The sequence below is a fragment of the Coenobita brevimanus genome, chromosome 42 (assembly GCF_032717465.1).
Source record: "Coenobita brevimanus isolate Jiangsu-jjx chromosome 42, ASM3271746v2, whole genome shotgun sequence".
Classification (NCBI taxonomy): Eukaryota; Metazoa; Arthropoda; class Malacostraca; order Decapoda; family Coenobitidae; genus Coenobita; species Coenobita brevimanus.
In genome coordinates, this window is record NC_136995.1 from 3,603,100 (window position 1) to 3,747,278 (window position 144,179).

At 42.2% G+C, this 144,179-nt stretch overlaps 1 protein-coding gene and 1 non-coding gene across 2 annotated transcripts; one reads left to right on the forward strand and one right to left on the reverse strand.

Moving 5' to 3' along the window:
* Nucleotides 1–24,767: 24,767 nt before the first annotated feature.
* Nucleotides 24,768–89,447, reverse strand: LOC145397670 (uncharacterized). The gene is made up of 21 exons (XM_080270710.1): nt 89,376–89,447; nt 86,796–87,020; nt 84,434–85,117; nt 80,544–80,633; nt 78,547–78,754; nt 73,958–74,085; nt 72,351–72,545; nt 71,968–72,086; nt 70,777–70,794; nt 68,954–69,143; nt 67,693–67,785; nt 63,343–63,534; nt 59,514–59,670; nt 52,158–52,336; nt 49,174–49,426; nt 47,896–48,049; nt 41,510–42,062; nt 35,495–35,623; nt 33,024–33,140; nt 32,035–32,131; nt 24,768–25,555 (listed from the first exon to the last, which is right to left on the reverse strand). The coding sequence occupies exons 1-21, from the start codon at nt 89,445–89,447 to the stop codon at nt 24,768–24,770; spliced, it is 4,641 nt and encodes a 1,546-aa protein (XP_080126836.1).
* A 19,345-nt stretch (nt 89,448–108,792) lies between these two features.
* On the forward strand, nt 108,793–108,916 carry LOC145397712 (5S ribosomal RNA). Its single transcript, XR_013897027.1, has one exon. It is a non-coding gene; the product is annotated as a 5S ribosomal RNA (ribosomal RNA).
* The last annotated feature ends 35,263 nt before the right edge of the window (nt 108,917–144,179 follow it).

A 144,179-nucleotide genomic window follows, 5' to 3' on the forward strand; every position in this document is an offset into this window, starting at 1 on the left:
TTATGCCAGACTCGATCGAAAGCCTTTGAGATGTCAAGTGCAATGGCAAAGCTTTCGCCAAAGTCCCGAAAGGAGGATGACCAGGAGTCTGAAAGGTAGGAGAAGATCGCCAGTGGAGCGTCCCTGACGGAACCCATACTGACGATCGGAAAGAAGGTTGTGATAGGAAAGATGCCTTAAAATTTTTCTATTAAGATTTGACTCGAAAACTTTTGAAATACAGGACGTTAAAGCAATTGGACGATAGTTGGAGGGTGGGGAGTGGTCACCCTTCTTTGGGACTGGCTGAATGAGAGCAAACTTCCAGCAAGAAGGAAAGGTACAAGTTGACAGACAAAGGCGAAAGAGTTTGCCTAGGCAGGGTGTAAGCACAGAAGCACAGTTCTTGAGAACAACAGGAGGGACCCCATCAGGCCCATATGCCTTGTTAGTACTGAGGCCAGTGATGGCAGAAAATACATCAACTGAAGAAATTTTAATGTCAGCCATGAGGAAGTCAGAGGGGAGAAGTGATGGAGGAACAGCACCGGAATCGTCTAAGGTGGAATTGGAGGAGAAAGTCTCAGTGCGAAGAGATCTGCTTTATCAGTAGAAGAAATAGCTACAGAACCATCAGAGTAGAAAAGAGGAGGGAAGGATGATGAGGTAAAGTTGTTAGAAAGATTTTTGGCAAGGTGCCAGAAGGAGCGGGAAGAATTCGAGTTGGAGAGTTGAGAGCATTTAGTATGGATGAAATTATTTTTAGTAGAGCGAAGAACAGACTTAGCACGATTCCGGGCAGAAACGTAAAGATGATGTGATTCAGGGATGGGTTGGCTCCGGTACCTTTTGTAGGCCCTCTCCTTGTTGCGGACAGCATTAGAACAAGCGTGATTAAACCAAGGCTTTCTTGCGTTAGTCAAAGGATATGAGAAAGGAATGTATGCTTCCATGCCCGAGAGAATAACCTCCGTAATGCGCGAGGCACACTCAGATGGCTCCCGGCCATGGAAGCAATAATCATTCCAGGGAAAATCAAAGAAGTACTGCCTGAGGCCTCCCAGTTCGCGGCTCCAAAATGCCACAGACGACGTTTCCCTGGAGGGTCCACAGGCCGTACTGGAGTGATAGGACAGGTTAAGGTAATAAGGTTGTGATCGGAGGAGCCCAACGGAGAGAAAAGATTAACAGAGTAAGCAGAAGGATTAGTTGTGAGGAAGAGGTCAAGTATGTTGGAGCTCTCTCCAAGGCGGTCAGGGATTCGGGTAGGGTGCTGTACAAGCTGCTCTAGGTCATTAAGGATAGAAAAGATGTAGGCTTGTTCACCAGGTGGATCCGTGAAAGGAGAGGAGAGCCAAAGGTGGTGGTGAACATTGAAATCTCCAAGAATGGAGATTTCAGAGAAAGGAGAAATGGACAGAATGTGTTCCATCGTAGAAGTAAGATAGTCGAAGAATTTTTGATAGTCAGTAGAATTAGGGGATAAGTAAACAGCACAGATATATTTAGTCAGAGAATGACAGGAAAGCCGAAGCCAGAGTGTGGAGAATTCAGAAGAATCAAGTTCAGGAACACGAGAGCAAGATAAGTCGTTGCGTATGTATACACAACAGCCACCTTTGGCTTTGAAATGAGTATAGAGAAAGTAGGAGGATACAAAAAAGGGTTTGCTGTCGGTTGCCTCAGACAGCTGAGTCTCCGTCAGAAAAAGAGGGTGAGGTTTAGAGGAGGAGAGGTGGTGCTCAACAGAGCGAAAGTTAGATGAAAGGCCGCGAATGTTGCAGAAATGAAGAAGAAGAGAGTCAGACAGTGGTTCCAGGCACCTTGAGTCGTCACCGGGAGAGGGGCAGATGGCGGGGGCATTTATGGTCCCCCCCCTGGGGACTCCGAGGCTTGATTGATAGACGCCATTTTTGTTGATTTTTGAAAAGGAAGTGTAGTGTGTACTTTGCATGTAGTTTGGTGAAGATAGTTAGAGAAATTTGTACTGGAGAGCATGCTGGCCTACTCTCTGTGTAACTGAGACACTGAAAAAGTTCAGCAAAGGGGGATGGTCAGGAACTAGTCCTGAGGGCTGATGAAACGGGAGCTCCAGCACTCCCTGTCATCAGCCCACCCCTTACGGGATTAAGGCGTCTGGCAATAGATAAATAGACAGTGACCAAAACTATATATAATAGGCAAAATGCGGACTAAGAAACTGCGTGCTATGGGGAAGATATTGTCCGGTCTGAATTAGAATATTCTGTCCATGAACTTAACGAATTTAACTCTTCACGTCCGCAATGTCGACGTAATTTTTAATAATGTCACGATTTCATTCCTAAACGTGTGTGTGTGTGTGTGTGTGTGTGTGTGTGTGTGTCATTTTAAACTAAGCATTATTCAACGTACAGTTATAGCTCTTTAATATTCACTTCCAGACCTAGGACTTATCAATATTAGAATTCATTTGCTACGTCTCTTACAAGCAAGATGTGGCTGAATGATAAAATGGTCTTTCTCTGTGTGTATCTGTTTTGCTACCGATCTCTGTATCGTAAGTCTGAATATTTAACACACTCTCTCTCTCTCTCTCTCTCTCTCTCTCTCTGTAAATAAATCTTGTGGTTCTTCACTTGTAACGTTCATTCATCCAGTCAGATTCTTTCCCTTAAATATTACTACAACTCTCTCTCTCTCTCTTTCTCTCTCTCTCTCTCTCTCTCTCTCTCTTTCTCTCTGTCGGTCTGTCTGTCTCTCTAAATGAATCTTGTGGTTCTTCACTTGTAACGTTCATTTATCCAGTCAGACTTTCTCTTAAATGTTACTACAACTCTCTCTCTCTCTCTCTCTCTCTCTCTCTCTAAAAAGCTGTCTTCGTGGGTCACTTTACCGAATGCTGGCTGGAATGTGAGATAGTTTACATTAATGGATTTATTTTTTCCTTACATAGAATTACTGTTCAAAAAAGGGAACTGCAAGAAGAAGGAAGAGAAGAAGGACAAGAAGAAGAAGAAAAAGATGATGATGAAGAAGTAGGAAGAGAAGAGAAGAAGGAGAAAGAAGAGAAGAAGAAGCAGGAAGAAGAAGAAGAAGAAGAAGAAGAAGAAGGAGGAGGAGGAGGAGGAGGAGGAGAGAAGAAGAAAAAGAAGAAGGAAGAGAAGAGAAGGAGAAGAAGAAGTAGGAAGAGAAGAAAGAGGGAGAAGAAGGAAGAGAAGAGAAGGAGAAGAAGAAGGAAGAGAAGAAAGAGGGAGAAGAAGGAAGAGAAGAGAAGAGGGAAGAGAAGAGAAGAAGAAGAAGAAGAAGAAGGAAGAGAAGAGGGAAAAGAAGGAAGAGCAGAGAAGGAAGAGAAGATAAGAAGAAGAAGGAAGAGAGGAGAAGAGAAGAAGAAGAAGAAGAAGGAAGAGGAGAAGAGAAGGAGAAGAAGAAAGAAGAGAGGAGAAGAGGAGAAGAAGAAGAAGAAGAAGAAGGAAGAGAAGAGAAGATGAAGAAGAAGGAGGAGAAGAGAAGATGAAGAAGAAGGAAGAGAGGAGAAGAAGGAAGAGAAGAGAAGATGAAGAAGAAGGAGGAGAAGAGAAGATGAAGAAGAAGGAGGAGAAGAGAAGATAAAGAAGAAGGAGGAGAAGAGAAGATGAAGAAGAAGGAGGAGAAGAGAAGATGAAGAAGAAGGAGGAGAAGAGAAGATGAAGAAGAAGGAAGAGAGGAGACGAAGGAAGAGAAGAGAAGAGAAAAAAAGAAGGAAGAGAGGAGAAGAAGGAAGAGAAGAGAAGAAGAGAAAAAAAGAAGGAAGAGAGGAGAAGAAGGAAGAGAAGAGAAGAAGAAGGAAGAGAAGAGAAGGAGGAGGAAGAGAAAAGAATAAGAAGAAGAAGGAAGAGAAGAGAAGAAGAAGAAGGAAGAGAAAAGAAGAAGAAGGAAGAGAGGAGAAGAAGAGAAGAGAAGAAGAAGGAAGAGAGGAGAAGAAGAGAAGAGAAGAAGAAGGAAGAGAAGAGAAAAGAAGAAGGAGGAGAGGAGAAGAAGGAAGAGAAGAAGAAAAAGGAAAAGAAAAGAAGAAGGAGAAGGAAAAGAAGAGAAGAGAAGAAGAAGAAGAGAGAAGAGAAGAAGAAGAAGAAGGGAGAGAAGAGGAGAAGAAAAAGAAAAGGAAGAGGTGAAAATAATAATAATAATAATAATAAATAATAATAATAATAATAATAATAATAATAATAATAGAGAAGACAAAGAAGAAAAGAAGAGAGGAAGAATAAGAAGCAGAAGGAGGAAGAGAATATAAAAAATATAAAGACGAAGAAGAGGAGGAAGAGGAAGAAGAAGAATACTGGTCACGAAGAAGAATATTAGTCACGAAGAAGTGCTACAGACATCATATAAACCCCTAGCACTACCTAACCTTGCCACAGACCTGCAAAAAAATTAGCTACAGTTTACAAAAGTCTCCCCAATACAAAGGTAAACAAATACACCTCGTTTTCTATGCCACTGATTTTCGTTTCTGTCATTTCTTTTCGTCTGTGTCACGTTATTTTTCTCATACATGTTATTGACGTGATTTATGGCCACAGAAAATGATATAATTAATTTACAGGTGAAGTAATTAAGGTGTGATAATGAGGGTAATTTATTTTTTATGCCTTGCTTTCCTAATTTATGGATGTTGCTGTGGTCATTTTTTTTTCTATGTTTCTGGGGGGAAGAAGGATTTTACGTGATGATGATGATGATGATGATGATGATGATGATGGTGGAGATGGAAGAAATTACTACTGATTCCTTCAATCTTTTCCTACGTTGCCCATCTTAACTACGAAAAGGAAATCATCTTAAGTCTCTTTGTAAATCCTGTCGTATGTACTCGTAAGGTCAAGAGCCACCTAGCACCTTTTCCTAAGCGATTTATTTTGCTTATCACACCTTTCGTACCTATTCTGTGCTGTATAAATCCCCAATATCACCATACTCTGCATAAATAACGTACTGAAGGATATTAACCAGTCATAATAATAAATCGCTAAAGAAGAGGTGTTAGGGAGCTTCCTTAGCAGGCAAGAATAAAGTCATGGATTTCTTTAGTTATGCCTCACCACTAAATACTCATAAAAATTCTTAAGTAAAATATAAGCTTAATTTTTTATAAGTTTGTCTTCATTTATAAACCTATTAAGTATTCTATAATTAATCTAAAGGTAATTATAATGTGATAAATATTAACTAAATTATTCGCGGTTATTAATTTGCTATAGAGACTGAGTTATATTTGGTTAAGAGGTTTTATAAATACGGCCTCTGTTGTCCTGTTTATGGTCCGACACAGCAAGGTTAGGTACACACACATACACACACACACACACACACACACACATACACACACACACACACACACACACACACACACACACACACACACACATACACACACACACACACACACACACACACACACACGTCAATACTGTGTGTGTGTGTGTGTGTGTGCTTTTTTCATGATTATTTAGATTATACAAAACAAATTCACTCAATACCTTCAGAATTATAATGAAGAAATAAGGTACACGTGCCTAATATCCTCCCTTAAATAAAAAAATACGGTACACGTGCCTAATATCCTCCCTTAAATAAAGAAATAAGGTACACGTGCCTAATATCCTCCCTTAAATAAAGAAATAAGGTACACGTGCCTAATATCCTCCCTTAAATAAAGAAATAAGGTACACGTGCCTAATATCCTCCCTTAAATAAAGAAATAAGGTACACGTGCCTAATATCCTCCCTTAAATAAAGAAATAAGGTACACGTGCCTAATATCCTCCCTTAAATAAATATAAGAATGTAACTCGTTCATTTCTCTCTCTCTCTCTCTCTCTCTCTCCTACAAGACACTTAAATTTTTTTCCCTCCCTATACGTGGCCAACTTTTCTACTTGATTTCTTTATTTATTTTACTGCTAATACCAGACGATATTAGTAGGCTTACGAAAGCTTTACAACAGTGAAAAGCTTAATGATGGCAACAACAACAACCAAAACAACAACAACAATCTCAGCAACAACAACAACAATCTCAGCAACAACAACAACAACCAAAACAACAACAACAACAATCAAAACAACAACAACAACAACAATCACAACAACAGCAACAACAACAACAACAACAACAATCTCAGCAACAACAACAACAACAACAGCAACAACAACAACAACAACAATCCACCCTAAGGCAAGAAAAACCGTCTGAAGAGAGAAAGAATGAAATTAAATAGGTCATCGGAGGGAAGGGGTCAATTGTATAAAGTCGCCTGTATATACTCTTTTCACTTTAACTTGGCCTAAAATTGCCAAAGCTCGTCGGGGAAGCTCCCTAACACCTTTTCCTAAGCGATTTACTTTGCTTATTACATCTTACTGTCCTATTCTGTGTTACATAAATCTTTCCAGTATCGCCATATTCTGCATATATAACGTACAAAAGGATATTAACCAGCCATACGCAAAAATAAATCGCTATGGAAGAGGTGTTAGGTAGCCTTCTTACCCCCTTCCAAACACCTCTTCCTTAGCGATTTATTTTTAGACATGTATGTTATGTAAAGTGAGTCGACATTAAAAGAATTTGCATAACACAGGAGCATAAGGTGCAAATAACAAAATAATTCGCTTAAGAAAAGGTGTTAGGGAGACGAGAATACGATCTGGGAATTCAAGATGGCGAGGGAAATTTAGTCCAGGTTAATGTGAAGAGAGTATAGCTATCAAGGCCATGGTGAAGTGGGGTGGGGGAGGGGTGGGGGAGAGGTCTGTTCCACCCACCCACCCACTCACCCCCACCCCCCGCACCCCCCATCCACTTACCCACCCCAAACCCCAGCCCCCACCCACCCTCCCACCCACTCCTTCGCAAGCGTAACTCCTTCACTTTGACGATTTATTCATTCTTGGTATTTCTAATGATTATATACAAATTATTAATAACCTCTGCCACTGAAGGACGGAGAGAGAGAGAGAGAGAGAGAGAGAGAGATGGTGATGTCACTGGCAGGCATATGACATCACCTTGACAACACAAATATATTCCACGATTTTATTCTTTCTTCACAGTGGGTGGCAAAAGGCGGAGTAAATCTCATTAATATTTATTCATTTACTTATTATTTACTCAATTATTTATCTGTTTATCGTTTTATTTATTTATTTAATTTTATTTACTGACTGGCTGAGGGGAATGGAGGAAAATTCGCCATAAGAATCTTCGGCTCAGAATTCTTCCCGCCAAAAGTTTCATCACCGACTTTTGCGACACCATGATTCGGCACCCCCCCAAAAATTCATTGATTCAAGATTTATTTATTGATTTTTTAACACTGTAACGACAGGTGAAAAAAAAAAGGCACTAATGTAGAGAAAAATTACGGTAGAAAGAGAAAAGGTTTTGGCGATTGGTTAGTTGGTTGAAAGGCACACACACACACACACACACACACACACACACACACACACACACACACACACACACACACACAAACACACAGCTGGAAGAAACAGAGAAATATTAGGAAGAATGTATAGACAGAAAAGATGAGATACGGAGAGGAAGATGAGACGGAATGCAGACAGACAAATAGACGCTTTTTAGTCGCCTCTTACAATACGATGGGGTAAAGGGTAGGTCTGTCTATCTATCTATCTATCTATCTGTCTATCTATTTATCTATCTGTCTATCTATATCCCCATCAAGGTCCATCTCTTTAGTCATTCTCCATTCTCTCTAGTCACATTTTATCTCTTCTGATTCAGCACCCAGCTTTCTTGATTCAGCACTCCTTGATTCAGCACTCAGTTGTTTTGATTCAGCACTCAGTTTTTTTTATTCAGCACTCAGTTGTCTTGATTCAGCACTCAGTTTTTTTTATTCAGCACTCAGTTGTCTTGATTCAGCACTCAGTTTTCTTCATTCAGCACTCAGTTTTTTTGATTCAGCACTCAGTTTTCTTCATTCAGCACTCAGTTTTCTTCATTCAGCACTCAGTTTTTTTGATTCAGCACTCAGTTGTCTTGATTCAGCACTGTTTTTTTATTCAGCACTCAGTTTTCTTGATTCAGCACCCTTTATGATTCGTCACACACCTTGTCTGATTCACCTGTCATCATTTCCGGTACCTAATTCTCTCTCTCTCTCTCTCCCTGGTTCAACACACATTCCCATCACTATCAAGGCCCTAACACCTCTTCTTAGCGATTTACTTTATTAATATCCTCTCTCTCTCTTTCTTTCTTTCTCTCTCTCTTATTTTTACCTTATTAATATCCTCTCTCTCTCTCTCTCTCTCTCTCTCTCACTTTTTTCAGGCTTCTAATATCTATTTAACGACATAAATTACATGAATGACAGGCTATAACATAAAACGGAGCAGAATCAGAAATATATTGGTGAAAGAGAGAGAGAGAGAGAGAGAGAGAGAGAGAGAGAGAGAGAGAGAGAGAGAGAGAGAGAGAGAGAGAAGAATGGGTGGGATGGGCTTAGATGTTGATGAGTGAGGAGTGTGTGTGTGTGTGTGTGTGTGTGTGTGTGTGTGTAATTCACCGGGTCGGTCAGGATCACTTGATGGTCGTGATCGTCAGCTTTTACCCTCCCGGAAGGGAGCTGAGAGCTCATATAGTCCGATCTAAGAGCAAGGCTGTGACCTTCACACACGCACACACCCGTCCCCTTGCTCCAGGGGGACAGTAACCACCCATTTCGTCAGTGAAACTTTTCGCAACCTGAGCGAGGCGCGAACTCCCGTCCACCAGTTGGCAGGCGAGAACGTTACCACTGCACCAGCGAGCGGTGTGTGTGTGTGTGTGTGTGTGTGTGTGTGTGTGTGTGTGTGTGTGTGTGTGTGTGTGTGTGTGTGTGTGTGTGTGTGTGTGTGTGTGTGTGTGTGTGTGTGTGTGTGTGTGTGTGTGTTTACCTTCCTAGTTAATGTATACAACACAAAAACAACCCACAAGAAAGCAGTAAGGTCTCGCATACAAAATAAATCGCTAAGGAAAACGTATTAGGGGACTTCCTTAAGGGACAAGGATACGGGTCTTGGCCTGGAACGATCAATATTTTCCTGAACAGATAAGATACGCCTGAAGCCTGTGATCCGCCTTATCTTTAGAGCCACTGGATTACCGGGTGGATTATTTTGACACTTGCTTTCAATGGACTGACTTAAGTTGTCCTCTTCTTCCTCCTCCTCCTCCTCTTCTTCCTCCTCCGCTTTTTCTTCTTCCTTCTCCTCCTCCTCCTCTTCTGAACTGCTTCTTCCTCCTCCTCCTCTTCTTCTTCCTCCTCCTCCTCCTCTTCTTCTTTCCCTTCCTCATCACCATCACCATCATCATCACCATTATCATCACCATTATCATCACCATCATCATCATCATCATTATCACCATCTTCATCATCATCATCATCATCACAATCATCATCATCATCATCATCATCATCATCATCATCACCATTATCATCATCAACACCATTATCATCATCATCACCATTATCATCATCATCACCACCATCATCATGATCATCGTCATCATCATCATCACCATCATCATCATCATCATCACCATCATCATTACCACCATGATCATCACCATCACCATCTCATCATCATCATCACCACCACCATCATCATCACCACCACCATCATCATCACCATCATCATCACTCTGAACATCCCTCCCTCCCTCTTGAATGCTGAGTAGTAACAAGAGATTAACGCAAGAATACGATAATATATAGTCACGAAGAAGTGCTACGGAGAGGATGTGGAGCTGCAGTACCGTACTGTCTTCTTCTGCCACTGAGCTATGGAAAATGCGAAAGGACAAAAATCTAGGGCCAAGTTTGAGTGAAAGGAGTATAGAAGGGAGTTAATTTGACCTAAGCGAAGTAATATGATAGAATTTGACATGAACAGGTATGAAGAACTGAAAAGGGAGTGAGGGTAGGGTGTGCAGTGTGTGTGTGTGTGTGTGTGTGTGTGTGTGTGTGTGTGTGTGTGTGTGTGTGAGAGAGAGAGAGAGAGAGAGAGAGAGAGAGAGAGGACGGGGGGAGGTGATGGAGAGGATGAGGTGAGGATGACAAGTGGTGAAGCGTGGGATTTAGGAAGGGTGAGTGACTGAGGGAGGGAGGGGAAGGGAGGGAGGGAAGGGAAGGGAGGGATTGAGTGACAGGGAGAAGGGAGGGAGGAAAAGGGGGATGGGAGATGTGGGTGAAGGTATGACTAGGAAAATATGAGAAAGGATGAGAAAAATGAATGATTAGGTAATGTTTGGCCCTTAAACACTATATTCGTTTACTGCCACATGATACTGCTTTATTAAAGGAACACATGGGAGAAAGAGAGGAGGGCGAGGGAGGCAGGGTAAGGCAGAGGGAGGTAGGGTGAAGGAGTGAGGGGCTCAGGGTGAACCAGTGAGAGGGAGGCAGGATGAGGCAGTGAGAGGGAGGCAGGGTGAGGCAGGGAGAGAGAGGCAGGGTGAGGCAGTGAAGGGGCAGACAGGGTGAGGCAGTGAAGGGGGAGACAGGGTGAGGCAGTGAGAGAGGGGCAGGGTGAGGCAGTGAGAGGGAGGCAGGGTGAGGCAGGGAGAGGCAGTGAAGGGGGAGACAGGGTGAGGCAGTGAGAGAGGGGCAGGGTGAGGCAGTGAGAGTGAGCAGAGTGAACCAGTGAGGGGAAGGCAGGGTGAGAAAGTGTGAGGAAGGAAGGGTGAGACAATGTGAGGGAGGCAGGAGGAGGCACTGAGAGTTAGGCAGGGTGAGGCAGGCGAAGAAGAGGCAGAGGGAAATAGGGTGAGGTAGTGAGAGGGAGGCAGGGTGAGGAGCGGAGGAGTGGAAGGGCAAGGCAATGAGAGGGAGCAGAGTGAGGCAGTGCGGGGGAGGCAGGGTGAGGAAATAATGGGGTGACAGGATGAGGCAATGAGAGAGAGGCAGGGTGAGGCAATGAGGGGGAGGCAAGATAAGACAGTGTGGGGGAGGCATGATGAGGCAGTTAGAGGGAGGCATTGTGAGGCGGTGAGGGGAAGGCAGTGAAAGGGAGGAAGGGTGAGGCAGTCAGGGGAAAGGCAAGGTGAGGCAGTGAAGGGGAAGCAGGGGAGGCAGTGAGGGGGAGGCAGGGGGAAGTAGTGAATGGGAGGCAGGGGGAAGTAGTGAAGGGGAGGCAGGGGGAGGGAGGCAGTATGAGGGAGGCAGGGTGAGGCGTGAGAGGGAGGTAGGATGAGGCAGTGAAAGAGAGAGAGTGAGGCAGTGAGAGGGAGGCAGGGTGAGGCAATGAACGGGTGGCAGGGTGAGGCAGTGAGAGTGAGGCAGGGTGAGGCAGTGTGAGGGAGGCAGTATGAAGAGGTACACTGAAATATATATATAAAAATATATAACAATAATAGAAGGTGTATTGGGTGATAAATTAATTACACTAAAAACCTAACCAACGTGTGTGTGTGTGTGTGTGTGTGTGTGTGTGTGTGTGTGTGTGTGTGTGTGTGTGTGTGTGTGTGTGTGTGTGTGTGTGTGTGTGTGTGTGTGTGTGAGAGAGACAGAAAAGGAGAGATGGAAAAAACGAAGGCTCTCTCCCACCCACCACACCCTCCGGTAATATAGCCAGCAGGGAGAGAGAGAGAGAGAGAGACAATAACATCATGATCGCCAGAAAGAAGGCATGGAAAAAAAAAAAAAGACGAAAACCAAACAATGCACTAAACAGTCTCCAGCCTAAAACAAATCGCCTCCATGTCGCCCTGTCCCCTGCCATTTGCTGCCCTCCCCCCGGCTTACATCCCCCTCTCTCATTTACCTCTCTACTCCATTCCTCCATCTCATCCTCGGTCTCCCCCTCCCTCTTCCCCCTTCCACCTCACTCACATACGCTCTCCTAGTTAGTCTTTCACTCTTCATCCTCTCCACATGACCAACTATAGTATTTTTACTCTAACTTGGCCCAAACTTTCGTCCTTTTGCTGCTCGTTTCACGTAGCGCAGTGGCAGAAAAAGATATTGCTTCGGCTTTACATCCATTCCACAGCACTTCTTCGTGTTTATCCAGCGTTATAACTCGAAATTCAAGGCGGAGCGATGGCAATTTTAGGCCAAGTTAGAGTGAAAGGAGTATAGTTACAGTGTGACTGATGCAGTGTGAGGGAGGCAGTGTAAGTGGGGTAGTGTGAGTGAGGCAGTGTGGGGGAGGCAGTGTGAGGAGCGCGAGGCAGGCCAGGTGACGAAGGAAGGAAAGGTAAGGCAGACAGCCGCGTGCCAGCTGCCTCCACCTCACCCCAAGGTCTTTGTGTGGCTCCCCCCTCACCCCCCTCACCCTGCCTCACCCCCCTCACCCTCCACCCCAGGAGGCAGGCAGGATGCACCCCCAAGCCACGTTTCCAGTGAGGTATTTCCGAGGCAGGGGTGGTGAGGTACTGGAGCTGCCTAACTCACCACTCCCTGCCTCACCTCACCACTCCCTTCCTCACTTCACCACTCCCTGCCTCACCTCACCACTCCCTTCCTCACTTCACCACTCCCTGCCTCACCTCACCACTCCCTGCCTCACCTCACCACTCCCTGCCTCACCTTACCACTCCCTGCCTCACCTCACCACACCCCTCACCCTCCCTTACTCCGTTCAAACACCACCCACCCCTGCCTCACCCTCCTCTCCCCTGCTTCACCACCCCCTTCCTCACCGCCCACACCAGTATTTGGCATCATCACTAAAATCATCAACAGAAGTAATACTATCATCATCACCATCATCATCAGAATCATCCTGATCATCAGCACTAGAATTATTATCATCAACATTCACCATCGTCACAGCACCATCGTAATAAACGTCACCATCATCATCATCATCATCATTATTGTCATCATCTTCATCACTACCGTCCCCTAGTCATCACCATCATCATCATCATCGTCATCAACCATTACCCCCGTTCATTATTCAAAACATTTTCTTCTTCCAAGTAAGCTACCAAATTAAATGCTGATGCTTCCCGTATCGCCCGTATGAAATGCTACACGGCCAGGGACAAAAGAGTACATACTCAACAGACAAGTGGAAGGATGGAATAAGCTGCCCTAGTGATGTAGTTACTGCCCCTTCCACTGTGAGTTTCATGCACAGGATAGATAAGCATAGGACAAGAGCTGAATATATGTCCATTTATCGGTTCTAATTAATTCATTTTCTTTTTTAGGTGTCGCTAGTGATTGTATCCTTACTCACTTCTCACTCTCCTATCAAATTTCCACGTCGGCTTTCTGTACTGCGTGGCGCTTTGTTCCACTTTTTCTTGCAGGTTGTCGGCTGGAGGGTTTGGTGGGTGGGGGAGAGCCTTCTTTGTTATCCTTGTCTTGTCCTAATAGTTTAGTTACTTTTGCAGGAGCTGCCTAACATGGACCAACTGGCCTACTGTAGTGTTCCTTTTCTTATGTTCTTCCACTGCGTCGACTTCACACTAGGGGACAGGGTATCCTTGTCCGTCACTTTCCTCCCTAACACATCATATCTATGGACGGGGAAACATGCAAAGCTTCACTGGGCTTAGCAAAGTCAGAAGAAGAGGTGAAACATATGTCGATCACTTCTCATCATCATCTATCTATCTATCTATGTGTAGCCAGACGCCATAATCCCATAAGCGATGGCCGTTTGACTTTTTGAATTAGTTTTACGGGGAGCGGCACGCCAGCCCACTTGTTGACACGCAGGGAACGCGTCTGTGTTGATTATATGACTACCACCATACTAGGGTATATACTATATGTAACCACACTGCAAATGAAGGTAATATTAGTACCAGTGTGAGAGACGCCTTCACGTGGTGGCAGATGGCATGCCTGGCTATACAAACGACGCTTAACTCCTTATTTCCCGAAAGGAGGATGGTGGAGTGCAAAACAGCTTCAGTCTGCAGTCCACTGAGTTCACTTCCAGATCAGACTGGGTCCACAGCAACAACAAGAACAACAACAAGACCACCACCACCACCACCACCACCACCACCAACAACAACAACACCATCTCCATCTCAACACCACGGCTACACCAGGTGATGACACACACATTTTTGCCTCTCACTGTTGGGAAGTTCCCTGAATTTCCTATCCTTTGGCCTCACCACAATAAAATCCTGGGTTCGTATTCCCTTCGGGTAAGGAAGCTCCCTGATACCTCTTTCTTAGCGATTTATTTTGGATGCGGGTGGTTAATATAGCATTGTACATTATTTACGCAGAATATGGCGATATCAGAAGGATTTATGTAAAACAAAAGAGGACAGCAAGGTGTTATAAACAAAATAAATCGCTTACGAAAAGGAGTTGGGAGGATTTATGCAGTGAGGTGTAATAAACAAAATAAATCACTTACGATAAGGTGTTAGGGAGCTTTTTCAACCAATGAGAATACAGGCACACAAATTAATGAAGTTCTATAATTACTCAGTCCTACGCGCCATCTTCATTTAATTATACGATCCATTTTATTCTCTGATTTCAAATAATAATAATAATAATAATAATAATAACTAGTAATTTCAAATGGTAGTGGTAATAATAAGTAATAATGTACATGATTCTTACTTAAGGGATCCATTTTCTACGCTACCATTAACGGGGACTAAAAAAAATGGCATATATTACATGAGTTCCTTTGTCTTGCTAAACTAAAATTGTTCTTATGTGTTGTGGGTTTAGAGATCAGAGTTGCTGGCCATGACCACCCCCCCCTCCCATCTCCCTCTCTCTCTCTCTCTCTCTACGCTGGAAGAGATACAACTGCATGCTATATTTTACCTTCAGTTCTGTACAAAAAAGTTATCTGAGAAGAATTAATACGCTCTCTCTCTCTCTTTCTCTCTCAGGCTGGACAACTCACCACGCTCGTACTAAAACACGCCTGGTGTGACGTGTGCCTTGTGACTCACTAGGCGTCACACCGAGGGTTAGGCAGTGTAACGTGGTGAGAGAGAGAGAGAGAGAGAGAGAGAGAGAGAGAGAGTGTGAAGGGGAGTTGTTAGTAAGGGAGTAAGTGAATGTGGGCGTGTGAGGTGTTGTGTGTTGAGTGGGGTAATGAGTGAGTGAACTTGTGTGTGTGTGTGTGTGTGTGTGTGTGTGTGTGTGTGTGTGTGTGTGTGTGTGTGTGTGTGAGAACAGCGAAAGCCTCTTCTGTCCACCACTACACTTGCACACACACACACACACACACACACACACACACACACACACACACACACACACACTGGCCTGGGGCTGCCACCCGCCAGTGGGCCTCTGCCACACTGGCCTGGTCTCCTGCGCTGAATTTTATGAGTGGATGGTGGATGGCAACAGGTCACCATCTTACAGTATTGACTGTTAAAGCTCTTTGGTGGACGGCGATTTCCCTTAACTGAGAGAGAGAGAGAGAGAGAGAGAGAGTGAGAGAATAAAATAACTAACTGCGGCAAGATCAGTGTTATGCTTAATTATTGTGGCTATACTACTGAATGCATTATAAAAAGGGAATGTAATGGAGAATATTAAGGCGTTTTGGGTGTAAAGGGTGTGGGATGGGTGACTCTGTGTGACTCCTGCCCCTGGTGGCCCCTCCCCTACACACAACGGGGGGAGGGGGTACAGGATGTGGTGAGATAGGGCGGGGTGGTGTCAGATGGGGTGAGATAGGATGGGGTGGTGTCAGGTACTGGGGTGGGATAGGGCGGGGTGGTGTCAGATGGGGTGGGATAGGGTGGGGTGGTGTCAAGTAGGGTGGAATAGGGCGGGGTGTTGTCAGATGGGGTGGAATAAAGCGGGGTGGTGTCAGGTTAGGTGGGATAGGGCGGGGTGGTGTCAGGTAGGGTGGGATAGGGCGGGGTGGTGTCAGGTAGGGTGGGATAGGGCGGGGTGATGTTAGGTAGGGTGGGATAGGGCGGGGTGGTGTCAGGTAGGGTGGGATAGGGCGGGGTGGTGTCAAGTAGGATGAGGTGTTATAGGGCGGGGTGTTGTCAGATGGGGTGGGATAGGGCGGGGTGGTGTCAGGTAGGGTGGGGTGGGGAGGGCAGTCCAATACACTGCGAGGCCTCAGCACAACACAAGGGGACTTCAACGCATCACGGTAGTTATCTCACCAACACACTCGTTCAAGAGGAAAACGTTACCAACGGTTGTAAGTCGGTTATTTCAGTTACAGTTACAGTATTTTTCTCAATGAGGCAGAATGAAAAAGATGCTAAATGGTGTAGTACTGCCCAAACACGTGCGAGGCAGAGGGTCGGGAAGGTGGAGATGGGGTGGAGAGTGAGGAATGAGGCACCAACACCCCCTTATCAGAGTAACTTGTACCCTGGGAAAGAATTCATTTTCATTTAACGCCTTCCCTCTTTATGAAGCATTTTCCCCATTAATCTGACCAATAAACAATTATATCCATCTTAGGAAAGACCTCTAATACTAAACGGATTAATGAAGGCTAACTGCTACCATCATCATCATCATCACCATCATCATCTCCACCATCACCATCATCATCACCATCATTGTCATCATCACCATCATTATCATCATCATCATCATCATCACCATCATCATCATCATCATCATCACCATCATCACCATCATCGTCATCATCATCACCAACACCACCATTATCATCATCATCATCATCTCCGACGCTTGCTTCATCCTTGGAACCCCCTGACAGTCCGTGAGAGAAGTACCTCCAGCTACTTTATGCTCCTACAACTTTCTCGCTCTCTCAATCCATCCTTCTCTTCCTTCTCTTTCACCAGCACATTGTTCCCGTACCACATAAGATCTGTACCAATCAACATAACGCCAACCTCCACCAACACAACCCTCTGTCTCACTTCCACACACTCCCTTTGGCCTTCTTTCTATGTGGATTCTTTGTACATGTCCATGCCATCTCAGTTTATTTCCTATATCCACTCAGATATTCCACATCTCACACTTACAGCTTTTTCTTCCAATCCATAACGCCCATAAATTTCAGTGCTACACCCTCCATCCTTCCCGTACCTGTAGCTGTTCAGGGAAACGTGGTATGAACAGCGTGCATCCTTGACACTACGTCACTCACTTCCTAGGTTTCGCTTCCATCCACTCTCACTTATGGCTCTCTTAACCTCCATGCTAACTTTCCTACCCTTCAAAACACAATCGAGCTCCCTGACGACTCTTCTTCCCTGAAGCGAAGAAGAAAAAGAAGAAAGGGGGGAGGAGAAGGAGAGGATGTAAAAGAAAATGAAGAACAAGGACAACAACAACGAGAAAAAGAAAGAGAAAAGAAAAGAAAAGAAAGAAAAGGAGGAGGAGGAGGAGGAGGAGGAGGAGGAGGAGGAGGAGGAGAAACTGGAGACAGCAAGAAATGAACAACAATAAAAAAAAAAAAAAATAAAATAAAATAAAAAAACGCAATCGTAGTAAAAGTGCTAAAATCCCAATGAGGTTAGACCAAATTTCGAACATAATACAAAGCTGTACGGGTGTGAATGACTCCTAAAATAATGTTTATCTCTCGCAGGGTACATAGAGGCAAAAACTGGCACACACACACACACACCACACACACACACACACACACACACACACACACACACAAAATGCAACTGGTGGGTGACAAAAGAAGTTACACACACACACACACACACACACACACACACACACACACACACACACACACACACACCATCAAGTGATCCTGACCGACCCGGTGAATTGACCCGGTGAATTACACACACAAACAAAATGCAACTGGTGGGTGACAAAACAAGTCACACACACACACACACACACACACACACACACACACACACACACACACACACACACACACACACATATGCAACTGATTAGCGCGTTGCCAAAAATATGAAAGTGCTACGGAACCTACAAAAATATCATAAACATTTTTTTTTTTTTCAGTATAAACACCAGCTGCACTTTGTCTGCTTTCTTTCACCCTATCTCTATTATTTAGCAGACAGCAGAGAAGAGCTATTTATTATTATTATTATTATTTATTATTATTATCTCTACATCTTAACCTATTTTTTTTTATAGCAAATATTTTAGCCTTTCTGTGGCCTATTTCCAGTGACCCAGTAGCAGAAAATACTACCGGTACAGTATAGCCATATATATTTTCCCAGTACTTCTTTGTGACTAGCATCGCACTCTAGGGTTACTCTAGTGTTAATCTCTTGTTAGACCTCAGCATTCAAGATGGTGAGATGGAAGTTTTAGGAAATGTTAAAGTGGATGGAGTGTAGTCTAACTAAATATGGCCAGACGCCTTAATCCCGTTAGGGATGGGTACAAACAAATCGCCTCCATATCGTCCAGTCCCCTACCATCCTCACCACTCCTTCCCTCCATCTCATCAAGAATGATCAACACTGAAAATATTACAAGATGCCAGTTCTTAAGGTGGGCGATCTTTATTTAGCTATTTATTTTTTACCACCTATGCGAGATTAGGTTCACTGTTTATCGTGGCTGCTGTATACTCGTAACTAGTAAGGGCGTGTCCAGGCGTATACAAAGTGGGGGGGGGGGCTTAGTAAACATTATTGGGCGAAAATGAGAGAGAGAGAGAGAGAGAGAGAGAGAGAGAGAGAGAGAGAGAGAGAGAGAGAGAGAGAGAGAGAGAGAGAGAGAGAGAGAGATTTGGATATCTAGTAGTAAACAGCAGAGAAATATTTAGGCAGTGGCAGGAAAGTAGTCAGAGTGTAAAGAATTCAGAATATTTAAGTTTAGGAAGACGAGATAAGTTAGACTGCTGTGGAAATATATGCAGCAAGCACCTTTGCCTTTGGAATGAGTGTAGAGAAAGTTGGATGATGCAGAATTGGGTAGGGTGTCAGTGGGTCGTAATTTGATTATCGATTAGTAAATAAAGCTGATGTTTAGAGTACGTGGTGTGAGAGTCAACAGTTCTTTTTTTCTGTTTTGACGGAAGAAAAACAGAGGATGGACACACACACACACACACACACACACACACACACACACACGCACAAATGTTGAAAGAGAGGTGACAAATGTTGCAGAAACTGATGGCAAATGAGTCAAACATTGTGGACATTTTACTGTTCGGTCACTAATAGGGGCCGAGGGCTGGACCATTTACTGTATATACTGTAGCCCTCCTGCAGTGTGTATTCAGGGCTCGGTGTATTATTTATCATGTAATAATTTTGATTAGTGTTGCCAAATATGCTTGCAGTTTGGGGTATAGAGAAAATTATTAGATTATGCTGGACTACTCTCCATGCTACTAACACGGGAATGTCAGCAAAGGTAGACGGTCAGGGGTTGAGAAAGGGGTGAAACGTGAAGTCCCAGCTCTCCCTGTCACCAGCTTTCATCAACGTGGGGTGTACCGACATGTTTGAATGGTGTCTGTTTGTCATAATCATAACCAATTTTCCAGCAATACATGTGGTACGAGAGATACGAAAAACAAAATGAAAATCAAAGATGGGAACTACCCATACATCATTTACTCACCATTCAAGATTCGAATTCCTCGGCACCATCTCACAGGCGTATGCATTCACAGAAGAATATAGATGTGCAGTTCCTTCTTGTGCATTCAGAGAAAACACGGAAACTGAGTACCCAATCCTACGACCCGTCTGCTGGTTCGAAATACAAAATACTGCCGCGTCATAAAAGACGACCGGGACCGCTCTGGAATGATGGGATTATTAATTTTGTCAGTAAATATATTTGTCGAGGCGTGATATCGTAGGACACACTCAAGGAGTATAGTAGTAGTCATAAAGCTAGCGGATGGGAGCCCAGTCTACAACATATACAAAGATACGAGTATCAAAACGATATCTGCCCTTCTTCCCCTAATTTGTTTTCTTTATAAGTTTGGAGGTGGACTGTCCCCCTTTAAATTAAATCGTGAAAAATTTTTACAGTCCAAGACATTAGCCTATCATGGAACAAGAACTGACCTGAGGTTTCGTTGAAATCCACGTGGTCACTTTCCGAAAAGAATCATTGGGGGGGGGTTCTATCTATCTATCTATTGCCAGACGCTTTAATCCCGTTCGGGGTGGCCACAAATAAATCGCCTCCACGTCGCCCTGTCCCTCGCCATTTCACTGCCCTGCTCCCAACTCACGCCCCCCTCTCTCATATACCTCTCCACCCCATCCATCCATCTCATCCTCGGCCTCCCTCTCCCTCTCCCCCCCTCCACCTCACTCACATACACTCTCTTGGTCAGTCTTTCACCTTCCATCCTCTCCACATGGCCAAACCACCTCAGTGTGTTCCTCATAACACTTCCTATCACATCCACATCCACACCACAACGCTCCTTTATATCCTCATTCGTCAGCCTGTCTCTCCATGTGACTCCAAAGGCTCCTCTTAAATAACAAATTTCCACTGCTCTCACTCTTGCCTTGTGTCCTTCCAACAACGTCCAAGCTTCACTTCCGTACGTTAGAGTTGGTATCACAATACTGTCATGTAGTAACTTTTTCACTTCCATGCTCACTTCCCTGTTTCCTATCACTGCTTTCAAGGAACCAGCAACCTTTCTTCCCTGCTGTACCCTTTCAAGCACTTCACCCTCCAAACCTCCATCCTTACTCATCACGCTACCCAAGTACTTAAACGTACTCACATTTTCCAATTCCTCACCATCCAACCTTGCTGTACATTCTCTGACTTCACCCCTCTCAAAGACCATCACTTTACTCTTCCCTACATTCACCTTTAGAGTCCGTTTCTTACACACTCTCCCAAACTAATCCACCAAGCCTTGCAGCTCTCCTTCGCCTTCACTCAACAACACAGTAACATCTGCAAACAACAGTACATGGAGTTTCCAAACATTATCCTCTCTCACCGGGGCCACTCCAACATCCACTACTCTACCTTGTATCTCTTTTATTACTCCATCTATGTACATTTTGAGAAAACCATGGAGACATGACACATCCCTGTTTCAACCCAACCTTCAAAGAGAAAAATTCACTCAGTTCACCATCCACACGCACTGCAGCCTTAGTACCATCATACATACTCTTCACAGCATTCAACAACTTCCCATCTACTCCATATGTTCTTAATACTTTCCACAATCCTTGTCTATCCACCCTGTCATATGCTTTCTCCAAATCCATGAAAGGCGCATACAACTACTTTCCCTCCTCTAGGAACTTTTCCACTAAAGATCTAAGAATGAATATCTGATCTTCACAACCTCTTCCCTTCCTAAAGCCTCCCTATTCTTCTCCAACTAATTCCTCTGTTATTTCTTTAATTCTGTCAAAAGGTATCTGACCATACACTTTTCCTATTATACTAAGAAGACAAATGCCCCTATGATTACCACACACTTCTTTTTCCCCTTTTCCTTTGTACAAGGGAATAATTATACCTGACTTCCAATCATCCGGGACTCTACCTTCCTCCCAGGCCAATCTGCACATCTTCCACATCCATTCTACTACTATCTCTCCCCCATGCTTCAGCATTTCACCACACACTCCATCAATTCCTGGGACTTTCCCCAATTTAACTTTCTTCATTGCTTCCACAACTTCTATTCTACTGATTTCTTCCTGTCTTCTCACCTCCCTCCTTCTCCCAGCCATTCCCCAGCCACTTATACTCGCATTACTTCCATCCACTATGTTCAACAATTCCTTAAAGTGTTCTCTCCATCTGCTCACTTTTTCTCCCTTCTCCACTAGTAATCTACCATTTTTATCTTTCACTCCCCTGCTAATTTCACTTCCACCCTGTCTTACTCTCTTCACCTCTTTCCAGAACATTTTCTTACAGTCCCTTCACTTTACACTCAAATTCCTTCCAAATTCCTCATCCACTCTCTCTTACTAATCTTTTCACCTTTCTCTTCCTTTCCTCAAATTTCACATTATAGATGAGTCCTTCGTACAAGATCAAAGCAATATCTCCCCTCCTCTCACTATTTCTGAGAATTTTTAAAATTTGGGGAAGGGGCTGCCCCCCTCTCTCTCAAAAAAAAAAAAAAAAAAAAGAGGAAAAGTCTACAATATAATTATAAAGTTGGAGTAGCCAAAACTCACTGGGGAAGTTCCTTTCAAATCCAGTGCCGTACTAAGGCATTTGATGCCCGGTCCTAGGCGAATATGGTAGTCCTCCTCCACTCCTTCCTGCTGGAATTTTGTTTGTGGCCACCCCTTACATGTTTAAGGCGTCTGGCAATAGGTAGGTAGATGAAAATGACATGCTGAGTAAAAGCAGTGGAAATGGGGCTGTTGAAGAGTGTGTGTGGAATGCAGTGAGTGAACAGGATAAGGAATAATAGGATCTGCGATAGATGTAGAATACAGAAGTTTGTGGTCACCCAAGTCAAAGAATGTGCTTAAATGGTATGGTCTTTTGGAGAGAATGGTTGTGAACAGAGTGGTGAAAAGAGTATACTGTATCTGTGTAAGCCTGAAGGTGGGAGTAGGGACAGTAGATCAAAATGAATGTGGGTAGACAGTGTGTGTGAATGAGAGAATTATGGAAGCATACAAGGCTAGGGATTTAACATAGGATTGAGATGGCTGGATGAATTTTGTATTGGTGCATGTATGATAAGGGTTTGGAACCTTTTTTTAAACTGAAAGTTGTCCAACAGACTCTGTCTGACAGGCAAGTACGAAGCTTTGTGTGGAAAGCTGTACCTATCAGGCGGTGCCAGGATGCCAGGGGCGTGAATGGTGAAGGAATGCATGTGTGGCCCATTTCACTGGGCATGCTGTTGATTAGTTTTCTCACTATCATATTCTTTCCTTTTCTTGGCTTTCTGTATTCTACCTCACCCTACCTGCAGGTGGGAAAGGAAGACGAGATGATGATGATGATTATCATAAAATTTTAAATGTCTTACATAAACAGTAAATCACAATCCATGTGACTGGAAAATCACTTTACTGGAGCCATGAAAAATACAGTAAAAATATATTAAGGATATCTATCTAAAAGATCTTACTGGTTATAAACAATTACAAATAAGTACTGTACATCTATAAACAGTAAATAATCAGGACTGTTATGACACTAGATTTATCTTGAGGCACTGATGTTGTACTGTGGGTAAATCATCTTAAAGATCTTAAATCTAGGCTGTATGTTTCAAATTATGTACAGGAATTACACTCAGGTAAAAATGATATTTATACCTGTTACCATCTGATTAGTATATAGAGGTTTACTAGTTAACAATGACTATGAGAAATTCCACACTGACCCATTCAACTTCAGGACATCTTTTAAATTAATATTCTTGTTACCTCCTCTACTTTATTCAGCTTGGGATAGATTTTTTTCACAGAAGGGGTTAGACACAGCCTTAATACTGTGCCCCTGAATTCGATAAGTTTTTCCCAAGATGAATAAACTTGTCTGGCAACAGCAACAATAAATTAAAAAGGATGTCCCCTGCATTCAAGTGGTTAATGTTGCACTGGTGATGGTGGTGATAGGAAAGAATGGGGGAGGAATGAAAATAAGATGATACACTGTAATGCATACTATACTCATTTTTCTCTAACCTGGCCTAAAATTATAATCTCTCTATCTTGAATTTTGAGTTGTAGCAACAGATTAACACTAAGATACAGCGCTAGTCATAAAGAGGTACTATGGAAAGAATGAAGAGCCTTGATATTGTCACAGTCAATTATCAGGCTACAGTGAATAAGCCACGTGGGGACAAAAATCTGGGCTAAGAAAAAGTAAAAATAAAAACATTGTAACATTGCACCAAAAATAGTTGGTGCAATGTTACAATGTGTACTGCACTAGCACTATGTACATGTAGTACAGTCAGATTCATGGCAGGAGGTTACGCATAATCAAAAGAGGACAACAGAAAAACAGTAATATTTAGAGTAGTGCTTCTGTGATTTACAACCTGAAAGGTATGTCTTACATACCAACAGCTACACTACTGGTATATAGTACTCCATTCTGTGATGAGTTAGGGTGAAAATCTGCTTAAATGAAAACTGTGACAGGTAAAAACTAGTAGTAGTCTATCAAAATGTTGTCCTTAGTTACACACTATTTCAAAATCGCATTTTCAACAAATTTTTCTTTTTAAAATTTAATGATATAAGTATTACTCCTATCTTATCCCACTCAAACTAAACATGAACACATGCACGGACATTCTGTCCAATTAATAGTCGGACAGATTGTTCTTCTAAGGGTATGGTATACCATATGCCACAGTTCTTACATAAAAGAGCATTACCACTATCCAGAATTACAGCCATAAAAAGGTAATAAAAAACTTGCATATTTGTAACACTAATATGTAAAAATCCAGTATACTTGAAACACTTTACTGATCTAAACATATCTTGCCTGAGACAGTATCATCATAATATTTCAAAATTGCTACTTGGAAAATGGAGTAAAGCTGAATTTATCACTAAAAAAGGAGTGGTACTGTATCTTCATTTCAAGAGAAATGCATGCATGATTTCAAAATGTCAAAGAAAGGTACAGTACTATATCACCAACTGACAGGATTCTACAATATAATATTTAACCTCCTCAATACTGACCCCCTCCTCCTTTTTTTTCTATACCTACAAAATTTAACACTACTTGGGAAAGATCTCTCATAGCTGTATTTAATGCCAAATGTTGGCAGTTCAAAGTCTCTTCTAAACAAAATGTAATAATCTAAATGTAGGAAAAAAAATCACCAGAGTGAAGGTTAAAAATCTATCTAAAGATGACTGTCAGTGCTAAACAATACCAACCATACATAGTTTTTCAAATTAGTCTCAGTGATCTGCTGGCTCTGCTTCTGCTTACTGGCTTGGATGATGGCACTTCTTTTGACTTTGATCTTGAGGTAGCAGCCTTCTCTCTGGGCACTCTGGTTGAGAATCTGGATTTTGTAGGTACTGATTTGGGTTCCTTAAACAACTCTGAGTTGTCACTACTTTGCGAGCTATCACCTGATGTCATGTCAGTGTTGGTATCCTCTTTCTTGGATGCTTTAGACCGACCTCGTCTGCACACCTCTTTTCCCTCTTTTGTTGCATCGTTCCCTTCTTTTGACATCAGCCTACTACTGGGGCGGTCTGAAGAAGTTACTGTTACTGTTTCAGTATCTTTTATAATCTTTTGGGAGGATTTCTTATGTGTGTATGTCTTTGTAGGGGGTAGTACTGGCACCTTTAGAACAATATCATCAGGACTACTATCAGACAAGTTAAGTAAATCAAAATGAGCTGACACATCATCCACATCTTCCATTTTCTTCCTGCCAGTACATTTATTCGATCTGGCCTTCACTGTAGAACTGATCACCTTCTTTCTACTGGTTCTACTTGTCTTCTGATAAGTTTTTTGTGCAGGTGTTTTAAAATTCAGTGGCTCATCATCAATTTCATCACTGAAGATGCTGACACTCACTGCAGGAGTCCGGAGCAGCTTGCGAGTGGACTTGATACTTGACGACATGTTTGCTGGGGGTCGTTCAATGCGCACTGGAGTCCTGAACCCGCTATTATTTGTCTCATCCTCCACCTGTAACTCTTCTCTATAAGCTTCATCTGTAACATAAACATACTTTTTGTTACTGCAGATGTACAGTGAAGAGCAAATTTTCACCAACACATCTCTACAGACTAAAACAATGGAAGGTGCTACAAGAAATACCTTTTTGCGACAACATGAAGTAGACAATAAAAGAGTACAAGGAGGATGATACTATGTCATTTAGCATGCAATGAGATATATGCCAGGCAACACAACACAGTGCTGGCAGAACACTGTCTGTGAACTTCTGCTTTAGTCTGTATTTTCTTCAGAACTCCATTTATAGCTATGTACACTGATTTTATATACAGTATGTATATATATATATATGCTGGTTCCTTGAAAGCAGTGATAAGAAACAGGGAAGTGAGCATGGAAGTGAAAAAGTTACTACATGACAGTATTGTGATACCAACACTAACGTACGGAAGTGAAGCTTGGACGTTGTTGGAAGGACACAAGTCAAGAGTGAGAGCAGTGGAAATGAGTTATTTAAGAGGAGCCTGTGGAGTCACGTGGAGAGACAGGCTGACGAATGAGGATATAAAGGAGCGTTGTGGTGTGGATGTAGATGTGATAGGAAGAGTTATGAGGAACACACTGAGGTGGTTTGGCCATGTGGAGAGGATGGAGGGTGAAAGACTGACAAAGAGAGTGTATATGAGTGAGGTGGAGGGGGGAAGAGGGAGGGTGAGGCCGAGGATGAGATGGAGGGATGGGGTGGAGAGGTATATGAGAGAAGGGGGTGTGAGTTGGGAGCAGGGCAGTGAAATGGCGGGGGACAGGGCGACTTGGAGGCGATTTGTTTGTGGCCACCCCAAACGGGATTGAGGCGTCTGGCAATAGATATATATATATATATATATATATATATATATATATATATATAATACAGTAAGACCTCACTATAACGGACTAATTGGGGCCTAAACTATTCTGAAAAATGCGAAATTCTGATAAAAGCGACATCCGGACTTACCCCTGCTAATCTGGACTTTTTCTGATATATCAGACATTAGTCCAGATCACATGAGCAGTTTTTAAACTGTTTTGACTACCAATGCAGTAATGTAATGTGTTATAACTTCACTACATTAATCAAGTGGTGTAATATATATAATAATACTGTACTGTACACTGATAAACATGTCTTTTATTTACCTTATTGTGGTGAACATAGCTGAAGTGGTCAGACATTCTGGACTGCTTCTGGCTTTATCAGACTTTTTCCGATATATAGGAATTTAGTCCGGTAGCTCCCTGAGTCCGATAAAAGCGAATTCCGGTCTATTGAAGTCCGTTATATTGAGGTTTTACTGTATATATGTATATATATATATATATATATATATATATAGAGAGAGAGAGAGAGAGAGAGAGATACAGTATATAGATAGATAGATAGAGAGAGATAGATATATATATACCGTATATATATAGAGAGATAGACAGATATATATATATATATATATATATATATATATATATATATATATATATATATATATTTATATAATGGATGGATGGATGGAGAGAAGGATGTATCTGTCTGCCCTCTATGAAAATCTATGGTTGTGCATACAGAGTTCTCTAAACAGCTCTAAATGTGTATAATGTAGCTGCTGAATTAGCATCCCTGCTGGCCAAGATTACAACTAATTAGAAATAATCAAGTCAACACCCCAGGAGTTTTCTCCAAAAGCGGGAGTGGCCATCCAAGGTCCCAGGCAATGCCAATATGCAAGACCATAGGGTTTTACCCAAGTAACGCCAGTTTGGCCTTCGTAGTATAATAACAGGAGTCTAAAAATGAGGAGTGAATGCGCTATGAACCCCCTCCTTTTTTTTAATTGCTAAGTATACTTCAGTCTCCCCTCTATCTGACTGTGAAAATGTGGTAAGTTTGTCCCTCTTATTCTAGACTCCTCAGATATATGTATATGTGCCTTTGTGATAGGTGGGGGCGCTCACTATCCACTCACTCGATGATGTGCTGCTCTCATGTGACTGCCCTTTCCTCTCTTCGTTCTTTCCTTCCTTCCTCTTCTGTCTTTCCTTCCTTCAATCTTTCCTCTTTCTTCTGTCTACGGGTGACTATACCCTGGGTGACAAGCCAAATGGTCTCCTGTACACCAAGAAACCATTTACTACGCTGGGTGGTAACCACATAACCAAATTATGGCACCTGCTGGTTTAGTGGGTAATTAGGGAGCTCCAATCGGATTGAACAGGTGCAGGTTTATATCCAAGGGGTGGTTGGGGTTTATTGCTCTCATAATGCCACTCAGGGATGAATGAGGCTGGTCACTCTCATCTTAAATGTTAGGACCAACTTCCCTAGCCCTAGGCTCCTACACTCCTCATGGGGCAACATAGGATTAGACGATGAATGAATGAATGAATAAATGTATACATCATATACAGGTATACCTCGATATACAATACCCCTAGATGTGATACCCCGGCCTACCGATGGGGGTAGAAATACCACCATACCCTGCCTAACGACGGCCGAACCCTGATTTAACGATGGGTTTTGATTCTTTTTACCGATTTTGATGATATTTTCGACAAAATTGTCTTTAGGTTGATTTATAAACTGTTTTTAGACTTTGATTAATGTGTTTCAGCCATAGGTGGGGTGAAGATTGTCATTCTGGGGTACAGTTTACTAAGCCTGAGTTTTTCCAGACTTATATTTGACACTTTTCAGATTTTATTTGTTGGTTTTAGTGAGTTATTTACAGGTGTCAGGCTTAGGTTAACTTCTTTTACAGGTGTTAGGCCATTAAGATTGACTTAAAACTTGTTTTGGGGCTCATTTGGGTGGGTTTTGGACTTGGTTCGGGGGGAAACCCAAGGCTGATAAACGCTTCCCATTACTTTACATGGAAGAAGTACCCCGACATATGATACCCCTCCTAACAGTGGGTTTTTACTTCTCCAATGGCATCGTTAAACCGGTGTATACCTGTATATTATATGCGTGTATTTATAACGTCTTAATCTTACAAACCCACTTTGGTATCTTCCACTCATCTCAGACATTATAATTTCCCTACATCATACTGTACACCCAGAGAAAAACATAGTGTACATATAATAAAATAATTAGTTATGTTTATCACCGAGAAATATTTTCCACAATGAAGTGTTATGAGTTCATGTTCCACTTGGAAGTGAAAGGCAGGATGAAAATATGTAAAAAATATGCTGTACCTTCAAACTCCTTACCTTCATGATTCAAACACAGTATGTGCTTTGGCTAACCCTATGGGCAAGCAAACAATCATTTAAGTATTTTATTTGGTTTGAACCAGATTATGTTAAGATAATTATATTTAGCTGAGGAAGTAACCTGCCTTGCAAAAAGGGTATAGAGGAAACAATTACAAACAGGCACTCAGAATTAAAATCACTCAAAATGAAAAATGATGAGACTGAGACTGCCAACATTTTTTAACACATGAGTGGAACTGGATACTGATATATGGTAAAATGCCAGACCAACATTGATATTCATATTCACTGGTTCCGTAAACTGACTGACAGCAAATAATACTGCTTGGCATGTGTAAAATTCAACCTTAATAATGCTGACATTGTTGTAACCCTACATTCACCTGGATACCACAAAATTTCAACCAATGTCTCCATTAAGGCTGACAAGAATATCAACCTGTTTGTGAATAAACAAGACAACTATGCAGCCTCTTCCACTTAGCTGGATTTCAAGACACAACACTGATGTTGAAAATCTACCGACCATTCCCAAATCAGGGATTCCTCAGTATGCTGTAAAACAATAAAAACCTGACGTGAGTAGTAGTAGTAGTAGTAGTTGTTCCCTAGGCAGTCTGGCCGAACAGCCCCGAGTCCTTTAGGAAGGCCATGGCCGAGACCGGGCTTTCCCACAGAGCTCTCAGAGTGTGTATGTTGTGTTGTTGGCGTAGGTGATTGTGTGCAATGCAGTCTTCCATAATGTGCTTAATAGTATGGGGTGCTGTGTTGCATCCTGGACAGGCATCAGCGACGGAGTCATCCAGCCTCTTTTGGTAGCTTAAGAGGGCTGGATGGTGACCACATCTCAGCCTGGCCAGGTGGACCCTGTCCTCACGAGGGAGATAGGATTCAGAAGGGTGGATGTCAGGAGGCCGTGCATGCAGCTGTGTGTTGTCTTTAAGTGACTGAATGGAGCGGCGAGTGATCTGACTGTGGATATGCTTCTGGAAGCTGGTCTGAGGTGGGCAAGAGGGGAGAGATGACAGTATTTGTGTATGGTATCGTGTGATGGGTGTTGTTTTGATGTTCCTTGGTGTGGGTGGATGTGCTGCCATGTACTGTAGTGGATGTTGTGGGTTTGTGGAGGCTGCAGCAAGAAACTGGGTGCCTCTCATGTCTAGGTGATCCTTGACTTTGAGGACTTTGGTTTCTTGATGTAGGTGGTCTGTGGGTGTAGCAGCTGTGCAGCCTGTGATTATTTTTAGGGACTTGTTTTGTATGGTCTGTAGAGTGTTGTAGTGTGTTTTGGTGAGGTTAGAAGCCCGGGCAGGGCTTGCATAATTCATCACTGAATGTATGTATTGTTTGTATACTGTGGTGGTGGTTTCTTTGTTGTGTCCAAATGTTGTAAGGGCAAGTGACCTCAAAGCACTGAGTCTTGGTGTTATTTTATTTTTAATGTTTGTGATGTGCTGTTTAAATGACACTGATGTATTGTATGTTACACCAAGGATTTTGTGTGTGTGTGTGTGTGTGTGTGTGTGTGTGGTAGGGGGGGTGTTGTTTATGGTGAGGTGTGGGATGTGACTATGCTGCTGTCCAGTTTGTGAGAAGAGTCACTGTAGATTTGGCTGGGGCTATTTTGAGCCTGTTTGTGGGGAACCATTCGTGTAGTGTGTTGAGGTAAGGTTGAATGATGTGTGCAGCTGTGTTTGCATTTTGGTGCATACATGTAAGTGTTATATCATCTGCATAGGAAGCTATGTGTATCTGTGGTGTGTGGGATGTGGGTACGTCGAGCATGTATAGGTTACAGAGTGTAGGGGACAAAACAGATCCTGGGGGGACGCCGTTTGTGAAGTTTCTGATGTTAGAAGACTGTCCAGCAAATGTTACGTGTCTACATCTGCCTGCTAAGTAGTTTGCCAGCCATCTTTTTGTGTTATTGTGCATGTTTGTGCTGAGTATTTTGTTTGTGAGGTTGTGGTGGGGGATGGCATCAAAAGCTTTGCTAATGTCTAGTGTGATTAGGATTGTTCTGTGTGGTGGCCTAGCTGAATTCATGCCATCAAAAACTCTCTGTGTAAGGTCTGTAAGAAGGGTGTTTGTGGAGTGTAGTGGCCTAAAGCCATGTTGTGACTGGGCTAGGGGAATGTGAGGTGTGACTCGTTGTAGTACAAGTCGTTCAGTAACTTTAGAGGGGGTGCAGAGGAGTGTGATGGGGCGATGTGAGGAGGGTAACGTGGGGTCTTTGTTGGGTTTAGGGATAGTGATGATATTGCCATGCTTCCAGATGTTGGGTATTATGTTGTGTGAGTAGCTGTAGTTTGATATGTTGGTGAGTGCTTGTATGCCTTGTGGTCCTAGGTGTTTAAGGTGAATGTTGCTTATATTGTCTGGTCCACAGGCAGATGAGTGCTTGAGGTTGTTAATGATGTGCTTCGTCTGGTTGTAAGTGAAAGGTGCGTAGTCTGGGTCTGTGGGGAACTGTCTCTTACGTCGGATGATACGTCGGTCTTCAGGATGGGGGTTTAGATGACTGACTTGTGGAAAGTGATTGATGAGAGTGTTTGCTTGTTGTTTGTTTGAGGGTATGGTGTCTGTTGTTGTGATGGCAGAGTGTGATTGTGTGGTGCTGTTGTTTGAAAGTGTGATGCTGTTTAGTGTTTTGCTGAGTTTACTGATGTTTGTTTTGTGGTCAAGCGTTTGGAGGTAATTTTTCCAGTTTAGTGTTTGCTGTTCTGATATTTTATTGTTTATCTGAGTGTTGAGTTCTTATATTTGTTGTATGGTGTCTTGTGTATGGGGTGTTGGGGAGTGTCGCAGTGTGTCCCGTTGTCTGATGAGGCCTTGACATGAGTTACCGGCACTATTGGTTAATACTGAAATCATTAACCACTCTGTTAATCTGAATGGAATTTTCTGGGCTTAGGTATAACAGTGTATTCAGGTTTAAGTGGTGCCTACATTTACATGATGTATCACAAATGATATCTATAAAACGTACACCTGTTACATGAAGACACCAATGTGACTAAGTGATTCCACTGCCTAAATATACAAATGCCTCTCAACTCCCTCCCTAACCCCTGAGAGGACGATGATGGAATACAGGATGAGGGCAACTCAGCTAGCAGTTCACCAGGTCCACATTTCAGATGAGCCAGCCACAAAAACAACTCTCTGGTCATGTCCAAATGAGCCTGGGGCAACAAAAAACAACAACAACTCTCTGCTAAGCCACGTGTTAAAGATGAGAAGACTCTCTTACCGTTTTTATCTTTGGTCTTGGCTTGCTCGATCATTTTCTGTAGTGTCAGACCTTGCAGCTGTAGAACTATGATGAAATGAAGGTCTTGGTGTAGCAACTGCAAAATGGATTTAAATTTAAATACCTCATTCCTACATGCCACTTTTCAGCATCTACATGAGAGCAGGAAAGACTGCCACTGACCATTATATGAATCAGTAAGTTTAGTGGTAGCCAGCAGTCAATGTCACAGGCCTTACAGCAGCAATATGACAGGTTACTGTGACTGAAGACTTTGCTGAAGCTCACCTCCCCCCCCCACACACCACATGCACCCACCCACCCACCCACAGCCACAGCCACACAAAATGGATGGTTCCCATTGGAAGGCTCATGGTGGTAGATGTCTCTTCCCTGCCATCCCTTGTGATGCTCAAAATCTGTAAGGCTGTGGGATGGTGTACACAGATGGGGTGGCAGTATGCTGCAAGGATGCAGCTGCAGTTGTGTCAAGTTTATTCTCTCCTTTCTGCCTGAGCCTTCTTGCTTCATGCTCAGTTCTTCTTATGTCCCACAGCCTTAGTAATAAACTCTGTTTCCTTACTGTAATTACAATGTTTGCTGATGGTCAGTGAACCTTTCAATTCACTAGTCAATGCCAGAGAAAGTTCCATGAAGCAAAATAGGTAATACTCAATTCAATAACCCATTAGTGTTTATAGCCTGCTTATGTAGGTTATTGTGCTGGCTGCTGTTTACTGTCTCAAGACAGAAAACCTGAATCAGATGTGGGAAACCCCATGCAAAAGGTCAACTGCGGTGTAAAAAAAATAATGCTAACTAGTTATACAAATTCAAACAATAATTTACACAAACCTTAAATGTATGTACAGAATCAATGAAAATGAGTCTGAGTAATAATGCTATTGTTGTAATGAAATATGTAAAATTAAAATGGGGAAATACTGTATTATAGTATATGGCCGGGACAAGAATGATGTGATTCTAACCTGGTTTGGCAGAGTGGTGACAATTTTGAGAGCTTCTTTATTGGTGGTGAGGGCCTCCTCAATTCTCCCCTCAAGGGCAAGAGCCTCTGCACGACTGTGGTGGATTCGCAGACGAACCTGTGTTGGCAAAAAAAGTATATTGCACAGTGAAACCTACTGATTCTTTTGCTACATCTGCTGGCAGTAATACATAAGCTTTCTTTAAATATGTCCACATCATTCATTATCCATTCAGTATTTCCATGTATCACTCCTACTGTCCTGTCTTCCATCCCACATAAAATTCTTAGATATTTACATCATCTATCCTGCTTTTGTCAATCTGCTCTGCACAAACCCATACCTTGATGCATTTTTTGTATGGATGATCTGCCATGAGGTGGACAATATACAGTACCAATAATTTTGAAGGCTTGAATGATTGGTGAATGGATATATGCCTCACTACACTGGGTATTGTTTATAGTTTTCCTACTGTTAACCCTTTGACAGCAAATTACTACCCTGCACTTCATTTTACAGCTCACAAATTGACTTAGGACCTACCCCCAGAAGGTATTAAAAAATACAGAAATCATAGTAGATCACAATGTTTGTTCATGAAATCATGTTTCCCTTGTTTTTCAGGACCAGTTGGATGCATTTTGACATGGAATCACTTAGATCTCTAAAGTAATCTAAGGACATTTCTTTGCACTAATCATTTGTCAATTCAGTCTTGAGGTTGTCCACATTGGGTGTCTTCTTCTCTGCCATGATTTTCTTCATCTTTGCCCAGCAGTTTACTATCGGATTTAGATCCAGACTGTTGCCAGGCCAGTCAAGGACCTCAATCTCATTATCCTAAAACCATTTTGTCACCTTTCTTGACTTGTGACCTGGAGCTGAAAAATGCATGAAAAAGTTGCACCCATGAATAGCAAAAAAGTTTAACAAATGATCTTTCAGAACTTGAATGTACCAGCCACCATTCACCATCAAATTCTTAGGAGGAAAGCAGAGGCCTTCCCTTCCCATTTCACCTGAGAAACACCCCCATACCATTACTGATTGTGGGTGCTTAACAGTCGGCACAGCGTAAGAAGGGTCATATCAACTACGGGAGGCAGGGCGATGAACCTTGGCAGAATGCACCTGGAACACTTGAAATATGCTTTCATCGGACAACATAACTTTTCTCCACTCATCCGATATCCAGTGTGCATATTTCTTGGCAAACTGAATGCACTGCTGCTTCATGAAGTCAGTGAGAGGTGGTTTCTTGGCTGCGGTGCGGCTTGGCAAACCCAGCTCCTTCTGCAAGTGGTGTTGGATAGTTCGAACTGAAACATCTTGTAACAGCTAGGGATGCATTCTCTTCAATTCTGCTGCTGTCAGACGAGGATTCTTGATTACTTCCCTCTTCAGAAGCGTATTTCTACCTCTGGAAGTCATTCTCTTCTTTCCACCGCCATGCTTGTACTCTGGTACGACATTAGGTGGCACGCTGCGCGCTGCAGCAAGAATCTTTATGACAGTCGATTTTGTGCATCCAATACGCTCTCAAATCGCACTGATAGGAACAATATCCTGCCTCCATGCAATGATATGGACCCTCTCACCCCTTAAGCAGTACTTTTCAGGCATGACAACTCGACTCTAGGAAAATAACAGGGCAAACAGTAATGCATACAAGAAAAGAGGGAGGTGCAAGCTCAGAGTGACGGAAACATATACTCCCACTCTCACTTCTGGGCAAGCATTGACGTGCTGAGTGTTTCACCACCTCCCGCCAACACCAGAGGAGTTGCCAGTTACTTCTTGCCCAAAAAATTCACTTGGTAGAGGTGGTAACACAAAGCAAAGACAAACCACTCTCCCATAGCAAGTCTGTGTGTAGGTCCTAAGTCAATTTGCAGAGGGTGTAGCTAACACCAGATGATCTGACTATGCTCAGGGGAAAGTTAGGGCATGAAAATGGTTAATAAATGTCATGATTTATGTTCCCAAAGTACAATATATAGAACTGCATATCTTATTGTAGCTTACAGCAAACAAGTTTATATAGCTCACAGAAACTTATCACAGCCAATGGGTTACACTTTCCTATTCTTATATGTGGATTCCAACCACTCTATAGTACTGCATATCTAACATCATCATCATCATCCAATCCTGTGTTGCCCCATAAGAAGCGTAGGACCCCGGGGTTAGGCAAGTTTGTCCTGATATTTAAGATGATAGTGACTAGCCTCACTAACCCCTGAGTGGCATTAGATGAGCAATAACTCCAACCACCCCATGGATATAAACCTGCCCAGGTTCAATCTGACTGAAGCACCTTAATTACCTGCTAAACCATCAGGTGCCATAATTTGGTTATATGGTTACCACCTAGTGTACTAAATGGTTTCCTGGAGTACAGAAAACCATTTGGCTTGCCACTCAGTGTTAAGTCACCCTTGGACAAATGGAAGACGAATGAAACTTACCTCATTTAAACTTGAGTGGACAAACACTGATAAAGTACTTGGATCTTCCTTGACCTCTCCCAGTATAGTTGATAAGTGTGTTGAGATTTCAGCTGCCTTCTCACTGATAGCTGTGTACATCTCCTGTGCCTAAAACAGAAGCAGGCTGATACCATTCACAGTATATCAGTATGAAAGGGAAATCTTTATGTACAAGATTTCTCAGATAAAAAAAAAAATAAATAAATAAATAAATAAAAAAATAAAAAATAAAAGGTCAGCTTGTGGATACAGTACTGTATGTGCCTAGTAAAATATCATTTACTGGACTATGATTCTCATGCACCAAGTTCTAGCAAAGTATAGTGCTAGGGAAACCCTTAGTGGCAAAGGGTTAACTCTATCAGCCTAACATTATGTTCATTTAACCCGTTAACTGCGCATGGCGGTTTTTTGGAGGTGTCCGTAGTGCACAGACATAGGGGTAAAAATGAAATTTCCCAAAGGCCAAATTTTGTCTTAGGAATTGAGAGAACACATGCCAAAGTAAATCGAAATATTAGCTCAATATTTACCTTGGTAATGCCATGGATGAACATCGAAGTGTCTGATTCCCTATTGGAATGTATGGTTTTTGTTTTTTTTTCTTTTTCTTTTTCGGTTTCGGTTTTGAAGGCTCAAACATGCTTGCATGGGTCGGCCTTGGTCACCATGGCACTATATTCAAAATTCATCTGTGCAGCCAGGGCTGTATTGAGCAGTCACACTCGGAACAGCCCAGGCTGTATAGAGCAGTTAACGGGTTAATATAAGACAATTTAATTCAGCCCAGAAGAGATTCTACAGGCTTATGGGATTAAAAACCATCTCCATCAATCCCTTCTGCCTGTGGATGTATTACTCAAGATCATAATCAACAACTTTGTTCATGCTGTGGATGACAGAATGGAATGTGTTGATTGGGGGAACAGTCACATGGAATGCATGTGTGGGAGGTGGAGGAGCAAGAAGTGGATAGAAGTTTAAGTAACTGTTGCCTGTTCTGACCAAGAAGGGCTCCTTCCTTTGTGCAAAGGGTACTCTCTACAAAACATCTGTGAGAAGTGTTATGTTGTATGACAGTGTGGCTTGGCCTGTCAGGGAAGAAGATACAAGCAGACGAAAAAGTAAAGAAATGAGGATATTGAAATAGACAAGGGTCTTACTGGGAGATAAAACTGAGAACAGTGTGCTGAGAGAGGGATTTAAGCTAAGAAATAACACAGAAGTGATGCAAATCAACAGGATGAAATGGTTTGGACATGTGGGGAGAAGGGAGGAGAATTACAGGCTTGGCGGTGTTGTAGAAGTGAATGTACAGTATATTGAAGAGTGCCCAGAGGCAGGCTGAGGAAGACATGGGGTGAGGTCCTGCATGAGGGACTTTAGGTTGGCAACTGAACAGGAAAATAGTACAAGACTGCAATACATGGAGGACTGCCCTCTGATGATAGGACCTACGTATGAAAGTATGTTCAATCGTTTCAATGTCTATCTATCTATTGCCAGACGCCTCAATCCCGTTTGGGGTGGCCACAAACAAATCGCCTCCAAGTCGCCCTGTCCCCCGCCATTTCACTGCCCTGCTCCCAACTCACACCCCCCTCTCTCATATACCTCTCCACCCCATCCCTCCATCTCATCCTCGCCTCCAAGTCGCCCTGTCCCCCGCCATTTCACTGCCCTGCTCCCAACTCACACACCCCTTTCTCATATACCTCTCCACCCCATCCCTCCATCTCATCCTCGGCCTCCCCCTCCCTCTTCCCCCCTCCACCTCACTCACATACACTCTTTTCGTCAGTCTTTCACCCTCCATCCTCTCCACATGGCCAAACCACCTCAGTGTGTTTCTCATAACGCTTCCTATCACATCCACACCACAACGCTCCTTTATATCTTCATTCGTCAGCCTGTCTCTCCACTTGACTCCACAGGCTCCTCTTAAATAACTCATTTCCACTGCTCTCACTCTTGACTTGTGTCCTTCCATCAATGTCCAAGCTTCACTTCCGTACGTTAGAGTTGGTATCACAATACTGTCATGTAGTAACTTTTTCACTTCCATGCTCACTTCCCTGTTTCTTATCACTGCTTTCAAAGAACCAGCAACCTTTCTTCCCTGCTGTACCCTTTCAAGCACTTCACCCTCCAAACCTCCATCCTTACTCATCACACTACCCAAGTACTTAAACGTACTCACATTTTCCAATTCCTCACCATCCAACCTCGCTGTACATTCACTAACTTCACCTCTCTCAAAGACCATCACTTTACTCTTCCCTACATTCACCTTTAGATTCCGTTTCTTACACACTCTCCCAAACTCATCCACCAAGCCTTGCAGCTCCTCTTCGTCTTCACTCAACAACACAGTAACATCTGCAAACAACAGTACAGGGAGTTTCCAAACACTATCCTCTCTCACCAGGGCCACTCCAACATCCACTACCCTACCTTGTACCTCTTTTATTACCCCATCCATGTACAGATTGAACAACCATGGAGACATGACACATCCCTGTTTCAAACCAACTTTCAAAGAGAAAAATTCACTTAGTTCACCATCCACACGCACTGCAGCCTTCGCACCATCGTACATACTCTTCACAGCATTCAGCAACTTCCCATCTACTCCATATATTCTTAACACTTTCCACAATCCTTGTCTATCCACCCTGTCATATGCTTTCTCCAAATCCATGAAAGCCGCATACAACTTCTTTCCCTTCTCTAGAAACTTTTCCACTAAAGATCTAAGAATGAATATCTGATCTACACAACCTCTTCCCTTCCTAAAGCCTCCCTGTTCTTCTCCAACTAATTTCTCTGTTCTTTCTCTAACTTTGTCTATAAGTATCCTGCCATACACTTTTCCTATTATACTAAGAAGACAAATGCCCCTATGATTACCACACACTTCTTTTTCCCCTTTTCCTTTGTACAAGGGAATAATTATACCTGACTTCCAATCCTCCGGGACTCTACCTTCCTCCCAGGCCAATCTGCACATCTTCCACATCCATTCTACTACTATCTCTCCCCCATGCTTCAGCATTTCACCACACACTCCATCAATTCCTGGGGCTTTCCCCGCTTTAACTTTCTTCATTGCTTCCACAACTTCTATCCTATTGATTTCTTCCTGTCTTCTCACCTCCCTCCTTCTCCCAGCCATTCCCCAGCCACTTATACTCGCATTACTTCCATCCTCTACATTCAACAATTCCTTAAAGTGTTCTCTCCATCTGTTCACTTTTTCTCCCTTCTCCACTAGTAATTTTCCATTTTTATCTTTCACTCCCCTGCTAACTTCACTTCCACCCTGTCTTACTCTTTTCACTTCTCTCCAGAACATTTTCTTACAGTCCCTCCACTTTACACTCAAATTCCTTCCAAATTCCTCATCCACTCTCTTCTTACTCTCTCTTACTAATCTTTTCACCTCTCTCTTTCTTTCCACATATAACTCTCTCTTCCGCCTCTCAACTTCTTCCACGCCCCTATTTCTCATCCATTCATTGTATGCTTTCTTCTTTTGTGCCACAGCCTGTTTCACCTCTTTGGTCCACCACGCTGTTCCTTGCACCCCCCTTCGTCTTCAATGTACATGTAAATATAAATACTGTATTTGGATGACAACTGGGTGCGGAATGTGAGAAATGTGAACATCAGGAGTAGGGTTGCGAGAAGGATACTGAAAAGGACCTGGGACAAGGTCTCAGAATATGGCCTTAGGGATAAGGGACTGAATAGGGACGCTGCTAGAGACTGAGCAGCATGGACAGCTGCCATTAACTGACCATGGCTGATGCATGCAAGCATGTTGATGCCTTTATAAATGATATGGTATGTTATGAATGATATGACATGATGCCAACTAGGCTGAAAGAATTAGTGTGTTACGTACTGTGGGGCAAAAGTTGATGAAGCTTGGAAACTAACAAGGGACTGACATGGTTGAAAGAAGTAAGCACAGAGATGCACAGAGCAAGCATTTAGCATTTTTTTTTTTTTTTAACTAATACTTGGCAGAATGGTAGGTGTATTTGAAATGCATAAAAAAAAAAAAATAATAATAATAATAATGCGGTGTGTGTGTGATAAATGGGTGCATAAGAGATGTAGTGGTATCAGAGGTAGACTGCGAGATAATGCTGATTTTATGTGTATGGCGTGCCGGGGTGAGCAGGCGGAGATTGTCAGACGTGAAAGGATTGAACTTGCTGGTGAATCTCTTGAGTGTGTGGAAGAGTTTTGTTATTTGGGAGACATGTTGTGTGCTGGAGGTGGGTTGTGGCTAGGGTGAGAAGTGGTTGGAAGAAGTTCAGGGAGCTCTTGCCTCTCCTGACATTGAGAGGGCTCTCCCTACGTGCTAAGGGGTCTTTGTATGCAGCATGTGTTAGGAGTGTAATGCTGTATGGCAGTGAGACCTGGGCAGTGAAGGAGGAAGATATTCGCCGGCTCAGACGTACAGAAATGACAATGATTAGGTGGATGTGCAGTGCGTCCCTGCGTCCAAGGCCTGGAGGGGCTGGGTTTACAATGGAAGAGTTGAGAGGTAGGATGGGACTGGAGTGTATTGGTGTGGTGATGAGGAGAGGTAGATTGAGGTGGTTTGGACATGTGGAGAGGATGGGGGATGAAAATTGGGTGAGGAAGGTGAGAAGTGTTAATATTGGGGGTGGGGTTATGAGGGGTAGACCGAGAAAGACATGGGACGAGGTCATTAAGTGTGACCTTAGGGTTAAGGGACTGAACAGGGAGGCTGCAATGGATCGTGCAGCGTGGAGAGCCGCCATTAGGTGACCAAGGCCGACACATGCAAGCATGTTGGAGCCTTTAAATACGAAACGAAAACGAAACGAAACATAAAATGTGAAGATGGTTATGTTTGTAAGGTGGAGCCAGGTATCTAGGAACTGGAATGATGTATGAATTACTATGTAGTTCACTTCACTGGATATGCTGTTGATAGCTCTCCCATTTCTTCACTTCTATCCTTGTTTCTGAATCATACCTCCCCTCACCTTTAAGTGAGAAACAGGGTAAGAATGGTATGGGGAAAAAAAAAAAAAAAGGCTGGCTGGTAGTATGATGGGATGATTTTATTACCATGTAACTGTCTACTTGGAAAATGACTTAAAACGCATCAGAGAAAACTTTTAAATAGCTACGAGGGGATATGTCTGACAATGGCTGTGGAGGTTAAAGAAAGAAATAATGAATAGGAGGAAAGTGACTGCAGACATGTGCAGTTATACATGCTCAGTTTTAATTCAGAACACACTGGCATAACCTTCAATAACTCAAAGTTTTTCATACTACAGTATACCTGTGCCAACTTTCGAAGAGTAAAACTTGAGTCAGAAAATTAAAGTGAGATGGCAATGATCTGAGTAGCTGTGGTAAGCTGACAAAAAATATTACCTGGACTAAGAACTTGGGCAATGTAATTACACAATACAGGATTGGCAAGGAAGAAAAAAACAGATGGTCAGTGTGGTGTAGCAGACAGGATAAAAAGAAATATAGAGTGGTATGAATATGCCAGTAGGAAGGAGTACAAAGAAACTGAAGCAAATCGCATAAAAAGAAATATAAAGTGGTATGGATATATCAGTAAGAGGGAGTACAAAGACAGTGCTTTAAAGTAAGGTATCAGTCGTAAATAAACTGAAAGATGAAAAAAGACTTATAGTTACACAAAAGAAGAGAGGGAGAGAGACAGAGAGAAAAAAAAAAGTTTGGCATCTAATATGTGAAAAAGTGAATGGGAAATGGAGAATGGTTGAAAACTTTGGGATCTGCAGGGATGAAGTAACCAAATGACTTGTCTGACTCCCTGTATGAGGGAATCCCAGTTAATGGAGCACAGCATCAATAAGGCAGAAGGTAAATACAAAAAATTTAGCACTGAGACAGAAACTGCAATCATTTCATTTTTTAGTATCAACAAATATTGTGTCTACTTTAAATGAAGTCTTCAGAACAAACCCTATTAATGCAGGAGGTGGCTGGATGGTGACGACCAGCATAGGCATGGAGGAGTGCAAGGATGAGGCCAGTGGAGATCTGCAGCTGATGGATGAGTGGGGTAGAGCAAAAGATACATTCCACTATGCCGTCTGGACACTCCACCACCTTTACAAGAGACAAATTTTCTCGGTAGCCTAAGGATGGGGAAGATGAAAGCTGAGGCTTGATGAGCATAGGTAGTCGTTTCTCATTGCCCACCACAATTAATGCAGGATTAAATGTCACAGTTTTCATATCATAGTCCACTGCTTCAGCTCTCATCCACTGCTCTTCATCTGCTGGCCTGTTACTGGTCTCTGCGATATTATATACGGCCTTGTGTTTGGTACTCTTTGTTGCTGACTTTTTAACTTCCAAACTGCATGGTTTAGGAATAACAGCCTCTGGACTGAGCTGGTGTTTGGAGTGTATGGACAAGATGGTTTGTAAGCTGTCCACCTTTACCCGACAGTCTTCAAACTGATCACACAACAGGTCAACTCTTGCCAACAACTCCAGCAACATGGCAGTCCTGAGAGGGAGAAAAAAAAATGCATGATACATGATAAAAGTTTTATCTAGGAGAAAGAACTGAATGTCACTCAAAAAAAAAAAAAAGAGAGAGAGAGAGAGAGAGGAAGAGGAAGGAAAGTAAATCTCAATATGTAGTGTCATCCATCCATCAATCATCCAATCCTTTACTATGCTATCAAGGCCATAGGAGCCCAGGGAAAGGCTATGAAGGGTGATTAATAAGTTTGTAGCCTCAGGCAGAAGATGATGAGTTACAGAGTTTTCAGTGAATGAGCATTTATATCAAGTTGTTGAACGATTATACAGAAAGTCTGAAGTTTTTAACATAAGTTGTATAGGCATACCGGGGTAGGCACCCCCCCCCTTCCTACTGACAAATTGGCAGGTATAGTTGGCCACATACACACCTGGAACAGTGTCTCTGTGAAGCAGAGGTTTAGATACAATTTTCAATATGTATGCATCACAGTTACTTGGTCATTTCAGCTAATATTTCACAAATCCATTTATTCATAATTATGCCACCAACAAATGTTAGAAAACTCCTTTAAGTAGGCACAATAGAGGTGGCAGCCTTGCCGACTTATGGTAGTGGCCTGCCTCCCACCCCCCAAACAGCATTTCCTGTGTTTACAGACAAAAACGGGTTGTAATCCATTATGGAGGGTCTTGTGGTAGGATACTGAGGTGTTTGGGGGGCTCATGAACACTTCTGTACTACACTGTACAGTACACTGCGCAACCTTTCATCACTTTATATACACTTTACTGTACTGTACACAATACACATATACAGGCCTTACTAACTAAACAGCACCATTATAATCACTATTAATCACTGAGTCACTAATGCAGAAAATTTGGGCTAGCAACTCTGAGGATGCTAGATTCACTGCTGGTGGAGGCCAGACTTACTGAGGATTTTCTGGAGTTCGTGTATGAACTGCTCCACAGCTTCATGGTCCACATTTGCACTCTCCCCCACAACTTTTCGGTTGGACAGACAGTGTCGACACCTAAACTTAATGAGCCAACTGAAACTTGCCTTAACCCCTAACCGCTGGGTGTCGATCGGAACTGCACTTGTTTTCGTGCCAAAGTTTGAAGTGGCAACCACTTTATCTTGTCACCAAAAGCTAGGGAGGGACTACTGCCAGCTGAGCCAACCATACCTCAGTCGTCTCTGTGACTATCCCTGGTGTAAGACGATCTTTTCTTAACCCTTCCCGTCTGATTCCGGTCCTGCCTCACGTGGAATTTTGCATCATCCACCCTTGCCAAGCCTCTTTCGGAGGATACTAGAAAAAGACTCAGTGACAGTGCCATAAGGTGTGCCTTAGACACCACTGTGTCTAGTTTATCTAGCAGGAGAAGTTATCACGTTGAAAGCGAAGCCATAATTGGGGCCATGGGCAGACGCACAAACACGTCCTGTTCTCGCGACAATAATTAGTCCTCTTCCTCATATCATTACTCATCGCTGCAATGACCTAAAGTCCTAGGGATACTTTCATTTGCAAGAAGAGTTGTTGAGTAATACAGTAATGGCCTTTAATTTGTTTCCCTTTCTGCTATAGTTTCAGAGACATTAAGGTTTGAAAATAGGCAATTTTCAGAAAAATTCCCTCAATGAGAGAAAAACAGTGCTATAAATAGCCCAGCATGGATGGATTAAAATTCTGAACCTTGAGATGCCTGGCAATCCTACCAGCAGCATTCTGAATGTCCACGCCTCTAACGGGTACACGTGCAGCATGCTTCTGCTTGTACCAATTGAAAACACTGGAGTCTAATGTGATGTGCTTGGCTGGCCTGATCCTCTTCTTTACCTTCTTGGCATTACTGGCATCCTCTAAAGTAACAGTACGAGCATGAATCTTCTCCTTGATGTCACAGAAGGTGCTGGATTTTATATTAAACTTGGCACAAACTGAGCACCTGGAGGCCCCAGCCTCCATTCATAATAAGAATTTGAACTTACCTTAAAGGCTCAGAGTCTTCTATTTCATCCCCTTCCTTCCTAAAGAAGCCTTGGGTCCAGGACCAGAAATGATAAAGGACGATAAACAGTTAAAACACTCAGAGTCTTCTATTTCATCCCCTTCCTTCCTAAAGGAGCCTTGGGTCCAGGACCAGAAATGATAAAGGATGATAAACAGTTAAAACACTTACAAGCGTGCAACACTGTCACAATCATGAGCGAGAGACAGAGATGTCATGTATGGTGGCAGAAGCATTACTGGGGCAAGGAGTCGACTTCCTTTGTCATGATCACAAGCGAGCGAGGGAGAGATGTGTTTTGTACGGTGGCAGGAGCGGGACTGGAGCAGGGACTCAACTTCCTGACCATGTTAGAACAAGTGTTACATCACAGAAGCATGATGCCTTGCAGAGTTTTGATCTTCAACTAAAGAGTACTTTTACCAGCTTTTTTTCCCCTGGTATTTCTTCAGAATTCAAAATTATTTTTTTTGCCTTCTCAACTTAACTGTATAGCCAACTAAAATAATCCCAACTAAGAGGGGTTTTACTGTACATAGTAATGTCAAGTGTACCTAACGACACACATACTGATGCTGTCCCAGGTTCATATGTGGCCAACTGTACCTGTCACGGCTGTCAAGGCATACTGGGTAAGGTCAAGGTAAACCTGAGGCTGAGAAAAATCTCTTGTGCCCCACTGAGATTTGAACCCAGGTCCTCTGGATATATGCACAGTGACCTTAGCCACTGCACCACTGCAGCTTCATTTTATTTGAGTGTGACCAGTCCCTTAAGCTTCAGCAGCATTACATGAGCAATAAATCACAATCAACCCTCAGACCTGTTGGAAAACCTTCATAAACCATGGTAGGTTGGAACAGCTTAACTCACTACACCATCAGGCATCCATTCATTAGCTATGTTAGCATTCAACTTGCTTTATTGTTTCTTGGGATGAGGAAATCATCTGGCTTGTCATTCAGTGTAGAGGTACCTACAAGCAGTACTACAACAGGTGACTGGATGGTGGCCATCCCCACCTATTATTGTAATATAAGATGCATTTCAGTATCAAAAGAGAGAGAGAGAGAGAGAGAGAGAGAGAGAGAATGAGAAATACTGTTTAACCTCAACTTGCACTTTCACGACTCTGCTGTCAGTACAGTACTGTCAAGGTAATAAGCTTATGTTTCCTACAATGTTTTGGTGTAATTTCTTATGAAAAATACCATTTCTTACAAGTTCTGATTTTGTATGATACTATTGTACTAGTAAACCAGATCCACTTTCTGCCTGATAATGAAAAACAAAACATTAACAGTGCTCAATTGAGATCCTATTTGTTCATCATCTCCTCTGTGACATGTGGAATTGGCATCTACAACTTGTGAGTTAGCATTTTTCTGAAAACTGCCAACCTTGAACTGTCCAAATTTGTTTCTACAAATCAAATCCTTAACTCTTTACCTGAGACAGATTGGCATAAGCTGCGTAAATCTGGCTAAAACTGACCTAAATAAAATTTCTAGGTATTCCAATAGCACAGAAAGGGTTACTTGAGGCAGTTTTTAAATCCTCAGCTACAAGAACTTATCTCAGTTGAATATATTACTAAATGAACCAACCACAGTGAAAGGATTAAGAACATGGCATCAAGTAAATGGCAACTGGAAAAGGTGGTCAACAGACTCAGCTAAGAAATAAACTTATACTGTAGAAAAAGAGGAATTCAGATTAGAATGCAGAAATGGGTTTTTGGTGTTGGAAACGTTGGAAGAGGGGGAGAGAAGTGTAGATGAGATGTGGGAGGATGTGAACAAAGTTTTGCATGAGACTGCTGAATGTACGATTGGAAGGAGACATAGATTCAGGAGAAAGAAATGGATATCAGAGGAAACGTGGGATATGATAAAAAAGAGAGGTGAGGCTAAATTGAGGAGTGAGATGCAATGCGTTGATGAACGAGAGATTGAATTAGCAAGAGCTGCGTACTGGAGTTTGAATTCAGAAGTAAGAAGGTTAGCTAGGAGAGATAAAAGAAGATGTGTGGATGAAAAGGTTGCAGAGACTGAAATCTTAATAAACAAAAATGATGGACAGAGTCAAAGAATAGCATATGAATCGATTAGAGAACTGAGTGGTAATGCAGGTAAACGCAAGGAAATACCAGTTAGAGACAGGGAAGGAAATTTATTGACCAAAGATGGAGATATTAAAAATAGATGGAAAGAGCATTTTGAGACAGTTCTTAATAGACCAATACCACCAGAAGAGGATATACCGTCTGCTCAGGAAGATTTAAATATAGAAACAGGAGAGTTGAGGCTTGCAGAAGTGGAGAAAGCAGTAAAACAGTTAAAGAATAATAAGGCACCAGGGGAGGATGGTTTATTTCCGAAAATGTTTAAAGTGAAGAAGGATAGATTAATAATGATCTTGACCAAGCTATTCAATAAGATATGGGTGACGGGGTTACTACCATCAGTTTGGAAGAATGATGTAATTGTTAAAGTTCCGAAGAAGGGAGACCTGAGTGAATGTGGTAATTGGAGGGGAATCTCTTTGTCACCGATAGCTTTGAAAGTTTTCAGTAGAGTGTTGTTAAATAGGTTGGAGCCGGTGGTTGAGGGTATTCTGAGGGATGAACAGGCTGGTTTTAGAAAGGGACGTGGTTGCAATGATCAGATCTTTATAGTTAGGCATTTGATGCAGCAAGTTAATGAAATGAGAGTACCGTTAAGTCTTTGTTTTGTTGATTTTGAAAAGGCTTTTGATAGTGTTTCGAGAGTGACTATGGGGAAGATCATGAGACATTATGGAATACCAGAGGAGTTTGTGAGAGTCATTATGAACATGCATGAGGACACATTTTGTAAAGTGATGGTTGATGGTTGTCTGAGTGATTCGTTTGAAGTCAAGTCCGGAGTAATGCAAGGTGGTGTTCTATCGCCTTTACTATTTATATTGGTCATTGATTACATTATGAAACGCGTTGGAACAGAAACCGGTGCAGGTATACTTTGGGGAGAGAACAGGAAACTTTTGGATTTAGATTATGCAGATGATATAGTTTTGATTTGTGATGGGCCAGAAGAGATGCAGAGAGTGTTGGACTGTTTGGTGAGTGAAGGTCACCAGGTGGGTTTGGTTATTAATTGTGGAAAAACTGAAATAATCAATATGAATATGGAAAATGCGCAGGAATGTGTAACTGGAGGTATGGTTGTAAAGCAAGTTGACAGGTTTAAATATTTAGGTACTTATTTAGCCAAGGATGGTTCTTTGAACTTTGAATTCGAGGAAAGGTTAAAGAAAGCTAATCAGGCAATGGGAATGCTTAAAAATATTTGGAATAATAACAATTTTTCTGTGCATACAAAAATCAAACTTTATAAGGTAATGGTTAGGAGTATCTTAATTTATGGACACGAGTCTTGGTACAGCACAGTGACTATGGAAAATAAATTCTTGGTGTTTGAGAACAAAGCACTTAGAAGAATATTAGGAGTTAAGTGGTGGGAAAGGATAACAAATAGTAGAATTAGAGAAATAACGGGAGTGCAGCCGGTCGATGAATATGCTAGGTTCTCACGATGGAAGTGGCTAGGACATGTGTATAGGAGACAGGGAATAGTACGAGGTACACCAGGGTGGGTGGCACTTGGTAGGAGAGGTAGAGGAAGGCCAAAAGAGACGTGGGTGAGGACAGTGAGACGGGAAGCTGGAGATGAGTGTTGGGGAGATCTTGAGGAGTTAGCACAAGATAGGATGTGGTGGTGTGAGTTCATCGAGGCCCTATGCATCCCCGAGGGTGCTACAGAAATGATTGATTGATTGATTGTACTGACCAAAGTGGGAGAGTGAACTGCTGAGCAAGTGAGAGAGATTGCTTGAGATATGCTCGTGCCACCCTGGGTTGAGCAGAAGCAAGGCAGAGTTGACCAAGCCAGACAGTGGTGCTCAGATGTAGCCAAGCAACACGGTGACGCCAGCATACCACACCTGAAAACATAGAAAGATGACATCGTGCTATGTTCACCATGTACACTGTGTTGTGCTTACCATTCACACAACACAGAACACCCGGAAACATTTGTGGCTAGTACTATACTTAGCTTAATCCCTTCAATCTGAGAGCGTTTTCCCACTACACTGTCACTACTTAGACACTATTCAGCTTAGGAGAGACTTTCCAAACTGGGAGAGTTTGGCATTCCCTTTATCTCTTTCACTACAGGGGCACTCTTCCAAACTGAACGAAGTTGCCTAAAGGCTGTAAGAATAAAATAAAACATATCACCAGACTGAAGGTGTTAATATTGGAATATTGCAGTTTTGGGCCACTCCTTGTCTCTGCCTAGTGTACAGTGGGCTAAAGTCGTGCATTCAAAGTTTTATGGTTATGATTTTTGGTCACTCGTGTACTATGCCATTCGCGGACTGTGATTCCTGATACTGTGCGTGCGTACTGTACACCATACACACACATAGATGAATGCATGCACATGCTGGCACACATGCACACACATTAATGTGGGCACTAAAACACCTGCATGCAATCACTGTGCAGCTTCTGTACTCAGTCCTGCATTTTGTATTAAGGCTTTCATATGGAAGAAACACACTGAACATTCAAGCAGATGAGATGATAAGTAATCTCTTTGAAAGGTTTCCTTTTACAGACTAAAAATAATCAGGAAAAAAGTTAATCAACTCAGGTTTTAACTACACTTCCTTGAGGCTTCTATACGCTAAACAATATCATCATTATCATCATCATCATCACCACCACCACCCTACTCCTATTTCCTGTTAATATATGGAGTGGGTTGTATTATATATATGGACATGAAGTCACAAAAGTAGAACTATCAACACAGTGCTAAAGGAAATGGACAGTAGTCATCATAAAATACTGTGAAACAGTAAAGGGGCAATAGATTAAATAAATGAAAAAAAGGTTGTCTGTAACAAAAGTATTATGTGGCAGACTTGCCACATCTCTATGCCTAAACAAAGCAAAGAAATTTCCACCATCCTATCTCGGTAGTTACTTGTTACAACATGTATATACTACAGAAACTGTATTACATCTCCTCTGTCTCTGGCTCTATGTTCCAGTGAACCCTTCCTACCTTCCACTGTGGAAGCTGAGGACACTGGTGAACGAATGAGTGCAATGGCTTGTCGGCAGGCCAAGATGGCATAGAAGAATGGTGGGTGAGGGGCAGGCCGGTCTGGTAAAAGATGAGGAAGTAGCAGTGCATAATGTGAAGCTGCAAGGTGCACCAAAGTCTGCACCTCAGTTGATCCTGTTGTCTGCTTTTCCATGATGTTGGTGGACAATGCTTGTCGTAAGTAAGATGATCCTTCCTCGTACTGGAAATAGACATACAAATGTGTCAGCAGCATGATCATCATCAGAACCTATTTCAACATCTGAGGTGGGGTGGGGTAAGGTCCTGAAAGCAAGTTAAGAAAAAGCATGAAAGAAAGAAAACTATCAAAAGCAAGTCCACTGAAATTAGCCAGACACTCATTCACACATCATTCAGTTCCCTGGAATCCTGGTTCCACCTCTTACATCTGATAGCATATACTGTTTGGGTATTTTCCTTTAAGATACACTTCACACACATCTACCCGACAGAGTTGACAGACTGACAAAACAAGGGTGCCAATTTTTAACCATATGCTCTTCATTATCATCATCATCATCCGGACCTCCTTTCCCACGCAAGGGCCATATGCTCTTCAATACCATATATTCAATCAACAAAATCCCTGTCAATTATCTAGCATTATCAGCTGTAATACCTAACAATCTCACATCCTCATTTACCACATTCATCAACCCTCTTCTTGGCCTGCCACAGGTAGTCCAGGATTCAAATTCACTTGCATATACCCTTTTCACCTCCTTACATAATGGGGTGATGTGGAGCATACTATGGCGCCCCTGTTTATTGGGTGGAGAGACAGATATGGACTCCATCCAGGACCCAAACCTCCACACTCTTCCCCATGCCTTGCTGTAGCTAGGTGCTGACCACCAGTAGAGAACATCAGTTCATTGCATGGAACAGTACTGCTGGAGCAACTGCTTGCCTTTGATTGATGGGTCTGCTCAGCCAGAGAGATTGTGGTTGCTCTACTAGTACCTCTGCTAGTACCACCACCCTATCTACATCCATTCTCTCTATATGACCATAATATGTACATGTAAGCACACACTCTTCAACCCTATTCTCAAGTGACTCAACTCCACATATCTCACAAATCATATTACTTATAATTCTTATCCTATTAGCCTATCCCTTTTACCCACTCTACACACATTCCTCGATAATCCTATTTCTGCTACTCAAAGCTATTCCCGAGTTTTTGCTCTCATGACATACCCATACGCTGATGTGGGCTCTAACAAACATTCAAGCAATCCTTTTGCAGCCTCCATGCTCACACCTGTTTAGGGAAAAAAAAAAAAAAAAAAAAATCACCTGCCACCTGCCTTCCCTATGCCACACCACCTTCCACATCCTTTGCACATTTACTGTTCTTTTCTATTATTATGTCAAGATACTCGCCCTCCAGCACCAATTCAAGTTTCTCTCCATTCACTAGCACACCATACAAAGTTACCTTTTTTCTCAATCCATCACTTTACTCTTACAGTATCTATTTTAAAAACACAGCACTCACTGACTTCCACACACACACACACACAAAATCCATCAATCTGTATAGCTAGCTTCTGTTCATGTTTAGCAACCATGACTGCATGACTGGTATCCGTAGGGGAAAAAAAAAAAAAAAAAAAAAAAAAAAAAAAAAGGACACAGGGAGCAGCTGCCCATATGCAGATGGCAACCTGCCAGCTTGGAATGAGGTTTTCCTCACGTGATACATGGCAAGATGAAGAGATTTTGCTTCCAGGAAGGAGGTGCATCTGCTTCCCTCCACCCAGGACAATGGCAACACCACAGGAAGGCTCCTCTACACCACCTTGATCAGAACATTATAAGTCCCGCCTCCTGACATCCACCCACTCGAAAATGTCCATCCATCCATCATCTAATCCTACATTGTCCCATGAGAAGTGTAGGAGCCCGGGGCTAGAAAGTGTCCTTTAATTGATATGACTGATTTCATCTAGCTAGGCTTAGATCAGGACAGCACCCAACCCTCCTCTACTGTAAGCTTTGATCTGGACTGGATGGAAACACAGATGACATGTGCCCTGTTTTTAGGATAGGCCCACTCAACATAACACACATAATGGAGCACTGCTATAGAGCACATGCCACACTAAGATGCCAGATTGCAGGCACAATATCCATGGTGTAGGGAACTTACAGGAAAACCCTATAGGGGCAGTTACTTACCTGTGATTGATGGATCTGCTTGACCAGACAGATCAGGTTTAAGCAACAGCAACAACAGAATCATCTGTGTATATATTATCTGAATACAGTACTACATTCCAATTCTCACCACTGACCACCAGCTTTCTTCACTTTTCCTTCATTGTCATATTAGCCTGTCAATCTCATCCATAAGAGTGTACAATGTTATAAAAAATAACCAAGGGAATATCCCACTGCATTACCTAAACTTGCATCTACCCTTAAACATGCGTATGTATGCACAACAGATGAAGAGAAACATTAGCCCCATGACGCCAGGCTCCCTGCACTCTATCTCCTTCTCACCACCGGGCTTATTTTCGTAATTGGCTTTTCAGAAAAATGTATATTTTTCTTACAAATCAATCACAAATGATACAAACACACAAAAAAAGCATGTATTTACCCTCTGCTGGTGTATATCTCTACTAGTGCATGACTGGCTGACTGAAGTCATTACACATGTAATATGGCAATGCAGGTGCCTCTCCCCCATCTCCCCCCTCCCTCGCCCCACCTCTGTCCCAGCTAGCCTCTCTTCATACCCTCAGGAGCATGAAAGAACCCGCCACACCACTCTCAGTGAGTTTGGCACCCTTTTAAGTTGAAACATGTTTGCGAAATATGAAAACATCCTCAGACAGGAACTGGTGCCTGTCGACCACACGACCTTAAAAGTGAACTGGCATCGGGGGTTAATTTACCTGTCCTATTTTCAGGTAGTATAGTGCAATGGCAGCATGGAGGGTGGATGTGAGGTAGGAGTATGAAGAATCCTGTGAGGTGGCATCTTTTTCCAGACATTTGGACACAGTTGCCTCTGCTTCTTGTACCAGGGTTTTTGACACCAATTCAGGAGCTACAAGAAGCAGCTCAGTTATACCTGTTGGAAGAGCAATTGATAGATTGACTGATAGATAGACAGACAGAAGAGCAATTATGAAACAATGAAAAAAATTAGTCAACATTATTACTATTATTCAATCTTTTCATATCTTATCATCACTTAATGTTTAATTCTCTCAAGACTTCTATGTTTACTCAGGCCTTTCACTGATGTGAGTGCTAAGATGTTACAGTATATGTCCATGACAAAAGTGCAGACTGACACACAGGCTTTACGACAATACAAATTACTGTTGTTATTGTTGAAGCAACTCCAAGCTCATCTGAACATGAAGCCAGCAGAGTGCAGTTTGCCAGCCATTTCAATAGATGTTCCTATAGGTTTTTCACCCAATGCTGCACCCTAATGCAGGCAATACAGTCATATGTAATACTAGATCTGTCATGTGAACATTGTATATACATGTCTGCATATATACATGTCACAAAAATTACAGTTAAAAATGACAAATGACCACAAACAAATGCAAATTATTTCTCAGCTTGTAGACCTCTGGCATCCCACAGCAGGCAATCTGCAATCTCTCTCTCTCTCTTTCAGTGAAGTTTTAGAAGCAAATGGGGACACATTAACACAATTCCAGGTCAATGATGCACCGGTGAGTCATTTGTTCGAACAATTTTTCATGGCTCAAATACATGGCACTACAATTTGGTGAACACAGGCAACAAATCTTCATTTTGTTGAAAACTCACCCCCGGCCTGGAAGCAGGGTAGAAAAGTTACGTAAGGCTGGCCCGGGAAAATGTTAACTGCACTTTGTCCTCCCTCTCTACTCCCACTAATTTTATCTAATTTGTGACATAACTATACGAAATAAATACAGTATTTTTATGTATTGTAGTTTAATCATGTCTTTTGGAGGATTGGCAAATACAGGCAACACTGTTCTAATTTGAGAGTGGTATTACTGGGGGCATGGTGACTCAGCAGTAGAGTGCCTGACTCAGGACCGAAGTCATGAGTTCGTGCCACGCCTGGGTATGCTGGGAGAGATAGCGCTCTCCTGTCACCTAGTTGGTTGTAGCAGCTGTGGCTCAGAGGGTTAAAGCGCTCTGACCGAAGGGTCGGAGGTTTGAGTCCACCCAAGGTCATTGGCAGACATCTGGAAGGGCATCCGGTCATAAAGTGCTACAAACTCCAAAACCCAAGTCCTCTACCCAGGGGCAATGCCTTAGCCCTTATAGAGAGAAGGGGACACGGCAGTTAAAAAAAAAAAACATAACGGTACTGTACCACTGAAGGGGAATGAATGCATCACTATCTGGCTACAAGTACTTCTGTGAATGGTTGTGGTAGCTATGTGTTTATGTGTGTGTGATGTCTATAGTCGGACTCGCGCCCGTTTGCGGCTGTGGTGTGGCCCGCACCTGTGTACAATGGTGCCACGTTTCCCCAACTTGCGATGTGAAACGGAAGCTATTTATGTACAAGGCATCACAAATTCGATAAATTCAGATGAATAAAACTTACACTTGTGTATTTTGATGGATGAATCAACAGTAATCTTATTATGCATAAAATATTTATACAGTAACACAGAAACATGGCATACATATTGTACAGTGTTGCTAAAAGAAATTGTAGTCACTTTTAATGTTTTTTAGCGTAGTTTTAGGGTGGGTAATAATATTACAGTTATGGATATAAGAGAATGAGCCTGAAAAAAGAAGAAATATGCCAATATCCAAAGTAAAAGAAATAATTCATATAATTCTTGTGAGTGGCAACACTTACACACCCAATCTGACCTAAAATAAAGTACGTACCCCTTCGTATACCCAACCATAGCTTGTACAGGTGTTGCTTGGGAAAAATGCTCACATTTACTGGCTTTTACCATAATTTTAAGGGCGAGGAATAATCACATTTATAATCATAAGCTAATATGTAGGACAAAATAGTAGGCATATGCCAATACTGAAGTAAAAAAAAAAACATTATTCACTCACGAGCGGCAACACTTCCACACCCAGTTGGTGGCCGTGACCTCAGGGGTGGTGTGGAGAGAGAGATGGAGGAAGGGGAAAGAGAATGAATGAATGAAAATCAATCATGGTACTGCAATAACGGGTCATCTGTCGCCGTATACAAAAAATGATAAATATCACTAAATACAACAAAACCAAAATAACAAATGAAAGCACAATTATAAACAACTTATAAAAGAATCAAAAGTACTCAGGGTGGCTCACATCTCCCGCCAGGAGAGAGAGAGAGAGAGAGAGAGAGAGAGAGAGAGAGAGAGAGAGAGAGATAACGGTATAGAAAACGTGGCAACACTGTACACAGGTGCGGGCCACACCACAGCCGCAAACGGGCGCGAGTCAGACTATAGTTTAGGGTGAAGGAAGATGTTACCAGTGCTGAGATAGTTTGTGCAGTGTTCAGCAGTAGTTTTCTTTACGTTTCTTTGTGGTGAGGGTGATGCAACAAAAAAATGTGGAGTGTGAGTGTGAGATGTGCCTTGAGCTGAAGCAATGAACTATGTGTCTCTTATATTTGTATGAACCTTGACTGGATGTATTTTTGTTTCTTAATTAAGGTTATCTATATTTGTGGTCGTATTGCATCCTATTATTATTCTTATTTTTTTTGTGAGTGTGTGTGTTTTTTTTGTATGCTTACTGATGTTTGCAGGAATAGGATTATTTATGAGTGTGTTGTTCCAGATGATTGGCTGAGGAGTGTAATTGTAAATGTGTATAAAGGGAAGGGTGATGCCCTGGAAAGAGGAAATTATACTGTAGAGGTATAAAGCTTTTAGATCAGATAATGAAGGTAATGGAGAGAGTTTTAGAAGGTATGATTAGAGAAAGAGTGAATATTGATAAGATGCAGTTTGGGTTTATGCCAGGTAGGGGGACCACTGATGCCATATTCATTGTTCGACAGCTTCAGGAAAAATATATTGGTAGGAGAAGGGATCTTTATTTTGTTTTTGTTGATTTGGAAAAGGCCTTTGACAGAGTCCCTAGAGAGGTGGTGAAGTGGGCAATGAGAAAGCTTGGCTTGGAGGAGTGGCTGGTTAGGGTGGTTATGGCTATGTATGTGGGTGCTCACACCCAGGTAAGAGTGAATAGAGATTTGAGTGATGAGTTTTCCATGAATGTTGGTGTGCATCAGGGGTCAGTCTTGAGTACCATGTTGTTTATCATGGTACCTGAAGCCCTTTCACGTGACTTTAGAAACGGACTCCCGTGGGAGTTGTTGTATGCTGATGATTTGGTGTTGATTGCAGAGAACGAAAGGGAGGCGGAGGAAAGGTTTAGGAAGTGGAGAGATGGTATGGGACAAAAGGGTTTAAGGGTAAATGCAGATAAAACAAAAGTGATGATATCTAGGGTTGGTGGCGGTACTGTCAAAGACGAGGGAGAGTGGCCAAGTGCAGTTTGCCACAAGGGCGTGGGAAGTAATTCCATCTTGTGTGGTGTGTGTGATAAATGGGTGCATAAGAGATGTAGTGGTATCAGGGGTAGACTGCGAGATAATGCTGATTTTATGTGTACGGCGTGCCGGGGTGAGCAGGTGGAGATTGTCAGACGTGAAAGGATTGAACTTGCTGGTGAATCTCTTGAGTGTGTGGAAGAGATTTGTTATTTGGGAGACATGTTGTGTGCTGGAGGTGCGGCTGGAGCTAGCTCTGTGGCTAGGGTGAGAAGTGGTTGGAAGAAGTTCAGGGAGCTCTTGCCTCTCCTGACATTGACAGGGCTCTCCCTACGTGCTAAGGGGTCTTTGTATGCAGCATGTGTTAGGAGTGTAATGCTGTATGGTAGTGAGACCTGGGCAGTGAAGGAGGAAGATATTCGCCAGCTCAGACGTACATAAATGACAATGATTGGGTGGATGTGCAGTGCGTCCCTGCGTCCAAGGCCTGGAGGGGCTGGGTTTATGATGGAGGAGTTGAGAGGTAGGATGGGTCTGGAGTGTATTGGTATTGTGATGAGGAGAGGTAGATTGAGGTGGTTTGGACATGTGGAGAGGATGGGGGATGGAAATTGGGTGAGGAAGGTGAGAAGTGTTAATATTGGGGGTGGGGTTATGAGGGGTAGACCGAGAAAGACATGGGACGAGGTCATTAAGTGTGACCTCAGGGTTAAGGGACTGAACAGGGAGGCTGCAATGGATCGTGCAGCATGGAGAGCCGCCATTAGGTGACCAAGGCTGACACATGCAAGCATGTTGGAGTCTTTAAAAACGAAAAGAAAAACGAAACGAAACGAGGTTGGGGTCCAGCATGGGCTGGTCATTGTATTTCACTGTTGTTATAATGAATCACTTATAGAAGGCTTTCAGGAATACTTTCTGTTGTCCAAGGCAGTGTCTGTGAGTGTTTTCAAGGCATCAAGTTTATTAGATATTTTTCTACCGACATCACAATAAACCCTCATTATATCTAATCTCACTCATCTGAACTTCAGCTAAACTGATCCCCTGTGGGCCTATAAAACAACCATCACACGCATTGAACGAAAGGTCGATTTACTGAGGTACTGTTGCTGCCAGACTGAATGAAAGGTAAACAAAGAGTAACTTTTCTTTTCTTTTTTTCCTTTTTCTGTTCTGTTGCTTATTATTAACTGAAAATATTTCATATCTTTCTGTAGTGTATCAAGGTGTACAATAAAAAAAACTACACAAGACTGAAATAAGAAAAAGGACTACATGTAGGTATCCACTGAAAAAGATTCAGTGCAGTGTTAATCAAACCTGGGGTTGTTACCATATAGCCACTTTACCAACATTAGCTATATTGTCAGTTTACTCTTCAATTAGTTCAATGTATCTAAGGGCTTACTGTACTTGCATGCTGAAAATAGGTCATGTGTGCATGTGTCCAAAGCTAATCCTAGAAATCTGGAGTCTTTCTTCCAGTGGGAGTGGTTGATCAAAGAGTGAAACTTAAGATTCATGTCTGTCTGGAGTGAAGTGTGTAATGGTTGATTTGGTTGGTAAGGCAGGTAATCTGTTTAGTCAATGATGATTTTCTAGTGAGTGTAGGTATAGAATGGGCTGGGTTGCTGCTTGATGAGTTTTGGGGTGCTGCAAAATTACTGCCAAGTCATCAGTAAACACAATACTGTTGCTGAAGGGACAGGGGCTGGCAGGCCATGCAGGAAGGGGTTAAAGTGATGGTGAAATGACTGACACCTGAGGAACACCACTGGACAGTATTCCAAATTTAAAACCTAGGTTTTGGCAGAGCACCTGGGGTGGTTCAAGAGAGTGTTGGCCAGGCAATTTTTTTATCTTCTTCTTCCATGACTATATCTAAGATTTTACTTATTAGGATGTAATGTGGTATTGTGTCAAAAGCTTTGTTTACATCTATGGATGCTAGTGGGGTTATTAATGGTGGTAATTTCTAAATGATGTCATTTGGGATGAGTTAACTTTGAGAGGTGGGTGGTGGTTGAGTGTTTAGGTTGGACTTCATGGTGGGAGTCAAATAAAGGGATGCAGGGGGGAGAGGTGATGCTGTTTAAGATTAGCATTTTCATGATTTTGGATGGTGTGCGAAGCAGTGATATGGATCTATACGGGGGATTATTGGGAAGTTTTCCTAGTCAGAGTAAGGGAATGAGAGTTGCTTTCTTCCACATATTGGGAATTTGGTTTTGAACCCAGCAGAATTTTAATATTTCAGCAATGGCATGTGTTGCTAGAGGCCCAGGGCATTTTAAATGAATACCTAAAGTCTGGTCTGGTCTTACTACTTTGGAATTCTTTGTGCTTTTGATTATACGCTGTACTTGCTGTGCAGTGAATGGAGATAGTATTTGTTTCCTGTAATTTTGCTAAGTTTCTTTGTGATGACTCTGTTTTGAGGATTTCAGCATACATGTTAAATCAAGGAGACAGAGAAGCAGGCAGGCCTCACAAGAATGGAAAGATGAGCTATATTTTGGACTTTACTGATATTACAATAGAGATGTATGGGCATCACAGTCTGTGACTCACAACAAATGTTGTATAAAACTGAAACTAATGACACCAACAAAGGGAGAGTTAGACGGGAGGTTGGAGTTTTGTTAACTTTGTTAACTTATCAGCATGCAGTATCCTCTACAGAGGATGGTGTTGAACATTTTCTTATGTTAATTAATGGCAGGACTCCAAATCTTGGACCTAAGGGCTTTCCAGCTTCTAGTCAGTAGTTCAAGGGCAGTATGTTAAGTGCCTTTTCTATATAATCTATATTCACCATGATATGTATCTGTTTTTCAGATAAAAAGATTATGTCTATGGGCAGAGATTTAAGGAAAATGTTGAAGTCAGTATACTGAAAATAGTTAGCTACAAATCTGAATTATAACTTCTTTCTCAATGGTACCATGAAGGGGGGGTGGAACTTCCCTGTCTGGCTGAAAACTTTTATCTGTTGTAATCACTAGATAGTGATGAAGCACTAACGTTCACAACAGCTTTAACTCTTCCCCTCCCGGGTACCTGGTGGGAGGTTTGTAACTCCCACGTCGGTATATTCTGGCCATAAATGAATTTTTGAAAACTGCAAATCCAAGACCATCAGTCCATGCAAACGTGGACATGTGGTCCACTCTCCTCCCCACTCCACCAGCTGCCTCGTTCTCCTCCTCCTCAGCACTCCCTGCATCACCCACCATGCCTTCAATGGTGACTTTGAGGTCACTTTCTTCACCCTGATGATCATTTCCTGAGTCATCAGAATATTCAGATTCAACACCACCAAGATTTTCCAATAACTCGGCCTGTTTGTCACAAGTCAAACCACGCCTAACACGTTTCACAGGTGTGGAGGTGAACAGTGGGGAGCGACTGTGAGATACTGAAGGCTTAGGTCCATCAACGGCTGCACACAAGTGTAAGCAAATGGGGACACACACAATACCTTTTGTCTTTCCCACTCACGCACCCATATGGAAGAAAGACATAGGCTTAGTTGGCAACCTGAACCAGTCTGGGCTGCACAGCTATGCAAACAAAGGCGTGATATGACAAAATGTTTATTTACATGAACCGATGTGACCTACATACATGTAAGTAAGCGTGAACCGGGGAGGAGGGGTTAATGAGTATATCTCTGATGAGAAAGATGTGCAGACTTTGGGAGTGAGGCAGTGAGATTAATCAGATGAAGTATTGATGTTCAAAACAGCTTCAGCGAGCATACCTCTGACAAGGAACAGGTGAAGACCGTGGGAGCGTGCCAGTGATATCAGTGTAACCCAGCAACTCAAAGTGGGAGTCACCAATCCAGACACTTGATACACATACCCAGCAGAAGCTATCAGGCCACATGTAATTCCTGGATCCTCTAGCACCACACCCTGCAAGAGACAGATGGCTGTTAGATTAAATGGGTTGTGCACTCAGAGCCTTTAATTGCAGGCATTAATGACAGTCATTAACCACAGTTAAACCAAATCCTTCAGTAAACGGAGTCCTTCAACCTTCTATCTCCTTATACTAAGTGATCTTACCCCCTTTCTCTTATTTAACTTCTTAACCAAACTTCCTACCAAAAGTGAACACAAGAACTCATTAATAACCCAGCTTTGAATAAGCAGCAATTGTGCTTTAAATTCAGTACATACAATATTAATGATAAAGTGTTTCTACCTAAAATATAGAGTATTGTATAGATTGCCTATAATTTTGTACAAACACAGAACCAAAGCTTTCTTCCACCCACCTCACATCACAAAACTCATCCAAAAATTCTGATAAATTTTCAGCAAAAATTTAATGCCACTCTTTTTCACTACACTTCATCATCCAAATGTTGCTGTTATTAGACCCCAGGCTCATCTGGATGTGAAAACAGTGGGCCAGAGGCAGAAGCTGCCCTTTTCCTGCAGTCCACCACCCTTCTCTGCAGGAGTTATGGAGGAAGCTGAGAGCACTTGTATAACTGGGTAGCAGAGCTGCCATGTTACACTAATACCACAGTGTGAAATGTCCCCTGCAACACATTACTACATATACCTCATTACCATCTGCTGTGACATCATGTTCCCACTCAGCACACAACATGGATTACTTGCCAAGCTATATTACGGGAAGAGCGGATCATCAGTTTAGAGAAATTGTGCACTGTGCTATGTATTATCAACTCTTTAACAAATTTAGTAAATATATTACATTTCAAGTACCTGAAACGATGTTAATGGACATATTTCACTGATCCTTTAATACATATGCCAAGGTTGTGGAGTCGGTGATAATACTTTCCGACTCCGACTCCAGAAATTTTACAAGTACCACTCCGACTGACTCCGACTTAAGTATGTACTGCACTAATAATACAGCCCATGGACATGATACATGTAAATAATATTCATGAATTTTGTTAGATGCAAATCTTAAATCTTTATTTTCAATTCTTTACTAACGGTGCTTGCATAATAACCAAAAACTGTTATACATGGTTGTAAAGTAAACCCAATAAAGTACTGAAAAGATATGACTGATACTATATCAGAACCAAAAGGTTTGGAGATGGAGTCGTGGAACTTTGTCCAACTCTGACTCCAACCAAAAACAGATGACTCCACAACTCCATAACCCTGACATATACTGTATTGATGTACAAAACAAAGTATGTATCAAGTTAAGTTGGGAAAGCACATACCTGGTCACTTCATCTGCAACTCCCAAAGATCTCTTATGCAGGTTATGTTTGGGGATTACTTGTGTAGGGAAAATTGGGACTATGATGCAAGTGGCTATTTTTCATGTGAGAACAACATGAATATAACAGGAACACAATTCACTGCTTTTACACAAAATCCATACCATTCTTGCATTTTTTTTTTTGCATCCCTCCCTCCATAATAGAGAAACCAAAAAATGAAAAACCTCCTTACATTATACAGAATGCCTCAACAGCTTCCCTTTTCCTCCACCCAACACTCCACTTCACCATCATATACACAAATCCACAACTACCACAACCAAACCAACGCATTCAGCCAAACAGCATCTTCCAGGAACCCCCACCACAATAACTACCCTTCCCAGAAAAATACAGGTTCACCTAACCAGACTATGATATAGTCACCATCTTTCTACAATTTGTTTCAGCATCAACACAAAATACATCTGGGAAATAATCCACTGAGCCCTCACAGTATGCTGCCCCTCACACCATAAGATACTTCTATCATTCACCTCACTCTCATAATAGAGACAACTCTTTAACATAATAAATAAAATCAATAAGAGAGCTAGGAAAGCAATCAGCTAAAGTGGTGGGTGTCCTGTGGTTTACCAGGTTCATGTGCCAATGAACCTGGGATCACCACCACCACCACCACCTCAACAGGTCGCATTATATTGGGGGCTGTGTGGGTTGTTAATGGATTATGTCCTTGTTAGTGCTGACACAGAGAAGGATGATCACCACAATGAAGACTGGTAGAGCTAAGTAAAGTAATCCCTCAATTATCCGATGTACTAGAGTCAAAGGCATGGCCGGGTAATAGTTCTGTCTGGATAATGGACTTGTCCCTTGGCCCCCATTCATACATAACCTAACTCTGAAAGCCAGTGTAAAAGGCCACTACAGTACATCGTACAAAACTTATTCCTGTCGTTTAACACTGCTCTATCTGGTCAAGGAGACCTAAAGATGCAGTGGGCACACAAAACATAATGATTAAATGGAATAATATCATGGTAAAATGGAATACAATCATGGTACAGTACAGTATGCTAGAATAAAATCAACGTCAACACTCATGATTCGACCATCCCCCATCAACCTTACTCAGGACCTCCCACTTCTCCAGAGTCAACACCACTCTCTTCCTTTTCGTTGATGAAGGGGCCATCATCACACATCCTAGGAAAAGACATGCAGGAAATAGCAAGGCCTGAAGCAGGCAGGGAACAACCACAAAAACCATCATGTGCGCTGCCATAACAACTGTCTGGAAGGAGCTGTTTAATACACAATCGTCGCATGGGAACTAAGACCAAGCGAGGGGGGGTCTTTAGTGGACATTGCGTAAACCTTACACAACCACCTATATACTATACTGTGCTATGTTAACATGATTTTACTTATCAAAAATATGTTTCCTTTATAAAAATTCCATCAAAGCCCTGTCTCATTTGCACTGAATGCATGTTCAGTTACAGTCACTAAGAATACTGTTATTTATTAAAAGTGAGATTAAGATGTGTATATGACTATAAGAATTGATAGCAGGTGACTAGCTATATAAAGAAGACACAACACAAAGAAGACAGGCTGACACCAAATGTGTGCACATTTATGTAAACATTTTATTATTTTCCAAAGAAGGAGCTACCGGCTTCTACACAGCATAAGGGCAGGCCACATAAGCCCCTGTTAAAGCTTTGGTACAGCAACAAAGGCCAGAAACTTCATGACAAACCCAACACTCACCAACACCGGATGATTTACTCTTTGTGCTGAGGTGGAGTGGGCAACAGCCCTTGTTTTGGTGGGCACTGTCATTGGCGTGGGTGTGTTGTGGGGATCAGCGGGCGGTTTGAATTTAAGTTTCTATGCGTGCTATTGGTTAATGCAATAAAAAATGGATACATCTTTAATTCATCCAGATTTTCTGCTTTGTCACAAAATGACAGATGTTGCATAGTGCTGCATTGGATAAATGGGGGATTACTGTATATACATTTGAGTTCACTCACACGGCCATAACTAAACACTTCACAGCCAAATCAAAGTGAACATTAAAGTGACAAAATAATATCAAAACTATCTGTGAACAGTCAACTGCTGTGGAGATTTGTTTATCCTTACAGTGGTTCAGCTGCCATCATCAGCATCACCATTATTATCACCATCATCCAATCCTCTTTCTCCCACTTAAAGATGGGATGAAGCAGGATCCAGAAAGCAAGAGAAAACACAACACAGGGAGAACTACTCAACAGCATGCCAAATAAAATGGACCATACACTAATTCACTTACACTTCTCCATACAAATGAAACATCCCCAAGACATACTTGTGCATCAAGATCCTTCCAGATGGACAATGCAGTGTGAAGAGGTGCCAGTGAGGCCTCATGGGCAGGCAGTGTAAGGCCAAGGATGGAGGGGCGTACATCACACGTATCATCTGCCTGTATCTCTTCTCCTAAGTCTGTGGCTTGAGCAGTAAGGGAGCTTGGGAGCTTCTCAGCTTCTTGCTGCTCTGCCTGCAATGTTAAGAGTATATTAGGTTCATATTCTCATCAGTTACGGAGGCTCTCCAGCATGTCTTTCTTACATGTTTATTTCTTGATACAATATTGGTACATTAATAATTGCTTTCATCGTAATGTGATTTCTGTAAAATAAATTCCATGTGAGTGAGTAACAGAGAGAGAGAGAGAGAGAGAGAGAGAGAGAGAGAGAGAGAGAGAGAGAGAGACTCCATTTTAGCTGCTTCCAGGCATAGGAGCCTGAGGCTAGGCTACTGTTAGTCAAGAGCATTCAAGGGTAGGAGAAACTGACCTATGTCCCTGGTGGCATCTACATGATATAAAAACCCCTGGCTATCTCTTGGACTCAAACCATGGCTTGCAGGCCACAGTACGCTGAGACCCAAGTACTCTATCAAAATTGAGGTGTAGCATGTGTAATACAGGTGTTAGAAAGCCTACTGAGCTGATGACAATATAAGCCTTAATACTACTGTACCATTTGTGGAATACTGGGACCTAAGTACTGTACACGAAAATTAACTAAAGTACTGTACACTACTTTTTAACATTACTCTCTTTTACGAATTACTATAACTAATCTACAAATCCTGCTGACCTGACTTGGTTAACCATATCACAAGAGCAACACTTTTTTTTTTTTTTTTAATAACAGAAGAGAGGAAGGAAAAACATCATCATCATCATCCGGATCTCCTTTCCCATCCAAGGGCAGGGTGAGGAGTAGCAACGTCCAGACAGCTCAAAATTGCCCAATTCAATGGGCCACGCTTCCATTCACTCATCATTCAAGCCCCTGGAATCCTAGCTCTATCAGATACATCAAAAACATTCACCAAGTTCTGCAGCTTCACATAATTGTATCCGACAGAGTCAATCCAGACGCTGCCATGTTAAAAAGGGGTGCCAAAAATCCCTGATCATGCACTTCTCACAAAATTCATCCAGCCAGATCGATCTCCTGTCAGTTCCCTAGCCTCACCGACTTCCAAACCTCTCTTCCTCACACATTGATCCACCATATCTCTCCACTTTCTCCTTGGCCTACCTCGCCTCCTCCCTCCTTCGAATTCGCTCAGATATACCTTCTTCACCACTCTATTGTTATCCATTCTCTCCACATGACCATACCATCTCAGTACACTCTCTTCAATTCTGGTGTCCACCGACTTCCTCACTCCGCATCTTTCACAAATCACATTATTTCATATCCTATCCACCCTCTGTACTCCACATACATTCCTCATCAGTCCCATCTCCACTGCTCTTACTCTTGACTTTTTATGTTGATGACACACCATAGTCTCACATCCATATGTTAAAGTTGGCACTAACACTCCTTCATGTAAGCCTTGTGCAGCTGCAACACTCAAGCCTCTGTTTCTTATCAAGGCCTTCATTGCACCAGCTACTTTTCTTCCTTGTGTCACTCTACTTCAACTTCTTTTGCACATTTTCCTCTCTTTTCTATCACAAATGAATTTAAAAAAAAATCCATACACCAGATTACTGGCATCCTCCATTCATAAAATATCTGTAACAGTTGAACTTGAACAGCTGTAGGTTAAAGTTTGAGGGGAAACAACTCCGGGGAAGAGAGTTCCAGAGAGATGCACTTCAGGGAACAAAAGAATTCTGACAGGCAGAAGTTCTGCAATATGGTTGAGTGACATTCCAGTCACGAACACTACCAGATGCCCGTGTAGCACAAGGGAAGGCATGGAGAGGTGGCACAATGGACACAACTTAGTCTGAGCATTTGCCATAAAAATATCTGTAAAACAATGCAAGGGAGGGAACATTCCTTCTTATATGTAGAGGAGGAAGTTTATTTATAATAGCAGGGTTATTAATCATTCCAACAGCTTTGTTCTGAATTTCGTCTAGTTGTTTTAATGCAACCTATTAATATATTAAGTAGTCAGCTTCAAAATGTGGATTTAACCCTTCGCCTGTTAGTAATTCTCTGTGCTAAGAAAAATAATCTACAATTAACAGGAATGCAGCCAAAGGAATGTCAAAGTGCTAAGATTCCCCTAAAATGGAGATAGTCATTAAAACAAGTCCATTTCTTTTGGTGAACTTGAAATAATGGCTTTTCTTACAGAAACAAACAGGCACAGACTGACACAGATATACATTCATGCATGCAAGCACACACACACACATACACACACACACACACACACACACACACACACACACACACACACACACACACACACACACACACATTCCTGTGCTTAAATAGGCACAGCATGTAAATATCTGATCACTCTCCTTGCCCGAGTGTTCTGTAAGCCTCTGGAAGCTAAAAACTAGAAAATATGTATCATCCACCATTCATCATCCGATTCTTTAATATCCCACCAGAAGAGTAGAGGTCTGGGGCTAGGCAACTTGGTTCAGACATTCAAGATGAGTGACCAGTTATGTGGCCCTGAGCTACATCAATAATTTAGGTAAGTGTATTATACAGCATTATAAAACTAAACTACAGAGGACTTCATTACAACAGAGTCGGTACTCTGTTTTATTGCAAGCTTTGACCTGTTTGATTTTATGTAGACTCAGCTTAAAAGAAAAAAAATAAATAAAAATAAATAAATAAATAAGTACCCACCACATTTACTTATTCAATGAAAAATGAGGCAGCATGATGATGAATAAATGAAAAATATATATTGTCTACTTTACTATCGAGCTGGTACGTGGTGGCAACCATCATCCATTCACTTTATGTAGTGCTGCCTTCTTTTTCTTTCATTTTTATCACTGCATCTCTGCTTGCTCTCATCTCTACCTATTTTGCCCTTTCATTTCTGTCACTTTTTGTTACTCTTCTTTCCACTTCTGGTCGATTTACATTAGGTGACAAGCCTAACGGTTTCCTATAGCCCAGGAAACCATTTACAATGCTGGGAGATAACCATATGACAAGATAATGGGGGTGATGTGGAGCCTGCTATGGTGCACTGTTAACTGGGTGGAAAGACACAAATGTGGCATCCATCAATGAAACCTCCACACTTTCCCATGCCTTGCAGGAGCAAGGAGCTGTTAACCACAAAGGAACATCATGTTACTGTGCAAGATGACCTTGCAGTGGCAGTTCCTCGCCTGCAGTTGATAGGCTTGCATGGGCAGACAGACTGAAGATGAACAACAACAACTTTTCTACAGCACCCAGTACCATACTAATTTACATACATTAAAGTTATGCTTGAGTCCTTCCCTCTTATATTACTGTAGTTTGATATATGCAGAAAAACTGAATGGACAGAAGGTCACTCCCTTTATAATTTTTGCTCAGATTATAGTTTCACCAACCAGTTCCCTAAACTGAGGTTTAAATTTACTTTAGCCTATATGATCTCCCTCAGAATAAAAAAATGGTACTTTTCTATCTCACAAATTAATAATCTTGTAGGTATGTGTTGGGTCCTTTTTTGTGTCTCCATATAAATCAGACAACTTTTACTTCCACTGATGGACTCTTTGAATGTATCTAGCAAATATACTTTTCCACAAGGTAGTGCAGAAAAAGGAACTGTGATAATAACCAAAAAAACAGAAATATTAGCAGGCTATATTAGATATAAATGCTGGACGGCCAAAATGAGTCATGAACTCCTCAAATGACAATTAAAATGAAGAGCAGCAATGAATTGAGTACCTCTTTAACAGAGGATGACATCTACTTTACTCTGATTTATGCCAAAGAGTCATCACAAAGTAAACTTCCTACATTAAACAACATTAAACTAACATAACTCATCATCATCATCATTCATCATCTAAGCCTGTGTTGCCTCATGAGAAGCATAGGACCCCTGGGCTAGGCAAGTTGGTCATGACTTTTAAGATGAGAGTGACCAGCTTCACTCATCCCTGAGTGACATTATGTGAGCAGTAAACCCTAACCACCCCTTTGGATGTAAACCTGCACAGGCTCAATCCGATTGGAGCACCTTAATTACCCACTAAACCACCAGGCTTCAAATAAATGTTTTAGGAGGAAAAAAATAACATGTTCACTGAAGTAATCTACACACACCATAATAATAAAATAATAATACACTAAAAGCCACACTGGTGTGAATGCAAATAGCAACAGTATATAAACAACTACAGGAGGATACTCACAGCAACAGTTATCTCTGTGTACTGTAATTGACACAGATACAGCCAGAAGTGTGCTCGTGCCAGAAGTTCTAGCTCAACAGGTGTGCCCTTACCATCAGTCTGAAAAGTGCCTTATCAATTACTGAATTACCGAACTGCCTAAATCATTCTCAGTGTATTTGGCTCAGTAATCATTATCATCATCATCTGGACCTCCTTACCCACCCTACAGAAGGCTGAGGAGTAGCAATGTCCGGACAGCCCAAGTCTGCCTGCTCCAATGGGCCATGCTTTCATTCACTCATCATTCGAGCTCCCAGAATCCTGGCTCTATCTGGTACACCAAAACTTCCACCACATTCTGTAGTTGCTAATAATACCAAAAGACCACCCAGCATTTGATTAACAAATTACATTTTATATTTAACCACCACTACTTCCACTCATCACTGTTCCCTTTGGCCACTTCAAGCTGCTGTCCCTCATGTCCTGTTTCATTGAGTTTTTGGTCAAAACTTCTATTAATTTTCTTCCATTATATGCGCTCTACACACTCACTTTGTTAATCTCTCATTATCAAAATATTCCATATATCCAACCCTCTGCACTTAACTCACCTACACGACATAATAAACTACAACCACGACAAAAGAAATAAACATTAAAGACCTTACAGTTAAATATTAATGGAGTAAATGCTAATACACTGTACTACAAAACTAAGTACAGTACATAGTTTCTGCCATATACAGGATGCTGATACAGAACAGTACTGTATCATTAACTTCCTAAACATCTGCAGCACTAAACACTTCAGTCACTTGCATGTTAAATAATCTTACACAATACACCACGAAACAAAAGTCTCACAACACAAATTCTTTTAATATAACCTGAAGAAGATCTCTCTCGGACTGCAAGGCTGAAGTGGCTGAATTTCTACAGTTATCAGGTTCATATCCACAGGAGTCCGAGGCCACAAAAACAAAAACAATGCATCTAACTCTACTCAGTTGTTTACATACTCATGCCTATCATTCTTCCAAGTACATGATAAGTACTCCAAAACCTATACTCATTTTTACCACCATCATGACTAACAGAAAGGCACGCAAGGAAAATACCTTCATGTACTATATATCTAAACAACTGAGCTGACAGTAAGACTCTCATACTGGATTATGATTCAATAAGTTTAAAGATCAATGTTCTACATCTCCCTGAATCACATACATATGGAAAACATAGTTATGATTATGCCAATGATCATAATTGTGTGGTAACTCACTGTGGCTCCCTGGAGTAGACTGATGGCACTATTGACAGTATTCACTGCCTCCAGACACCCAGTGGACCCCCTCTGACTCCTCCTCAGAGCTTCCCCCACAGTCAGGAGACCCATAACTTTATCAATGATGCATTCTGCCTCATCTGCAAGCCGTGACCCACAAGATACTTCTTCCTCACTGGTATCATACCTGCAGAATACATAATTCATCAATAAACTTTTCAAATGCAGGAAAGTATAGTACAAAGTACAGTATACTAGTGTACAGCATATCATATCTTTGAGACTACTTGTTTGGTATCCAGCTAATATCAATGAAATACATTTTACTTTTTTAGAATGAATGGTGGATGTAGTAGGGTGCTAGTTATCATGAGACATGGGAAGTACTACTGCACTATAACAGCAATGTGACTACAAGATTGCTAACTGGTCACAAAATTGTTCCGCTGGTGGTAGACAATTCAGCAATAAGTACAAAGAATCAAAATCCAAGCTGATATGCCTGGCTGTGATTTTCTGTTGTCATCAAGATCCCCTTCTCCTAGTGGCAATGAGTGGTATCCACCACCTAGGTTGGAGGAGTCCATGCAGATTGTAATGCCCAGTGATGGTCTTGTTCAGGGAAACTGAGTGGTCAACATTAGTGGAACTTCCCACCTGCTTAAGTGTCAACATGCTGAATGGGATGGCTAGGTATTCCTGCCTTCTTTGACATACTTGTTGCCCAGAAGACTCTCCCATAGGACCACAACCCAGGTCAGGGTTTGCAAACGAGTGAGCTTTGATCTGGTTAAGTTTATGGCAATCTCTTTGTCTCAATTTATCCTGATGGTTGTGCAAACCATGACCTCAAACTAGTTTCTGTCTTCAATGACTAGCCAGTCATTCTCACAGGCAAATATGTTGGAGCCCAACAAAAACAGTTCTCAGCAGATGAATGGCTACCTCTGTGATCAACCCTGGAGCAATGCTACAATCACAAGCAAATGCTTTGAAGGCATCACTGGCATTGATAAAGAAAATCACCAATTTTTTGTACCTCAGGTGGACAAGAATATTATGCCAATAGCTGTCTTGCAGGTTGAATGTGGCCAGTCAGGTGTTGGGACAAAGGTACGACTTATTTTCTTTTATGGAAAGAAATAATGGAAAAAATATGGGCAGTGGTGGATGAGAAGTCTAGAAACAGAGAAGATCCAGAGATATTGCCATCAACTACAAAAGACAATATACTGTAAATACCAGTACCAGTACTGTATAAGGCATACTGTATTTTCTGATTCTGGGTGATATTTGTCAGGCTATGTAATAAAAATGTTGTGCAGGAAGAATTAATTAATTTTTTAAATAACTCTGAAGGAAATACTCAGCTATGCTGGTTGCACGGTTGGCACTGCTAATTAAGAAGATGCTGGCCTGGTAGTGCCAGGGTTTTAATACTTGTGTGGGCAACAAGCACCACTTGACTCATGTATCCATCCAACCTTAGAGACTTTAGGTAAAATGAGCACCTAGAAAAACACCTAGGGGAGGTAACTGAGGTAACCTAGATGATGTAGTGGCCTTGTATCCCAGGAAAGGGGGGTGAATAGCCCACTACTAGCTCAAAGGGCTAAGCTACAAAGAAGAGAACTGTGGTTAACTATGCACCTCAGAGCATCTGTCTCCAACTTCAGATTTTTCATGGAAAAGAGATGACTGAGGTCACTAGAATACTGTGTGTTTCTGTAAAATGCATTTGCAAAGGCCCCTTTAGTGGAGGTCATGCTGAATGTAAATCACACCATCTAATAATAAAAAAAAATAACAGCCAGACTTACATTGCTTCTTTCAGGATGCTGGGGAAAAATAAATGATTAAAAATAATAACTGTCAGAATCTGTGATGGGCAGAAATGCACGATACTGTGTAGCCAGGCAATAGTGTGGGCACAAGTGTCATTATTGGCTTTATCAAGCTATGATTACTCTTCCTCATTGTATGGGAGAGCAGTGTGGCTATTCATCATCCTTATTATCATTATCACCAATGTCATCATCATCATCATCATCATCATCATCCAAACTCCCTTTCCCATCCCAAGGTGGATAAGGTAGGGTTATCAGAGAAAAAACTTGACTGATACATTAAAAAAAAAAAAAAAAAAAAAAAACTGTACGGTATTGCTAATTATCTATCAATCTATCTATTGCCAGACGCCTCAATCCTGTACTGGGTGGCCACGAACAAATCGCCTCCACGTCGCCCTGTCCCCCGCCATTTCACCGCCCTGCTACCAACTCACACCCCCCTCTCTCATATACCTCTTCACTCCATCCCTCCATCTCATCCTCGGCCTCCCCCTCCCTCTCCCACCTTCCACCTCACTCACATACACTCTCCTCGTCAGTCTCTCACCCTCCATCCTTTCCACATTGCCAAACCACCTCAGTGTGTTCCTCCTAATGCTTCCTATCACATCCACATCCACACCACAACGCTCCTTTATATCCTCATTTGTCAGTCTGTCTCTCCATGTGACTCCAAAGGCTCCTCTTAAATAACTCATTTCCACTGCTCTCACTCCTGACTTGTGTCCTTCCAACAACGTCCAAGCTTCACTTCCATATGTTAGAGTTGGTATCACAATACTGTCATGTAGTAACTTTTTCACTTCCATGCTCACTTCCCTGTTTCTTATCATTGCTTTTAAGGAACCAGCAACCTTTCTTCCCTGCTGTACCCTTTCAAGCACTTCACCCTCCAAACTTCCATCCTTACTCATCACGCTACCCAAGTACTTAAACGTACTCACATTTTCCATTTCCTCACCATCCAACCTCACTGTACATTCACTGACTTCACCTCTCTCAAAGACCATCACTTTACTCTTCCTACATTCACCTTAAGATTCCGTTTCCTACACTCATCCACCAAGCCTTGCAGCTCCCCTTCGTCTAATTCAAGTACACTATTTCTAATGAACTGAAGCTAGACTATGGATAAACACAGAGTGCAGAATAATAACAGACCCCTGAGCTTTGTATGATTTTATCTCCTCCTTGAGAACAGCAACTGGATTAAATGTGAAGTGTTCACACTCCTTCTGACGCTGCCTGGCTTCAACCACAACATCACACACCAGTACACCCTGGGGACCAATGAAAAGAAATAAAATCATGTAATAACACCTGCATCAAAAAATATGAAGTCAAAAAGTTCATCACTGAAGCCAATGGAAATTTTTCACAATCCTTCAGTCTATCCATCTACCTAACTATCTATCTACATAAACGGAAAGAGATAGAAATCTAGCATCATATCAGGACTAAGGTACAGGAATAATCTGGATGCAGCATAATTAACTCACAGCACAAACAATCACAGTTGAGGAAATCAGAACACACAGTCTTACCCTAAGTGTTATGATTCCAGCCTTCTCTGCATCCCTCTTGCACTTGACCCATATGGTGACTAGGTCATGGGGCATGATCCAACCACTCACCAACCCTCGTCCTGCCGCCACTCCTGCCTCCCAGTAATGCCCTGAATATCGAAGTGCATCGCTCCATGTCCGTAACCGCTTCACCAGCAATGGCTTGACACTTTCCTATGGTCAAAAACATCAGTAAAAATTGTTGTAGCTGTTGTCAGTACACCATATCTAATGAAGACAGGAGTTCTGGAGACTGAAAGGTGAAAGTGTTGCCCACTGGCAGGGTAATTAGGAGACAGACACTCATAACTTTTTTTTTTTTTTCTAGTTTTTGGATTCTTCTCATCCTTTTGAACAGAATGTGGGAAGTGGCTGATAATGAAATAAATGTTGTTAACCCCTTCAATCTGAGGATGCAGACTGTATTCAACTTATGACAGACCTGTTGTAGTGAAGGGGTCACTGAAGACTAAATCTAACTCCTTCAGTTTGAAAAGTCTCCCCACAGATTACAATAAACTAAAACCTCAACATAACGGACTTCAATAGACTGGAATTCGCTTTTATCGGAATCGAGGAGCTACCGGACTAAATTCTTACATATCAGAAAAAGTTCGACAAAGCCAGCAGCACTCCGGACTGCCTATCCACTTCAGCTATGTTCACGACAGCACAGTAAATAAAAGCATGTTTATTAGCGTACAGTACATTTTCCATCTATCCATCATCCAATCCAATGTTGCCCCATGAGGAGAGTAGAAGCCCGGTGTTTGTCAAGTTGGTCCTGACATTTAAGATGAGAGTGACCAGCCTCATTCACCCCTAAGTGGCATAACATGGGCAATAAACCCCAACAACCCCTTGGATATAAACCTACACAGACTTAATCCGATTGGAGCACCTTAATTACCCAATGAACCACCAGGGACCATAATTTGATCATATGGTTACCACCCAGCACAGTCAATGGTCTCCAGGTGTACAGGAAACAATCTGGCTTGTCACTCAGTGCCAAGTCACAGATAGGCAGAAGGAAGCGGAAAGAATGAAGGAAAGAAAGACAGAAGAGGGCATGTAAAGTCACCTGTAGGAAGAAGGATGAGGAAAGAATGAAGGAAAGAAGGACAGAGGAGGGCGGAAGGAAGAGAGGAAAGGGCAGACACTGAAAGCAGCACTACATTGAGTGACTGGATGGTGAATGCCCCCACCAGTACATTATTATTATACATATTATACCATTTGATTAATGTAGTGAAGGTATAATACAGTGCAGTACTTCCGTGGTAGTGAAAACAGTTTAAAAACCGTTGGTGTGATCCGGGCTAATGTCTGATATATCAGAAAAAGTCCGGGTTAGCAGGGGGAAATCTGAATGTCACTTTTATCAGAATTTCATTTTTTTCCGAATGGGTTGGGCCCCAATTAGTCCGTTATAGTGAGGTCTTACTATACCATAATATAAACTTAAATGATGAGACAACTTTCAAGTGCTACATTGTGTCCCTAACCCCACACCTGGATACAATACTCTTTGTAATTATTTTAATAACTGAAGGCTGATGGCAAAATTATTAGTGCAAGCTTACCCTTTGTTCTGGAGATGCTAGTGAGTAGTACTGGCCAAGCATCTCCACACACAGCTCTAGAAACTCAGTGGCAGCTTCATGCTTACTGACACTGAAACCCAATACACCCATGTTCCCCGAGTTTATTCCTGCCGGGAAAACAATAAGAAGGTTTATAAGGTATTTATGGCTCTAGAAAAAGCATATGACATGATCAGCTAAGACAGATTGTGGAAGGTCTTGCATAAGTTGTGGACAGTAAATTGCTGAATGCTGTTAATAGGCTTCATCACGGTAGTGAGGCCTGTGTAAGGGTAGGTGGACACTGGAGTGAGTAATCCTGGAGTGTGACAAGGCTGTATTATGGTATATCCCTAAGGTGGCACGGTCAATCAAGCATCTGACTTCCAATCTGAGTGACCTGAGTTCGAGCCCTACTCTGGCCGCACTGCTGGTGTGGAGGATGTGAGCTCTCCCATCATGTGCAGCTCAAGGCATGCTATGGTGAAAGACCCACAAGGATTCAAACTTGGTGGGGTAAAGATTAGGCGTTTGTTCCAATGCGCATATGCCTTCCTCAACATTGGCGAGGCTTGATAGTCTGTTGGCACTACCCAGCAGCAGCCAGGATCACACTGCTGGTCCCTTAGGTTAGGATACGAGATCAAGGTCCTATGTATATTCAGCACCCGAGTGCAATAACTAAATAAACAAGAAACTATTATTATGATATATATATGGATCTCCACACACAGCTCCCTTTGGGGAAAGCAGCCTAGGTATATAGATAGATAAAGATAGATATGGATGGGGTTACGAGACAGGTAAAAATCTGAGTCATGAAGAGAGGGGTGGTGCTGGTAATGAATGATGATGGGTGGAGCATCTCAAATTTTATATATGCAAATGATGCAGTGCTGCTTGAACACTGTGGACAAGAGCTTGGTAGACTGGTGCAGAGTTGTGTGGATGTCTGTGAGTGTTACGCCCTGAACGTTGCTGCTGTTCAACCCTGGTCGCACCTGGCTCAGCAGATCTGTTGATGGGAGTGCCTTCAAAGTAAATGAAGGTATGGGTAAAGTTATGGTTGTTGAGAGAGATACGGACTCCCAGTGTGATGCTATAGTGGATATGAAGAGACATAAATTGGTGAGACTTTAAGTACTTGGGTGTTGTGAAAGAAATAAGGTAAATATGCAAAGAAGTGGAAAAAGTGACACACAGATGGAAAATGACTTGTGCTATATTGGCCATTATAAGAAAGAGGTCTTAGTGTGGTGGCTGTGAAACACTTGCATGAAAGACTTTCAGTGTTTATATTAACATCTGGTGTAAGACTATGGTGTGGCATGAAAATGAGAAGTCAAGAGTAACAGCTGCAGAAATGCAATTGTTTAACCCCTTAAACGCGGCCGTGAACAGTCGACCCCCCCGAGTGGCGGGGTTGTATCGCGGTCTGAGTACCTGTAGGAAAATATTAGCCAAAAATCAGAGATTAACCCTAGAACATTATACTTGGTATGGCAGATAGTACTTACATTCAGCTTTCTCCAGAGACAGGTGTTGAGCCTTCGTGGACTACCCAAGGACTTGTGGAGACTTGCAAAGTTGGGTAACCAAATCTTCACTTTCACACCTCCAGCAACCCGGTTTCCCCTCTACCACAGCCTCATTCTGTCACAGTAAACTTTATACTACAACGTAAAGGTAGTTTGGAATCTGTATTTGTACAATAAGCACTGAAAATAAGGCTAAAATCAATGGAGCGTACGGCCGACATGCACTGCGGCGGCGGTCTTCCCGTCACTCAACAAACATTTCCATTTTCACAGCTAAAAACATGTATACTACATTATTTTCAATCATATTACTTCCAAAAAGATCACCACGGCGCGCTTTTTATTCTGCCTTACGCCCGCCACTTTATTCTCGTTCCTGTCGGCCGCTTGCACTGACTCGGAAGTGCTAGAACTCGCCATAATGTCACTTTGAAAGCCTGCGGTAAACTGACGCTAAACAGGGGCAAACCGTGAGAAAAAAAGCTAGTGTTACAACTGGGGAAACAAGCGTTTCCTATTAGCATAAACTGCTTGTGAGAGGAGAGCGCAGATTTACAGTTCTGAGCACTCAGAGCGCTGCCATGTATCACAGCCAGGCTGGCCGGGCCGTGGCGGGGGGGGGGACGCGATACTTGGCAACAACGGAGGTCAGTAGTACAAAGATAAAGTATGCTAATTGTAGCTAAAGGGTGGTGGTACTGATAGACAATACCAGCTGGAGCCTGCTTGCCTGTGGTTATTCAAAATTTACTAGAATCACAAACGCGATGATCCGCTGTTATGTCCTTTTCGCCGAGCGTCGCAAACACGACAATCCGCATTTAAAGGGTTAAAAATGTGTGAAGTATGGAGAGTCAACAGGATAAGGAACAATGCGATTCATGAAAGATGCAGAGTAGCTAAGGAAGTCTGTGGACACCAGAGCCAGTGTGTGCTTAATTGGTATGATCATTTTTTTTTTTTTTTTTTTAAATAACAGAACGGAAGAAGGAAAAACAAATGGGGAAAAAAAAAAAATCCATACACCAGATTACTGGTATCCTCTGTTCATAAAATATCTGTAACAGTTAGACCTGAACAGTTGTAGGTTGAAATTTGGAGGAAAACAACTCTGGGGAAGTGAGAATGGGTGGAGAGAATGGGTGTGAATAGAGGAGTAAAAACGGTACATCTGAGTAAGTCTGAGGGAGGGAGGAGGCATGGTAGGCCAGGAAGAGGGTGGCTAAATATGGTAAATGAATGTGTGAGAAAGCTAGGGATGGAGAATGATGAGGCCTGGCAACTGACAGTAGATCAGGCTAGTCTGAAGAATCTTGTATGAAGAAATGTATGATAAAGAGTTTGGCATCTCTTTTCTTTCCCAGTGAAGTGAGTCATTGGGGTGACTTGCTGTTAAGTTGAATAAAGTGAGTAGGTGTGAATGTTTATGAATGTGGGGCAGAGTCAGGATTCTGGGGGGTTTGAATGGCGAGTGAATGCGAGTGACCCATTCAGCTGGGCAGACTTTTGGTTAATTTCTCCTATTGTTTCTTGCTCTCTCAACCCTACCTCATCCCATGGTTCAATGCAGAAACAGGTCTGGATGATGCTACAATATTGACAATAATGATGATGGTGATGACTATGATGATGATTAGTATTAACTTCAAGTACACCTGAGCATGAACTCAGTGAACTGCAGGCAACAGTTACCCTTCTGCAGCCTGCCATACCCCTTTCTGGGGACAGGGAAGACTCTGAGGGAACTCATCATCTCTGTATAACACAAGACAGCTGGACCAGTTATACATCCGTGCAGCATACTGACCCCTTCAATACAATGATGCCTTTAAATTTTTTTTTTCTTTTTCCCTTCAGATAATTTTAATCATCTTAGGGAGATAAACCAGGCTGTGAAAAGATTAACTGAGACATTTTCTAAGGTCATCGCTACAAACGGTTTCTCTAAAGTCCAGCATAATCACTTGACTTGGAGGGGGGGGGGGGAATCAGAGGTCAACTGCTTATTTCATAAATACAGTACAAGGTATTTATATATCATTATCAATCATCATCACCATCACTAATCATCACCCATCTTCATCATCATCATCATCATCCTAACGATATTTTCCAATAATGTTTGATGTAGGTATCTGTAAATTTTATATTTTGTTTCTCTTGACTGGAGGAAATAGGACAAGAGAAGTTCTGAATAAAAGACTGGAAGTGAAAGACATGAAAAACAAAAGCGATGAGATATAAACAATGTATGATCACAGGTATGGAGGATTTAGGGTCAATGAAGAGGGAGCAACTGGCCAGAAAAGTTTACGGGGGTGCATTCAATTAGAGTTTGGTTAGTAATGCCTCGTCGTTGTCACTGTCATCATCGTCGTGGTGGCGGTGGCGTGGTGTTCCAAGGGTACTGACTGGTAAGAAATGTAATGCTTGGTGGGATGTGGAGGCTGAAAGGACAGTGGAAGAAAACAAAATGACGAGACTAGAGGGGATGAAAGACAGGAGTTCTGATGTGGAGAAGCAAATGGCCAATACAAGATTGTCACCGCTACCATCACCACCATTATCAATCATCATCATCTTCATCATTATATTTTTTCTGCTGTTTTGGTAGTTTGTGTTAGATTTATAAATGGGGAAAGAATACACAGAAGTGGAGATACTGTCATGAGGGCCTGGTGGAACACTGCACAATGTACTGTATCAATCATACAAGAGTACGGTTCATTTGTTTCATTCATTTATGTAGGCTCCAACATACTTGAATGCATCAGCCTTGGTTACTTAATGGAAGCTCTCCATGTTGCTCAATTTCTACCAGATTCTACTCTGCCCCTTATGTCTGAGGTCACTTTCTGTAACCCTGTCCCAATTCTTTTTCTGCCTTCCTCTTGCAACTTTAACCTCAACTTTCACACCTCTCACCCTCCATACCCAGCTGTCATGGTGAAAGGAGCAGAGTACAAGAATCATATTACAGAATATTATAAGCTACTACAATGAGCTGAAAACAAGAGTGATGAAAAACTGATATCAGTAGACCCAACTCACCAACATTATAAATCTGCCACATCCAACTGGTTTTCTTTTCCATATGACTAGACATAAATGACTTGGTTTTGGAGGCCCATGTCAGTGCCTCAGTAAGCAGTTTATCCTTTTCTTCTGTATTCTTGGTGTTTGCAGCCTCATACTGGTGATCCGTAGTCTTCAACTTCCCCACATATCTACCCAGGTGTTGGTTCAGGACTGTAGCCACCTGTCAGACCAATATATAACTAATGAGAATATATTACATTTAGTTACTTTATTGCTTTAATTCACTATCAATATGGTGGTAGGGCATTTCTAACAGGGCTGTGGAGTCGGAGTCAGAAGCAATTATGCTGATGCTGGAGTCAGAATCAGTCGATAAAAAAAGTCTTTACTCTGACTCCGTCCACCAGTAAAGAAATATTTAAATATGATGTAGATGTAATGTGGAGTTATTATCTTTCGAACAACAGCTCCTTCGGTTTTATTTCTTGTTGCTGCTGCAGCTCTTTTTTTCTCTTCTCTTAATTTCCACATTTTATTTAGGAGTTGTTAGTTGTTCTCCTGTTCTTCGTTTATGCTGAACATACACATAGGTGCTGCCATCTGTTGACAGAATAGCAAGAACAGACTGTAAACAGACACCACAATCAGCAGATTTCCCATGAAGTGAAAGTGTCTGGATAATTTTTTCATTCTAGAATCTAGAGGTGAGTTTCTTAAATATGAAATTACTAGGAATGAAATGCTTATAATATAAAGTGACATGGAAGCGTCTGCCAGTGTCTATGGAGTTGGAGTCGGAGTCGGAGTCAGGTGTTTTGGGTACTGACTCCACAGCCCTGATATCTAATAAAGAAAGGTGTGCTGGAGAGTACCAATATACTGGGTGGCAGAGCTGCCTCATTATACAAACCTCCCTTAACTTTCTCCTTAACCTTCGAAAGGAGGTCAGTGAACAGCAGGTGTGGGACAACTTGTCTGCAGTCTACCAGGTTCACAAGCAAGTGTACCTGATGCTACATCAATAACAACAACAAATAAAGAAAAGATTAATTGTTAACTAAATAGTTAATTAAGAGCAAACTATTACCTTGTAGTACTGCATGACAATGGGTGTGAACAGTGATGAAAAGGACATGTATGAGTGTGTCTGAAGGTAGGAGGAGGTATGGTAGGCCAATATTGTGGATAGGAATGTAAGAAAATGAGGTATGGAGGTTGATGAGGCTAGGAAACTGACAGCAGATATGGCTGTATGGAAAAATTTTGTATGAAGGAGTGTATGACTAGGGTTTAGCACCTCTTTTTAACCTGGTAGTTGTCAGACTGACTTTGACACACAGTTATGAGGTGCAAAGTGTTCCAGTGATGTGCAAGCAGAATTCCAAGGGCTTAAATGATAAGTGAATGGGAGTGGGGCCATTTAACTGCACAGACTTTGGCTAGTTCTCATTCTATTAATTTTTCCTTGCTCCCCTGACCCTACCTCACTAGATGGGAAAAGAGGTCTGAATGATGATGATGATCTAATACTGTACCTTTAATGTATTTATTTATCAATATGAAACCATTTTCGGTCAAGCGGAGGGGATGGGTTGTAAGAGATTGACCAGGAGTGTATCTGTGAGTGGGATGGAAGGAGGAAGGGGGAGGATGAGACAGAGAATGAGATGATGGATGGAGGGGAGAGGTATAGGAGAGACAAGGTTGTGAAAGGGTAGTTAGATGGCAGAGGACACGGTGACATGGATGTGATTTGTTACTGGCCACCTCTTATGGGATCAAGGTATCTGGTGATACACTGGTAGAAAGAATATGCTGTTTCCACTAAGCTGGTACAGCAACAATATACCCAGTTCATACTTTGGTGATGAAATTCACCATCATGCCATAAGGATCTATGGCTGCTGCTCACTCACTCACAAAGAAAGATCCTCCACTAAATAAAATAACATAGCTTTAACAATACATTCTCCTTATTTTATAATGGCAACACTGTATGCAAAGCTTACCTTTCGGGCATCCTCTTCAGTCACTGGAGCTTTACATCTGGCTAGAAGAGTTTCTAGGAGGCATAACAACATTGCTTCATCTAGTGTGTACTGAAAAAATAAACTACAGTATTATTATATCATATGGTACTGAATATGACACATACATATCCAACAGGTTAATAGTAGTGGATGCCAATTTTCATCACTGGTCAACTGACTTCAAATATCAAATTTCAGTAATACACCGTGGGTATATGACATCCAAACTCTACTAACAGGCTCAACTAAATAAAACTGCTCAGCAGTCACCAGAACTGAATCCTATATTAGGTTCATTGCTTGGAAAAATGTTTATTCAGATAGTTCAACCCTTCACAAAGTGATGGGGAGGGCTACTACAACTACTGCTGCTGCTGCTACTACTACTACTACTAATGCCTTGCTCCCTCCTAGGAAATGTCCCTGCGTGGGAAGGGCATCATATAACTGTCTCCTTCCCCCCCCCCCTCCAACTCTGGGCAAAGGCTTCAGTGCCTATCCCCAAGGCCTAGTTCTCCTTGGGGCCCAGTAGTCTCCTACATCTCCACATGTCACCACTTCGGCGCTAACACCCACCATCCATATTGAATACATGCTAGGGCTGTCTCATTCAGGACTGGTGTACCGGTATTTGCAGGGGTACTTTTATGACATGTCGGCGGGTCATCTGGTAGATCAGAAAAGTTTGCTTTTAATGAAATTCAAATCCTTAAACTGTTCCCTGCCCCAGCCGGGATTCGAACCTGGATCCATTAGGACTGCGGGCCACCTCTCTACCGATCCAGCCACCGCCTCCCCCCAGTACTTTGTCCTGACACACCTCTTTTACTCAGTCACTCCTCTTCATCACCTCTCACCAATGTACTGCTCCACCTTTCTTCCATACCAAAAAATTACGGTCTTCTTCTACCAGCATTACTCTTTCTGATCTCTCAATAATAACTCCAGTCTATCTGTATGATCCATATGTATCAAGTTATTCATATCAGAATACGAAATACTTATAGTTTTCCTTATTGACCTTTGTCCTTCAGCTGACAATGCAATTTTCCCCCTGGCATGAAAATCAATTGTGAAAACATTCAAAAGACCTGCATTCTACTAATCATCATCATCATCATCATTATCCAATCCTACATTGCCCCATGAGGAGCGTAAGAGCCCGGGGCTAGGCAGTTGGTCTCGACATTTAAGATGAGAGTGACCAGCCTCACTCCCTGAGTGGCATTACATGAGCAATCAACCCCAACCTCCCCTTGGATATAAACCTTCACCAGCTCAATCCGACTGGAGTGCAATAATTACCCACTAAACCACCAGGTGCCAAAATTTGGTTATATGGTTACCACCCAGCGTAGTAAATGGTTTCCTGGTGTACAGGAAACCATTTGGCTTGTCACTCAGTGTTGAGTCACCCACAGGCAGAAGGAAAAGGAAAGAATGAAGGAAAGAAAGACAGAAGAGGGAGTGTAAAGTCACCCATAGGCAGAAGGATGAGGAAAGAATGAAGGAAAGAAAGACAGAAGAGGATGGAAGGAAAGAAGGATGGAAGAGAGGAAAGGGCAGACACTCATTCTACTAATACCCCTATGATTTTTCTGTATAGTACTTCATTCATGACTTTCACAATCCATACAGCCATACAATGATGTCTAGTTTTACTGGAAACAGGGCAAGCATGAAACAAAACTAGCAGGCTTTTGAAACTTTTCTGCGGGTAGATCACTAACCCTTCCTCTCCACTGATGTCTTTCTTATTGTACATTCTCTACTGGTGCTTTCAGATGCTTGTATTCAGCCTAAGACAGACTTCAGCTTTCAAACTAGAAAGCCTTAATTAGTTTCTCTAATACAAGGCCATTCAAAAAATTGAAATACTTTGCCTGGTAGTCCAAACGATGATGTGAAACTGATATTCTCTGGTTGAAGGGGTTAAAGACACTAAGATTCCTGGTCTTGATCCATCACCTTTTATGATATACAAGGAATGTGTGGATCATACTATATTGTTTGTATCATTTATAAAGTTTCCAACATGCTTGCATGCATCGGCCTTGGTCACCCAATGGTGGGTCTCCATGCTGCTTGATCTCTGGGAACTTCCCTATTCAGTCTCTTATCCCTGAGGTCACACTCTATGACCTTGTCCCAGGTCTTTTTTGGTCTGTCTCTTCCAAACCATCTCAATCTACCCCTCCTCACCACAACAATAATACACTCCACTGTGTGTGTGTGTGTGTGTGTGTGTGTGTGTGTGTGTGTGTGTGTGTGTGTGTGTGTGTGTGTGTGTGTGTGTGTGTGTGTGTGGTGTGTGTGTGTGTGGTAGGGGGGTAATGTTTATGGTGAGGTGTGGAATGTGACTGTGTTCTGCTGTACAGTTTGTGAGAAGGGGCACTGTAGATTTGGCTGGGGCTATATTGAGTCTGTTTGTGGTGAACAATCTGTGTAGTGTGTTGAGGTAAGGTTGGAGGATGTATGCATCTGTGTTTGTGTTTTGGTGTGTACATGTCAGTGTTTTGTTGTCTGCACAGGACACTATGTGTATCTGTGGTGTGTGGGGTGTGGGTATGTCCTGTATGTATAGGTTAAAGAGTGTAGGGGGACAAAACAGATCCTTGAAGGACACCGTTTGTGAAGTTTCTGATGTTCGATGACTGACTGGCAAATGTTACATGCACACATCTGCCTGCTAGGTAGTTTGCCAGCCATCTTTTTGTGTTATTGTGCATGTTTGTGCTTAGAATTTTGTTCGTGAGGTTATGGCAGGGGATGGCATCAAAAGCTTTGCTAATGTCTAGTGTTACTAGGAGTGTTCTGTGTGGTGGCCTAGCTGAATTCATGCCATCAAAAACTCTTTGTGTAAAGTCGATAAGAAGAGTGTTTGTGAAGTGCAGCAGCCTAAAACCATGTTGTGATGGGGATAGGGGGATGTGAGATGTTACTAATTGTAATACTAGTCATTCAGTGACTTTGGAGGGAGTACAGAAGAGTGTGATAAGGCAGTGTGAGGTCTTTGTTGGGTTTGGGGATAGTGATGATAGTACCATGCTTCCAGATGTTGGGTATTATGTTGTGTGAGTAGCTGTAGTTTGATATGTTGGTGAGTGATTGTATGCTTTGTGGTCCAAGATGTTTAAGGTGCATGTTGCTTATGTTGTCTGGGCCACAGGCAGACAAGTGCTTGAGGTTGCTAATGATGTGCTTCATCTGGCTGTAAGTGAAGGGTGCGAAGTCTGGGCCTGTGGGGTGTCACATATGAGTACCGTAATTTGTGTTGCTGCATACACTCATTGCTCCCTGTAACTTTGGCATCCCACTAACCTCCTATCAGCTCTACTGACCAGGAAATAGTCAATTTCGCTATCATGTACCCCAGACTCATATGTAATCAACCTACTCTCACTTTTCCTAAAATAAGTGTTGCACACAATCATGTTCACTGTCTCCCCAAATTTATGTATCCATTACCTTACCACATTCCTCACACTATTTGCGCATCCCCCATGTATCCCTTTACAATCTTGAGCTGCTTCACCCACATGATCATTTAAGTCCCCTAACCCAATAGATACCTAGTTACATAGGGATTAAGAACTCTCAGGTCTGTAATAAGACTTGTAATAATATAAGAATTTAAAGCTGGACTTTGATGTGGTTAATTTTGGCTGAGTTCCCTGCAAAAGTGATGGTTATGTGCTAACTTATCATGCATGCTGCCACAGGTCATTCTTATAGTAATATCTTCCAGGACTGGTGGTTCCCAGTCACCCACTGACTACTTATCAGGTATGTACTTAAACTTAAATGGAAGTAAGGATGTTAATTTGTTATAATGGGACAGTAATAAAACCAGAAAATGTGTTACTTACATTATCAAGACTGGTATCTTTTTCTCTGAACATATCTAATACTGACAAGACGCTGCAAAGTACAATGGTGTTGGGAATGAGGAGCTTTGGAGTCATTGAGCAGCATCCCAATAGTTTCTTCAACATCTCTTTTTTGCACTGTCCCAGCTTCACAGCCATCCCAGCCTCAGGCAACTTTAATCCAATTTTCAGGGCAAGGATTATTTCTGCACAACAGCTCTTCTCAAACAGGGCAACAACTGATTTAGACATCTTGCTAAACTGGGAACACTGGTTTAACTGTAGCAGTACTTTGGCGTACTCAATAACCACTCTGTAAACATCTAAAACTAAGCTTTCACTGACTGCTTTCTGCTTTGCTATGGCCTCTACCAGACTAGATAAAACTGTCTGGTAGAACTTGTCAAGGTGTTGTGATGACTTCTGCTCCTCCTCATAATTGTGATGTGCCTTGATGGTCTGAACACATGCCAGGCTAGCATTCATCCCTGACACAATGAGGTACTGTATTGCATATCTCTGCAGTGTCAGTGCCTTCATGGGATTAGTGAGGGTGAGGCTGGCATTCCACACACTCTGGTACAAGCTCTTGGTGATGGAGTGGGGGTCACCCTGGGTTGTGTCACACTGTTTGATGAAAGACTCCACATCATTTAGAAGACCAGTTAGGTGATGTTGGAAATCCTGGAAGCACAGAAACATCCAATAATATACAGCAAATTATAGATAATATGACAATAAAGTGATGAAGAATGTGTGACAGGAGGAGAAATTACAAAATTCTTAAGAACAAGAACAGTACATGGAATAATTTGGGGTGCGAACTGTTTGTGATTTTGAAGAATAATTTGATCACAATTTTCTTAATAAGCTAAGTTTCAGCTAAATATAGAACTTACAGTATCTCAGTTACTGAATGTCTGATGCAATAGTTCATGTGGGTATGAGGCTAATATGTACAGTATGTTTCACAACAAATTCAACAAAAATTCTACATAACCGTAAACAAGACAAAACTTGTACTCTTAACAGTAGCTGTGGTCTTGTGCATTAGAGCACAAATTATAAAATAAATGGTCATGTGTTTCATCCACCTCAAGGACAATATGTTGATGCCAGGAAGGGCACCTACCTGATAAGTGCTACAACCTCAAACACAGTTCTTTAAACAGAGACAATGCCTCAGTTCCTCAAGAGAGGAGCACAGTTCAGCTGTGATGCTGATTTAATAAACATGGCTGTCCTGGTTACCAATTCTGGGAAATTTCAAGGAGGATGCAAGCCATCAATCAGAGATATACTAGTTAGATTAAAACAAAACTGGTTCATTTTCATTTTGTAAAGGATCCACCATGCTTGCGTTATATACAGGTATGTATGTATATATACAAATATAGCAATCCCTCATTGATCCAGACATAATAGAGCCAAAGGCATGTCCGGGTAGTGGCAACATCCAGATAATGAACACTATTCCCCTACCATATCCAGACCATACCGATACCCACCTCCAACCTACACCTAACCTTTTTGTACAGTACCTAAACTATGCTTAATTTGGCAGTGTGTTCCGGTCATATAGGCATATTCAGACATCAAAACACACATAGGAATATCCAAAGCAATGCCAAACATCAAGAAAACCATGCAAAACAACCACTGAAAACCAAAAAACACCCTACCTAAATACTACTGTATGTACAATACCCCTCCTAATTTTGATAGTGTTTTCAGGTCATTCTGCCATATTTTGACATCAAAACATTCACAGTATTATCCAAAATAATTTCCAACACCAAGAAAACCATGCAAAAAAGCACTGAAAACCATAAAACACCCTACCTATACACCACTGTATGTACAGTACCCCTCCTGATTCTGGCACTGTTTTCAGGTCAATCCGCCATATTTAGATATCAAAAAACACATAGAAATATCCAAAGTAATGTTAAACACGAAGAAAACCATAAAAAAAAAATTAAAACCAAAATCACCCGACCTACAGTATACATGACTATACTGTATGTACAGTACCCCTCCTAATTTTGGCACTGTTTTCAGATCAACCTGCCATATTTAGACATCAAAACACACATACAAATATCTAAAGTAATGTTAAACACCTAGAAAACCATGAAAAAAGAAAAACACTGAAAACCCAAAAACACCCTACCTATACACCACAGTATGTACGATACCCCTCCTAATCCTGGTGCTGTTTTCAGGTCAATCTGTCAATTTTAGACATCCAAACACACATAGGAATACCCAAAGTAATGCTACATACCAAGAAAACCATGAAAAAAAAAAAAAAAAGAAAACCAAACAATACCCAACCTTTACACGACTGTATGTACTGTACCTTTTTCTTCACGGCAGTGAGTATGATGTAATACATGGACTTGATGTGAAATGCTGGGTCGGATACAATCTGCTCCCTGTGGTGATAACAGCACAGGTTCACAATGTCCAGTATGGAGGCGAATGCATCTTCCTTCACATCAGGGTTCTCGTACACAAAGCGAGAACAGTAGCGGATGATCTGCTGACCTTCCCCGCATCCATTATTTTTGGATGCAAGTAATGTCTGGAAGATACATCAGACAAACAATAATAAAAATACTACTAATACTAAAGGCAGCAAATAAAAATAATCCAGTTATTGCAGGAGGAAGACAATGGTGTGCTGCACCATAATGTCTAACTTTGTTAAATATACACATGAAAGCATTTATATCTGAGTTCAGGACGAATGTGACTGAAATCTGTCTTAAATGCTGCTGATTTTTCTTTTATATGTGTCCAGCTATGGGCCAAGGCTTCAGGACCTATTTCTCGGGGGTAGTGGCCTATCCCAAGGCTCAGTAGTCCTCTTACACCTACACATGTCACCACTTTGGCACTAACACCCACCATCCATTTTAAATACTGGCTAGGACTGTCTCACACAGGATTGGTGTACTGGTAAGAGAGAGACAATGTCCAACTGATGTATGCTTATGATACGATGGCATTTGACAGCAATGAAATGGATCTCTGTAAAACACACTGAATGCTTGTACTGTATATAATAACACCTGCAAATGATTGCAGACAAATGCTATACAATAACTGCGGAGAGAGAAAATGATTCAGTACCTAATATGCAAGTGAAATAGCAGTTATAAGGGTGGTGCAAAATGTGAAGTAATTTGAAGCAGTGAGAAAAGTAATAATGCACTGGACGATGAAAGCAACCCTTAAGGACTGCAAGAGGATGAGGGCATGTTATTACAGTATGCACCTGTATCATGGATGTAAGACAATGTGGAAGGAGTATGAAACTGTGGGAGCAATGATGAGAATATTTATAATTAAAAAAATACCATAACAATAATAATAATAATAATAGTCAGGTCTTTCGTTTCCCAGAAGTGCCACTTCTTCTACGGAATTCACTAGCACTTGACATTCAATTAAACTTCTACAATTAAAAGAATTGCAACATCACTCCTATACAATACAGACCTCATCATTAATAGAAAATGGATATACAGTATTGAAAAATGGGTGCAGACAATATATGAGTACAGCACAGAGAGGATACAGTTATCACAAAAGTATATTGGGTCTGCTTTTTCACTTCTTTACCTTCAGTGGTCATGTTTGGGAAAAGAAAAAAAAATCTTTTTAGAGATTAGACCTGCTACTGCATTACTGTAATTAAATTATACAGGAAAACTTTTTTAGCAGTGTATGTTAAGTGATTAATGAATGAAAATTTTGTCTTGTTGCTTCTTAAATCCTGTCGGATGTAATATGACCACCAGATTTCAGTACTGGTATAGCTAAAGTAAATGCTTCAACTGTTCAACCAACCTCCATCACAGCACTGTTTAGGTTTACTTCCAAAGTCAGTCAAGACATTCTAATTTTCAAAGTTAGGCTTCCAAAGGCAGCCGGAATGCCCCCTACTCAGTCACTCTTAGCATCCCTATCTTGAGAACAAGTCTGACCTTGCCTCTGTCAGCTGTTCCATTACTGGTGGCACTAGAAGCCATGGGCTGGTTGGACTTATGATGGTAGTTTACAGGGAGGGTTGCAAAACACCTCAAATATGGTGCTTCACGTGATTTAGTGAAGAAAACACTCTTAACATGATTCTATCCATAGTACCTTCAGTCCAATGACATGATTTATCAATTTACTGCTTCCACCTCCATACAATTCTATTAAACTCTGGGTAGCTGTCTTGCAGTGAAGTGGTAAATGAAGGCTATATCAAACCTCTCCATTTCAAGATTTTTTTTTTTCCCCAATGTTTTAGAAGGCTGTCCAGTGGCAGCAAAGAATAACATGAAAAATACATCAGATTGAGAGAGATTACAGTGAACCTGCTATGCATGGCTGAAGCAAACTGTTGTACGGTAAAACCTCAATATAATGGACTTCAATAGACCGGAATTCGCTTTTATCGGACTCGAGGAGCTACCAGACTAAATTCCTATATATCGGAAAAAGTCCAATAAAGCCAGAAGCAGTCCAGAATGTCTGACCACTTCAGCTATGTTCACCACAATAAGGTAAATAAAAAACATGTTTATCAGTGTACAGTACAGAATTATTATACATATTATATCATTTGATTAATGTTGTGAAGTTATAACACAGTACAGTACTGCAGTGGTAGTCAAAACAGTTTAAAAACCGTTCATGTGATCCGGACTAATGTCTGATATATCAGAAAAAGTCCGGAATAGCAGGGGGAAGTCCGGACGTTGCTTTTATCAGAAGTTCGCATATTTCGGAATGGTTTCGGCCCCAATTAGTCCATTATAGTGAAGTCACTGTACCTCCACTGATCACTGAAATATACATGCTTCCTTACCATAGCAAGGCAGTGTTCACAGTACATGAATGGTACATGATATGTGTAAAAGATACACTAAACTGTTTTACTTACTTTAATCTCAGGCTGAAGACCAACCACCTGGCCACACCTGATTTTCTCTATGGTTTTTGTTAAGGTGGACATAGTGCTCTGAGGGAGAAAAAAATTAATATTAGTTTTATTATATTAGTGTATACTCCAGAGTGTACAACATCCAAGGACACTGATCCACATATACTTTGGCTTACCAATACTGCAAGAGTTCATTACAGTAAAACCTCTATTATGTATACTGGCCTAAATTGGCAATGGGAAAACTCTGTATAACACCCTATGTGAAACCCCAATATATAAAAAACATCAAACATACTGAACTGTTGGTCCAATATATCCAAATAAGTCCAGACTGACTGAAAGACAGACAAGCAAATGTATTAATGTAATGATATTTTCTTCTATCACACATTCTGGTAATCACTTTCTTGTAACCATACTATCAAGCATAACTATGTATTCTCATTACTGTACTACATCAGCATAACTGTACGTATTCTCATTACTGTACTACATCAGTATTAAAGTAAATCCCTATGCTGTTAGACTACTGTACTGAGAGAAAGCCATTCCAGAAGAGCCATTATTTCAAATGTGCTTATATCCCAATGCATCTGGTACTCACTCTCAACCTAAACATACAAGGCACAAATAAAAACACTCAAGTCTATATGCTATATATGATACACATGACAGAAAAGGTAATGTTTTTTTTTCCCTACACACACACACACACACACACGGCTATGAGCCCACAAAACAGTTCCCTCTGAGAAAAAGAAATAAACGAGCCAAATTCAAGATACATTCATTTCAAGATGTCTGGACATATTGTGTTTGAGGAGGTCACCGGCATAAGGAAAGTCCAGACAGAGGAAGACAGTTCCCAAGTTGACCTGTTGCATATGTGAAGGACTGGGAGTATCTGTTAATTATTGCACTGGATAGACAGATATGGCCCTATAATGCAGAATTTTCATAAAGTGAGAGCTTCAGGGTACAATATTCCTGCATTATATGAGTGCTGACTGTATATGACGGCAGGCCACTAAGGAAGTACCGTAGAATAATGGTAAAGGGATGAAAAACAAAAAGCATACAGTATACAGTTCAATACATCTAACATCTATAAATCAGAGACTATTTCATACACTGACAATAGATGCCATACACAAAAGGGAAACTTTAAAGATTCCTACGGCATGTCTAGGCTATGACCAAAGAATGCCAAAGTTAAATCCAAAAGATGTGGTTTTCTCAAACAGGTTACGTCCCATAAGGTTAGGTTTGTGTGGCCAAAGAGTAACAATCCTATGACTAAAAAATCTGGCTTTCTCTGATTAGTTGGATCATAATAAGGACAATATTTACAAAACCATAGCACCAGATTCCTGAGAAATAACATGATTTAATTTGTTGCACAGTTCTCAGTCAACTTTCTTCTGTGTTGTTTCTTCTGGAAAAAAAAAAAAAAAAAAAAAAATATTGTGGGTTTTTTAATGTGTGCCTGTGCTGGCAGTTTGCTTACATTTCTTTCATTAAATGCAGTTTTTTTTTTTTTTCCTTGATGGTGCATTATGGTCACTGGAGGAATATCTGCTTTTGTTTGCGCTGGTGCATTTTGGTTCTCATTCAGCAAATTAGAGGACTGGAAGTGGGTCTGCTGTGTAATTTCAAATCTGAAATCTGACAAGATGGACTCCGTCAATGACTTATGGTAAGACTGGAAATTTGTCACGGTAAGGCTCAAATGAGGCATTTGGGTAGATTACTGCCTAAAATGGCTTGAAATTCATTCATTTGTTTATTTTCACCACTATGGAAAAAAAAAAAAAAAAAAAAACTATCTATCTATCTATTGCCAGATGCCATAATCCCGTAAGGAGTGGCCACAAACAAATCGCCTCCATGTCGACCTGTCCCCCGCCATTTCACTGCCCGGCTCCCAACTCTCACCCCCCTCTCTCCACTCCATCCCTCCATCTCATCCTCGGCCTCTCCCTCCCTCCACCTCACTCACATACACTCTCCTCATCAGTCTCTCACCTTCCATCCTTTCCACATGGCCAAATCACCTCAGTGTGTTCCTCCTAACGCTTCCTATCACATCCACATCCACGCCACAACGCTCCTTTATATCCTCATTTTTCAGCCTGTCTTTCCATGTGACTCCACAGGCTCCTCTTAAATAACTCATTTCCACAGCTCTCACTCTTGTGTCCTTCCAACAACGTCCAAGCTTCACTTCCATTTGTTTGAGTTGGTATCACAATATTGTCATGTAGTAACATTTTCACTTCCCTGTTTCTTATCACTGCTTTCAAGGAACCTGCAACCTTTCTTCCTTGTTGTACCCTTTCAAGTACTTCACCTTCCAAACTTCCACCCTTACTCATCATACTCCCCAAGTACTTAAATGTACTCACATTTTCCATTTCCTCACCATCCAACCTCACTGTACATTCACTGACTTCCTTTCTCTCAAAGACCATCACCTTACTCTTCTCTACATTCACCTTTAGATTCCGTTTGTCACACACTCTCCTAAACTCATCCACCAAGCCTTGCAGCTCCCCTTCATCTTCACTTAACAACACAGTATCATCTGCAAACAACAATACAGGGAGTTTCCAAACACTACCCTCTCTCACTTGGGCCACTCCAACATCCACTACCCTACCTTGTATCTCTTTTATTCCCCCATCCACGTACCATGGAGACATGACACATCCCTGTTTCAACCCAGCCATCAAAGAGAAAAATTCACTCAGTTCACCATCCACATGCACCATCATACATACTCTTCACAGCATTCAACAACATCCAATCTACTCCATATATTCTTAATACTTTCTACAATCCTTGTCTATCCACCGTCATATGCTTTCTCCAAATCCATGAAGGCCATATACAACTTCTTTCCCTTCTCTAGAAACTTTTCCACTAAAGATCTAAGAATGAATATCTGATCTACAGAACCTCTTCCCTTCCTAAAGCCTCCCTGTTCTTCTCCAACTAATTCCTCTGTTATTTCCCTAACTCTGCCAATAAGTATCTACCATACACTTTTCCTATTACACTAAGAAGACAAATGCCCCTATGATTACCAGATACTTCTTATACCCCTTTTCCTTTGTACAAGAAAATAATTATACCTGACTTCCAATCCTCCGGGACTTTACCTTCCTTCCAGGCCAATCTGCACATCTTCCAAATCCATTCTACTACTATCTCTCCACCATGCTTCAGCATTTCACCACATGCTCCATCAATTCCTGGAGCTTTCCCCGATTTAACTTTCTTCATTGCTTCCACAACTTCTATCCTACTGATTTCTTCCTAACTTAGGGTTAATGTTTACAAAGTCTTAACACCACATTCACCCACTTGCACCCAGTGTAAACAACTAACTCAAAGATAAGCAGCCACCCTTTACGGGATTATGGCACCTGGCTATAGATAGACTGAATAGTTATCAATATAGGATGGAACTGGGCATTTCAAAGAGTTAATAAAGGGTGAAGCCCTGGGGCAGGGACCTATGAGCTTTGCAGCTATAAGCTAATAGCTGGAGGGCGGTATGCTTAGTACCCTTCCGGCACAATCCCTCACACAAGAACCCTGGGCATTAGCCTAATGGGTTAAAGACCCAACAATATCTCGGTTATTTTTAACTTCCAGAAGAAACATCACAGAAGAAAGTTGACTTGGAACTGTGCAACAGATTCACATTATTATTTCTTAGGAATCTGGTGTTCTGCTTTTGTAACTATTTACTCATAATAATTAAGCAAGTACAGTCAACCCTTGGCTATCACGAGTAATTGGTACCCTAGGCGACCTGCCATAGCCAAAATCGCGATAGCCATACTTAAGAACTAATGGGAAAAATTCTAATCGGTTCCCCGACCTCCAACTTTACCCCAACCTTACCCTATTTTCACATCTCCTTCACTAAAATACCTGGGATTACAAACCAATGCTGCAAATTAACAACAGTACAGTACATAAAGGTTATAAATAAAACAGAATTAACTGTAATAAGCCATTTTACTTAACATTTTTGGAGAGGATGAGGGGCTTGGGTGGGTTGAAGGGGTTCCGAGGCTGGGGTGGAGTATTACTGGCCACCCCTCCGACGTTCTATCTCGTCTAGGAATTGATCAGCTTCATCAGGAGTCTGGAAGGGTCCCTGAGCATAAGGCAGGCTCTTCCTCTTCCTCACTTGCCATCCTGGGTTAGCCGCGTTACGTGCACCAATGGTAGGAGGGTTGGATGGGGTATTGGTGGCCATTGTGGTTGAACAATAGGTCTTCATGGCTATAGCTGCTGTCGACTGGTAACGCTGACTCTCTCTGAACCTTGGCGGGAAGGATGGGTAGCTGTAACCATGTCTTGGGCCAATCAGCGCTCGGGTAGCCTGTGACGTCGCGCCAATCACGGCGCGAGTATACGCATGGGCGGAGCCCGCGCGATTTGAATGTTTCTGGCCGACCATCGTCCGCGATAGCAGTATTTGAGGTCGCGATAAAGGTAATCGTGTTGCATTTCACCTGTCCGTGATAGCCATGAAATGCGATAGCAAAACCCGTGATAGCCAAGGGTTGACTGTACAGTATTTAGGCTTCGTATCTGTACTGGTATATATTGTTAACTACTGTATTCCATACAGTGTATGGTAAAAGCTCGATTAACCGGACTGCATTGGGATTCATCCATTCTGGATATGGAATTTTCCAGATAACCAAATGTTACTCTTAGAAATTTTCTGGGAGGTCAAACAAATGAAATATAAAGTATATTCTTCAGTATTAGATACAGTACAGTTAAGATACAGTACAAGTACACTACAATACACAAAAAAAGACAGCAAGAGAAATTGTATAGGACTGAACACAAACCAGGAAACATTATCAAAATTTATTTAAAGAAAAATTTAGCATGTGTTACAGGCCAAAATAATTCTGAAAACTTAGCTGAATACACTACTTTATCCTGTACTGTACAGAACTAATCAGGAATTATAGGGGGATCATTAGGATCATGAGATGAGGAGTCAGACAGTGGAGAAGGAGAAGTGGAAGGAACAAGGTCAGGATCTGAAGAAGTGGAATGAACTGGGTCAGGAGCTGAAGAAGTGGAAGGAACTGGGTCTGGAGCTGAAGAAGTGGAAGGAACAGGATCAGGAGATGAAGAAGTAGAAGGAACAGGGTCAGAAGCTGAAGCGGAGGGATTAAGTTTCTGTTCTCACGGACAATTTGAATCAGCGATGACTGGTATCCAGAATATTTTCAACCCCATGCCAGATCAAATTTACGTTCTGGTTATACGGATGTGCTGTTGCACTGGATGCCGGTTAATCGAACTTTTACTGTATATTATTTACAAACAAGAAGCATCTATCTACACTTATCTACTACACATAAGTATTATACAGTACTGGTATAATCCAACCACCCCTAAAAAAAAACAAGTTATCTAATTAATTCTTTACCAAATGGGCACAGCCTTTCAATATTTTCTATTGAAATAAGTCTCTCATGGGTTACTTGTTATTATTCCTGGATTACCACAGTTACTGGGGATTTTTAAAAACTAACCTGTGAAAGCTATAAATGGGGATTTAGAATGCGTACATATTCTATCAATGTCTACCTGTACGGTAGCCGACCATATTTAACCTTCCTAAAGTGCATTTTAAAATTTGAAAGCTGGCTGTCAAATGCGAGTGAGGTTAGGTTGAATTAGGTTAATTCATTAAGTTTCCCACTGCTTTAACACGGGACACATTGACGTGTCCAGTTGGAGCAATGGTTGGTAAGCAACACGGCCAGTAGGTGGGATTGTCAGTAAACATTGCCGTGAGCAACCCGGCCACTTCCTTAAATACCCCAAAATAGGTACAATATATTTTGCCTTTTGCCAATCACTTCTTGCAGTCACAATGGAAAGGTTAAGTATCTGTTGCTGATGTACCAAAATTACTTACCCTGAGAATGCGAGTTTGTTATAATATAGGTGGAATAGCTTTTTTATCTTTTTTTATTTTTATGTGTCCGACTCTGGGCATAGGCTTCACAACTTGCTTTCAAGGCCCAGTAGCCCTCCTATGTACTGCATACCTCTACATGTCACAACTTCGGTGCTAACACCCACCATCCATATTGAATACATGCTAGGGCTGTCTCATACAGGACTGGTGTATTGGTAGTAGTGGGGGTATTTTCATGACACGGCGGTGGGTCTTCTGGTAGATCAGTAAAGTCTGATTTTTATGAAATTCAAACCCTTAAACTGTTCCCTGCCCCAGTGGGATTTGAACCCGGGTCCGTTAGGACTACAGGCTACCTCTCTACCGACTAAGCCACCGCCTCCCCCTGTCTGGTAAAGAATTACCTTTAACTTAATGTAACTACAATAAATTTATGAAAACAAATCAAAACAAATAAAAAAACTCCAACCTTACCTAACCATATTTAACCTTAAGAAGGCACACAAAAAAATGGGTAAATTTTCAGAAATACTGTACATTCAACTAATGGACAATGAAATCAATATGCTCATTGCTGAATTTGAGCAATTATAAGCAAACTCATCCTGCAAGGCTTGGTGGATGAGTTTGGGAGAGTGTGTAAGAAACGGAATCTAAAGGTGAATGTAGGGAAGAGTAAAGTGATGGTGTTTGAGAAAGGTGAAGTTAGTGAATGTACAGCGAGGTTGGATAGTGAGGAATTGGAAAATGTGAGTATGTTTAAGTACTTGGGTAGTGTGATGAGTAAGGATGGAGGTTTGGAGGGTAAAGTGCTTGAAAGGGTATAGCAGGGAAGAAAGTTTGCTGGTTCCTTGAAAGCAGTGATAAGAAACAGGGACGTGAGCATGGAAGTGAAAAAGTTACTACATGACAGTATTGTGATACCAACTCTAACGTATGGAAGTGAAGCTTGGACGTTGTTGGAAGAACACAAGTCAAGAGTGACAGCAGTGGAAATGAGTTATTTAAGAGGAGCCTGTGGAGTCACATACAGAGACAGGCTGACGAATGAGGATATAAAGGAGCACTGTGGTGTGGATGTGCATGTGATAGGAAGCGTTAGGAGGAATACACTGAGGTGGTTTGGCCCTGTGGAGAGGATGGAGGGTGAAAGACTGACGAAGAAAGTGTATGTGAGTGAGGTGGAGGGGGGAAGAGGGAGGGGGAGGCCGAGGATGAGATGGAAGGATAGGTTGGAGAGGTATATGAGAGAGGGGTGTGTGAGTTGGAAGCAGGGCAGTGAAATGGCGACGTGGAGGCGATTTGTTTGTGGCCACCCCGAAAGGGATTGAGGCGTCTGGCAATAGACAGATAGATAGATAAGCATTTTTTCTTATATTGTATAAGCATTCGTCACAAACGCTTTTCTTCGTACATAAAAAAGGAAATCAGGAGGGGAGGAGCCTCCAGCTCGTATCTCTGTCTTTCACTGCATCTACCTTAACCTAACCGAACCTAATTTAAACTAACTTAACCTAACCTACTTTAATCTAATGTTAGCCTGGACGTAGATTCGATAACAGACTGAGCTACGAGTTGAACAACCCCCATTCGCACTCCTTATTTACTTAGTACTAAAACGTGCATTTGCAACTGATGTATATCAAATAAAAATTTATTAAAACTGCATAAACTAAATGATGAACATATGAGTTTCACTCTACGTTAGTCGGGTGTATTGCCGAAATACCAGTAATACCAAAAAATGTGCATTAAGAGCTTTCAGCAGCAATCACTCACCTGTGCATCTGGGTTGATTTTCATGGTTAAAAAGGTAGAGGCGATCATAAATGAAATACTGATGTGCATCTGACAAGGGTAAAATCTTACAGAAATCAGCAAATATGTAAAATAACTTCAGTAAGGTGAGATTTGGAAGCTTCCGGTGTTGCTGTTTGCTGATGATACAGTATTGTTGAGTGAAGATGAATGAGAGTTGCAAGGTTTGGTGAATGAATTTGGGACAGTGTATAGGAGGAGGAAGCTGAAAGTTAATGTAAACAAAAGTAAAGTTATGGTGTTTGAGAGGAATGAAGTCACAGAGTGTGCAGTGAGGTTGGATGGTGAGGATATGGAGAATGTGAGTGCATTCAAGTACTTGGGTAGTGTGATGAGTAAGGATGGAACTTTGGGAGATGAAGTACGTGAAAGGGTACAGCAGGGAAGGAAGGTTGTTGGCACACTGAAAGCAGTGATGAGAAATAGGGAGGTGAGTATGGAAGTTAAGAAGTCACTGCATGATGGTATTGTGATCCCTACCCTGACGTATGGAAGCGAGGCGTGGACCTTGCAAGAGGGGAACAAGTCAAGAGTGAGAGCAGTGGAGATGAGTTACTTGAGAGGAGCATGTGGGGTGACGTGGAGGGACAGGTTGACGAATGAAGAAGTGAAGGAACGTTGTGGGGTAGATGTGGATGTGGTTGAAAAGATTAGGAGAAATACACTGAGGTGGTTTGGACATGTGGAGAGGATGGAGAATGAAAGACTGACTAAGAGGGTGTATGTAGGTGAGGTGGAGGGAGGGAGAGGGAGGGGTAGACCGAGGATGAGGTGGAGGGATGGAGTTGAGAGGTATATGAGGGAGGGGGGGGGTGAGTTGGGGGGAGGGGAGTCAAATGGTGGGTGACAGTGACTTGGAGGCGTTTTGTCTGCGGCCACCCTTTATGGGATTAGGGCATCGGGCTATAGATAGATAGATAGATAGAAGGTGATGGAAACACAGTAGCCTAATATTCCCTAAAATCAAATACAATGCCACCTAAAATGATGCGAGATTGAGGCGTCTGGCAATAGATAGACAGATGGACAGAAACCACCATTATCATGTTCCACAAGAACAACTATCTCCTCAGAGCAACTTTCAAAGGTTATGAGTTGGGAATCAAGGTAACATATTTCCTAAAGCAAGCGCCCTCAGGCTGGAAGGGTTAACCCAGATGGCTTCTGGCGTCTTGAAGTAATCATTTGGAGCCATTCTGAATAAATAATGAAAACATCTTCTGCTAGAGGGATAAGACAAAAAATTCAATTATATTTTCCCATCACTGGACTCGCCGTCATTACGTTACTCAACCCATCTGTATTTTAACAACTTACCGGACACAAATGTGCTGACTAACTGCATTTAGCGTTGCTCTGCGATTGGCTACACTATAACATGTAGAAAGAAGTCATCTGACACACTACTGCACGTCAAACAATCAGAAACATTAATCGTAGCTCCGGTTTCTTGTTTAAAATCCTCACCAAAACAAACGTCGTCGGCTGGTGAATCTTTATATAAACTCGAAAAGTAGCCATTATCTACTTTTGAACGTCTTTTTCCGCCATCTTACTTCTCCCAAAGCCTATTTCATAAGACTGTGTTGTCGTTTAAGTGATTATTTGCAATAAATAAGCATCATCGCTGCATTATTTTCTTTCACCAGTGATATTATTTCAATCTGGGAGTAATTACCAAAAAAATGAAAACAATTTCAATGAGGATCTTGAGGTACTGGTATTCGAAGAGAACCAATCTTGGACTTCATTTCAACAAGTACGTTTTCAGTTTATATAAAGATAACTATTACCTACACCCTGATATTCGTGAAATTTGTGTAAACCACCTGCTTCTCTCTGTTTTCCTATCACTCTCATGGCTTGTAAGTTATAAAAAAATATAGAGAAGATAAAGGTTATAGCGAATTAGCATGATATATGTAAAACAAAGGATAATTTAATCCTAGCTTATAGTGTATTTGAGTAAAAACGTAAAACATGATTCACATTTCTCCTTCTCTTATCTCCTGAAAAATACCCAGAACATGTCGAGATTTTAAGTTTTGATTGTTTTTATCACCAAACTAGGTGGTGTTAAACATTATTTAAAGTTTTATATTATTTACGTATCACCAGTGCCTCAACAGATGGGCAGGAATGGAAAGAAAAAAATGAAAACAGTGAAATGCATAAAATCAAGGATTATTTACGTCGTGGCAACCAGAGGAGTAGTGTTATGGCTTTGTGGGGTGAAGCGAAAGCCGCTTTCCGGGAATTATTCGTCACATGTGCTTGTCTGTCTGCGTTTTTCACTGCTCTCATGTTCTAGTGTTAAAGTATATGAATAGATCTATGTGTAGTTGTCATTAGTGGACTGCTATTTGAGCAAGTGTACGAAAGACGAACCGATACATTAAAAGACGCTAAACTTAAAGATGCAAGATTGAAAGGAATTGCAGAATTCCACTATTAAGAGAGAAAGTGCTGTACTCCAAGATACTTTGATTCACCCTGTCGAAGAACATCATGAACGATTAAGTAAGTAGAAAAGGAATAGATGTAGAGAAACTGCTAATAGTAAAGTACATAAGAGTAAGCCTAACAACCGTCTGGGGTAACTGCATGGATTTAATATAACATTGCATGACCTTGTTTATAAACTGATATTCTTACGTATTAATTTACTCAAGTTATAATTTTTTTTAATCTGAGAAATAATCGGTGGGGAAGTATACAGAAATTTCAAAAAGCGTAAGCTACAGTCGAGAGTTATTGCAACACCTGCACGTGTAAGTTGTGGGCCTGGGTATGTGTCTGTGTAATATATAGTCGCCACCACTCCATTGAAGTGTGCAATAACGAAAAAAAAAAAAAAAATCCAAGGTATCTGCTCAGTAACCTAGTTACAATAACACAGTGCTGTATTCAGACCGCATAAAGAGCTTCGTAGTAGGCAGCCTATAGCTTGCCAGTAGCGATTTATTTTGCACTAACAGAGGTGCCCGGCGATGCCCGGGTAAAACCCTGTGAGCTTGCATACCGGCAATGCGTGGGACCCGGGATGGCCACCCCCTGTGCGAGATGACCCCCGGGCTCCCATTTTACCCATTGCACCCATGTTCCTCCTTGGGCCTATACCCCCAGGGACCTATTTTCCCCACAAACCTAACATACCACCAGCCCTTCCCACCCACCTACTCTAGGCTACCTTATCCACCCATCCATCTTCCCACCCACTCCTACATACCCTCACCCATTCTGCCCACCCACTCACATTGCTACATTACACCCACCGAATCCTGCCCACCCCACCCACCCTGCTTCACCACACACCCATCCACCCACTCCACACCCGCCTATCCACTCAACCCAGCCCACCCACTCCACACCCGCCTATCCACTCAACCCAGCCCACCCACCCCACCAATCCGTCCACTCATCCGACCCGTTGTAGATATTAATGATATACGGTAGTTGCAGAAGTAAAAAAAAAAAAAAAAAAAAAAACCGTAATTGGCTACCATATTTCCACCTTGCTGATGATTATTTGTAATTAGGCCTAGTTTTACTCATGGCCTTCAGGGGCGCCACTTTAGCAACTTAAGTTCATATATAAATTCATTATAAAATATTACACCAGTTAGAGCAGTTTAGAGAGCACATCCCTCTCGACTTACATGTAGAACAGGCAGACATTCTCTCTTTTTTTTTTTTTTTTTTTTTTTAATACAGATATCACACGGTAACACTCCCTGGTATGTTATTTTGATGGTTTTAATATGGACATACTGTAGTTTGCGTCAGTAACATGCAAAAGGATATTGAAAAGCAATGTCCCGAAAATGCGGTTTTACGAAGCTTCCAAAGCCTGAGAGTACCGTACGATCTCAGGGCCACCAGTATTGCACAGAGACCTAAAGTAAAAATATATAGCCAAATAAAAATACCGGTAAATAAACTCTTTGCCATCCTTGCCTTATACTAGTTTACCGTACTCACTTGTAAGAGCTGCCTAGCATGGACCAACAGGCCTACTGCAGTTATCCTTTATGTTCTTTTGTTCGTATAATAATAATAATAATAATAATAATAATAATAATAACAACAACAAGTTATCATCAGTACTGTCCATTTAAGTGTGCAAAAAATCATGCAGTAATAATATAACAGTAACACTTGCGATTTTTAGGCGGTGGCGTAATGTTGATACGTTCCCACTTGTTGCAGCATTTTCATGTTATTCCCACTAATTTGTGACAAAGGACGATATTTCTTGCCAGTAAACGCACGAATCTGTATTAACTTTGCTTGTTAGATAATAGATTGTGACCTACATCCTAGACGCATTTTACTCTAACTTGACCTAAAAGTGGCATCTCTCCATCTTGAATGCCGAGGTGTAACAATAGAATACAACTAGAAAATGGTGCCCATCACGAAGAAGTGCTAGGGAAAGGATGTAAAGCTGTAGCATAGTCCTTTTCTGGCACTGGGTCATGTTAAATCAGTTGCAAAAGGACGAAAATCTGGACCAAGTTAAGGTGAAAGAACTATAGCAAAGTTACAGATTAACTGCTTCCTGTTCCCTAGACAGACCTAACAGTGGCACACCTGTCAATTTTGCAAGGTAGTTGTTGTGACCACAGGTTCATCAGAAATGTGAACTCGATCGACTGCAGGCTTATATTGCCCTTCTTCAATCCACCATCCTTCTTTCAGGGTATAGGGAAGTAGTTAAGGTTGTTGAGCCTCCCTGATACCAGAGCCACCACATGAAGGCCTCCCTCTCCAGCACCATTTTGCAAGGGGGCGCCCAGGTGGCATCTGAAAGCGTGCGAAACAGAACCACAAATTACTCATAATGCTGGATAAGTGTATCCGGTGGCGGGAGTAGTGCTACACAATAAATTATAGCGGTAAATGTTGTAGAATGACCTCAGTTTGTCTGGCCTAGCACACCCATCAACCGCAGGCAAACAGTCTTCCCTGCAGGGCCTTCCCGTGCGGAGAACTGTGTTTCTTTGAGGTGGACACAACCTCGCCATAGCGAGTGTGAGGGAGAGTGTGAAAGTTTGGTTCCTCGTTGGACGTCACATTTGCATTTCCACCTGAGTTAACGGCTGGGTACCATAGTAGGCTCCACATCACCCCGTTATGTGGTTATACTGCTACCAGTCAGAGCTGTAAATTTCTTCCAGGGTTACAGGAACCCATTAGGCATGTCACTTGGTGCAGAGTCACCTAAGAAAGAAATATTTGGCGCTATATCCAGGGAGTGGATGATGATCGCCACCACTTACCACTAGAGATAAAGGTAATACCGATGAATATTTATACTACCGTACGACAAGTTTATTCAGCTTAGTGTGTCTTCCCATCCTGTTAAGATTTAAATATACCCAGCGTTTTGCCAGACAAGCAAGTATTTTGGATCACAGCCACTGACTTGATTTCGTGTTTGATGAATTGTGGTAGGAACAGATAACAGATGGACACCCTTGGTGGAACAGATAACAGGCTATTCTTGGTATAACAGGTAACAGATGGACTGCCAGGGTAGGCTAACTGAGTGGCAGCACTGGGATGGAGTGAGAGGGAGGGGCAGGCAGAGTACGAGATGGCGAGATGAGATTCGGAGGTTTGCAGGGATTAGATTCAGCAGACTAACAGCCAGTAGATCAGGGTGGAAACAAGAAGTGACTTTATTCATCAACCTGCGGCGAAACTATTGCAGCCAATGTTTAGAAGTCTCTCTCTTTGGAACTCGCAGAATATGTGAAATTATTCTACTAAAATGCCAAAAACTTGCTAAATAATCAGTTGATGCATCAGCTGATATTGCAACTGGCATGTCAAATCAACCTAAATTTTAAGCTTTGCAACTTTGTATTTCATTAGAAAGTCGCAAAAATCCCACCTTTTCGCCGAAATTGAGAATTGCTTAATAGTTAGCTGATGCGTCAGCTAACGCAACGGCTGACATATTAAATCATCACAAAATTTCAAGCTGAACAACTTTGTATTTCATAAGGAGATCGCTTAGAGCTCTGCAAGATCAGATATACGGTCTTTCCGGGAAGGAGAGAGAGAGAGAGAGAGAGAGAGAGAGAGAGAGAGAGAGAGATCCTTCAGGTGTACGGTACCACTTATAGACCTGTCGGCTGCGCCGCAGATAAAAAGACGAGAGACCAATTATTCTGCTGTGAACAAACTCAGGATGATGATGATGATGATGATGATGGTGATGACATTGATAATGATAGTTCCACCCCGTCTCCATTTCGAACCTCGCCCGTATGCTTCTGTAGCCCATTACCAGGTAGCTTCTTCCATCAGGTGTAGGGATTCGTTGACCCCCACCGGCACACACACACACACACACACACACACACACACACACACACACACACACACACACACACACACACACACACACACACACACACAAGGGGAAGTGATTGAGGGGATGGGGACGGTGGAAGGTGTGACAGAGATGCATGATGGGAACTGGTGGTAATGTGGAAGAGAGAGAGAGAGAGAATAGGACAAGGATGCACAACAGTAATATCCACCTAACATCCAATTGCCTCATCGGGAGTGGAGGGGGCCGTAGCTAGGTTAATTAATCCTGACTTGAACCCCTGAATCTCTCTCTCTCTCTCTCTCTCTCTCTCTCTCTCTCTCTCTCTCTCTCTCTCCCCAAACTAATATGTCCTTTGAATAAGTACAACTCTCATGCGTGGGGAGGCTTCCCACATTCAGCTCTTCTCAGCAAGGTGGAGTCAAAGGCTTCTTGTCTCATTAACTCTGTTTCTCTTATACTGACTCCCTTGAATCTCTGTCTCTTCACCGCACTGTTGCATCTTTATCTCTTTTATATTGCCACTCCATTGGTTACTGCCCCTCTGAACTGTCTGCTTGCATCCCTCCACCACAACAACGGTCGCGTAGCACCCGTCTGGCAACAAACTCTCATCTCTTTTCTGTCCAGATTCCAGAACTCTAATGCAAGAGTTAACCGTTACTCCCAGTCCTTCATTATGCAGCAGTTCATCTCTGGAACTGTCTCCCTCTGTCTGTATTTCCTACTTACTATGATCTCCAGTCTTTCTAACGCAGTGTCTCCAGGCATCTCGAAATGAACGGATCTTGATTTTGGCTCTCTGTTGTATTGTTTTTGTTTTTTCTTGGAAGGAATGGTTTGTGGGCTCCTAGCCTTTGGTTCTTTCTTGCATAAAAAAATAAGAATTTCAGATTACCAGTAGTACCAAATGAACCCGGCATCACTTCTACGATCTCTTCAAGGCTCATCACACCCAGTGGTTCCAAATGATTTCGTTTATAGAGTGTACAGAACAGCCTTTACACAGTACTTCATGAGTATCTGCTTACTCCATTATTAACATACAGGTACGGCTCACCTTTGAAGATGGGAAAAATGGCAGTTTTAGGTCGTTAAATTAAAAGGACTACATATTTTGTAGTCACAGTGTTTTAAATACTCAAAGTTTTGTATGCATTTATATGAATTAGGTAAACAGGCTTCCTTCTCCATGTGAACAACACGATTAAGCCATTGAAATATAAATGTATTACATATTTGTTTTTATATCCAGAGGAGAGTTGGATTCATGAAGCTTTCAGTTTCTTACCGTACTATACTGTAACTTTGCCTAAAACTGTCGTCTCTCCCACTTAACCACTGAGCTATAGCAAGAGATTAACACCAAAATATGATACTAGTCATGAAGACGTGCCATGGAAAGGATGTAGAGCCGGAACGTTGTATTTTTCCGCCACTGAGCTACGTGAAATAAGCCTCAAAAGGACGAAAATCTAGGCCAAGTTAAGGTGAAAGGAGTATAGTGTGTTCAGAGTGGTATAGCATCAGTAAGAGGAGACTCGTGTGCTATATCTTCACTGCTGTTTCTGAAGAGAGTATGTATAGGGTGGAACATTCGTCTGGATCCTCCTCTCAGTATTATAGTTAACATTCTTCAATATAATTAATAACTACTGGCTTCTGATATTACTCAATCCGTATGTTGTAGGGGTAATAGAGCCTGGAGTTTTTAATTATGTGGAAAGTGAAAAATCAGTGCATTTAAAGATTTTGATTTTTTTTTTCGTTTTTTTCAGAAAATGATGAGAGCTTATAAACACACAGTTGTTTCTTTTATTTCTCCTGTTCAAAGGGAAGATGGTTACTATAGTGTGCTTTTCATAATTGTATCGTATGAAGATGAAATTTCACCTCTCCCAAAACAAAAGTGACTGTAAACTGCAGCATAAAATAAAATAACACATGGACTTGCAAAACTTTATCTATCTATCTATCTATCTGTCTATTGCCAGACGCCACGATCCCGTCAGGGGTGGGCATTTGACTTTGAGTTATTTGTTTTACGGGGAGGGGCACTAACCCTCCACCAACCCACTTGTTGACACGTAGGGAGCGCATATGGTTTGGTTATATGGTTACCACCCAGCGTTGTAAATGGTTTCTTGGCTTACAGGAAACCATTTGGTTTGTCACTCATTGTAAAGCCACCTGTAAAGGAAAGAAAAGCAATAAGAAATGACAGGAAAGATGGGAGAAATAGGAATAGAGGAGGGCAGACAGAAAAAGAATGATAAAGGCTCAGCAAGAAGTAGGCAGCATTACATCGAGTGAGTGGATGATGCTGAAAATAATCCTGTCAGACATAAAATATCAGCAATGGATATAACTGTATTAACACCCAGCTTTATAATACACCCACAGAAAAAAATAGTGAAGGAGAGATTCTAGTGTTGCGGAGAAAGTACAGTATACAAGATGAAATTGTACGAGGCACGGTGGGTTAGGAAGGTGGCAGAGGGATGAGGGAAAAATCAGGAGGTTGACGGTTTATAAATAATAAATAACTTACAAGTAATTATTTTTCTCAATATTTATGTGTCTTGTCATAATAGAGCTTTCTGTAAATAACACTACATTCATTTGGGATCAGATAACCAATATAAGCTGCTGAAGCTTGCCAGTACATACACACACACACACACACACACACATATATATATATATATATATATATATATATATATATATATATATATATATATATATATATATATATATATGAATTAGTCATCTTTCCTGATGCTTATGTCATGTCAGTATTGTGTCCTGTGATTAACAGTGCATTATTTTGGAATAAAATAAATAATAGCCCATAAACTGTTGAAAGTCAGTGTCATCTAAAAATTGTTTAGATGAATAAATAAATACATTGGTAAATAAATAATCTTTGATTCTTGGTTGTCTTGTTACAATAACCTATACTTTTTTCACCTTAACTTAGCCCAGATTTTCGTCCTTTTGCAACTTGTTTCACGTAGGCTATGTCAGTGGTGGAATGAGACAGTGTTACAGGTCTGTATTCTTGTTATAGCACTTCTTTGTGGCTAGCATTACAACTGAATATTGGTGACGAAGAGGGGTCAGTCATAGGCCAAGTTTGAGTAAGGAGTATAGTACACCCCATAAGAAACATTACATTAGGGATAAAATAACTACCATATTAAAAACTGATGGAAGCAATGGCATCAATATATACGAAAACCACCCATGCAAACACCCAGTGGCTATATCACTGGGGCTACAATTATTATATACCGTACTCGTATGTGGTCATGGAAATATATATATATATATATATATATATATATAATTTCCAGTCAGGAAAGACCGTAATTGAGGTGCAAAAAAAGATAATATTAAAGCGTAAAATCATCTGTTTCATTTTAAATTTAGCTAGTTGGGCTTGTTTGGGTTGACCGCACTGAGCCTCATCGTGTTTTAGAGTTCAGTGGTTAATCTTTGGTGCACTGTAAAGTATTTCAGACTGGTTATTTTTATGGATAAGAAGTGATTGTAAATAATTATGACTGGCTTGTGTTAAGATTGTTTTGTGATTCGTCTTATTCAAGCTATAGAGTATACAGTATCGTGCTTCATACACGCCAAGCAGCTCTATGAATATTCATTAACCCCTGACGTACTTTTTTATTTACTTCCTTGCTATCACCCGACTACTTTAGTTGAGGGAAAAATTTTCGAACTGGTGGAGTTAGCAGTAACTTTTCATCAGCTTCCAAACTACAGCCTAAAATACGGTAGAAAGGCAGGGTGGACTGCTTTATATCTTGTTATTTTAGGCTTCATGATATTGCCAACTGCCGCTGTCAGCAATCTATTTAAAAGAGAATGTAAATGAAATATACAAGAAAAGTATAAATAATTAATTTGAAATCTGAATTTATGATGGTTTAGAAAAGTATAAATAATTAATTTGTAATTTGAATTTATGATGGAAAAGAACCATCAAGCCAGCTCCAAGGTTTGAGCGGTCGAATTCTTGGCGGGAAGACGGCGACAGGAGCGCGAACGCGGCGGTTGTGTCGAAATGTGAGCGGCACATCAATTCATTTTTCTCCTATCTAAGGTGAGTATTATACTTCATGAAGAGATTTATTTAACACTAACATTCTGAAAAGTTTTTTTGATAATTAAATCGTGTTTTGCATAAATTTATTCACAATTTCGTAAAATAGGCGAGATGATTTTGATGGCAAGATTAGTTTTCTCCCGTAAGAGTACGTGACAAAATATAACTATGACAGTCAATATAACGATGTATGTGAGTTAAGGAGGGAGGTTAGAGCAGTGTAGCGATGTATAGCTAGTTCATTCTTTTGAACTAGGCCTATTCGGACATTTTCGTTATTTGCAGCTTCTTTCCCGTAGCTCAGTGGCGAAAGTCGGACAGTTCAACGACTCTGCCTGCCTTTCATAGAACTTCGTGACTTGTACTATAGTCATGTTAATCTTCTGTTACAGCTCGGCCTTCAGGATGCGTAGGCTATATGGCAATTTTACGCCTAGTTAAAATGAATAGAGTACAGTCAGAAGGGGAGGAAGTTAGTGGCCAGGATTTGATATAGGACTGGCTATGACATCCTGACAGTTTCCGGCTATTCACATTCATTCTTAGTAAGGGGGTGATGCATAGCTTAAATAACCGTTTTATGAATGCTGCGGCCGGGCGACTTTATGCAGGTGTAGAGACCTCGTTGTGAAGGGGTTAATGTCTTTACTGATTACATAAGCGTGCCTTCCTACAGTAGAAGCACCAGAGCCTAATCCCTGCTGGTCGTCAGATACAGTTCCTCTAATATTCAGTCACTTCTGACATCTCTTTTAAGTGACAAGAGATATCCTAAATGAGCAGTATACGCAGTGAAATACAGTACCAGGCAAAATTTCGACCTTAATTGTTCCAGGGTGGTAGGTGGTGGTGATCATGATCCGCTCACTTGATGTAGTGCTGCCTACTTCTTCCTTAGCCTTTATCATTCTTTTTCTGTGCTAGTCCTCCTCTCTTCCTCTTTCTCCCATCTTTCCTGTCACTTCTTATTGCTTTTCTTTTCTTTACTGGTGGCTTTACATTGAGTGACAAGCCAAATGGTTTCCTGTAAGCCAAGAAACCATTTACAACGCTGGGTGGTAACTATATAACCAAACCATACGTGCTCCCTACGTGTCAGCAAGTGGGTTGGTGGAGGGTTAGTGCCCTTCCCCGTCAAACAAATAACTCAAAGTCAAACGGCCATACCACGTTGAGTACACCGCTTCCCGTCCGATCAGCGAAGTTAATTAACGCAACGTTGGGTCTGGTTAGTACTTGGATGGGTGACCGCTTGGGAACACCAGATGCTGTTGGCATCCCTACGTGTCAAGTGGGGTTGGTGGAGGATTAGTGCCCCTCCCTGTAAAACAATTAACTCTAAACCCTTGGCCGTCCCGTTTGGGATACATGGCGTCTGACAATGGATGGATGACAAATGGCCACCCCTTACGGGATTGTTGCGTCTGGCAATAGATAGATTGTACCAGCGCTCCTCTCCTCTTTATTCCTTTAAATTCTGTACATTGTTAACATTTTCTCTCATGTCTTGTATGTATATATATATATATATATATATATATATATATATTACAACCACACCCCACACTGTCACAGGCTCCAACAACAGTAGTTCAGTATAGGAAGGATATATATATATATATATATATATATATATATATATATATATATATATATATATATATATATATTACGACCACACCCCGCACTGTCACAGGCTCCAACAGCAGTAGTTCAGTATAGGAAGGACGTCAGCCAGTGATTTGTACTTCTCAAGGTCAGCCTTTTGGTGTACGGTACAACAGCAGATCCATACACAGGATCAACTCAGGCATAAAAACACAGGCTTCTCGCGTCCGTTGTCTTTATTTTACTAGGTAATTACACTGCCTTACAACTCAGCTATGCTAACTTCACAAGACCACAAGTCAAACTAAACTGAAAATCTTTGTATTCACTCCCCTATCCTTTTATAACCTACGTAGTTGCTCCAACATTCTTGGACGTGCTGGTACCTGCTCCTAGCAACAACAGTTACCAAAATGGAGTCATCCAAAATATTCCAGAGTTTCCTTACATTACATATTACTCTGAATTCTTTAGCATACAAACTGAAATTAAATTACATAATTTAATAATCACCTAAGTAAAACATTATTGAGAAAATAAAAAGAGAAGAAGAATGTTATGCTGCGTACTCTGAGTTCAACTCCTTGTGCCCTGAGTATGGGCAACTGACTTGGGTTCTTTTTCAGGACCGGGTCTAGAGCATGCAACAAAAGGAACAGGGCACAAACACAGGTTAACAAGTCTTACATGTATACGAGTATTACCACATGAAGATACAATACAAGACACAGTACATGTGGCACAATACAAATACAATATTAGTACATAAGGGTAGGGGGGTGGACTATGGGAGGTCAGATAGTTGCAGGTGGCAGCCAGGTGTGGGAGGTAGCCCGTCAGGTGTGCACTTCTGTGAGAGGCACAGGTTTCTGACCGCATGGTGGATCGTCCGGTGGGGGCTGTTGGGCGGCATCGTGGGAGGCTCCCTTCTGGTGGCGCCTTGGTGGGTGTGGCGGCCCTCGGGACTGGAGCTGAACAGGGTAAGCAGGCACACGGCTCTGCTCCCGCCCTTGGAGGAGATGGACTTCTCGCCGGGGGGCCTGGGTTGGTCCCGGCCTGGAGTCCTTGGGGCGTCCCTCGATGGCTGGGGGCTGCGAGACCGGCGTGGGAAGGCCGTCAAGGTCTGCCTGTGGCCTCTCATACTTGGGGAGTCCAACAGCGGCTGGGGACGTTGAGGTGCCGGCTGCAGTGAACACACTCCTAGGCTCATGATGGGGCCACTCCAGACACTCTTCAACAGGGACTTCGCTGGGGAGCAGACTCCGCCCCTAGGGGTGTGGGAGGGGTGTCCCGCTCGGCCTCTGGAGGGGTGAGTCAAGCAAGAGATGCTACCCTCGACGGGAGCCTCAGGGGTAGTGGATGAGGGAAGCCCGGTGGACGTTCCCTCCCGGCAAGTCCAGCGGATGTTACCGTGGTTCCACTCGTCCCTGGGACGGCAGGTGAAGAAAGTCCAGTGGACGTTCCTTCTGTGGCAAGTCTGATGGATGTTACTGCGGCTCCGCTCGTCCCTGGGGCGGCAGGCGAGGGAAGTCCGGTGGACATTCCTGCTGCAGCAAGTCCGGTGGATGTTGCCGCGATGCTGTTCCTAGTGGTGGGTTGCAGACGAGGGAAGTGCTGTGGACGTTCCCTCCACAGCAAGTCCGGTGGATGTTGCCACGACTCTGCTCCCTTTGGGGTCTGTAGGCGAGGGAAGTCCAGTGGACATTCCTTGTTCGGCAAGTCTGGTGGACGTTACCATGGGCCTACTGGGGACTGTGCGAGGACTAGTCCCACCCCAATGCTGGCGAATGTTGGTCCGGCTGGAGTGTAGTGCCGCGGGGTGGTGTACTCCCCGCTGGCTCTGTTGAGGGGAAGAGGGGCACATGGTGGCAGGGGACATAGGCCCATCTGGCTCTTGGTCCTTACATGCCACACACTTCATTTTCCCTTTTTCCTTTGTACAGGGGATACCAGACTTCCAGTCATCCGGAACTCTACCTTCCTTCTGGGCCAATCTGCTTATCTTCCATATCCAATCTACTACTACTGGTATCTCTCCCTCATGCTTCAGCATTTCACCACACACTCCATCAATTCCTGGGGCTTTCCCCTTTTTGACATTCTTCATTGCTTCCACTGCTTCTGTCCTACTGAGTCCTTCCTCTCTTCTCCTCCCTCCTTCTCTCAGCCTTTCATCAGCCCTTAAAGTTCTTAATGTGTTCTCTCCATCTGCTCACTGTTTCTCCTTTCTCCACTAGCAGTCTACCATTTTTATCTTTCAGTCCCCAACTTACTTCTTATCACCCTGCCTAAGTTTCTTTACCTCTTTCCAGAACATTTTCTTACATTCCCTCTACACTCAAATTCCTTCCAAATTCCTCCTCCACTCTCTTCTTGCTCTCTCTCACTAATCTTTTCACCCCTCTCTTTCCCTCTGCATATAACTCTCTCTCAACTTCCCCCACGCCCCTGCTTCCCATCCACTCACTATATGATTTCTTTTGCACCACAGCTTGTCTCAACACTTCATTCCACCATGCTGTTCCTTGCACCCTTCTTCGACTTCTCTTCACCCCCATACACCACCTCACATGCTGCACAGATTTCTTCTGGGAATATCTTGCACCCATAGTTACCCAGTCGCTCCTACACTTCTCTCTTATATTGTGCCCCTTTCCCATCCTCGTGCAACCTTTCTACCCTCCTTGTGTGGACTACTTTCTCCTGTCCTTCCCTTCTTCTGTTCCTCCATTGCATTTGAACCTTGACTTTCACCACCACCAACTGGTGGTCAGAAAGTCCCCTCCCCCAACCTCTGTATGCTCTTGCATCCATTACACACCCTCTCATTCTGTCGTCTACGCACATAATCAGTCACTGCCTTCTGTTCATTCCGTTCACCACCCACCTTTCTCATCATTTGCCACATATACCTGTTGATCATTTTGTGCCTAAAGAGGGTATAGGGTATCACCAACCCCCTCCCCACACAAATGTCCACTAGAACACTGCCAATCTCATCCACTTCTGCTGGCACACCCCACTCACCAAATACTCCATCCACCTTCACAGTCCCTACTTTTCCATTCATATCTCCAGTCATAACACACTCATTTCTTTCAGACTTTTCCGTGCACGCTTCCACGTTTGCCCAGAACTCTTCTTTCACTCTACTTGCGCGATCTTTCGTTGGCGCTTACACACACACATAATCGCTCACATTTGTAGTCCAACTTTCACTCTTACCCACGCAATCCTTCAGCCAACTGATCCATACTCCCTTATATTCTCCTTCCATCTCTTGTGCACAACAATACATACTTCTTTTGCCCTCTCATTCTCACCTACTCTTGCACATACACCCTATCCATACTCCTACTTCAATTCAACAAATTGAACTGCATGCACATTCAGTGGAAATTGTTTAGCTCATCTTCTACCTTAGACGATGAACATACAATTACTCCTTGTACTTCATCATTTGTTTCTTGTGTCGTAGCGGGTAAGTACTTGGCATTAATAAATACAGTATAGTTAAGTGAAGAAGAGGTCGGGATATGCACTTGGGGCAAGGGAGCTAGAGATTATATGGTGGAAATCAAAACAGAAAATGGATCATACCCCTTGTATTTGAACAGGAACATATATGTAATCCTGTTTGGCCCATTGATTTTCCTTGGTTGACTGTAATAACATACAGCACATCAGTATTGTTACTGTGCTATTTTTTTCAGCCCTTATCCTAGGAACTACCAAATAGCTTACATGGTTATTTTTCAGACAAACTGCTTGTGTAATAATTGTTCTGTATTTCATGTATTCCCTTCGCTGTCTACATTTGATGTTTTTCTTGTAGCGCAATGGTCAGACCAATTTACAGAACTTATATAGCGCCTACTTTAGCATTTTTGATGATACTGTACTGTACAGAACCAACACTGATATCTCCCATCTGAATTGGCAAATTACCATAGATACCGGATATGGTATGAAACGTTTTTATAATCAGTACAATTTGTCTGTGTATGCTGTTAATTACATACACTTTGTTGCATTGCCTAATGAACGAAGTCTTAGTGACCACCACTCTTGGACCTGCAACCAAACACATCGACATCCGTTGAATTGTCATTAGACTTGAGCTTGTGGCTGTCTTCGGAGTCTCCTGAGGTGGTTAGGCTTCCATCACCTTGCCACACATCCCCACTCATCGCCCAGCACCAATGGATAGAGAAGGAGGAGGAGTTGTTTGACATTTGTTGAACACCAGCTGGGGGCTAGCGAGTTATGATGTCTGTTCATCGTTCACTGGGTGGTAAATACTGTGGATTTTTTGGAATTTTATTGTTTATGCATTGTTTCCTTAGTGTCTAGCATTATATTGGATATTACCATGTGTGTTTTGATGTCTAATACAGCGGACAGATGGAGGAACACTGCCACAATTAGATGGGATACTGTACATGTTGGTTGGGTATGGGTAGGATATTGGTAGGTAAGATATTGCTCCGTATCCGGATGTACCGATGGCTGTATTACGTCGGATAATCAAAGGATTACTATTCAAGCATCTGCCATATGAGAAACTGATGACCCAAGAATGGGCAATTAAGACGCAAATTTGGTGATGTGAGCATGATCAGTTACCCTGACCCAATTTTTTCCCATAAGTTATATACAGTGCATCCTCATTATGCAGTAGGGTTGTGTCAAGTGAAGACGTATTGTATGACGAATTATCGCAACGAGGGCGATATAACATTGGTTCATTGGGGTTAGGGAGGGTGACCTTGACCATGAAGTCTAAAATGACCTAAAAAACCTCTGCCATCCACCTGAAGTTTGTCCTATGCAAGTACGTGTTGTCACCAAAGCTCCCCCCACCCTTCCCCAGGATGGAGGACAGTTGGAGGGCCTGGATGACTACTCCACACAAAAAGATTAGGCATCACTTCACTTAATAGCACACATTGCACTATTTGTTAAGCACTTGCACTGTTATTTGGTGACAGCAATGGTGTTTCATTGGCCTTTTATTTACAAAATGGAACGAAAGATAACGATCACAGCCAGTGTAAACACTGGGCAGGCATCTTGGCTCAGTCAGCTATGTAGAGGCCCAAAAAGGGGCTGATGGTTACATAAGGTTGACACAATTTCCGAGTCACAAGTTTCAGCATTTCACATGCAGAAACTATCACATAATATTACACGCTGCCCTATTTGCTAAGCACTTGCACTGTTATTTGGTAATAACAGTGGTGTTCCAGTGGCCTTTCATGCACAAAAGGGAACAAAAGGCAACGATTACATCCAATGTAAACACTGGGCAGCGACTTTTTTTTAGTTTGCATGTGTCACTGCATCTGCACGAGATTCTCGGAGGTGGCCGTCGAAAATGAGGTTGTGGTGAAATCGTGATTAATTTTTTAACCTACCATAACAGGGTATAGCTTTTTAATTATCGTTGCAGTGATTTATCACAGAATAAGGCTGCACTGTACTGCATTATATGTGTTTTTGTGATCCTGTTTTTCACTTCATTAAACTTGTTTTAGCTGTCTGAGCAGTTCACCATTAAAGGATTATCTTCCCCTTTTTCCACTTGTAAGCTTTGCCACATTTAGCATTATGTTTGAAGTGGGAAGGCCAGTAGCTTGAAACTGGTCCTGAATGAGTTCCTTATGCACCTTTCCCCTCCCTGTCTCAATGCTCATCCCTAGCTGTTCAATGACATTTGGCTCTTAGGAACTTTTCCTGCACCCTGGAAGAAGTCCCTTCTCCCCTTTCTCATGCCAGGGAGTGACCATCCTTACCTTCCTCCCCCAGGCTTATTGTACTCCTGTCTAATGTTGGCAAGGTGCTTGAAAATGTGGTTTATTAGTAGTTTATGTGGTGGCTGGAACACTGGCTACCTTCAAGATGAACAGTGTAGGTTCAGGCCAGGTTGGGGAACCATGGTTGTCCTCTAGCTTTAGCACCACATTTGTCTCTCTTAATGCCACCGTTGCATCCTCCTGATAGCCTTCATAGACATCAGGAGTGCTGTGGACTTGGCCGTCCATGTTGGAACACTGTAGCTAGAAGTTCAGTATTATGGGTGTTAAGGGCTCAATCCTGGCCTGGGCACAAAGCCTCTTTGTTGACTGTTGGCTGTAGTCTTAGAAATAATTCTTTTCCTAAACTTTTCCTTCCCTTTGAAGGAATATTCTCTTCCTTTGATATTCTTAAAGATTTCCTTGGAAGGGAAGAAAACATTTTCAGGTTGGTAGCCCTGTTGAACTAAAAATACCCAGTATGCTGATACAGTCTTTGGTATGGTGAAGCATTAGATTAAAAACTCATGCCTCAGAGCACTCATCTCTCATGCTGGTTAATGAAAGCACAAAACGTTTGAGATGGTGGTGGTCACCACACACCAATACTGTTGGTTTGTATTCAGCCATAAATGCTGTTCTAGCCAACACCATGGTGGTGTTCACTCCACAAAGCATATTTTGATAATTAATAAACAATATTGGAGAAACACCATTACCTTTAGTCTTGTTGTTCATCAGTATAAAATGCGAACATTTATCGTCTGTCTCACATACTTGCATGGTGGTGCTTACTTGTTTTTTTTCAGCTAGAAGACACAAGCCAGACCACTTGTGTGACCTTAATGACAGATTTTCTTTTTCTGGTCAGGTACCAAGCAAAATTATTCTTGAAAAGGTAACCTTGGCCTTAATGTAGATTTGGCAGTGTCAGATCTTATAAGATTGGATGAATATTGGAGTAAGTGTTTGCATTAATCATGTGTCAGTACATTGTCTGCTCTGTATGTCAGGCTAAGCATCAGAGTCAGCACAAGTAACACTTGTAATGAGGTACAGATATTGCTTATTATTAGTACAGTTGTAAATTGTATTAAACTTCCTTCAACTTTTTGAATATAGATAAGACAAAGAACAACAAAAGACCACAAATATTGAGAAGGAAATTTTGAAGATCCAAGTCAGATAGTCTTTCAAGTTCCAGCAATTTCTGCTGCTTGAAGGAAAAACCTTTCCCTTTGAGCACCTTACGAAGGGAAAAAAAAAAGTTCAGCTAGTACAGTATATCCTTTCAGTGCCTCTTTTGGGAAGGAAATGCTTAAGAACATGGAATGCAGGCAGGCTCAGGAGAACCCACATGACCCACTCATCAAGCATAATCAAGCATTAGATGGGAACAGTTGAGTGTGCAAAATACAAAACTTTCCTTGGGCAACTGCAAAGACCATTGCAGCAATTTTGACAGTCCTTCTGGAAGGACTAAGGGTTAGTATGTAGGTAACTGGATATTCATATAAGGAAACTGCCATTTCAAATCTTAATTCTTTAGATTTTGGCCTGTTTAGGGAAAGCAGCTAATAACAACTTTTAATTTACCTTTTTTATCCTGAGCATATTCAGTTTTTTGACTTCCATTTTCATAAAATATTTATTCAACAAGAAATTAATATGAGAGTTGTAATAAATGGCAGATAATCTATAGTGTAATGATACATATAATAATGAGATTTTATATCTTAGTTCATATCGTCAGTCTCTTCTTTCTACATGTTGGTGTTTTGTTTCAAGGTCTTTCTGTGTGACTTCTGTGATGAGCTGGTAATTTGCAGTTACAGTTAATTATATTATCCTCTCAGTGACCATGATGTCATAGCAGTAGAAGCAAAATCGCTGTTAGTGGACGTTAGAGATCCTAGTCTCACACCAGACCCAGCTTTGCATGTAAACAACATTTGTCCCTACTGAAGTGTCCTCTGCACCTTACATATTATGTAGAGCTTACTTTTAAGTTACAGTACTTTGTGGTGAAGGTTAATACTGTAATGAATAATGCAAACAATGAAAAGAGATTGTACAGTAATCCCTCTAATATTCGAACGCCCACTATCCGAACATCCCCACTAACCAGACATAATCGTCCCGGGATCCAATATTCCCAAAATGGTCCAAAAAATTAAAAAAAAAAAAAAAAAAAAAGATTTTTTCCTGCCCGTAATTTGAACTTGGCGTGTGGGGCGCGGGACAGCTTTGTTGTGGCGCTTTATTTCTCCGACATCCGCTAGAGCGCCCCTGCATCCTCCCCACTTTCCGCCTATCTCTCGTCGCGAGTGAACGCTCGTCATCATGGCTGCCCACGTGCTTGCTTTTGTGGTGGTGCCTTACCTGCTGCAGGCACTCCTGTTGCTCTCGTGCCTCTCCTTCATGTGTGTGATGATGGCCCCGCCGCCTGAGAAGAGGAAGAGAGTGGTGTTGACTCTGGAGAAGAAGCGGGAGATATTGGAGAAAGTAGATGCGGGGTGGTCTTCTTCACGCATCCTCCGCGAGTTTAACCTGGCCCGATCTACTTTGTTTGATATTAAGAGATCCCGAGACAAACTAATGCAGTACACGGCTGACTTCTCGTCGAGAAGCAAACGCAACATGGAGAGGAAGGTGATGTTTACTCCCAAGTTTGCTGTAGTCGACTGCTCCACGTTGATTTGGTATCGACAGCAACGTGCTGCTGGTGTGATGGTACGTGGTACGGAGCTGAAGGCTGCTGCTGAGAAGTTCGCCAGGCTTCACGACGCCCTAGACTTCAAGGCATCCGAGGGTTGGCTCTTTGTGTTTAAGTTATCGCATGGCCTTACCAACTGTAAGGCTCATGGCGAAGCTTTGGACGCTAATGAGGATGGAGTTGACGAGTTTCAGCACAAGGTGAAGGGCTTGATCGACAGGGAGGGCCTCACTCTCGGTCAAGTCTACAATGCTGACGAAACTGGTTTATTCTATCGCTCTTTGCCAACGAACACTCTAGCCGAGGAGATGGAGAAGCGTGTACCTGGCTGCAATCTCTCCAAGGAACGGATATCTGCTTTGTGTTGTGCCAATGCTAACGGCATGCACCGGCTTAAGCCCTTTATTGTTGGCCACGCAAAGCAGCCTCGGTGTCTTCGTGGGGTGATGGATGTCCTTCCTGTCGTCTGGTACCATTCTTTGAAGGCATGGTTCACAGCCCAGATCTTCAAAGACTGGTTCCACCACCATTTCGTCAAGGAGGTCATACATTACCAGACGGAGAAACTGGGAATCCCATGCGACCAGGTAAAGGCCCTCCTTCTCCTCGGCAATGCACCTGCCCACTCGTGCGACAAGGACTTGGTGGCTGAGAATGGCCGCATTAGGTGCATGTTTCTGCCACCTAATACAACTGCTCTCATCCAACCAATGGACCAAGGAGTGATCGTGGCAACGAAGCACTTATACCACTGGAAGTTCCTGGACGAGGTGATGGTTGTTCTCGAGGACGAGGATGAGTGCAGGGAGGGACGGGACACGCGAGGCCAGCGGACTTTGGAAAACCTTCGCCGCTACAACATCAAGTCTGCAATCTACAACTGGGCCAGTGCATGGAAGGAAATCCCTGTCAAGACTCTAGAAAATGGTTGGTCTCGTCTGCTTTTCAGAACGGATGTGGAGTACGATTTCCTAGGTTTTGACGTGGATGACTTCCATGCACGTCTACGTATGCATGGCAACGATGTTGATGTGGACGACGTGCGTGAGTGGTTGGATGACGACGAGGGCAATCCTGGGTATCAGACTCTGTCTGATATCAAGATCGCATCTTCAGTTGCAGGTGTTAGTACCCAGCTTGAAGATTCTGACGAGGACGGCAACGATGATGTGGACTCCTCTCAGCATGACACAACTCCAGCCATCCCCAAGCTGAGCGCACTCCGGGAACACCTAGTGTTCGTTCTGGACTACCTGGAACACCCGGACTGCGACAGGGAGATGGGGCTCTTGGGACTTGTGGAGGAAGTGCGTGCTTTCAGGCAGCACATCATAAATCGTCAGAATCGTCGTTCCTTGCGTCAATCAACCATTGACAGTTTTTTCAGGCCCGTGACCCCCGCTGTGCCCAGCCGTGGCTCCACTCTGTTGCCTCCCCAAGACAGGCCCTCATGCTCCGAGCCACAGCCCAGCACATCAGCCACGGTGGAGTCACCGCTCGACGTGAGTTTGTGTCTGTCTTCAGAGTCATCTGCAGTGGGAACGCCATCACCACGAACCAGCGACGCACGCCTAGGTCACCTCCCTGTGCTACTTTCAGACTCTGACAGTGATTAGACGCCAAGAACTTCTCCACTAGACCACACGGGAATTTACAGTGCTGTGCAGTGAAAAAAACAGTGCATTGTGTTAAGGATTTACAGTTGTGAGTGAAAAGACAAACAATTTTTGGACTAAATTTAACGTAAATTAACTTGTGTGTTTTTGGTTTAGAAAATGGTCATAAGAGTGGAAAGACTTAAAGTGCAGAGTGCAACACTTATTAAGTTACAATGGAGCATAAGTTAGACAAGAGTGCGCACTGTGAAGAGAATGGACTTCTGAGTGCGAATGACTAAGTTCAGTGCAAGACTTCATGAACAGTGTACTGCAAGTGCTTCAGGAAATCCTTCTTACTGTCAGAGTCTGAGAGGAGGTGGTTATTCATCGAGATGGCCATGGACTTGCTGTAAGTAGGCAGAATGTTTCATACCATACTCTACTGTATTTTCCATACTATACTTACCTCAAACACCTCATTTCACTCTATTATGTCCCTTATTGGTGTGAATATGCTGTGTCTTAGGTGCTATGCATGTGCAGTAGGGAGGTGTTTTTCTGAGTTAGGCTAGGTTAGGGTCCATAACTACCAGTCCAGGAGCCAGGGACTTGTAAGTACCCAGAATGTTGAATATTGTATGAACCTACCTCAAAAACCTCATTTTATGCTTCTTTTGCATTTATTTCAGTCTTTTATGTCCCTTATTGGTGTGATTTGGGTCATAAATAGGTGCTATGCATGTCCAGAGGGAGTTGTATAGGTGTTTTTCTGAGTTAGGGTCCATAAGTACAAGTCCAGAAGCTGGGGCCCAATATCCGGACAGGACCCAATATCCGACGTAATAGAGCCTATGGCTCTATTACGTCGGATATTGGAGGGATTACTATACATTTGTAAATAAAACATATTTTAAATGCTCTCACAGCTCATGTGCAACCATCTTCAAACCAGGCTGTTCATAGTATTGCTAACTGGTAAGTGCAGTATGGTCAGTCATTAGTTTCCACCATCCATAGTGAACATGACAGTGACTTTGTTAGTTCCAAAAAAGTCTGCCATTAATGGCTGCAGAAAGAACATCATGTTTAAAACTTCGTCATCATTGCTTTTGAAATGAGATTTAGAAATCTTACTGGCATGTATATATTGTAAAGCATAAATCATGTAAGAATAATCCAATATAATGCTGATTATTGGCAGATTTTTCCATCACGATCCTGTTGCCAGTATTAACTGGTCCTTACCGAATTACAGCACAGTAATCTTGTGTGACTGGTTTTAGTATAATTGCCAAGTTTAATAAGGAGAGGCAGCATATCATTATTGTTACAGTGGACCTAATTACGTCTGTATTCAGGGTTGGACGTTAAAATGAGCACATGATGAGTCTTTTAATTGAAAACTTAAAAAAATATATGTGTATTATCCCTGTCAGTGTGTAGGTGCTGCCATTTCCTTAGTACATAACCCATACTCATTCTCGCAGTTCTAGGAAAGAGTATAGTGAAGACCATTTTTCCTACGAGTTCACAAGGATGGATGAACACTTCAGTTAAGTGGTGCTAATTGCCCACTCCGGGATTTGTATGCAGGCACTGTTGGGCTGGCACCTTCATAGCTCACAGTGCCAATTGCTTGGCCACTGTGGCAGAAGCAGGGCTGAGGATATTTCCAGCTAGAAATAATGAATTACATAAATGAATGTCAGACTGAAATTTCTCTTTCTCATAATACTGTACAAGATGCCATCAAAAAGTTTCGAGGCTGTTCCTGTTACGAACAAACAGAGCATGGCATGGTCTTGCGCGCGCAGGAGGGGCGAGCAGTAACCTTCATGAGTCAGTATGCTGCATGGCATCATGCTTTAAATGTTGGGACCTGTGTTACATGCATTTTTGTGACCATGTGCACGTGCTCATTTGTGATCACACTATAAACCTCAAAGGTTAGCAGAGAGCAAACATCAAATTCCATGTCAGACTTGGGATATCGGCTATGGAGACCCTTGAAATGCATCAGCAGGCTTACAGGAATGAAGCAATGATCCGGATGAGGTGTTTTGAGTGGCACTCATGCTTCAAGAGGGGCAGAAAGTCTCTGGGGGACGTGAGGTCAAGGGGATCCTCTATGAGCAGAATCCCCGAAAATGTTGAAAAAATTCAATGAATTGTGCATGAGGATCGTCAGATCACCATCAAGGAAGTTGCTAGCATCATCAACGTGTCATTTGGAACAGTTCAGGCAATCCTCATGTCCGATTTGAACATGCACCACATCGCTGCCAAGTTCGTGCCCAGGCTCCTGACCCCCAAGTAGAAGCAGCACTTTATGCCAGGATCTCTGTCAACAGGCCTAGGATGACCCATCCTTCATGTCAAGGATCATCACCGGTGACGAGAGTTGGGTCTACAGCTATGACCCAGAGACCAAACAGTAGTCTTCACAGTGGAAGAGCCCGCACTCTCCAAGATTGAAGGCAAGGCAGGTCAGGAGCGCAACCAAGACCATGCTTGTCTTTTTTTTTTTTTTCGTGGGGTTGTGCATTGTGAATTCATTCCCCAAGGTCAGACTCAGTGCCGAGTTCTGCTAGTTCTACTGTAAAATTCTGAAGCATCTGAGGGAGGACATTTGACGCAAACGACCTGAACTGTGGTGCAAGGGCAATTGGATGCTCCATCATGACAACACGCCAACTCACAGCACGTTTGAAATGCACTAGTTTTTCGGCTGCACCAACATGATCGCCAGTCCCCAGCCCCTGCACTCTCCGGATTTGGCCCCATTTAACTTTTTCCTCTTTCCCAAGATGAAGTTCAAGCTGAAGGGTCACTATTTTGACACCGTGGAGGAGATCCAGCACGAGTTGCAGATGGTGCTTGACACGCTTGTAGAACGGAACTTCCAGGGAGCATTCCAAGCGTGACAAAAGCGCTGGGAGTGGTGTATCACTGCACAAGGTGACTACTTTGAAGTGGGTGGTTGCCAAATTCAAATCAGGTACAGATTTTTGCATTTTACAGGCCTATCCTCGGAACTTTTTGATCACACACTCCATATAGAAGATACCAGAGTGAGGGGAGAGGATCACTGTCTTCATTAAGGTTTGACTTACCACATGAGATAATGAGATCAAAAGCATGATACATTCTGTAAATTACAGTTTGCCTTTGGGAAAGTATCAGTGTTGCCACCAGATTTAATCTTGCAAGATATAATGCAAACGGAACTTCATCTTACGAAAAAAAATATGGAAAAGATTTTTCGCAGAAACAAGCCTGAAGGTTGAGTAGAAAGAGTAGATTGTGGACAAGGAGAATAAGCGATTTTGTTTTGTCCTGTAGTGATAGGGTTTATATAGAGATATTGAATTTAAACGAAATAAGCTAAAACATGTGAAGTGCAGAACAGCTAAGGGAAAAAAAAGTCGTGCAGCAAATGTTAGATATGAGAACAGTCACGCATGTAGAAGATAAAGTAACGCAGAATGTTTGTATGATGTGTCGAGGAACCATTTTTTTTCTTTTTAATGATTAAAGTGAAACCAAACAAAACATCAAAATGTATAAACTGAAGGTAATAGGCATTGCCGTGAATAGGGATTGTGTCAGGATATTAACATTTCATTGTTTATGGAAAACAGTAACTTATAGAAGGTGCTAAGCTGCATTTGGAAGAAATTAACAGTGATGAAGGGATTATGCATAGGCATAAAATATTAGACATCTGATTACAAGTCAGGATAAGAGGAAAGCAATTGGTGTAGATGAATATCCTTATGGATTCTCCAAGACTGTGTTCATGAACTGTGTATTCCATCATGCAGTAGGCTCATATTGTTTTTATGAACTGGTTGAAACAGGGAAAATGACCAGAAGTGCAGAAACAATATACTCGTAATTTGAAGTAAGATTAGCGAATAAAACATAAGCAGTTTCTTTCCTGAGTGAAATACGGTATCGTGCTTGGTACTACAGTTAATAAAAGTACTGCGTGGAGCGGGAGATTACATAAAGAGTGTAGCATATTAGAAACTGGAGTGCCAGAAGACATCCTTCTCCGACACCACTTTTGGTTTTGGAGAGAATGGGGGTGTGGCCCTTTCAACTGGGCAAACTTTGGTTATTGTCTTATTGTATCGGTAATTTTCTGGCGCTCTGAACCCTGCCTTACTCCACCTTGGGGTAGGAAAGGAGATCTGGATGATGATGATGATGATGATGATGTCAAAGGTCAAGGTCTCATGGTAATGTCAGCTTAATCAGTTATTACCTCATTTAGACCAAACTGACTAAAATGGTTTAGTGTATAGCAGGGATGAAGAGATATGATTTTGAGAACAATCCATCAAAGGTCAGGGTAGCAGGACGAGTCAAATGTTCGACCCTATAACTCAGACAGTTTTGATGGATATGGACCAAACTTGGTGGAAAGGTTGAGGGTCAGCCGAGAATGAAGAGACTCGATTTTGAGAACAATAAGTCAGAGGTCAGAGTTTCAGGGCAAGACCAGTTCAAGCAATTTTGATCCAATCTGTACCCAGAGCTGGTGGAAGAGTTGAAGGTCTAAAAAGAATGAAGTAAATAGATTTTTAGAACACTCGGTCAGAGGACAAGGTCAAAGGACAAAGTTAAAGCCAGTTGCAGGGTGTGGTTTTTGCGTTTCCTTTTAAGGTTTGTTTGTGTGTGTGTGTGTGTGTGTGTGTGTGTGTGTGTGTGTGTCCCATCGAGGTCTATTGAGTTAAAGCGCTCCAACCAGATGGGGTCTGTAAAGGTTTCCCTGCGAAGAATAGCTGGAGATTCTTGCTCACTCATTGGTGAGTGAGGCTGGTCACCCATGTCTTAAATGTTGGACCTCAGCAGCCCAGACCAGGGACCCTATGCTCCTGTTTATATGAGGGAAACTGGGATTGGATGATGAAAGATGATGATGATGTCAGTGTGTGTGTGTGTGTTTGCGTGAGAGAGAGAGCGAGAGAAACTGATGTGTTTGCGTGAGAGAGAGAGAGAGAGAGAGAGAGAGAGAGAGAGAGAGAGAGAGAGAGAGAGAAACTGATGTGTTTGCGTGAGAGAGAGAGAGAGAGAGAGAGAGAAACTGATGTGTTTGCGTGAGAGAGAGAGAGAGAGAGAGAGAGAGAGAGAGAGAAACAGTGATGTGTTTGCGTGAGAGAGAGAGAGAGAGAGAGAAACAGTGATGTGTTTTGAACACTTGTGCTCCTGTAAGTGCTGTTGCAGGAGGAGGCAAAATCATCACTCCCACGGCAGGGTAATAGCCTTTCCGAGCGCCGCCTGCAATATGCTTGTATATTACTCAGACATAATTCATATTTGATCAAGTATAGCAGTCTACTAATCTGTGACCTTTGTTTCAGGTAAGTAGTGGTGCAGTGCATGGTGGTCTGCGTATGGTGTGTAAGTACCAGTGTTATCCAGTCTGTAGTTTGTTGTCTGAAAGGTAGGTTGATAATTTCTCTTAGTTTTTTATCCCTTCATTAACTGAATGATATACTCCACTTATTTACAAAAGTCGCCAAAATTTCCCCGTAAGATTGGTTTTTCGAATGTCTGTGCTGGAGCCGTACTTATTCTTTATTTGTGGTAATATTACATACGTCGGATAACCGGGGATTGCCCCTCAGATTTGCCAGGGTTTTCCACTGGGGTGTTAAATGTGTGTGTGTGTGTGTGTGTGTGTGTGTGTGAGGGGGGAAGGGGTGGTATGTGTCTGGGTGTGTGTGTGTGAGGGGGGAAGGGGTGGTATGTGTCTGGGTGTGTGTGTGTGAGGGGGGAAGGGGTGGTATGTGTCTGGGTGTGTGTGTGTGAGGGGGGAAGGGGTGGTATGTGTCTGGGTGAGTTAGGACACTTCTCATGGATGGGAACGCCCTGCAGTGAGTTTGAGACGCACTCATTGACACCGATTTTGCGGAGTGGACGTACGCAAGGTAACGCCAGCTCACAACAACCACTAGCCAAATCAACACATTATTGGCCTCTGTTTACTCGTCAGCGCCTTGTATCCATTCTACCTAACTCCTGTTCCCCGTGTAACTTGAACTTTTAACTGGCTAGTGGCGGGAGGGAGAAAAGGAGAATTTATAGGGAGTGAGAGAGGAAGCTCTATGAAATAAGGAGGGAGGGAAAAAAAGATTAGTGTCTCATTTTAGGGAGGGAGGGAGGGAGAGAGGTTGTGTCTGTTAAGGAGACGGGGAGACTGAAGGTATAAGGTTGAAAGTGAGGAAGAATGAGTGTTTCGGTGAGGGAGGGAGAGTGTGTGTGGAAGGGCAAGACAGAGTGTTATTAAAGGAAGGATGTAGAGTGGGAGAAGGACAGTGTTTGGGGTAGGAAGGGAGGAAAATGAGGAAGAGAGGGATGGTGAAGGAGTGACAGAAGTAGAGTGTGAGGTAGGGAGATGTGTAGATTGTGAGGAAAAGAGGGAGTGAAAATGTGTGCAATAGGGAAGCAAGGAGACTTTGTGAGTGGTGGAGGGCGAGTGTGAGGGGGTGGTGGAAAGAGAGTATGTGAGGGAGTTTGGGAGAGAGATGTGTGAGGGAGTTTGAGGGGGAGATGTGTGAGGGCGTTTGGGAGGGAAGTGTGTGAGGAAGTTGGGGAGGGAGAGTGTGATGGAGGATGTGTTAGGGAGTTGGGGAGGGAGGAGGTGTGAGGGAGTCGGGGAGTGAGGAGATGTTAGGGAGTCGGGGAGGGAGGATATGTGAGGGAGTTGGGAAGGGAGGATGTGTGAGGGAGTTGGGGAGGGAGGATGTGTGAGGGAGTTGGGGAGGGAGGAGGTGTTAGGGAGTTGGGGAGGGAGGAGGTGTTAGGGAGTTGGGGAGGGAGGAGGTGTTAGGGAGTTGGGGAGGGAGGTGTTAGGGAGTTGGGGAGGAGGTGTTGAGGAGGGAGGAAGTGTTAGGGAGTTGGGGAGGAAGGAGGTGTTAGGTAACTGGGGAGGGAGGAGGTGTTAGGGAGTTGGGGAGGGAGGGTGTGTGAAGGAGTTGTGGAGGTAGAGTGTGTGAGAGAGTTGGGGAGGGAGGTGTTAGGGAGTTGGGGAGGGAGAGTGTGTTAGGGAGTTGGGGGGGGGAGGGAAAGTGTGAGGGAGGATGGGAGGGAAAAGTGTGCGGAAGGATGGGAGGGAGAGTGTGTGAGGGAAGACAGGAGGGAGAGAGTGTGATGAAGGATGAGGTGGAGAATGTGTAAGAGAGTTGAGGAGGGAGGTTGCGGGCGGAGGATGTGTTAAGTAGGGAGGGAGAGCATGCGATAGTTGAAGTTGTGGCTGTGGGTGTTGTCATGTTTATTCTTCCCATCTTCAGACAACTTTATTTAACATAGGGAAGACCATTGATGAAGGGGTCAATCATGGCCACATCATAGCACTCCAGTTTGAAAGGTCTCCTGAGATTAATAAAAGCTTCTGGAAAGTGCAGGAATACAGTATTAAAGGACGTCTTCGAAGTAAAGGAGAGAGAGAGAGAGAGAGAGAGAACTGGGGTCATGTTGAGCTGTAATTGAGGATGTTTACGAAGAGGATCGTGGTTGGAGAGAGATTGAGCTTGTGTGTGTGTGTGTGTGTGTGTGTGTGTGTGTGTGTGTGTGTGTGTGTGTGTGTGTACACGGCACTTTTATGTGTGTGTGTATGGTTATTTATGTGTACATAAATTACTCGTCGTTGGTATGATCCACAATCATTTATAATCATTCTCATGAATGATGTACTTTTAATATTAGTAAAATTATTACCACCGCCGTCACTGGCAGCTAATATCAGAATAGTATTAGGCTAACGCAAACCCCACCATATCCGCCATTATTAACTCATCACAAGTCACCATGAAGCAAGTAACAGCTGCCACCATCATTACAGCCATCATTGCGAACACCGTCATTACCATCACGATTACGTTTTTTACTACAGCAGTACAGTACCGTAAGTATAACAGTGCTGTGATGAGAGGGTCCACAGTCACTCGGTGCTGCAGCAGCTGTTGATCAGTGTTTCAGTAGTACACACACACACACACACACACACACACACACACACACACACACACACACACACACACACACACACACACACACACACACTTATAAAATCGGATATAATAGCTAGCCGACAGGACGACACAGCCACAGTATCTGACCGGATGCTGATAAGTTCATTATCTGACCGGATGGTAGGCTTTTATTCAGCGCACATGTAATGGTCTCTTGATATTGTTTGATTCCTGTCCTCACCGATTATTTGTTTCTCTATATTATGTATCCTGTGTTTCTAGATTTATTTATTTCTTTGGCCGTGAAGTTCCTGACAAGATTGCGATGGGAGAGCCAGGCTTCAGGTAGTTATTCTTTTTACTCCAACCCGGCCTTGAACTAACACCGCTCCATATTGAATGCAGAGTTGTACCAGTAGATTAACACTGGAAAACGGTACTAGTCACGAAGAAGTGTTATGACAAGGATGTAGGGCCGTTGTGCTTTTTTCTGTCACTGAGCTACGCGAAATAAACTGCAAGAAAACGTTTAACCCCTTCAATCCGGTGACATATTTTTCTTCTTATCCTACTACCTCCAGACTCTTCCATTCAGCCTGGAAAAGATGTCTTGTGCTGAAAGGGTTATTGAAGGTTATGGCGTGTATTCCCGTCGGTTAAGGAAGCTCCCTAACACGTTTTTCTAAGAGATTTCTTTTGTTTATTACATCTCTCTGTCCTTTCACAGCAGGAGATCTGTAAACTTAACAGACTGTTGTATGGAGGTATAGCGGAAAAAAAAATAAAATAAAGGGCTTGGGCTTTTATTAAGTCACCGTATAGCACCAGATGATAGATTTCCTGCCGGAAAGATGGTCTTTTCGCAGACATCTGTGATACTGGCTCATCTCTTATACGATTTATATTATTTAATTTTTATCCTCAGATTTAGTTAATTTCCTCTCTCCACTGTCTGGTTCCTGCGAGCCACTGGCGTTAGCTCCAGGGTAAAATATTTTTCTGCCTAAGAAATCTTGATGAACTCTGGTGACGAAGCAATGGCCCTCAGTTCCGTGCAGCCCTTAAGTGGGCAGGGGGTGCTAAGAATCCCACGGTGTAAAAATAAGTTTATACATCCAAAAAGAACCTTGAGAATAGGAAACTGGAATGTTCGAACTCTCAATCAGGCTGGTAAAATGGAAGAACTTATTTCAGTGTTCAAGGAATACAAGATGGATATTTGTGCACTTATAGAAACGAGGTTGCTTGGAGTTGATAAAATGAATTTGGAAGATGGTATTACTATGTTGGTTTCTGGTAGGATTGATGGAAATCATTACCAAGGAGTAGGCTTACTGCTGAGTAGAGATGCTTGTAAGGCAGTATGTGAGTTTGAACCAATTAATGAGCGCTTGCTTTATGCTCGTTTAAAATCTGACCATGGTAATATCAGTATGGTTGTAGGGTACGCTCCGACAAATGAGGCTGCTGATGAAATGAAGGATGACTTTTATGAGAAGCTGCAGGACGTAGTGAATAGAGTGGCAAGACATGATGTGTTAGTTTGCATTTTTGATTTTAATGCGATTGTTGGCAGTGATTATATAGGTAAGGAGGGTGTTGGTATAAGAAACGAAAATGGGGTGCGCTTTGGAAGCTTTTGTTTGGCAAATGACCTTATAATTGGTGGAACTATCTTTGAGCATAGAAAAATACATAAGACTACTTGGATTTCACCATGTGGTAAATATTGTAACCAGATTGACCACATTGCAATTAGCAGAAGGCATAGGAGTTATTTGCAAGATGTTTGCGTAAGGAGGGGGGCAGATATAGGTAGTGATCATCAACTTGTTGTGTCAAAGATTAAAATAAAACTTAAGAGAAACGTTAATGGTGATTGTACAGGAGGTAATAATTATGATTTTAATGAGCTGAGAAGTGATGAGAGCGTGAGGGAAAAGTTTTGGTGGGAATGTAGGAACAGGTTTCTAGTCCTGCAGACTTTGATGGAATCTGAAGACAATGATATTAATCAAATGTGGAGAGAGGTAAAAGAGGTTTTGCATGAGGGTGCTAAGGTTACTATTAAGAAAAAAGGAAAAGCGAGAAGGAAAAAGTGGATGTCAGATGAAACATGGAATGCAATTCAGAAAAGGAAAGAGGCTAAGTTAAGAAGTGAAGAACAACATGCTGATGGCCAGGTAGTTGAAGTACTTAGAGCAAAGTATTGGAGTTTACATTCTGAAGTAAAAAGACTCGTTAGACGTGACAAGAGGAGGCTATATGATGAAAAGGCGACAGAGACAGAAATTGAATTAAGTAAAAATGACGGTCAGAGCACAAGAGCAGCGTATCAGGCCATAAAGGAGTTAACTGGGACTGAAAAGAGAAGGAAGGAAATACCTGTACGAGATAGAAATGGTAATTTGATGACTAAAGGTTTGGATATAAAAGGAAGGTGGAAAGAGCACTTTGAATCTGTTCTAAATAGACCAATCCCAGCTGAAGAGGACATTTTGCCAGCCGAGAGAGATTTGCAGATAGAAACAGGGGCTATAACTTTGGAAGAAGTAGCAAAATCTATAAAGGAGTTAAAAAATTTTAAGGCCCCAGGAGGGGATGGAATATTCCCTGAAATGCTTAAGGTGGAAAATGACGAGTTGATGAATGCGCTTTTGAAAATTTTAAATGTGGCTTGGGATAATGGTGGAATTCCAGAAGAGTGGAAAAATGGAGTGATTATAAAAATACCAAAAAAGGGAGATTTAAGTGTGTGTGGCAATTGGAGGGGGATAACTTTGACACCTGTAGTTGCAAAAGTCTTTTCTAAAATCTTGTTGAACAGAATAGAGCCAGTAATTGATAAAATTTTAAGGGAAGAACAAGCGGGATTTAGAAAGGGTCGAGGTTGTAATGATCAGATTTTTATTGTAAGGCATCTAATGCAACAAGCTAATGAGATGAAAATGCCACTTAGTATGTGTTTTGTGGATTTTGAAAAGGCGTTTGATAGTGTTTCACGTGGAGCTGTGTTGAAAATTATGAGATTCTATGGTATACCAGAAAAGTTTGTAAATATTATTAGAAGCCTGCATGAAGGTACTTTCTGTAAGGTAATGGTGGGTGGTTCTTTGAGTGATCCATTTCAAGTTAGGTCAGGCGTGATTCAAGGAGGAGTTCTTTCGCCATTGCTGTTTGTTTTGGTTATGGATTATGTTATGAAAAAGGTTGTAAGGAGAACAGGTGCAGGAATTAACTGGAAAGAAAATAAGAAGCTGATGGATTTGGACTATGCTGATGATATTGTACTGATTTGCGGAAGTATTTACGAGATGCAGAGGGTGCTTGATTGTCTGGTGGAGGAAGGAGAAAAAGTAAGATTGGTAATAAATTGTGGAAAGACTGAAATTATTAATATGAACGTGGAGAACCAAATCGATTGTGTAATTGGGAATAATGTGGTGAAGAAGGTAGAAAACTTTAAATATCTGGGAACGATTGTATCATCTAATGGATCATTAAACACTGAAATTGAGGAGAGGATTAGACAGGCTTGGCGAGCTGTTGAAATGTTGAAATCCGTTTGGAATAATAATATGCTTTCGGTACATACTAAAGTGAAAATTTACAAGTCCATGGTTAGACCAATTTTAATTTACGGGCATGAGTCATGGTACAGTACAATTGCAACAGATCAGAAAGTATTAGGATTTGAGAATAAAATTCTGAGAAGGATTCTTGGGGTAAAGTGGCAAGACAGAGTTACAAATGCAAGAGTAAGGGATATTACGAGAGTGGAACCAGTTAATGAATATGTGAGACTGTCTCGCTGGAAGTGGCTGGGGCACATATACAGAAAAGAAGGTAGTTTAATACAGGATGTGCCAGAGTGGACTGCTAGAGGAAGAAGAGGTAGAGGTAGGCCGAGGGAAACCTGGTTGAGGACAATGAAAAAAGAAGCAGGAGAGGAGTGTTGGTGGGAACTGAAGGAGATGGCAAGAGACAATATTGGTGGAGAGAGTTCATTGAGGCCCTATGCATCCCGTGGGGTGCCACAGGAAATGATTGATTGATTGATTGATTGATTGATTGATTTGTTCATATGATTCGTGCCTTTGTAGGAGTGATGCAACAGCTAATTCCAGTGTATCGCTACCTGTCTCAGGTACTGGGTTGTGTGACATTGGCCTTTCAGGAATGCATCCCTTGACACAATCGCCTTCTCAAAGGAAGGGCCTGGCTCCTCTCTCCTGGCATCATACCGTATACTTGGCGTTCGTAGACTAGCTATTTCCTGCTGCCCCTTCTGTAGGACATTTGTCAGCCTGGGATCGGGTTGCTCACTCCTCGTGCACAGTGGAAGGAGAGGAGATATGATGGAGTACTTCCACGTGGTAGGGCAAGTGATGTCAGTTAATACCCCTGGGATTCGGCCACCTTGCTGGAGGTTGCGATGGTTCTCATAAATATTTTGACAAAGATGCTGCAAGTGTCGTCATGCATTGTCTCTTCAGCTAGTATTCCTGCAGACAGGGACAGGAGTGAAATCGGTCGTGTAGCTAGAGTGGTAACTGTAGCTGACCACAGTGGGGCCAAATCCTTTACAACAGTATTGGTAGTTGTTGTTGTTGTTACAGAAGGCAGCGGAATGGGGGTACAGCTTTTGGAGGAGCTGTAGCCGCCTGTATTATGATTCCTGTTGACAGGAACAGGTGTGATACTACACTCATTTGTAAATGGCTGTTATAAACGCTCATATAGAATGACGCCTGCTCAGAGGTGTATAAGTTTTATGTAAGGACTGGTGTGTAAAGGATTCAGTTATCAGTGTACTAAGAAAAGGGTGGGGGAGACTGGAATGAAGTCATATACTATGGTCAGCTAAATAGATGCAGTGTTGATGATGCTACTTCGTCTCCCGCTGGTGATGCTACTCCTTCCCTTTTCTAATTTTCAGCCTTGGTGTTGTCCTGTCAGCCTACATACCCCTCCTCGTGCCCTCTGGAGTGTGATTGTGCGGTTTAGGTGACTTAGCTTTCCTTGTGTTTTCTCATGACGTTGCTATCCTGTATTTACTTTCTTGTCAGATGCGGCCGTGGTCCCTCATATGGCATGGAGATGAGTGTTGTGGTGCTGGTTGGCCACAGTATAATATAATATAATATAATATGTATATAATATAATATAATATAATATGTAGGTGAGGTGGAGGGAGGGAGAGGGAGAGGTAGACCGAGGATGAGGTGGAGGGATGGAGTTGAGAGGTATATGAGGGAGGGGGGGTGAGTTGGGGGGAGGGTAGTCAAATGGTGGGTGACAGAGCGACTTGGAGGCGTTTTGTCTGCGGCCACCCTTTGCGGGATTAGGGCGTCGGGCTATAGATAGATAGATAGGAATTACCGGTACTTGATTTTCTTTCATTCATATTCCAGTCCGTTTTGCTTTTTGACGATGTTGATTGTTGGTTTGGTTTTTCCTCCAGTCCATAGAAGACATCAGATAGAGATTTCTTAAGAGGAAGCATGACGTGGTTTTCATGTATATACTGTATGTATTGCAGCTGTAGCGTCTCGAATAAAAATCTGTTAGCTGGTCTGTTTTAATTGTTATTTTTTTCAGTAACACGCCTTTATATTATTATTTTCCTTCCAAGCACTATTTTCATCATTTTTCCGAAGGACCTCATGTATTGAAGACGCTGACACAAAAACTCTTGATAGCAATGTTAACCCTTGTCATAAATAACAGCGTTACAAAAAAGAAAAAAAAATCAGCATCTAAAGAGAGTGAGGAAATGAGGGGAAAGAAACTAAGCAGCTGAGAGAGAGCCGAAAGACAAACATGGGTATATTTTTAACTCACAGTGAAGGATAGTGAAGAGCAACTGCGTGTGTGTGTGTGTGTGTGTGTGTGTGTGTGTGTGTGTGTGTGTGTGTGTGTGTTCAGTTTGGGCAAATACACGTGACTAAACGCGTCAACATTTTACGTTTATGCCTAGTGTGCCTTTGTTTAAGTGTTTGTGAGCACATGTGTTTTTGTATGGGTATGGGCGCTTGTGTTAGGGTAATGCCAGTCATTTCAGCCTAAAAGTATGTTTACACTGGTATTTTTTCCGCAAACGGTTTGGACTGAGTGTAACCAGTTTTCAGACCGGCATCAGTCCAGAGGACCAGTTCAGCCCAGCACTAAGTCCCTAACATTGGTTGAAGTTAGTTGCAGGAAACCGTTTCGGGTGGGCTGAGTCATCGCTTAACCCCTTCAGTCCATTGACTTTATACGTATTTCGTTCTTGGTGTCTCTGGGCGTTTATTTATGTTTGTTTGTTTATTTGTAGTTAGATTGGGATGGACTTTTCGAACAGGAGGGGTAGAGTTGAATGAATTCCATGAATTAAAATTAGTTGGAGTTTGGAAGGATGTAATACAGAGCACGTTGCCAGAATGAAGGGGTTGAATGGATGTGTTTGTATGCAGCATAGTACAGCGGTACACTTTTTAGGGTAAGACTGCAGTTATTCATTGGATATCGCGACTATTTACAAAATGCTGTAAAAAATATAGACCATGGGGGCATTAACATACGAATTTTCTTGTCTGCCATATAAACTAGATACAGCGTCAAGCTTGATGTCGCTGTAAACACTACGCTGGCAACTTGGGCGGGGCAGGGTGTCACGGTGGCGTTTGGTTTTATGTTTACACTTGGAACTGAGGAAGACGGAACGGATAGCTCATGTCAGTGTGGCCACTAGGGGTGACCCAGCTGAGGCAGGACTGAGCAAAGGTTATGGCTTTGCTGAGAATTTGTTGAGGGAAATTCATGGTGTAAACCTACCTGTAACCTGTCTCGCATTTACCGGTACCATACGCTGTACTAGTGAATATAAGATTTTATTCATTTGAGAGAATTCACTCAGTTGAAACTGTCGATTAACCCTTTTCTGTGATCGTCTAACCCACTGATTTTATCCTGCTTAACCCATGACGTTATTCAGTTAAGGGCAGTCACTCGCTATCAGAGTTAAGGCAATAAGGGCCATACACGGGAGTTTAAGGCCAGGTGACGGCACCGCTGACACGTGTGATGCCGGACCCGTGCTGTTGTTTCGTATTGTAGCCTCAGCAACACGACAGTATTGCTGTCTTTTGTAGTTTGTACCTGCATCGACCACGTAAATGAGAGCAACTTAGGTTTATTTATTTATTCATTTTAAGAAGTGTAAAAATAAACCTTCACTGCACCTAAACCATTTATCCTACATCACCCATTTTCACAGGTATGCTCAGGTATGCTCTCATGGCGCCTTTCCATCCCACCACAGTTGCAGCTCGGTTCATCCATTTATTTCTCCTCCCACGCCTATTTCTTTATCCCCTCGGCCCCAGTCTTCCCTCCACGACACTTTTATTCATGGAGGGTGGTTCAAACCTTGGTTCGAATTCTTGTCGGTTAAGGAAGCTCCCTACCACTTCTTCTTTAGCTATTTATTTTGTGATACTGGTAGTTAATATCAGTTTATGGTGGTATCGGAATGACTTAAGTGACACAGAAGATGTTAGTAAGGAATAATAAGCAAAATGAGGGATGGCCTGCAGTCCTAATGGACCCAGGATCGAATCCCGGCGGGGAAGGGAACAATTTAAGGATTTGAATATCATAAAAGCAGCCTTTACTGGTCTACCAGAAGACCCGCCGACATGTAAAAATACCCCCGCAAGTGCCAATACACCAGTCCTGTATGAGTCAGCCCTAGCATGTATATATTCAATATGGACGGTGAGTGTCAGCGCCGAAGTGGTGACATATAAAGGTGTATGGTATGTAGGAGGACTACTGGGCCTTGGGAGCAGGCTGTGAAGCCTATGCCTGGAGTCGGACACATAAAAAAAAAATGTGGAGATGTGTAGGAGGACTACTGGGCCTTGGGATTGGCCCTGAAGCCTTTGCCCTGAGTCGGACACATTGAAAAAAAAAAAATCGCTTAGGAAGAGGTGTTAGGGAGCTTCCTTAACTGACTAGAATACGAGCCCTTCACTGTACTTAAACAACTAATCGTACAACACGCATTTTGACGGGGAATATTTTCCTGTCCCCGACTCACCACCCATCAGACTTCCAGCCCATCCCACCCACTCCTGTGCTCACCACGACCATTCGTTAAGATTTTTGCGAATCCCTCTGACAGTTTCATGGCGCTGCGGAGGTCACGTGGTCGATGAACGCACTTGTTTGTAATCCATTGCGTCCTCTGTGCTATGTGATAGAGAAGAACTTGGGTAAACAAAGAAAGAAAAAGAGTTACTAGGTTACCTGTAATGGTATGTCCACACACACACACACACACACACACACACACACACACACACACACACACACACACACACACACACACACACACACACACACACACACACACACACACACACACACACACACACACACACACACACACACACACACACACACACACACACACACACACACACACACACACACACACACACGCTTGTTGCAACTTAAATATTGATTCTAGATACGGACGGTCTTGTTTTCCCCACGCAGTAACAGTGACACGGCCTCAGCTGTGTTGTAGTCCTTGAGTAATCGTGATAGTAATTCAATCTCTTCACCCCGTGGACCTCATGTACAGAGTGGTCCAGAGGTAGCGCCCCACTTCCACTCCGTCGGGTAGTTTCTCATGTGTCAGCTTTATCAGTGTCCATCCTGCATCATTTATTCACCTCCTACTGCCACATCCACGTCCACACCAGCAGACTGAACCGTGAGTTTCTAGTGGAGTGCTATGTACGGACCACCCTTGCTGCTACCAGACGATACTATTTAGTCTGGGAAGGATTTTGAGCTAGAGGAGTCAGATATAGTCTTCACTGACCTATTGAAAGAGAGAGACCTGTCCTAAATTGCATGATATCGTGTGGTGGCAGCAACAGTTACTAGGCTGTCTGCAACGACGACTAAAACACAGCCGGGGCGGTGTCACTTACTGCGTGGGTAAATGATGGATGTCGGTCTGCAATCAATATTCAGGGTAAAACATGTATGCGCACGTGTGTGTGTGTGTGTGTGTGTGTGTGTGTGTGTGTGTGTGTGTGTGTGTGTGTGTGTGTGCTGTTACCGGTAGCTTAGTACCCATTTTAAAGACGTTTGTATAGAAAGATCATATCGTTCTAGCGAGGTGAGATGGTGTTCGTGCGAGGGGTAGTGCAAGGTTCGCACAGTCTGGCCCTGAAACCTCGCTCGTAGCTCCTTTAACTTGGGTACGTCATTTTTATGTATTGTTGCAGTCAGATTGTCGTGGGATCATTAGAGCAGTAGTGAAGGGGTTATTGAAGGGGTTATCTAGCCCCTCCAGTGCTGATTGTCACGAGCGTAAGAAACTAGCCTACAGGTAGCTGTGGCACGTATAATCTAATCTGACAAAGATCCCACACAAATTTCAGCTCAGGTGATGACGAAGTGTGGTCAGATTGGAGAGTTCATTTAATTCTATCCTGTTCACTTTAATTTGGCCTAAAATTGCCATCTCTCTACCTAGAGTGCTGATTTGTAGCAGTCAGTTAACATTAAAACATGGTGCTAGTTACGAAGAAGTCCTGTGAAAACGATACACAGCCGTTGTAGCCTGCTGTCTCTCTGCCACAGAGCTACGTGAATTAAGCCGCAAAAGGACGAAAATCAAGGCCAAGTTAAAATAAATGAACTAAAGTAACGAATGACACTCGTTCTTACCTCATAACTAAGTCTAATTTCACGCAACCACGACTTAGTACTTAAGTTGTGGGTCTTGTCCAGTTCCGTCAGATAAAAATAAAACGTTTGTACTAAGAATAGGTCCCAAACACCTTTTCCTAAACGATTTCTTTTGCTTATTACTGCCCTGCTGCTTTATATAAATCCTTCAAACATCGCCATACTCTGCATAAATAACGTACAAGAGGATATTAACCAGCTATATCCAAAAATAAATTGCTAAGGAAAAGGTGCTAGGGAGCCTCCTTACCCGACGAGAAAACGGGTCAAGGACATCGTATTTATTTTTTTATTAGAACGATCAGATGGTAGCAAGATTAAAATAAAAAGGACTTTATAATATTACATAGGTTAAGTAATACTGTGCCTAACTCCTTATTTTCGGTGTCTACCATTAAGTGAATCTGGCTATGACGAGAATAAAGCACACACACACACACACACACACACACACACACACACACACACACACACACACACACATTGTACGGTATAGAAATGGACGAATTGGACTGTAACCTGCATTACATATACATTGGTTCCCCGTAAACGAAAAAAAACTGGTGGTCGCCAGAATAAGAAATGCGGTTATTGTAGTGATTGGGTTAAATGAAGAATGAGGATTTTGATGATAGTTATTGCTAGACTGTGATTATCCGCATAAGGTGAGGTGGTAGCCAGAGATAGGAAGGTGGCAGTGAGAGGGAACCAAGTGAGAGGGAAACATAAAATTTTTTCGTGTTATCAAGAATTATTTAGGAATTCATTATAGTTTGAGAACTTTTATGCCATTTTAAGATTGCGAATTAGTGCTTCAAGTGAACAGGTGACAGGCAGGTGTAAGAGGTTGGCGCGGGAAGCAAGGTGGGTGAGAGGAGAGCAGACATACAAGTTATTCGTGTTAAGCAGGGTGAGAGGAAAGCATATTTATTTATTTATTTTCATGTTGGCAAGAAAAAAATAAGAATACATTATAATTAGAGAACTTTAGGATCAGTGGGAAGTAACATAGGGTGAAAAGAGAGCATAAAAATTTTTTCGTGTTAGCAGAATAAATTAGGAATACATTATAATTAGAGAATTTTAATGCCATGTTATGATTATATGATTAATGCGTAAAGTGAACAGGTGACAGCCAAATGTAAGAGGTTGGCAGTAACTATAGTCCCTTTACCTTAACATGGCCCAGATATCCGTCTCTTTGCTGAATGACAGGAAATAGGACAATACTTTGGCTCTATCGCCTTGCCATAGCACTTCTTCTTGACTAGCACCATATTCTAGTGCTGATCTAATGTTACATCTCACAATTCAAGATGGAGGGACGGTAATTTTAGGCCAAGTTTGAGTAAAAAGAATTTTGGGTGAACTGTAGGGACCATAATATCTTCCTGTACTAGCAAAAGAATAACTAAAGAGAACGGTTATCGCAGTGAATGTCATTGGACTTTGAACGGCATTTAAAGTAGTTTTGATGTCGTAACTCCTCTTCTTTTGCGATTTGTTTTAAATACTACTCCTTAACATTCACTTGTGTGCTGTTTATATTGTTTTCAAATCGACGTAGTGTGTATCAGTAAAATACAAGAGCATTTAGAGATATAATGTGCAGAAAAATCGCTAATGAGAAAGTGTTAGGAAGGCATTTTATTATCGACGTAGTTTGCATCAATAACCTACGAGAGTTATTGATGTGTTATGTTCAGAATAAATCGTCAAGGAAGCAGTGTTACGAAGTCAATATCGACATAGCTTGTATCAGTAACATACAAGAGGATAATGAGGTGTAATGTGCATAGTAAATCGCTAAGGAGGAGGTGTTGGGAAGTAATTTTAATATCGATATAGATTGTATCAGTTACGTACAAGAGGATATTGAGGTGTAATGTGTACAATAAATCGCCAAGAAAGAGATGTTGCGAAGTCTTTGTATTATTGACATAGTGTACGTCAATAGCAGACAAGAGGATATTGAAGTGTAATGTGTAGACTAAATCGCTAAGGAAGAGGTGTTAGGAAGCCAGTATCGACATAGCTTGTATCAATAACATACTAGAGGATACTGAGTTGTAATATCCAGACTAAATTGTTAAGGAAGAGGTGTTACGAAGGTAGTGTCGACATAGCTATTATCAGTAACATACAAGAGAATATTGAAGTATAATATGTAGAACAAATCGCCAAGGAAGAGGTGCTACGAAGTCCGTTTAATATGGACATACAGTAGTTTTGTATCAGTAATCTGCAAGAGGATATTGAGGTGTAATGTGAAGAATAAGTCGCTCAGGAAGAGGTGTTAGGAAGCCAGTATCAATATAGCTTGTACCAATAACTGTCAAGAGGACGTAGCATTCGAGTTAAGGGAGTGTGGGCCAGTTCCGTCAGGTGAAAACAGTTCGACTATGCCAAAGTGAAGAGGAGGAGGAGGAGGGGGTCCAGATGAAAGAGATTGGCAGTAACCAGGGTGAAGTGGAAAGGAAGGCCGAGCACCGCATTGTGTGGCTCACTGACTCACCACCTGCCACCGAGAGAGAGAGAGAGAGAGAGTTAAGAATGGTTTCCTTTCCCCGAGTATGTAAAAAACCTTGAAATACTGCAAGACTTTAAGAATTATTTCCGAATATGAGGGAGAGAGAGAGTTACCGTAAAAATGGTTTCCTTTCCCCGAATATATAAAGACCTTAAAATACAGCAAGACTTAATGATTTCCGAATATGAGAGGGTGAGAGTTAAGAATGGTTTCCTTTCCCCGAAAATATGTAAAAAAAATTGAAATACAGCGAGACTTAATGATTTCCGAATAAGAGAGAGAGAGAGAGAGTGTTAAAAATGGTTTCCTTTCCCCGAATATGTAAAAAAAAAAATAAAATACTGCAAGACTTAAGAATTATATCCGATTATGAGAGAGAGAGAGAGTGTGTGTGTGTGTGTGTGTGTGTGTGTGTGTGTAGAAACAGGAGCCTGAAACTTGCTATGGATAGAAGAGTACTGTCCTTGTTTTTTATGATGTAAGTGGTAAATATGATGCTGGTTGTGTGTATGTGTGTGTGTGTGTGTGTGTGTGTGTGTGTGTGTGAGAGAGAGAGAGAGAGAGAGAGAGAGAGAGAGAAAGAGAGGGAGAGAGAGAGTATTAAGTAACGAGCTCAGTGTTTGCTTTAGAGAGGGTAATTGCAAAGACTAATATTTTCCTATTGACACAGTGTATAGAACCATCAGGCTTACGTGACTTCCTCATTCATCGTAACTGAAGTCTCTTTGGTGGCTAATTCTGACCACCACAAGGCGATTATATACGGCTGAGAAAATTCGTAGAAGTCTAGAGGTTAGTAAAGACGTCTGGTGCACAGAGAGAGAGAGAGAGAGAGAGAGTACCAGTATCGTACTCGCGTTGCTGTGCAGAAAGTAAAAATTTTGCTGAATCATTGGACTATTCACTAATTTCTCGTAGTTTAATATCCGTATGTACGGTTGCCTGCAAAAGTTTCGTTCCTCTTCCTCACTATTCATAACATTATATTAGTTTGAGTGGTTAAAAAGCAACATTTAATAGAGGGCGGGAGAGGGAGGGGGAGGCCAAGAATGAGATAGAGGGATGGAGTGGAGAGGTATATGAGAGAGGGGTGTGTGAGCTGGGAGCAGGGCAGTGAAATGGCGGGGGACAGGGCGACATGGAGGCGATTTGTTTTTGGCCACTCCTTACGGGATTAAGGCGTCTGGCAATAGATAGATAGACAGAACCATCATACGAACCAAACATTATAGTGACCACCTGCAACTTTACCCAAACTAATACCGAGAGCGGAAATCTCCATGGGTATAAACGTCTCGGCCTGTCACTTCTTGTTTAAACTCTCTGAAGATGGGTTCTGTGTAGCCCGAGAAGGTAGAGAAAATACAAAAAGTCAATTTCTAACCCGTATCTCTGTCCCATCCAACATTTCCTCTTGTCGCAGTGGAAGTGTTGTTATAGGTGAAGGCCAGGATGAGGGACGGAACTTGTGCAGGGGAGTGTACCGCGTTAATAATCTATCTGTCTATTGTCAGACGCCTCAGTCCCGAAAGGGGTGGCCACAAACAAATCGCCTCCATGTCGCCCTGTCTCCCACCATTTCACTGCCCTGCTCCACACCCTCCTCTCTCATATAAGGTACCTCTGCACTCCATCTTTCCGTCTCATGTATGTAATTTATGTCAGTAATATCGATTTCTTTTTAATGCAAGAAAGAAGGAATCAAAGGCCAGGTGCCCGCATAATTCTTCCCTCCAAGAAAAAACAGTAACAAAGTAATAGAGAGTCAAATTTAAGACCCATTCATTTCGAAATACCCGTACACACTGCGTTTGAAAGACTGGAGATCATAGGCAGTAGGAAATACAGACAGAGGGAGATAAATCCAGTTTGACCTGGTGCATAATTGAAGGACTGTGAGTAACGGTTAACTCTTGCCTAACTACATAACTGCGATACATATTTTTCATTTTACTTTAGCTACAGCCATTGAGTTTTATTCCAGTAAGGAAGAAAAATGATGCAGCGACTTAGTGATGGCTGTGTCAAACCCACACGAGTAAAATTCGCAATGTCTCACCTAAACTGAAATTAAATCACCATGAGGACAGTGATACAGGGGGCGAGTTGTTTATGGCCACTCCTTCCTGAATTAAGGCGTTTGGCAATAGGTAGATAGATATATAGATGGATAGGTAGATAGGTACAGATACAGTAGGTCGTTAGATAGATGAGGTACAAAAATAAACTAACGTATCCTCAGGCTGAATGGGTTAAATAATATACGAGAGGATATGAACGACGCAGAATATGCTGGTTAGGAAGGGATGCTAGGGAGTCGTCTCAATCCCTAGAGAATAGGTTTATCATTTTTACGTCATTGTGATTGTTGGTCGTTTAGATGCCCAACTATACGAGTACAAACATCCATCAGTCCCCTCCCTGTCCCTCGAAAGGAGGTTGGTGGAATGCGCAAAGGGGGCATTTTTAGCCTGCAGTTCACTGGGTTCACGTTGCAGATGGATAGTAATAGCCCCAAGTTCATCTGAAATCTGGACCCGGTGAACTGCAGGCTGAAATTGCCATCCTCCTGCAGTCCACCGACATTTCAGGGGATAGGGAGGGAGTTGAGGGATGTTTGTATAACTGGAGAGTGGAGTCGACCAGTTATATCAGTGCCACCACCTGGCGACATCCTATAATACATATCACTTATCCTATAATACACATCCTATACACATCACTCATCCTATAATACACATCCTATACACATCACTCATCCTATAATACACATCCTATACACATCACTCATCCTATAATACACATCCTATACACGTCACTCATCGCCGTACTGAAAGAATTAATGGACGGGCGTGTGATCTTGTGCGATATAATTCAATTTAGAGTGGGTTACAGGAGCCTAAGTGTGTTAATACAGCCAGACGATTATATTTAGCTGAGAGTAAGTCATAGGACCCTGAGTGGTATCGCCAACTGACCACTCTTGCTTCCTGACCTCTTGACTTATACTACGCGCTTAATGAGTTGGTTTATGACTATTATTATTGTCTGCATCAATTTCTGTGTGTGTGTGTGTGTGTGTGTGTGTGTGTGTGTGTGTGTGTGTGTGTGTGTATGTGTGTGTGTGTGTGTGTGTCCCCCTCCCACTCAAACTATCCCACCTCCTACTCGCTTCCTCACCGCACACTCACCCTGTCTCATCTCTCCGTATTTGTCTTGCTTGTGGGAGGCGGAACGATAGGTTGGAGAGAGAGAGAGAGAGAGAGAGAGACGAGACAAACAGACAGACATACAAAGACAGAGGAGAATGGTGGAAATGTGATAGGGATGAAGTGATGAGATGGGGAGGAAGAGAGTGGTGGAGAGTGGAGAGGAAGGGAGTGGTGGAGAAATGCGAGGGAGGTGCTGGTAGAGAGGGAAGGATGGGAGGATGTGGTGGAGAGAGAGAGAGAGAGAGAGAGAGAGAGAGAGAGAGAGAGCACATTCAAGATTAAAGAAATGCAGAGAGAGAAAAAAAAAGATTAGGTAGATTTGATATGATAAAACTAGAATGGATGGACGGGAGGAAACTGAAAGGAAGAATTAATCAGAAAGAGGGGGAGGGAATCGGAAACGAAGGGGGAGTAGGAAGAAAATGAAAGAGGAGAACTGGGAATGGCCAAGGAAGTGAGAAAATAAGAGAGGCGTCAGAGGGAAGGGGAGAAAAAAAAAAAAAAAAAAAAAAAAAAAAAAAAGAGAGAGAGAACTGAAAAAGTGAGGAAGCAATGGTGTGAGAAGGAGAAAAGGTAGTGAAAGGGAAAGAGGAGAAGTGAGAATGAGAAAGGAAAGAGGAAAGTACGAGAAGTGAAGTGGGAAGAAAGTGAAGAGAAGGGTGATTCAGAGTAGGGTTGGGATTATAGCCACCCTCACAGCTGTAATAATATCACTCAACACCTACCCTCTACCCTGCCCTGCCGTCACACTACCCTGGCCTGTTCTGCCCTCATCACCACCTTGCCCTGCCCTTACCACTACCCTGTCTTGCCTTCACCACTACCCTGTCCTGTCCTGCCCTCACCACCATCTTGCCCTACCCTCACCACTACCCTGCCCTTGCTTCACAACTGTGCTGCCTTGCCCTAACCACTACCCAGCCTTGCCTTCACCACCACCCTGCCCTTCCTTCACCACTACGCTGCCTTGCCCTCACCACCACCCTACCCACACCACTGCCCTACCTACAGCACAATCCTTCCCTCACCATTACCCTGCCCTTCCTTCACCCCTACCTTACCCTCACCACTATCCTGCCCTTCCTTCACCCCGACCCAACCCTCACCACTACCCTACCCTCACCAGTACCCTATCCACACCATTATCCTGCCTCCACCACCATCGTTACCTCACCACTGCCATCAGTAATCCTGTCTCGGTCATTCCCTCCTACACTCATTGCCCTCCTTGCCTGCTCATTCCTCCTACACACATATCCCTTCCATTCCTTCTCTTTCATTGCCCTCCTTGCTCGAGGTTGCCTGTTTAGTTTTGCTTTTGCATTTTGACCGTTTACCTGCCTACT

Excerpts from the sequence above, each read along its gene's own strand:
- LOC145397670 (XM_080270710.1), bottom strand. The coding sequence starts at position 89,447 with ATGTCCACCTTAACAAAAACCATAGAGAAAATCAGGTGTGGCCAGGTG. Across the intron at positions 80,634-84,433 it reads AAGATACCAGTCTTGATAAT|TACACACTAGATGAAGCAAT; the intron begins GTAAGTAACACA and ends TTATTTTTTCAG. Across the intron at positions 48,050-49,173 it reads CACAGTGGAAGGTAGGAAGG|GTGTGGTATGCTGGCGTCAC; the intron begins GTTCACTGGAAC and ends CTATGTTTTCAG.